At 39.1% G+C, this 144,179-nt stretch overlaps 3 protein-coding genes and 1 long non-coding RNA gene across 4 annotated transcripts in view; 1 reads left to right on the forward strand and 3 right to left on the reverse strand.

Annotated features, from left to right (window-relative positions):
* Positions 1–12,948: 12,948 nt before the first annotated feature.
* dtd1 (D-aminoacyl-tRNA deacylase 1) lies at positions 12,949–111,671 on the reverse strand (the record flags this gene model as incomplete). Its single annotated transcript, NM_001126814.1, is given in 7 exon segments — positions 12,949–13,124; positions 14,704–15,068; positions 35,440–35,606; positions 98,777–98,874; positions 106,637–106,872; positions 107,956–108,046; positions 111,593–111,671. Coding segments are annotated over 5 exon segments (624 nt in total).
* Positions 111,672–112,975: 1,304 nt separating this feature from the next.
* On the reverse strand, positions 112,976–119,024 carry LOC100491404 (heme-binding protein 2-like; the record flags this gene model as incomplete). Its single annotated transcript, XM_018093981.2, has 4 exons — positions 112,976–113,444; positions 115,532–115,700; positions 116,247–116,370; positions 118,689–119,024. Coding segments are annotated over 4 exons (795 nt in total), but the record flags the coding sequence as incomplete, so codon positions are not given.
* Positions 119,025–124,739: 5,715 nt separating this feature from the next.
* Positions 124,740–126,284, forward strand: LOC116410883. The gene is made up of 2 exons (XR_004222707.1): positions 124,740–124,797; positions 126,177–126,284. It is a non-coding gene; the product is annotated as an uncharacterized LOC116410883 (long non-coding RNA).
* A 14,642-nt stretch (positions 126,285–140,926) lies between these two features.
* Positions 140,927–144,179, reverse strand: part of dusp12 (dual specificity phosphatase 12) — a gene marked incomplete at its 3' end in the record, with an annotated part of 11,460 nt that continues 8,207 nt past the window's right edge. The window contains 2 exon segments of the mRNA NM_001016576.2: positions 140,927–142,060; positions 143,142–143,319. Coding sequence (NP_001016576.1) covers positions 141,899–142,060; positions 143,142–143,319 — 340 coding nt within the window.

Consider the following 144,179-nt stretch of genomic DNA (forward strand, 5'->3'; position numbering starts at 1 on the left):
CTGGGCACATCTAGTTCGTAGCATCTCAATGTATATAATGTCTAAATGCATCAAATCAGAACAGGACATAAAAACAATGGGGGGAAGCAGAAGAATGACTCCAATCTTCCAGTTTGTTTATGTGCTATTTGTTTTTAATGAGGTGATTGATGTTGGGGCCTAAACTTTAGAGGGTCACTCTGGGAGAAGGAGAGATCAAGGGAACACCAGAGCAATATCGTTGAGTTTTGCATTGTCGTTGCCAAGAAGATTTTGACTCTTTGCAATATCAAGAACAAAAGTAATTCTCCCAGTTTTGATTGATCCACTAGACTGATACTAAGAATAATACATGTCCCACTTAACATTATAGCTTTGGGTCACTAGTTCTCATGATCTTTAATATTACTACAATGTGTAAACTATCCATAGTTACTGCCCCTCGCTTTCAAGTGACACCATTTTGCATTAAATAAATATTTTTGTGCTGCATATAATAAAATGGCTTCTAATGTTAGATTTTCTATACTAAATATGATTATACAGATGGTACTTTGGGATTATAGAACAGGAACTATCTTCTACTCCTAGAGTTATTTCCTGTGAAATAGAGAAAATGTATTGGGCCCTGCAGCAAACTCTATTTATTACCCCCTAAACCTAGGAAAGATCATTCATTTTAAATACATATATTAAAGTTTGCAAACCACTGGATCCTCAATGTACTCGGGCCCCCAGCAAACCCTGAGCCTGTTCTCCCTATTTATTATGCCATTCAGAAAGCTATTTTAAAACATTGCATTTATTTGTTTATTTTATATTTTATTTCCTTTTTCTCTTTAATAAAAAACAATGCCTTGTACTTGATCCCAACTAAGCTAATATTAATCCTTAATGTTTAAATGTTTTTTAACTCCTGCACATTCTTGGTAATATTACAACACTGGGGCATTCTGCAAGCTACAATTTGATCTCTGCTGGTTATAATGTATTTAAATCGTGATATTCTGTTTTCTTTAGAAACATTTATATCTCCTTTTATTTTCTCAGGATCCTGTTACCGATAAACTATTCCACCACCATTTGTATGATGAGTTAAGCTGGGGTTAGTGAATGGCTACAATGGGGTATTGCAATCTGGGAGAGTGACAGTTTCATTGTTCCTGCCCATTGGCTCATGATTCCGTATTGCAGAGCGTTTGAATGCAGTTCACGTAGCGGCAGCATTCTGATCTATTATGTGTCTCTCTATTTTTAGGCATGGTACAGTAACCTTCATTCCAGATGTGACTAGTTTATTGTGCCAAGCAGAATAGCGATGCTCAGCAAGGGCGACCAGGATCCATGCTGGGCCACACGATTCAACAAAGCACAAAATACAAAAGTCAGCCAAGCAAACGCAGGGGGAAGAAAAACTGGAAGAAAGAAGGCAGCTGAATAAAACTGTACTGTATATTTTAAAGCATTATTATGCATGCTGCTACTGAGGCAAAACATGGGATAATGCAATGTAGGAAAAAGCCTTTACTAATCTGGAAAAATATGATCGAGTGCAGTGAAATGCACAATAGTGCATAGAATTATGGCATGAAGTCAGCATGTCTGATTTGGGCCAATTATACCCCAAGGTAGTAAATGACATCTACAATTAGCATCCCATCCTATGTAAATTGATGGCTGTTTGTTGCTTGGAATTAGCAGATGAGAAGGGCAGCAATAAAGATACTTAACAGTCATTGAAGGCTAACCTGGGGCTGTAATTTCAATAATAATAATAATAATCCACAGACAATACATAAATAAAAGATATTAAATTAAATATCTCACATGAGAACAGTTAGGAATAAAATCACCAACTAAGTCTCCAGCTTTAGTTATTATAATGTAGAATACATATCTGGCATCAAATCTGGTGGCATTTGAAGAAATGGGCTTCTGTCTAGATTCTAGAATATTAAGTCAACAAGTTATCTGAACATATATTCATACAACGCGGCATGACACAGCTGCGACCATTGGTTCTTACTGTTGGCTCCTCCAGCTCTAAACTTTGGAAATATTACTTGCATTATGGTTTTAGCTCTGGTAATATATATAAAGGTATTGTGAAGCTTTCCTAAATAAATATATTGAGATTAAAATGTAAGGCTGTGATGTTGAGTGGATGTACAGAAAAGCAGAGTGACCAAAAAGTAGGCATGGTATATAAATTTTGCACGGTGCCCTGCATGCACTACAGGCCTCTTCCGGTCCCCAGATTTCACTTTGGATATCTGATAACCTTACTGTATATTACACCTTAATCAATAATCAGAAGCGAGGACATGCTGTTGTTTAGTTGTTCTGTTATAGAAACATGTTAAAGCTTCCAGCTCCAGTTACAGAAAGAAAGAACATGGAGCCAGATTTACAGAAATCAGTTTTCATTGGATGATTGGTTTGCATTGTAATGGAGCCACTAACCCCAGAGGGAAAGGGAAACGTTTTATCAAGCTATATTGCTTTAAGAATACAACCTCAATGTTGCTGCAGCATACTTTACCTTTATGAAGACAGTATGCTGGATTTAGTCCAGTTGGTGGGTGGGTGGTTGAGGAACAGAGTTTTGTCCCCCTACAACAGAAGCTGATAGCAGTACATTACGCAGTGTAGTGCTCACTGGAATGTCATTTTCTGGCTAACCTACAGTCATTTCGTACCTGACACATGCTTAACCAGCCTCACATGAATTTATTCTGTACACATTTGATCGAATGACATCCATATAAATTAGGCAACCTCGTTGAACAGTATATGTCATGTCATTTTATTGTGTTGCGTTCAACCTGCATTGGCGCTTACGTGAGCCTGTGTGAGCACAGCACAATAGGGAAGAATGGGATAAGTCTGTCCCTGTGTTCCCCTGAGGTGAAATGCAGGAATAATCCACCACAGAAGAATGCAGGAACAGGCACTAGTGAATACAAATCCTATGTCACATTTTTATAAGTTTAACAAGTTCATTGCAAATTTTGCTGCTGAATGAGACACAACACGAGTGCAGTTTTCTAAGCACTGGCACTTTAGTGAGAACTGAAGCACTGGTGCTGAACAATGCTGAAAGTTTTGGGAAAATGCTGCATTGTGGGAAAAAAACATGGGAATTGCATTTAAAATTGCACTTTGCTCACTGTACTTGTGGATGTTAATGAGCCCTAAAGTGTGACCTGCAACATAAAAAAGCAAAACCTTCTATAACATTACAAAACTTGAGAGATACCAGCCAAACCCACTACCCCAAGCTATGTAAAATGATAGCACAGTAGCCAAACAGCATATACAATACAAATATCCTCCCTGACGAATTGCAGAAACCTCTAACATCTGCTGCCCTGTCACCACTGGAATGTACCACTTATTAATGGTAGATAGTATAGTGGGGGATACATATACAGCATGTATACTTCCATCAAAGTTTCTCTGCATTTTACACTGTAATAATTAGAGTTTAATTTAGTATTCATCATTAGGGCTGCTATTTTGTATATAAAAAGCCAGTGGAGCTTGGATTATAATGTCCTGTGTGTCATCCCCCAATCAACTGACTTCAAATTTATAAGATGAAGTTTTATATTATATTAATTCAAGCAAAAAGCAAACACAATCCAATGAGCTTGTTGGGGTGCTTTATTATGTGGGTACAAGTACACTGATTTCTTACACATTGGCTTCTAAGCTGCATTAAATAATGTATTGGGGCCCCAGAAGGCCAACCTCACAGTTTGGGCACTTCTGTCTTGCATTAAAATGATACATAATTATACAGATTTACTATCTGAAAAAATGGCCACGAAACGTAGTGAATTTGCCAGGGGGTTATGTAAGTCGAGCCCTATTTCTAACAGCAATTTGTTCACAGCATTAACAGATTGCAAGAGGTTTGCATGCTCAAAATAAAAATGTTTGATTAGTTTTCCCTTTAATTTACACTGAACTATGATGCAGGATACATGTTGTTATCCCAAAGGTGATTAAATCTTCCTTAGGAAACTGATTACACTTATAAGGTTTATTCTTGGTACGTTAACAAGCTGCCTGCATTCCCTAAGAGCAAAATAACCCGGCAAACATTTCATACAGCCGACGTAATAGTGTAGCTATCAAGCCTGTCTAGAGGAAATTACACTAAAATGCAGAATACAATTACAACATTAAAGGTCACAGCATGAGAAGGGCTGCGCTTAAAAAGCCCAGGACACAGTGTCCTGATGTGACTTTAGGCTCCAATTCACAAAGTGATGTCTAAGCACACTGAAAAAGAAAAATGACAATTTTTAAAATAACTTTAAAAGATCGGAATGAAAAGATTCCCTGGGAAACATTTAAGGTGCATTAAAGTGATGGAGCCTATTGAGCTTGGCGCACACTTGCTTGTGCACAGCAATTTTGAGAATGGCTTTGTGGGTCCATTGGCATAACAAAAGCATGCCGCTCCCCACAAAGAAATTTCAGGGGGGCCTGGCGTGCACAGCAACCCATACCTGGTTCAACCCATACCTGGTCCAACCCATACCTGGTCCAACCCATACCTGGCCCAACCCATACCTGGCCCAATCCATACCTGGCCCAACCTATACCTGGCCCAACCCATACCTGGTCCAACCCATACCTGGTCCAATCCATACCTGGCCCAACCCATACCTGGCCCAACCCATACCTGGCCCAATCCATACCTGGCCCAACCCATACCTGGCCCAACCCATACCTGGCCCAACCTATACCTGGCCCAACCCATACCTGGCCCAATCCATACCTGGCCCAACCCATACCTGGACCTCTCTCTCCACTCCCCTGATCAAGAAATTCCCTTTGCATCCCCCACTCCCCGTCTGCTTGCACTGGGTAAGTTAGAAAACAAGGGGAATTCTAAAAACTATAGAGGAAGCAGACTCCACAGCCCGTGCCCCCCGTCACTATATGGCTAATAGTATCTAGACACTTTGGCGAAAATCACCTGTCCTTAGTCTGAAAACCCACAGCCAAGGTCCAAACTTTCTCTGGAAGCAACAGCAAAGCAAAAACTATTGATTGGGAGAATGGAGTATTTATAGGTAAGCACCACACACACAGCCAACATCACCATGCACAGTGCCAGAGGTTGGAGTGGTGTAAAGGTTACTGCGATAAGAGCACAGGAAAATCATCATCTGGAGTGATATATGGCATTTCACCATCTGAAAGTCTGGGTTTGGCAGCTGCTAGGAGAACACTACCTGCCTGAATGTGTAATAGATATGTAAAGTTTGAGGAGAAGCACTAATGGTCTGGAGCTGGCTTCCATGGTTTGAGTTAAGTCTCCTGTTTCAGGGAAAGCAAATGAATAGAATGGCATTGTGACAATTCCATGCTTCCTATTCTATGGCAACAGGTTTAGGATAGTTGTCTGTTTCAACATAATAATGGTCTATACCCAGGCTTAGTAGTCTGTGGCAACAGTACAGAACACCATTTGTGATGAACTGAAATACAGCCCAGGAGCCAGGCCTGATGCCCAGCATCAATGCCCAACCTCACTAAAGCTCTTGTGGCTACATAGAAGCAAATCCCACCGACAATGTTCCAACATCTAGTGCAAGGCCTTCCCAGAAGAGTTCTATATGTTACAGCAGCAAAGGGAGGGCCAACTTCATGCTGATACCCTTGGTTTTGGAATGACAGGATACTTGTAAGCAATGTAATTCAATTCCCTTAATTCATAGGTGCATATTTACTAAATTGGGAAAAGTCAAATCTAATGTATGTTTGTCACAAATGAAAATTTGCCACATCATCAAAAATTTATTGAAACATGAGTATGAAAAGTTCTGGAGTATTACCTTCGCGCTGGCGCAAACCTGCATCTTTTCACCACTAGGAAACTCTGAAAACATGGCGCTATAACAGTAGTGATAGCGAATCTGTCCCGTTTCAGTTCGCTGAAAAATGCAAAGATTCGTGAAGTGCTGAAAATGACGTGCGGAAAACGTGTGCACCAATTAAAGGGTTAAGTCATGTACATAAGTTATATCTTACCATTACAATGGTACATCCATTTAACCCTTTACATGCTACATGTTCTAAGTTTTCAAGTTATTCAATGCTTGTAAAAAATCAGAAGGTATACAAGGGTTTAAATGTAAATCAAGTAGATAGAACATATCTCTTAAGTTATTGCTGTTATTGCTTTAAGACTACAATCCTTAATTTTAAAGGGGTGGTTGACCTTTGAATTACTGTTAGTATGTTGTAGAGAGTGCTAGTCTGAAATAATTTGCAGTAGGTATTTATTTTATATTATTTATATGTTTTTTTTAATTTTTAGATTTTTTTATCCAGCAGCTCTCTAGTTTAGAATATAAGCAGCTATATGGTTGCTAGGGTCCAAATTACTCTAGCAACCAGGCACTGGTTTGAAAGATAAACAGCAATATGGATGGGAGAGGGACTGAACAGAAAGATAAGTAATAGAAAGTAGCACAGAACAATAGTTTTTTGGCTGCTGGGGTTTGTGACCCCCATTTAAAAGCTGCAAAGAAGCAGAAGAGAAAACCAAATGATTTAAAAACAATAAATATGAAAAGTTGGCCATTACTGAAAAGTGAACCCCCCCTAAATACTTCTTAGAACTAAATCTACTTCTCACAGGGTAAAGTGGGTTTTAGAATCTGCTTTACATTCTCCCCAGTTTATTTATGCTAATGATCCCACAGATATTCCAGAATGTACAATATAAGAACAGTGAATAATGTCTTAAATGTTGTTTTGTTATAATGGTGGGAATTTATATTTCTCTTTATGTGTTTAATTCTTTAAAAATTCAAATAAAAACCAATGAAACATAATCTGCTTTACACTAGAAATCTGGGGGCACCCCCGTATCAGTCTCTCATTTAAGTTAGGTCTGTCTGAGAGAAAAGAGATTTTAATCTCAGCCTTTCATTGGATTAATTATATAGTTTGTTTATTTTAACAAAAAGTGTTTGGCTCTTGCCGTATTCCTATCTACTCAAGATTTCGGTTGCTTCATTGTTTATGTATCTGTTACACTTAATACACAGCACAGATAACTACTGAAAGGTAGATTTTTTTTCTCCCTCTGGAGCACTGCCAGTCCATGGAAAGCAGAGATAAAGCAGGTCTACCTAGCGGCTGAGATGACTTTATATGGACTAGTTTTCCCTGTTGCAGCAAGTGAGCAGTGTGTAGTAAAGTAAATCACGAGAGACAGGATTAAATGAATAAGCGCAATAGATCACAGCTACTTGGTGTGGCGCAGGTTTGCTGTATGCCAAGCACCATACATGGCAACATTCTCTCCTTCCCTGTGTCTCATTGCAGAGATGGTGTTTAACTAGACAATAAACAGAAGCTCCCAAACCAAGACAAACACAAGGCTGGAAACTCTGAGGGCAAACGAATCATCTTATTTTGCTCAGTTATCATCGGGATATAATAACAAGCAGGTTCCCCATGACAACTTGCTATCTTTAGCTGGCTGTGGGTTTTTTCCACACTCACTTGCATAGAAGGGACTTGTAAATATATACACTGACTACAGGATTTCCTTTCCCATGGGAATTAAACTATCTCTTATATTGTATACACAATATATTTTATTGGGCATGTTAAAGCTACATGGAGAGATGCTGACCATGCATGAGTTAAATATCAAACCAAATCTAATTTGTGTATTTAAAAGTTAGTAGCAAACTTCACTATAGAGCAACTCTCAACCCAGGCCGGGCAATCTGGGGCTGCTGTAGACCTGTGCCTTATTTTGGGTCTGTGGGGGATTTCTTTGCCCTCACTGTACTTGAAAAACTAGAGCCCATTTTAAATCTCAGTGCTCCTCTAGCAAAAGATTTTGTATGCAGAGTCAAGTTTGTGAATCATAAGGCCTTTGCATAGTTCAACCTTCGGGCAGGAGGATGTTTTAGGGCAAAGATACACGAGGCTATTAGTCGGAGCGGCTTTTTAAAAAAAGTCAGCATGCCGCAAATTGCAGCGATTGGTCTTGGCCACTCATATAATAACCTATGGCAGCTAAATTGGTGCAACTTTTTAAAAACTCGATTACGGTGACTAATTGCCCCGTGTGTCTTCACCCTTCCTGTACAGTGCAGAACACAAAGCAGGTGCAGAGTGCAACCCCCAATAAATGCAGAATTACAGTGGCTTGCAAAAGTATTCAGCCCCCTTGAACTTTTCCACATTTTGTCACATTACAGCCACAAACATGAATCAATTTTATTGGAATTCCACGTGAAAGACCAATACAAAGTGGTGTACACGTGAGAAGTGGAACGAAAATCATACATGATTCCAAGCATTTTCTACAAATAAATAACTGCAAAGTGGAGTGTGCGTAATTATTCAGCCCCCTTTGGTCTGAGTGCAGTCAGTTGCCCATAGACATTGCCTGATGAGTGCTAATGACTAAATAGAGTGCCCCTGTGTGTAATCTAATGTCAGTACAAATACAGCTGCTCTGTGACGGCCTCAGAGGTTGTCTAAGGGAATATTGGGAGCAACAACACCATGAAGTCCAAAGAACACACCAGACAGGTCAGGGATAAAGTTATTGAGAAATTTAAAGCAGGCTTAGGCTACAAAAAGATTTCCAAAGCCTTGAACATCCCACAGAGCACTGTTCAAGCGATCATTCAGAAATGGAAGGAGTATGGCAACTGTATACCTACCAAGACAAGGCCGTCCACCTAAACTCACAGGCCGAACAAGGAGAGCGCTGATCAGAAATGCAGCCACGAGGCCCATGGTGACTCTGGATGAGCTGCAGAGATCTACAGCTCAGGTGGGGGAATCTGTCCATAGGCAACTATTAGTCGTGCACTGCACAAAGTTGGCCTTTATGGAAGAGTGGCAAGAAGAAAGCCATTGTTAACAGAAAACCATAAGAAGTCCCGTTAGCAGTTTGCCACAAGCCATGTGGGGGACACAGCAAACATGTGGAAGAAGGTGCTCTGGTCAGATGAGACCAAAATGACTTTTTGGCCAAAATGCAAAACACTATGTGTGGCGGAAAACTAACACTGCACATCACTCTGAACCCACCATCCCCACTGTCACATATGGTGGTGGCAGCATCATGCTCTGGGGGGGCTTCTCTTCAGCAGGGACTGGGAAGCTGGTCAGAGTTGATGGGAAGATGGATGGAGCCAAATACAGGGCAATCTTGGAAGAAAACCTCTTGGAGTCTGCAAAAGACGACCTAAACATAAAGCCAGGGCAACAATGGAATGGTTTAAAACAAAACATATCCATGTGTTAGAATGGCCCACAGTCCAGATCTAAATCCAATCGAGAATCTGTGGCAAGATCTGAAAACTGCTGTTCCCAAAGGCTGTCCATCTAATCTGACTGAGCTGGAGCTGTTTTGCAAAGAAGAATGGGCAAGGATTTCAGTCTCTAGATGTGCAAAGCTGGTAGAGACATACCCTAAAAGACTGGCAGCTGTAATTGCAGCAAAAGGTGGTTCTACAAATTTGACTCAGGGGGCTGAATAATTACGCACACCCCACTTTGCAGTTATTTATTTGTGAAAAATGTTTGGAATCATGTATGATTTTCGTTCCACTTCTCATGTGTACACCACTTTGTATTGGTCTTTCACGTGGAATTCCAATAAAATTGATTCATGTTTGTGGCTGCAATGTGACAAAATGTGGAAAAGTTCAAGGGGGCCAAATATTTTGCAAGCCACTGTATAGGCAAGAATTTGTCCTAGAAGTTAGATGATCAGACTTTCATGTGGGATTTTAGTCTAGAAACCCTGGATTGATTCCCTCTGGCAACTCCTTGTGACTCTGGACAAGTTATTTTGACTCCTGGTGTCCCAGCAACTGTAATGGCTGCCCTGCCTGCTGTAAAGCATCTTGAGACCCATGGCAGAAAAGTTTTATGAAACCAGCTCCTAAAGCAGAACTGCCCAACTGGATGCCAGTGGGCTGGATGTGGCCCTCCAAAGGAATTTTTGCAGCCCTCAGTCAGCTCAAAGGCCCCATAGAGTTCACAGTATGACATCATCATTTTCATTTAACCCAGGCCTCAAGCATGTTATATAGGAAATGACTATATGTAGTAAGCTGGACAGCACTGCTGTCATGAAATGAGAAGATCTTTCACTGATATTTCCACTTAGGAGTTAGGTGATATCAGATCGATCCGATCATTTAGGGTAGTGGCAGATGGGGAGATTAGTCGCCCCACAACAAATCTTCGTTACCGCTGGCGACTAATCTCCCCGCAATGCCATCCCACCGGCAAGAATGTAAATACGCGTCACTACGATTTCCCGAAGTCACCCCAAGTTTCCTTGTGAGGCAATCGTAGCTATGTGTATGCCATCCCAGAGGCGATTTACATTCTTGCCGGTGGGATGGCATTGCGGGGAGATTAGTCGCCCATGGTTACGAAGACGCGGGGCGACTAATCTCCCCATCTGCCACTGCCCTTAGCCCTCTGACTGAGCAAATGAATATCACTGACAGGGTGCAGACAACTGGGACTAGGACTACATAAATGTGTAGATGTGCTCCTCACCCTGGGATTTTTAAACGTGCCCAATTGACACCTGGCCAATTTTTATCCAGATATTGGTCAGGCAGGCCCTTCTGAGGGCCCTGTACACAGGCCATAAGCTGCCAACTCAGACTGTTGGCAGCTTTTACCACTTTTACCCCGTGTATGTCAGGCAGGCATCTTAACAGAGCACAGCAACTTTATGAATAGGGTGATTGTTAGGGATCATTTCCATGTTTATTTGGATTCATTTGGTCATAGTGATTCCAGGCACTGCACTTCATAAAGGGAAGCAGCTGACTCACATAGAGAAATAACTGTACAGGTAATGACAGATTCCATTATTGCTACCTTTTCATCCTTCACATATTGTTTTTGCCTACTGAGGATATGGCAGCTCCCTCTTCATTCTGCTAAAACTCCTTTCTAGGCTCATCCTTATTCCAAAATAGGGCACTGTTCCCAATCTCCATTTGCAACTGAGAACACTTTCTACTGTGACTGGAAATTGCTGTGAAACATAAATATGAAAATATCAGAAAAACAATTCTGGCAAAAGTGCATTTTATTTTACACTGACTAAGACACGGTTCCTCTGGGAGAAGAGAATAAAGATAATAATAAGAAGAGCAGCCGGAGCGCTGCAAGATCATTGACTAAGGAGAAAGTGACTCTGATACACAATTCATTATTCTCATTACCCCGAGGTCTCAGAATGAAGAGGAGGATGAGGAGGATGAGTAAACAGCAGTTAAGTCATTAATCCTCCTGAAATTGCACTTGAAAACACTGTTTTATGATATATTCTATATACAGCTTGTTTCCTGATTATGATGAGCACATTATTGAAGGAGCAGCTTGTTTTGCATTTTACCCATCAGTGACAGAAAAACATGGTGTTTCATGCATTTATAGCTGCATTCTCTGTATCTATACAGGTATGCGAGTCTTTCCGTAATTTGTATCTCGATACCCTAAGTCTACAGAAAATAATTTAAACATTACATAAACCCAATACAATTGTTTTGCCTCAAATAAGCATTAATTATATCTTAGTTGGGATCAAGTACAAAGTACTGTTTTATTATTACAGAAAAAAAGGATTTAATTTTTTAAAAACTCAACTATTTGATTAAAATAGAATCTCGTAATTTTGGAACCAAGAAAAGTGTATTTTCTTTAAAGGAAAACTAAACCCCCTCACAAACAAAAGCCCCCATCCACTGCCATACCTTGGCCCACCTTCCTGCCCCTTCCTGCAGAGTCTATTACATGGAAAAGTGCCTTGGTTTGTAACACTAACATATGGGTGCAGAGTGGTGCAATGGGGTATAGAGGTGCCATTCTGTGTATCTTTGGATTTTCTTCTATCAATTCACCAACAATGAGCTTTCTGGCACATGTACAATTGCAGCTGGTTCGGGATAAGTTCCAGCTTAGCATTCGCCAGAATGCTTTGCCATCAGTGAAGTGACAGAAGAAGATATGAAGATACAGGATATGGTGCCAGTGAACTTCCCTGCTCACTGATTGACTCCTTCCCCCAATCCAGAGCACTCACCTATAAACTACTCCACTGCACTCTCTAGCTCCTTAATGTGCAGCACTCTCACATAAACCATGGTCTCACCACCACTGCAGTCTGTGCCAGATCTGTCTCTTCCACAAGTCACGTCAGACTTTTATTTCACTTCAGCTTTCAGCATTGTGGGAGATGATCATCAGGAGTCATGACACTTTAGGCAAATACCACCTGTGTTAAGGGATCTACAGTATGGCCCTGATTAATCTTGAGCTTAAAATACTTTGCTTGATTGAATAATTAATTGCTTAAAAGAGCAAAAAAAAAAAAAAAAACACCCATAAACTTTATGCAGTAGCAAGATGAAGAGCACCCAGGTGTACAGTAGCTGAAAATATATCCTAAACTCACTGGCAAAATAAGATTTTTGATGCTGCATGCTTAGAAACAGGATTCGGATTTGGTTCCGTGTTCGGTCAAACCTTCTATGAAGGATTCAGGGTTCGGCAGAATCCCAAAATAGTGGATTCAGTGCATCCCTAGTGGGTACCACTTATCCCTCCTTCTTTCCATGCTGTCAGACCTACCGCCCTTTAGTTAGAGTGACTCAGTACAATATTGACATCTACACGTGTGGTAAAGTAGCATCTGGTCTGATCCCTAGGACCATCGCCAGACAGGTCAAATTGGATGGATGTAGGCTTTATAGTGGCACTGCACACAAGATTACAGTAAAATGTCTCTAAATAAACACAAGTCACTTATAAATACTTCTCTAATGAGCATCTGGCACTACTTAAAGCTATACTTGTGGTCCCATAACTGTCACCAGAGAAATAGTGGCTGCCTGTTCTTTGTCATTTCCTCTGAGTAATCTTATAAAACAGAGATCAAACTATTTGTTTAATGGGTGGTGACAGGGAAAGATACACAGACAAAGATTTCATTCAAGCACAAACAACTAGATCTACTGAACATTACAACAACTTTCTAAACATCAATGGACTAATTGTACAATGATCCCGGAAGATATATATATATTTATATATATATATATATATATATACAGGTCCTTTTCAAAAAATTAGCATATTGTGATAAAGTTCATTATTTTCTGTAATGTACTGATAAACATTAGACTTTCATATATTTTAGATTCATTACACACAACTGAAGTAGTTCAAGCCTTTTCTTGTTTTAATATTGATGATTGTGGCATACAGCTCATGAAAACCCAAAATTCCTATCTCAAAAAATTAGCATATTTCATCCGCCCAATAAAAGAAAAGTGTTTTTAATACAAAAAAAGTCAACCTTCAAATAATTATGTTCAGTTATGCACTCAATACTTGGTCGGGAATCCTTTTGCAGAAATGACTGCTTCAATGTGGCGTGGCATGGAGGCAATCAGCCTGTGGCACTGCTCAGGTGTTATGGAGGCCCAGGATGCTTCAATAGTGGCCTTAAGCTCATCCAGAGTGTTGGCTCTTGTGTCTCTCAACTTTCTCTTCACAATATCCCACAGATTCTCTATGGGGTTCAGGTCAGGAGAGTTGGCAGGCCAATTGAGCACAGTAATACCATGGTCAGTAAACCATTTACCAGTGGTTTTGGCACTGTGAGCAGGTGCCAGGTCGTGCTGAAAAATGAAATCTTCATCTCCATAAAGCTTTTCAGCAGATGGAAGCATGAAGTGCTCCAAAATCTCCTGATAGCTAGCTGCATTGACCCTGCCCTTGATAAAACACAGTGGACCAACACCAGCAGCTGACATGGCACCCCAGACCATCACTGACTGTGGGTACTTGACACTGGACTTCAGACATTTTGGCATTTCCCTCTCCCCAGTCTTCCTCCAGACTCTGGCACCTTGATTTCCGAATGACATACTTTGGACCACTGAGCAACAGTCCAGTGCTGCTTCTCTGTAGCCCAGGTCAGGCGCTTCTGCCGCTGTTTCTGGTTCAAAAGTGGCTTGACCTGGGGAATGCGGCACCTGTAGCCCATTTCCTGCACGCGCCTGTACACGGTGGCTCTGGATGTTTCTACTCCAGACTCAGTCCACTGCTTCCGCAGGTCCCCCAAGGTCAGGAATCGGTCCTTCTCCACAATCTTCCTCAGGGCCCAGTCACCTCTTCTCGTTGTGCAGCGTTTTCTGCCACACTTTTTCCTTCCCACAGACTTCCCACTGAGGGGCCTTGATACAGCACTCTGGGAACAGCCTATTTGTTCAGAAATTTCTTTTTGTGTCTTACCCTCTTGCTTGAGGGTGTCAATGATGGCCTTCTGGACAGCAGTCAGGTCGGCAGTCTTACCCATGATTGCGGTTTTGAGTAATGAACCAGGCTGGGAGTTTTTAAAAGCCTCAGGAATCTTTTGCAGGTTTTTAGAGTTAATTTGTTGATTCAGATGATTAGGTTAATAGCTCATTTAGAGAACCTTTTCATGATATGCTAATTTTTTGAGATAGGAATTTTGGGTTTTCATGAGCTGTATGCCACAATCATCAATATTAAAACAAGAAAAGGCTTGAACTACTTCAGTTGTGTGTAATGAATCTAAAATATATGAAAGTCTAATGTTTATCAGTACATTACAGAAAATAATGAACTTTATCACAATATGCTAATTTTTTGAAAAGGACCTGTATATATATATCACACAAAACTGTAGCGTGGAGATTTCACCAAAGCAACATTTGTTGGAGTTGAAGTGACAAGTGGGAAAAGATGTAAACAGAAGTAAACAAATGGGCAGTGATAAAAATGCAGGCACTATTTGTCTCGACGTTGTAGACAGACAGATGGGAGAGGTCGGACAATGTTTGCTGTGAGTGCATATCGTTGCAGGTAATGGAAGCCATTCCTTTGGTTTCCCTCAACACGGAATAAGCTGCAATTAGAAATGAAGTCAGGTTGCAGTCTTGTTTGCAAAACGCTTCCGAGAGACTAGTACAGGAGAATAGAGCAACTCTTCACACACTGGTGCTTGGATCTCGGGGTCTCACGCCCTGAAATAAATAGGAAAATGTCATTAAAGCCCTAGAAATGTAACAGTCTTTACTGAAACTGAACCCTTTTCATATCGATAAAAAAAATCAGTTTGTTACATTTAAATTTATTAGGGCCAGATTTAATTGGACAAGGCAGCCAAGATTATAGTCACCACCATGGACTAAATGGCCAATTCTCCATCATAAATTAAATCTCCCCATACAGTTTTATAGCTTGTCTCTCACCTCATCCTATTTTTGAGCACTTACATTTATTCATTATAACAAGGTTATAGATATATGAAATCAGTGGATCCTATGAATATTGTAATTCAGTTTGCATCCCTATAGACTTCAGTGGTATTCTAGCAAAAATAAACCAATGGATTTTTCTCATCAGTCCAAAAAATTACACAGTTACAGAAATGCAGTACTTTGTATAAGGGATATTTATAGGTAATTCCCATTGGGGCAAGTATTAAGTTTACTTTCTCAGGAAACTTTCAATATGTAATATATGCAAACAATATTAATAGTAGGTATTTTCTTTTCATACTGTGCAGAAAATTGAATTAAGGTGATCCCTTCCCATACTGAATGGTTTGATATACAAAGATCAGGGCTGGGTACAGGTTGGGGGTGGGGGTGGTACAGGCTGGACACCTCCCAGGGGCCCAGACTACTGCAAAATGGATGTAGCTTGTCAATAAAGGGGAGTGGTTTGAAAATTTCAGGGGCTGGGTTGCTGTGCAAATGGAACCCAATAAAAACTATACTGTCTAAAGGTAAAAATACACGGAGTCAGCATTTCACTGGCCCAATGGTTATTCAGTTGTTGAGCTCAAAGTGGTTCGATTCAGCCTGGAAAGTTGGTTGTCTAATCTGGTACAAATTCACAAATTTTGTGAATTGCATAACTCTATGCGACACACAGCTAGCCTTTAGTTAATGGTAAGACATTTGCCATGTAACGTAAACTAAATATCTAGTTTTTTAAATCAAATAAAGGCAATTGTATAAGTGTAATGTATTAAAGGGATGTATACTAATATAGTGTATTATACCTTGTATTAGAGATATCATTAGCATGATGATATCAGAATTAATCTGATTCTGGTTGCTAACAGATCTCAAAAAGAACATCACCGCCAGCACTATACTAAGCTACAAGTTGAAGATTACCTGTCCCTTTATGTATGTGTATGCAAGTTTACATAGGTGTGCAGGTCACTATTCCTGAAATACCATGCACATCAGCCTGATCCAGCTAACTGCTGCAGAACTTTACTAAGGGGCCCTTGTTCTAGGGAATTTGTATAAAATACCCAACCAATTTTAAAATATAAAGAAGGCAGTTCCCAAGCTGCTTTAATAAATGAATGACCCTAACCTGTGATAATGTAACTGTGCATTTCCCCTAGGCATTCCCATGCAGTCACTAGCCAGGAGATGAGAAGCAGCGGGTGATATAAATAAAAGACTTGTATAGAGCAAGTCACGTGTAGCTAGTGATTCCTCACCAGCAGCCGCTCCACTAATTAGTAAAGAAACACAAGTAAATGAATAAAATGCAAAATGAACATGACACAAACATAAATGGAAACTGTCAGTCCCTGTGTGAAGCATGTGGAACATGGTTATATTCTAAATGGATACAGTATTCCTCTGTACTGAAACCATAAATATGCAATAAGCACCTTCGGCAAGCAGCATCCAATCAGAAAGAATCTGCAATTAACATGCATTTTATGAAAGAACTTCCATATCCTACAACCGTATCCTCATTTAGAATATTATACTCAGAGATGAAAAGTAATTCAACTGTAGGTGCCCTGTCAGCATTTTAATGAAAGCTTATTGAAATGGAAAATGCCATTTTGTATTGTTTATTGCTAATTTAATGAGGATACATGGTACAACATTTTTCATATATGTACAGTATGCATATTAGCACTACATATTGCTAGGCTTAGCTGATATCTTTTTCTGAGACACAAGTAGCGAGTATTTATACAAACCCTGCTTATAGGGGAATATTTTAATTGTGTTCCAATAAATGTTACCAGCTACTGATGGAAGAGTTCCAGGTAATTTAAAGGTAGCCATAAATGTCAATATATTAACTTTTTCTGCAAAGTCATCAAATAAAGGCATCTTTGCCTGAGTTGGCCACCGACCTGTTGGGCCAAATACAGCTGATGACCCAGTTGCTCCACTCCCTGGCCAACAATTGCAAATCACGGGGCTGGTGTTGCCAAATGTGACAAGAATTACTTATCTTATACCCCAAGCTTGGTGCTCCTGTACTGCACTGGCCTGGGGTACTTATTAGCGAGCACCACAGAGATCTACTTGCGATTCTTTTTTCAATGTCACCGGGTTGACGCATGCATGGTGGAGATAAAAGGCCAGCTTGTTGTTTATAATTTGGCTTTTCACTTTACTGCACAGGCACACCTGGCCCAAAGAAGGAAGGAGATCACTCCGCTTGCTCAGAAGTACCATGGGTCGGGTGCAGTTTGCTGTTTGCAGTTCACTGTGATTTAACCTTTCCTATTCATTTTATACACAAATATATATTTGAGAATACATTAATACATTAATACCCAGCAGTAGGCAGGAACCTCTTAGCTGGAAATAATACTGAACCAATAAATGGTATCCATGCTGTTTAGGGAATGTGTCCATGATCCCCTTTAATACAATAAAATATCTTCTAACAATAGATCATCATTAATAAATTAACGGCATCTGTCATCTCCAAATTGTTTTCCCCACCAGAGGTGCTGGCAATAGAGCCATACTCTAGTTAGGGGAAACAATAGTTAAAAAGAAAACAAAAAAAGCCCCCATCAGTGCTAGGTTGCCGGCAGCGGGAGGCACCTCCAGGTGTGGGTGACCATGTTGGGAAACGCATGTACATAATGAGTGGGTGCCACAATTGTGAATAGGCTCTCTCCACCACTCCTGCATCAGGCACTTGTGCATAATAAGCAAGCAGGAAGACTCCTTCATTATGAACATGTGCGCTATACAACATGGCTGCTCACATCAGGAGCTCCCTCCTGGTGTGGGTGACCAATCGCTGGTGGGGGCTATTTTTTTGTTCTTAAAAAACTAGTGTTCCCCTTAAGTGAAGTGCAGGGTCTATTAGCTGCACCTCTGGTGGAGGAAACAATTTGGGGGTGACAAGACTCTTTAACCTTGTGCCATTTCTGAGGTTTAAGCAAATACATTCCAACATGTTTGGCTGCTACAACAGTTCAGTGGTCATTGGAATTAGAAGGGGTGCATCCTACATCAGGTTTATTTCCGTTTACCAATGAATGTCTCAGAAACTCCAAGTTTAACAGGTAGGCAGCAATAAAGTACACATGTTTCCAAGACAATTCAGGAGTTAAAGTTTTACATTGACAGAACGGAGCAAAAACAACAACCGTGAAATGAATGAACAACTGACATATTATGATTACTTTATAAACTTCTATTCTACCTGTTTTCCAATCGGTTAAATGAATATAAAAAATAATAATGACATTTTCCTCCATTACCCAGTGCACCAGATTGGGCTTGTAATGCACAAAATGTAATTTCCAAATGTGCAAGAAGGTGGAGGCAAGCGATGGCAAGCAAAGCCTTTCCGCACCAGGCATCCTCCGCAGACACATTTGTGTTCAGTGTGACTGGAAGTTATTATCTCGGAGCGGTGCACAGGCCTGAAGGAAATGACTTGGTATTCACAGTTCAGTAGCCAGAAGAGAGATGAAGGCATCAGGGAACTGAAGCTACGACTGAAAGCATCACTACTCTTAAATAATAATGAACGCATGTCCCAAAAGGACAGGGTCAGAGATCTAAGAAGCAGCTCTTTATGCTTTGGACAACTGTAAAAACACTTTCATGTAACTGGTACAAAGATGTAGCTGACAATGGGTTCAGAGGTATAAAACACAACATCAGCTTTTAGTACATATTAGGTAAAAAACATGAATAGTTCATGCAGAACAGTTATTTTTCCCCTCAAATACACTGTGATGCTTTAAAGCACAGAATATATAAATTTAGGGCAAAAGTTCTCCATCATGGAGGGTCATTTGTCTTCTTCCGCAAAGGCAAGGAATGGGTTAAACCCTAGTCAGGCCTTCCTTAAGCGTCCCTTTATTTTGTCAGCATTTAGGCCACTAAAAGAAAAAGCAAAGACACTGGAATCTATCATGCTGGTAGACATACTATAAAGGAGAGGCTTCAGTGAATACAGCAGTTGGTAATAAAATGGCTGGGATAACAAAGTTTTGTGTTTAACCTCCTTTCTCAGGAGAGGAGTAAGGTTGAGCCCCTAAGAAAGTGGGGTACCCACAAAATAATGCATAGCTGCTTAGCCGTAGTTGCCATTGCTACTAAGAATCTTATTGATTTGAATAGGTCTTTGGTGCGACTATGGACAGTCGTTTACTAGACAAGCATGTTGGTTCAGAGGAGTGGTGAGGCTGGGGGCATAGCTGGTCTTTATAAGAGATATACATCCATTCACAAGGGCAGGGTGTTATTTATCTCATACATAAAGATAAAGTGTGCCCGGGCACAGTATTACTGAATGTGACAAACCTTCTCTGGGATCCTGCATATCTCAGACACCCCCCCCCACCAGCAGTGTTATTTCATATAAACACAAATAATTCATATGGACATGTTTCTGGCCAATTATATTTCAGCATTCCAAAGGGTACACACACATGCAACATAACCAGCACCTAGAGGTTATCAAAGTGCTGATCTTTAATCTTCCACTTGTGTTTCTCAAACTCACAGATCTGTCCTTCTGACCGATTTGATGACCAATGTGATTGCTCTATTCCATATTATAGTTGAACTACACAGTGGTTGATTGTAGCCAAGGAAAAACATGTACATAGGGGTTTTCGAGTGCTGGAGCTTGGTTATACAGTAAATAAGGTTGCCAACTCTTTGGGAGGTGGTGGGATGGGGATGTAAAGGGATGGAGTGATGGCAGACATAAAAGGGTTGGATTAGCCAAGCATTATGCAGGCATTTAGCGGGAAGGGCAGGGATATATAGGAGCATGAGGGAAGAGGCCAAGTTGCAAGTAAGGATAGAAACATGGGTAATTGCAAATTTATCAATAAATAAATTGCCAGTAAATTTGTAATACTGGCCCCAGCCCTGACTGCCTATTTTACTGGCTACCTCAGTGAAAAACCAACAAGGTGGCAAATCTACCTGCAGACCTAATTGGTTTCCTTGTGCTGAGAACAGGCCAGTCTACCTTCCTGACCAATTACATTTCAGCACACCATGCACGATGATGGCAAGCTCAACCCATCATAGAGTTTACACTTGTCAAAATACCTTTTTAATATAATCATCTTGCATTGAATGTTTTGGTAATAAGGACTGATTTACCATTTTAGGAAATTCTACATCATTTTATTTTAACAGTATTTTTTTTTCATTTTATTTAAACTTATTTAATTTACATTTTCTTTTCCCTATTTGAGGCAGAGACTCCTTGCTGAAAGATAGAGGTTGAGAACAAACAAACCCAAGCCTAGCCTGCAATGTTGCTTATGTAAAGTGGGAAAAGGACCAATTCCCTTTGGTAAATTTGCTGTCATCCTTCTCTAGGGCAGAAACATTTACAGCACAGCATGTCACGCCACTGATTAATGTATATGGCAAATCAAATGTTCTCAAAGAATAAAAATAGATTTTATTAGCACCCAATCAATGACAGTGATGTCTGAAGCAAAACACGTGAAGCCCTAGTACATATCTAATTGGGCAGCACAAGAGAGTAATGTATGCAGGCAAAGGAAGCGAAGAAGAACTCCATGATTGCAGGAATATAGCTAACAGCCCTAGAGAAACACAGGAAATAATCAACAGCTTGTGGAAGAGTTCAAAGTGGTATCTTTACTGTGAGGAAAATTCAATTCAGATTCCGGCGGCAGCTCAATCAGGGCTATTTTTGCTACTTTGTCTTTAGCTGTATATACTGTAAATCATATGGGAGACATTTTTGTGTAACATTCCCAGAAGCATGTTATATGAAACAGTTTTTATTGCTAGATGACATATGACATGAATGTACAACCTGCAGCATTTTAGTAGAGACATTTCATCAGCTCATTTGACGCATTTTCAATTGTATTCAGGTCTGGGTTTATGATGGCAACTTCAATATTTTCACTTTGTCTTTCATCCATTTTGTTACAGCTTTGAAGTTATGCTTCAAATCACTGTCATGCTGGACGACATGGTTGCGACCAGGTTTCAAGCTGATGTGGCTGATGTCTTGAGGTGTATCTTCAAGATTACTACATAACCTTCCTCATGGTGCCATCTATTCTCTGAAGTGTGCCAGTCCCTTTTCCAACCAAAAAAAAAGAGCATGATGTTGTCATAACCCATGCTTCACAGTTGGGATGGTGTTTTTCATCTTAAAGGAGAAGGAAAGGTAAAAACTAAAGTAAGCTTTATCAGAAAGGTCTGTGTGAACACAGCCAAAAGCACTCATAGAAATGCTGTCCTCTATCAAAAGAAACCCAGGATTTCTTGTCCCCTTTTTTCCTATGCCAGAGTTTGCACAGCTCTCTCCTCTACCCTCTCCTGCTCCCCCCTCCCATAAGAATGCTAAAAACTCCCTCCCCCCCCTTAGGAATGTGTGATCTGAGCCAATCAGCAGGAAGCTTCCTCATAGTCTTACAAACTGGGTATATACAGGGGTCTTGGTGCAAGAGCGAGGTATTATGGGAATTTTGTTTACAGAGCTCAGCAGTTTTTTTCCTATGAGGCTTCTGATCATCTGAATGGGAGGAATATGGGGAGATGCCTGTAGCTTGAGATTAACACTTTATTATAACACTTCTCCTTTAAAAGACTCAACCCTCCTTCAAAAGGCTAGGTCGTTGTCTTGGTGATTGTCTGCAAACTTTAGTCTGACTTTTTTTATTTAGGGCTGAGAGCAGTGGCTTCTTCCTTGCATGTTAGCCTTTTAGCCAAAGCGATGAATAACTTTCTTAATGATTGATGTTTATACTTTGATACCTAATTCTTCCATCTCATTCGCCAGTTGCTTTATTGCTGTCCTGAGGTTCATTTGAGCCTGTGTGATGCAGTGTCGTTGTGGAACCAAGATTATTATACTGTATTTTGTTTGTACAGGTGGTCATGGGACATTCAGGTTTTCGGAAATTGTTCCAAGGAGGCATTAGCTTGTGTAGGTCCGTAATTTTGTTTCTGAGGTCTTGACTGAGTTCCTTTGATATTCCCATGGTATGGAAGTGGCTCTAAGGTAAATGCTCAGATACAGCCACAGGTGTACTTCCATTTAACTAATAATAAAGACAATTGTGCTATCAGAAGCTTCTACAAGTTTTTAAATCACATTCTGGAATCTTCAAGACCTTTTAAAGAGACAGTCAACTTGGTGTATGTAAATGTTTGACCCAAAGGAAAAGAGATATATTAAATAAAAGTGGAAACAATCAGTCTCAAAGCTATTACCGCATAGAAACCGCATAGAGAAATAAAATGGATCCCTTATTTCATTTAACACAGACAATGAGTGATAACATGATAAAAGTAAATATGTAAAAAAATCACTTTTCACATCTTTGGCATAGGTGTATATAAACATTAGGACTGAACTGTATATATACTGCGCCAACCCTTTCCACTATTCAGAATTCTGGGGATTTTATTTTACAATATGAAAAATTCTTTCTTAGTCTGAGGACAGTATTGCTTAATTTACCAGTAATGCCCAGAGAGTTTTGTCTATAAATACATCTTTCTAATGCTCAGAGGGTTTTGTCTATAAATATCTTTTTAATGGTCTTTAGGCAGTGTCAGACTGGGACTTCAGGGGCCCACCAAAAAAACTTTGACTATAGGCCCAATCTGCAAACTAATTCTCTTTACTTTCCTCGGCCAACCTATTTATTCTCCTAGTCTCTTATTTACATGCTAGCATATATTTTTCCATCTATTTCTCCTCATTGTTCACATTCATAAATAAAGAATGATAATGAAACAGGCCAAATGGTCAGGAGCAGGAGGGCCCACCAGGAGTTTTCCTGGTATCCTGGTGGGCCAGTCCCACACTGACAATCAGCTTATGGCTGTATTAAGACTGTATTGCCTGCATTGTGTGTATTCCAATACTTGCCCATGACCAATAACATTGGCCATGGGACAAGGGTTGAAATACACACATTCCAGTTAACCGTCATAATTGCGTGCAATTGTTGACAAACAACAGCTGACATCTGCAATGTATTAGTCACATATTATATGTATATAAAATAATTAGCACCTTATATGTCCTAAATACTAAATAATTGACAATAGTATTGTCCCGCTAAAAAAAAAGCACTGCATCCAAACTGAATGTTACATTCAAGCTAATAGAATTAGTTCACCTGAAACTATCTGCTAGTGGTTTGTATATAGCCACCCTCTGTTATCCTACCATATGTGGGGACACTGGTCCACAGCCTCTCTGTGCCCAGGTTCCAACTGCACATTTCCCAGTATTCATAGTCATGGTGGAGAACAAATCCTGGTAACAGAATTTTAATCACCTTCCGCACAGGTTCTCCTGATAAATAAATACCCCTGGCCTCACTTGACAGTTCATACAATAACCAACCCCCCAAAAATATGACAATAATCACTAGTTTCCTATAGAAGACCCACCAGTACAGAAGCAATCCATATTACACTCCCAACAGAGCATTGATAAAATGACTTCTGTCACAAGCACAATTTGCCTCCAAACACAAGTGGAGGTGGTTAAGAAACAAAGCTTTATTTCACATCAATCCTCAATCAATTTAATTCATAGAGTGGCTAAGAGCAGATTTGGAATAATTGTAGTTGGTTAAATGACTTCTGTACCAACTTATTGAGCTTTTTGTTTATTAAAGAGATTGTTCTAATGAAGGCTTAAACTGGAACCAAATATGCATAAAGTTTTAGTTAAAAGTAAAACCATATAAAGTGACTTAGATGTTTATTGTGTATTAGGTCTACTGTGCCAAATCCCATGCCCAGCAGCTTTATGCCACTTATGCAAGCTTTCACTTAAATACTAAGCACCTTTGGCACACTCCTTTTTAAATTCTTTTCAGTCACAGTACTTACAGTGAGCAGCTACCTGGAGGGCAGGGTACCTCTGATTGTGGCAGCAAGTGACCTGCATTTGGCTCACACACTATGTAGAACTATGCAGTGACTGGAGAAGGGCAATGCTGGAGGCACCTGATCGGTAAGGAAAGGGTTACACAGACAAATCTAATTAAAAATGACTACTGGCTTTGGGAAACAGCATGGCATCCCTATGCCACAAGGCTATTAAAAAACAGGTAACTATTGGTTCATATTTTTTGATTTATCAGGAAGATATGACATGTAATGACATGATATGATATGATATGACAGAATGTAAGACATACAACAAAAACTAGTCTATAGTAATGGAAATCAGAACATTCTAAACAATTACAACACCCTAGAGCAGATGCAAAGGATGCTCTAATATACATCTCAGCACCACTGCCCATAAACATATTTATAGAAATGAATGGCCAATGGCAACATGGCATACATTCACATTACTTCTTTGATGCCTAGTCAGCAAAGTTACTGGTTCAGTCTATTTTAGCAATGCTTTCTACAGCTGTAATGGCACTACTGCTCCCAGAAAGCCATTCCATCATAAAATATGCCCGGTAGTTTTGTCTTGAACTGAGAGGCAAAATATTGATCAGGTGTTAATAATTAAGGAAACAATACACATGTGGTTAATAAAAATAATGTTTTCTGCCATCATATAGTTGCCATATATAATGAACAGTTGTTGGTTTATTCCTAGTGTATTGTGTGTGTCTTTTGTAAAGTAAATGCTTTTAAGATACTATGGGACTTAAAATGAAAACATTCAATGTAGTGCATTACACAGTAGCACCCAAAACTACACAGTATTAATGTGGTTTCAAGATGGCGTCAGCCTGCTATTTTTTAAAGATACTTCAAAATATATGTATTTATACTATGTGTATGGGACCTGTTATCCAGAATGCTCTGCTTCAAAATAAGGGATATTTCAGTAAATTTGAATCTCCATACCTTAAGTCTATTAAAAATCATTTAAACATTAAATAAACCCAATAGAATTGTTTTTCCTCCAGTAAGGATTAATTATATTTTATTTAGAAGCAACTACAAAGTACAGGTATAGGATCCATTATCCGGAAACCCATTATCCAGGAAGTTTTGAAATACGTAAAGGTTATCTCCAGTAGATTATCAGCAAATAATTCTAATTTTGTAAAAATGATTTTCCTTTTTGTCTGTAGTAATAAAACTGTACCCTGTACTTGATTATGGAAAGATCACTTATGCCAAAAACCCCAGGTCTCGAGCAATCTGGAAAAAAGGTCCCATACCTGTACTGTTTTATTACTACAGAGAAAACAAAATAATTAAAACAAATGTTAATTATTTGATAAAACTCTATATATTTGACTCTATAGGAGCTAGCCATCCTATAATTTGTATAACGGGTTTCCAGATAACAGATCCCATACCTGTACAACAGGTGGCATGGGAGATAAGATGGCTGGCTGACATTGTTGTACTGTATGGTGGCTATGCTAATAAATCACTCATATGATCATTATAAAGAACATCCTAAAAAATAACAGAACAATTTTTGCTCTGCATAAAATAAAGTGCCAAAGTAATAATGGATTGGCGGTTCTTCTATGTGGAATGGAATGGAATGGCATGTATGAAATCTAGAACAAAAAGAAGAAAGATTGCATTGACAAACTCAGATGGCATATTGGGTATCATAAAAGAGAAAGCTGTAAAACAGATCTGCCAGCTAAGAATCCAGCGGGGGAATTGTGATAAGGTCAGGCTAATAGGCTAAGGAGAATTCTGAAAAGCATTTTCCCTCGTTCCAAAAAAGAAAACCCTCAGCAGAAGCAGATTTTTAGTTCCTTGTGAATTTACTTTCTTGCAGAAAAATACATTTATAGTGATCCAGCAAACAGATCCCGGCCATGTTAATACTGGACTATAGAACACCAATGCATTGTTAGTTTAGTACTGAGCTGGCTAGATCATTTGTTTTATCCATTGTTTCAAGGAATGTTTCAACTGCCACTACTGACCAGTGGAAGTATCTATAGTTGCCTTTGCCCCACGATTATCATTACAGAATGTACAGCAGTGATGAATCTCTTCTATGTGCCATTGTTTTAAAGGACATGTAAACTCCACACACAAAAATGTAATCAGTGAACAGCCTCTTTGTAATCTTTCAATACCTGCCACACTGGTTGTCCAGAGTTTAATAGTAAGGCTGCAACATTTCCTTAATCGCTTAGATTTCCTTCTACTCCTGTAACCCACTCGCCCCCCCTCCCTCAGGAATTTGCTTTGACTTCTGGCTTGCCAGACATGCTCAGTTGTTCTAAGCTCAGAGTACTAAACACACCCCCAGTCCAGCAGCCAATGGAGAGATGGCATTTCTTGATGAAATGTATGCTGAATAAGGGTCTGTGTGTGTGTAGGCTGTTTGCAGATTTAAATGTAACTGATTACTGTATATACTTGAGTATAAGCCGATCCGAATATAAGCCGAGGTACCTAATTTTACCTAAGAAAACTGGAAAAACTTATTGACTCGAGTATAAGCCTAGGGTGGGAAATGCAGCCGCTACTGCTCAGTTTTAATAATCAAAATAAATACCAATAAAATTACATTAATTGAAGCATCAGTGGGGTATATGTTTTTAAATATATATATCAAAGAAAAACAGTAAACTAGCTCTGTAAGTGGAGAAGAGGGTCAACAAAAACAATAGGCACTGGAAGGTCTGGTTGCAGGTGGCCTAATTTGTACACAAAGGACAGAGGGTGCTAGTCTGGGGGGACCCATGGCACCCAACTCGAGTATAAGCTGAGGGTGACTTTTTCAGTGCATTTTGGGTGCTGAAAAACTAGGCTTATACTCGAGTATATACGGTATGTATCAGAGGAAAAATGGCCACAGGGTGAAAGCTGCTATTTGCTTTAGGAAAATGTGATGGTGCTAGCAAACGGAGGGGATATATGCAGTACAAATGATGCCATTTTGGTGGGGGAGACTTGTCCAACTGATATACATTGTAGGCAAATGTAGGCTTTACATGTCCTTTAAGGGTTTAAGTAATCCTATGTATTAAGTTGCCCAGTTTGCACTAAACATTTTCTAATTAGTTATATACTAGGGAGTCATATACAAATGTAAGTGCAGTATGCAAAGTGCAATTTTCGACACAATGTTATACATTTTGCATCAGTGGCTAGCTCCATGTTGTTACCATTGTATCAGCTACAGTTAAGTGACCCCAGTGGTTGCCAATAAAAAAGGAAAGTTTTTCCTTGAAACACAAGTTGTAGGTAAAACTTAGTCCTTGTGATAAATGTACAATGAACCAGTAGATTTCTTAGTAAATGGGGATGACTTTGGCCAGTTTGAATATATTGCAATACATGCCCTCGATGCCCTATATATATTGGTAGTGGGTGAGTGCAGCGGATCTCTTGTCTTTGTATCAATTTTAGAGCCCACGCACTTACAGGTGCATTCATAGCACTGAGCAGTTACCCATATTAACCAATACACAATTTGTTTTGATCATTCTACTGGAAGTTAGAATATTCAAGAAACAACCTGATTGTTATGGGTAGCTGCCCTGGTGCTTGTTGGACGGTGATTTGAATGCAATGTATGAACCTGAACATCTCATAAATATATTCATTCTTATACACTGAGATACTTCCACTCACAAACCATAGGTGGGACTTAAATGCAGGGCCGCCATCAGGGGGGCACAGGGGGGACAATTGTCCCGGGCCCGGGCGATCGCGTTGCTTTAAAGGGGGCCCAGCCGTGCTACAGTCTTTAAGCACGGGCCCCCTTTAAAGAATTACGGGCCCTTGGATCATTGGTGGTCAGCGGGTAATTTGATTGGTTGCGCAACCTTATAAAAGAATGGATGCAGCGGCGAACCTGGGGGACGAGAGGATGCAGCCGAAGGAAGTAGGTGAAGGAACGTAAAACAGGTGCTCAAAACACGCCTCCCGCTACCGCAGCAAAGCCCTGCCATGTCCCTCCCTCGAGTCCCCTCTTGGCCTATTCTTGTAATGCAAGTTCCATTGCCTTTTCTAAGCGCTCACACGCTGGATACAGTTTCACCTTTTTACAATATATGAGATGCTGGGGGAGCTGGAGGATGCTGGGGGGGAGCTGGAGGATGCTGGGGGATGCTAGGGGGAGCTGGAGGATGTTGGGGGATGCTAGTGGGAGGAGCTGGAGGAAGTTGGGGAGGATACTGGGGGTTGCAAGGGGGGAGCTGGGGGGGCTGGAGGATGTTGGAGCGGGCCACAGTATGAGGACACTGGGGAAGGACCAACAATGTTTTAGGGGGCCCTGGGCTGGCTAGCAATGTTTTAGGGGGTCCCTGCCCTGGCACCAATGCAAAACGTAACCCCTGGCTACCAATCATTTAGGGGGCCCTTGCTACCACTGTCTGTGTGTCCTTTGTACTGATGGGAGGGGTCACTGGGGGAGGGGCCATTAGGGGAGGTGCGTGGGAGGAGGGGGGCCCAAAAATTTTGTTGTGAGGGGCCCCATGATTTCTGATGGCGGCCCTGCTTAAATGAAACACATTAAAAAATAATAAAAACAAATAAAAAGAAGAGGCAACGATATTCATAATGGGATTAAAGACAAAATGAGTGAGTAAGTTAGGTTTAATGACAAATGTTTACAAAAAAAACAGATTTGTTATAACAAATAAACAAACAAATTTCCTCCATTTATAGAAACCCTTTGCCTGTATGCAAATTCACAACCATTAGAATTCAAAGAAAGACTATTTTTTCCAGTCAGGAGGAAACTAATCAAAGTCGCCCGGGAGGCATCTGGTCAGAATTGTTAACAAAAATGAATGAAATAGAAGTTGCCAGAAATAAGATGATTGTTACAGTGGCGCACAAAATAAGCTTTTATAGATGAATACTGTATTCTCTTAGTATTTTGCTTTAGAGTTAGGGAAAAAAAGTTTCCTTAGAGAGGATTTATCCGTCTGCGCTAAACTTTTTTGCATGCTGTGAGCGATTATAAGCAAAGAAACAGAAACTCGGCATCTCACCAGCACAATTTCACTGTTAGTGCAGAATATTAGAAATGCTTCTAATATGCATTTAACTTCTGTAACTGGGTATCTAAAGAAGTCATATTCAAGCACATAAAGCACAGTGCATGCTATGTATATCCCTTCAGTATAATATTGTAGGCCCCTTCCCTTTTCCTGGGAAGGCATTAAAGGGGTTGATCACCTTTTAATTAATGTTTAGTTGCAGAGCAGGGGTCCCCAACCTTTCTTACTCGTGAGCCACAGTCAAAGACTTGGGGAGCAACACAAGCACCATAAAAGTTCATGGAGGTGCCAAATAAGGGCTAAGATTGGCTATTAGGCAGCCTCTATGCACACTATCAGCTTACAAGAGGCTTTATTTGGTAGGAAATCTTGTTTTTATTCAATCAAAACTTGCCAACAAGTCAGGAATTCAAAAATAACTAAAAGAAAAAAACAAACGGTTTTTCAAAGTTACTCAGCGCTTCCTGGTGGTTGAATGTGTAAGAGTGATCTTCAATGTTGTGTAGATAAACGGTGATCTGCTGCTCCCTCTTAGAATAAGCTCCCCTTAAAATGGGCCTCAAAAGCGTGCACAATCGTAATCATGGAAGCACATGTAAAATAAAACAAATAGAACGCAATCTAGTAAAGTACGTTAAAATACCAACGGCACCAAACTTGCAAAACATTTTGCCACTTTGCACTTTTGGTGCCGTTGGTATTTTAACATACTTCACTAGATTGCGTTCTATTTGTTTTATTTTACATACGCTTCCACGATTACCATTGTGCACATTCAAAAATAACTACCTGGTTTGGGGGCACTGGGAGCAACATCCAAGGGGCTGGGAAGCAACATGTTGCTCACGAACCACTGATGTAGAGAATGATTTTCTGAGACAACTTGCAATTGATCTTCATTTTTTATAGTTTTTTTTTAAATTAAGCTTTTTGTTTAGTAATTCTCCAGTTTGGAATTTCAGCAGCTATCTGGTTGCTAGGGTCTAAATTACCCTAGCAACTAGGCATAGGTTTGAATCAGAGACAGGAATATCATGAGAAGAGATGGCCTTAATAGATAGATACGTAAGTCTGACAAATTCTACCAATTTTTTGTTTGTAAAATAGTAGCTTAGCTGCAAATAACCTGCAAATATGTCTGCTCTGCTATTCCTGAATTAAGCTAAATGTGTTCCAGGGTAGTTACAATCTGCTGCAATATCTTCAGTAGTAATTGAGATATTGATGCGCCACTGTAAACAGTAATGAATTCTAAGCAGAATGCTACATTCTCTGGCACCTATACTGCCATAAATCACTTCATTACTACTGAGCAATATTAGTCATTTCGCCCTCTGAAATTCCTCTTGCTTACTGCAGTGACAGAATATGGAGAGATTTCCCATTTCCCCTGGATGCTCTTATGTTAACAAGACAATTTCAACTTTCTGGCTTTGACTATAATGGGCTTATTTATCAGTTTTCGAGTTTGTGAATTTTAGTTTGTTCTTATAAATCAAATAACCCTACATATTGAATTGTCGCTTATGTATTAATAAGGAAAACACGTTTGAATAAAAGCTGGAATGTCTCAAATTCTTCTAGTTCTAAAAACTTGAAAAATTCAAGTTTGAGAATATGGCTTGACTTTGCCTATGACAACTTCAATTGACTTCTATTGAATTCAAGTTTTATTATTACAAAGAAAAAGGAAATCATTTTTAAAAAAAATAAAATTGAGTCTGTGGGAGATGGCCTTTCTGTAATTCAGAACTTTCTGGATAACAGGTTTCAGGATAACAGATCCCATACCTGGCTTGTTCTCCCTGTACTGTACACGTTGTTCTGTATACATACAAGTTATACATTTATGCATGTCTCTGCCTGAATAAGGACTTTATTTATTATAGTAGGGGGGTAATTGCTTGTTATAATAATAATGTATAATAATTTCAAGTATTGCTTTCATGAAAGCAAGCAGATGCAAATGGACACATTTCTTTTAAGTAAAAACATGAAAGACAACAGTTAAATATTGTATTTCCCATGTTATTAGCCTGCACTGCGGAATATGTTAGAGCTTTATAAATAAATGTTAATAATAATAATAATAATAATAGTTGTCACAGGTCTTTTATTACTGAGCAGTATTTTTACAATTACAAAGTTTTGGGGTGCATTTTACAAAATATATTCTTTATTTAACATTTTTCATAGCTGTAAATGTGATTAATCTCAAGTATGGAACCTGGGGCTGCGGTTTCAGGAAAGCAAGGCTGAGATAACTCAGTTCCCTTTGCGGAGTACTGGGAAGAAAGCTTAAGAAAGGTTAATACCTGACTACTGCATTGAAATAAAGAAAATATTAATGTTTACATTCACCCACTTTGTGTGAAAATATATAGGGTCACCACTTGCACCATTCGGCAATTTTTAGAAATTTCCCACTGTGTGTCAAGTGTCTGACATGTGGCACTCTCAAGTAATGTCTGCAGCTGTCATAAGCCGAGGAGGCTGAGAGACAGACTGGAGGACAGCTGACAAACAATTCCTATGCTGAAATCTTTTGAAGAATCTCAGCCGAGCATGACCACTCCGAAGATATCCTCCCCCCTCACACCATCACATTGGCAGGTTACAGATATTGACCTGTGCGCTTTGTTTTAGATGCCTTTCCACTTTTTTCTTGTGCAAATTAAATTTGTTATAGTTAATTCACTGTAAAATCTTGTCATTACTGGGTGGCTGGACTGACAAAAACACCATAATGTTTACTCTTTCTTTTATATACAAAACCTAGGCAGCAGTTTGGATACCAATAATTTAAATGGGTTGTTAACCTTTTTAGAATGATATAGTTAGTGATATTCTGGGACAATGTGCAATTGGTCTTCATTTTTTACTAATTGTGTATTTTTAATTGTTTCACTTTTTTTGTTCAGCAGGTCTCCAGGTTGGAATTTCAGTTGGTATCTGGTTGCTAGGGTCCAAATTACCTAAGCAACCAGGGTGTGGTTTGAATGAAAGACAAATTTTAATAGGAGAGGACATGAATAGAAAAACGAGTAATAAAAAGTGACATTAATAATAAAATTGTAGCCTCACAGTGAGTGACCCCCCCATTTCAAGCTGGAAAGAGTCAGCAGAAGGCAAATAATTAAAAAACTATAAAAAAAAAATGATGAAGATGAATTGAATGGTGGCTTAGAACTGGCCTTCTATAACTTGCTAAATGTCAACTTAAAGGTGAACCTGAGAAGTTTTCTCACTAAATGTCTGAGTTCCTTATGCAGCTCCACTCTTTGCTCACAGCATCCCTATGTGGCACGGACATCCTTCCCATGCCAATACCCTCCCGCAGTCACCAGAACTGCTCTATGTAAATATTATAACTGAAAAAAATCCAGTTGTTGATGGCATTTTTTTAAGAAATGCTTTTTCCTTGGCACTGACCCCATGCCATGTGTGTGTATATGTTATTGGTAAGTGCTTTTTGGCTAATGATGGCCCAGCCCACTAATTGTTGAGTGGCATTTACAGGAGCTGTCACATTGTCAGTCCAGCTCACTGCCAGTCTTTCCTTTTTGCCTTGACCTTCAACTTAGCCAAGCATGAAACCATTCTTATATGATCCTTTACTTTGCATGATGTGTCCATAGTATGAAAGTTATAAGGGGTGTTTTACTAATGGTGGGGAAGGGTGCAACAATCCATTTTGCTATATTTTGATTTAAAGTTTTTTATGTAAATATAAGCAAAACATCAATCTATGGTAGACAAGGTTTTTGCCATACTGCATTTAATGGTCAGTATACATTCAGATTATCTTGCTGCATTGCGCTTACAGCAAAAGAACATATACTGTATAGGACTAGTTTTATGGTAACTCTCTATACATCGCATAAGGCATGCTCTTGATATGGAGAGGAATATTTTTCCCTATGCCCCTTGTTTGCTAGGTCATTTCCCTTCTGGGTACGGGTAAAGTGGCCCATGAACAAGTGAGAATATAAAACTTTTATTGTACACTACTTTACCTGGCTGAGCATTCCCTCAAAAAAGAATTCATATAACAGCCCTGGCCCATAAAGTATCTACATTTCAAGTCCTTAAATTTAATCAATTCTACTAAATTCTATAAAAGTCTATTAGGTGGTTATTGGTTTCCAAGAAAGCAGCATGTAAGTATGCGAGCAGTAGGCTAGAAAAGTGTTTTTCAACCTTTTTTGGGCAAAGGCACACTTGTTTCATGAAAAAAATCACGAGGCACACCACCATTAGAAAATGTTAAAAAATTTAACTCTGTGCCCAGCAGCAGTGCCCCCCTAGTACACTGGTGCCCAGCAGCAGTGCCCCCCTAGTACATTGGTGCCAAGAGCAGTGCCCCCTAGTACATTGGTGCCCAGCAGCAGTGCCCCCCTAGTACATTGGTGCCAAGAGCAGTGCCCCCCTAGTACATTGGTGCCCAGCAGCAGTGCCCCCCTAGTACATTGGTGCCAAGAGCAGTGCCCCCCTAGTACATTGGTGCCCAGCAGCAGTGCCCCCCTAGTACATTGGTGCCAAGAGCAGTGCCCCCCTAGTACATTGGTGCCCAGCAGCAGTGCCCCCCAGTACATTGGTGCCAAGAGCCAGCCCCCCTAGTACATTGGTGCCCAGCAGCAGTGCCCCCATAAGTCAGTGTGCCCCGTGGCCCCCCCTAATACATTGGTGCCCAGCAGCATTTTACTCTTCGGCGGCTTCAGCAGCATCTTCCCCTCACGTGCGCCGCCTCTGCACTCCTGCCTACACGCGACCGCACACAGGCCCTTTTATAACGTTGCGCCCCGTGCGTACTGACGTCACCCGTACACATGGGGCGCAACCAATGACAGGGCCCGGATTTTTTTTTTTAAAGTAAAAATTGCGACCCTGCCTACGGCACACCAGGCAACATCTCGCGGCACACTAGTGTGCCGCGGAACAGCGGTTGAAAAACGCTGGGCTAGAAGACATTTTCATTAAAGTCACCAGCCCCTAATAAGTCCTAGAAGGAAAGAATAGTGGGCTGTATCGCTTTCCCCCTCCTTTGGAGCTGTGTAAATAATTTTTGTAGTGACAACTCACTGGACTTAAAAATCAATGATTTATAGGTTTAAAGGGTCTTATTGCCCTCGTAGGCTTTTGCCACTGGATCTGTGGGCTGACATAACCCAATGTCTTGGGCAGAGAAACAGTAATGACACTGGTATAACCACGCATGTATTTAGCTGTAACCACTGCCAGCAGGGAAGCCCCACTATGCAGTGTCATATCTTGCTCTGTACATTTAGCACCTGCTCATGGAGATATCTACAGTTTCTCTAAAGGGGTAGACAAACTGAGGTAGTTGTGGGATTTGTGCCTGCAGAGCCCCCAGATCCTCATGAGCACAGCAGGATATATTGGTGTACAGCAAAGGTTCCAGGGCAGAAAAGGGCCACTGTCAGGGCTAAATGGGAAATCCCTATCATATAAACTATGGACTCATGTACTCTCAACTGTTATTTAAAAGGATATTAGAAGGAACTGTGGCCAAATAAAAACCCAAACCACAAGACAAGTACCATCAAATAATTCCATAACTCACATTCTGGGGCTTTCTAATTTTCAGTAGTGGCTCCTTTTTTTATTCTAGGCAATGAACATCTACTATTTTTTTTAGTAATGTACACATGTAGGTAGCCTGTGACTTCATGGGCTCTGTTGAGGAGACTGTGACTGGGGGCTTACATCCTAATGATGTCAAGCTGGGTCCCACTATTAATCCTGCTACACAAGTCCCTGTAATATTATAGATCAAAAGAGAAGGAATATAACAATAGAGGAAATTATTTTATCCATTTTATGTTAAGCCACCCGACTGGAACAGAACATACATTCTAAGAAGTCAGCTGTTAGGGACATTACTGCCAACACCATAGAATTAATGTTTCAGTGGTAGTCTTTGATCTATGCCAAACCACATTTTTTACTGGCAACATGTGGCATGGCAAGATCAAACATCTCTGATGCCCAAAGAGTTTATAAAGAAAACAATATTTACCCCAGTATATAGCAATAAGAATTTTCCATAGGGAAATTAAATATTTTGATGGAATGCAAATTGATTTATTGGCTAACAAGTGTAGCGTATGGCTAGGCTCAGGGTGTACCTGATGACATCCTATGGTTCTCTTTCAGAAGACACATCTCCCTCTGCACCACTGCTTGCACTGGGGTCATCCTTACTGCGTGGGACGCTCTTCTCCCGACTAGATTCTGATGGTGCCTTGGTTCTTGTCTTCTCTTTCCTTTGCTGCTGCTTTTCCAGCTTTGCAAGCTTTTTAGGTTTCCAAGAAGACAAAGATATAAAAAGACAAAGTGAAGTTAGAACACAGCATCACAAGAATATGAAAAAGTACAGCAATGAATCAAAGTATACATTTACCGAATGCCAGATATCGATTTGTCAATGTGCAACATAAATATTCAGCAAAAATGCAGGTGTTTCTCCTACTGGGCTTTTTTTTGTTATGCTTCTAAGTAAAAACAATGTCTTAAGGTAAAATGATAAAGTGGTGCTGTTGTTAACATGTAATGGTAAATGGGACACAAGTTGTGCCTAATATAGTTCTCAGCACTAGTGCTGAAAAGAAGCAATTTTTCAAGGCTACATTTTATTTGTGCATGGGGTGTTACAGTTCTCAAATAACCAATGCTAAATGGTTCCTTGATAAATGACTGTTCATAGCTACAGACTGTTCAACTCATCGGCCCACAGGAGGAATCCTGCCCTCCAAGGGATTTTCATAGTCTCCAGTCTGTCCTGTGGCTCCATGGACTTATGTTTCTTGTGTGACCATTGTTCTCATGTAATCTTGCCCTCAAATATATAGTACTTCATATAAATCATCTACTATACTGAAAAGTTATACAGTACTACCACATGTAAAGGGGTTAGTTCACAGGATTGTCTTCTGCTGGGGCAACTGGGTGTCACCCAATTGTACCATGAAATAATAATCACTTTCCTCATTACACAAAGCAAGTTGCAGCTGAAACAGGCTGCAGACAGTTTTAGCCTTTATACATTTTTAACACATTGCAGATTTACAAAATAAAAACAAGAGGACAGTACACAGTTCTAGCTTAATCAGTCTACTCAAAGTGAAAGGCAAAGTCATTGTAGCATTTGTTGCCCAACAGACGAGTCTCGTGAGCAACATCAGTTTTTTATGTTTTTTCAGACACACTGTCACACGGAGCTTAGAGTGACATTATATAGACCAGTGGTTCTCAACCTTCCTAATGCCGCGACCCTTTATTAGAGTCCTCATGTTGTGGTGACCTCCAACCATAAAATTATTCCTAAGACCATTGGAAATATGAGTTTTCCAATGGTCTTAGGCGACCCCTGTGAAAGGGTCATTCGACCCCCAAAGGGGTCCCGACCCACAGGTTGAGAACCACTGATATAGACCAACTGCAAACACAGTGTGTTGTCATCAAAGTGATCAATCACCGTGATTTTTTTCTGAGAATGCAGCATAGATGCAGTCACCATGGGGAGATGCACCAGATGCAATTGTGATTAATGCATTAAAATTCGAACAATTGGGCTTGCAACTTCACGCAATTTGTATGCAATTGCTCTAAAAATTCAGTTGGCCTTACTTCTAGCATCTGTGAAAGTAGAGTGTTCGCCGTATACTTTTGGTGCAACTGCACTGCGCAGCCACTGTGAAAACCCTTAAGTTAACGCATGGTTTAGAGGGTCCTGGTTCAGGTTCCCCTGTGTCAAAATGCAAAACTGCGCTCAATTTGGAACACACAGCAGCAAGGACTGAGTGGTGCCGAGCACAACTATCCGGAACTGGATAGTGCCTTTTGACGCACGTACCTTTAATGAATGTGCACCCAACTGTGTGACGGCAACTGCACTTGTGGCCATAATTAACCCTTTAAGAATAAGATCAGCTAGTTAGCAATATACTCTAGCACATGCTATTAACATTTACAATTTTGAAGGTACAGGTAGTGGGGAAAACGTTTGAAACAGAATACCCTAAAATAAAAGCAAACTCTTCTTCCAAAAGGCTTTTGAAAAGAATCATCTATGAATACAGAATTCAAATAAATTTGACTTTTCTGCTGTATACAGCAATTTAAACAACAGCCATTTCCAGCCAGCAGTCTGTAGCTCCACTTGAACTACAGTTGTACTTTCAGCATATGGACATCCCTTGAATAAGAGATGATCCTTCTTCTGTTTGTATGGTGTTACAGTGATAGAGATTGGGCACCAATATCCAGCAAGCTGTTGGATATCCAGAATCTGATACAATTCCATTTGTGTTATTTTATGTGTGCATTAAGCTATACAATTCTAAGCAGGCAAAGGTTACATACGATGGGGGGAATATAATGAAGCAAAAATCAAATTGAATTGGAAAATGCATGCTTCTGCATCTTGGAAATATATTCTACTTTATATGGCTAACAAACCAGAGCAAAAAAACATTTGGAAGCGTTCTGCTCCTTTTTGTCAAGGCTCTGTTTACTACTCTGTATGGTTAATGAGAAGATGAGTTCAAAGCAAGCTGCTTTCTCCAGCGAAACCACCGTGTTCTATAAACATATGGGCACAGCTACAGAATAACTGCTGAAAAAGGATACCTTCATGCTGTACATACAAATAATGTTTATTTTAGCAATGGCAATGCCTTTGAACAAAAAGACAGTTTTATAGCACAATTTTCCATTACTCATTTCTTTTTCATCTCCTTTTTTATGTACACAAATTAAATGAAAGGCAAAGCTCACTGATTTATGAAATGATCCTAGTTATGTGCCTTTATTATGTGTTAAGTAATTACAATATTCATCAACAATTTTGCTTCTTTACAGTCAAATGGAAAACAGAATGTTATTTTAAACAAATATTTAAATCTCTAACAAAAACATCTCCTTTATATAATTTGTATAGGATTTTGTAGGATTGTGTCAGATCAACAGTGTAGTAGCATGGGTAAAAATATATTAATATAAAATATAAGGGGACTGATGGAAAATTCTGGTGTGTAAACTACATGGAAGTGTTGCCAGCCAACACGACTAGCCTGTGAGGATGTATATGCAGGAGCAAAACACACATCTGACTTTGTCTGCAGCTAGGGGGATCCTATTTTGTAGCATGCCCCAACATCTCATGCTGCTGCAAGATTTTGTGTCCAATTTACCAGACTTGAGAGATGCAGCCCTACTCTGAAATTCTGTTCTGAAAATTTCCATGTGCATGCTATTTTGTGCCTGTAGTAGAACACTGCAACAGTTGCTACCCACAATTACAAGTGAAATCTGTATTATGGGTGAAAATGGGCCCCCACTTTGGCGATATAGATTATAAAAAAGTGGCAACCCTGGCTACAAAGTGCAAAATTCAGGTGTGCAAAGTTGTGATGCACTAAATCACCTAGATATAATGGTAACAGGGAGCTGTGGTAGGTTTTTAAAGGAGAAAGAAAGGTAAAAACCAAGTAAATTTTATCAGAAAGGTCTATGTAAATACAGCCATAAGCACTCACAGAAACGCAGCACTGAGTCCTCTGTAAAAAGATTTGTTGTCTCTGTTTTCCTGTGCCAGAGACACGCAGCTCTCTCCCCTCTCCTGCTCCCCCTCCCTCAAGAATACTAACCCCCCCCTTAGGAATGTGGATCTAAGCCAATCAGCAGGAAGCTTCCTCATAGTCTTACAAACTGAGCATGTACAGGGGTCTTGGTCTCAGTGCAGAAGCAACGCAATATGGAAACTTTCTTTACACAGCTCAGCATTTTTTTCCTATGAGGTTTCAGATCATCTGAACGGGAGAAATATGGGGAGACTTAAAGGCACTATTGAGACAACTGAAGGTATGCCTGCAGTTTGAGATTAACTCTTTATTAGCCTTTCACAGTGCTTACATAAAAAAAAGTGCATAACACTTTCTAAACATACCATGACAGTTTATCCTTGCCCCCCGCCCCCAAAGGCTCACAGAGTCATTAAAACCCTTCCTCACCCAACCATAGAATAGTGGTAATGAGTTCCTCTCTTTGCACCACCGCAGAGATTTCCTGTTAAAATCCGTAACATGTTACTAATATAATAAAGGACACGACATATCTGACAATAGATGTGGTGTGCAGCCTGATAAAAAGGCAGAGAGGACAGTGAATGCACATTTTTCAGTATAGTAAAGGATAAGCCAACAATTTATACAACTAATATGTCTAAGGTAGCCCTATTTTTGATTGAATAATCAAATCATAATTGAAATTCAGTTGCTATAATTATAACAAGTGTATAATTATTACAAGAAATTACCAATTTCATGTACAGGTATTGGACCCCTTATCCGGAAACCCGTTATCCAGAAAGCTCCGAATTACGGAAAGCCTGTCTCCCATAGACTCCATTTGAATCAAATAATTCAAAATTTTAAAACTGATTTCCTTTTTCTATGTAGAAATAAAACAGTACCTTGTAATTGATCCCAACTAAGATATAAATAATTCAATCCAAATAACCTGGAGAGTACACATGTTCCTCAGTGCATCAGTGTAATTTATTGAGATATCACCGCACGTGTTATCTCAATAAATTAATGTTTTATTGATTTTTTAGTAGACATAAGGTATGGAGATCCAAATTATGGAAAGACCCCTTATCCGGAATACCCTTGGTCCTGAGCATTCTGGATAATGGATCTTATACCTGTATAAAATATTTAACACTCAAAACTATAGGATAATACATTTAAAAACATGCCAATTTATGAAGACATGTACCTTTAATGCAACTAAGACTAATGATGCTTTATATGTCTGTTTTACAATAATCTCATAACAATAAAAGGCAAGTAAACAGGATCTAGTTGGTTATTGGTTCCTACATTCCCTACAGGTGCACTTAAAAGTAAAAGCTTTAAAATCTGAGGTATTAAAAACCTATATTTAGCCAGCCCATTACCCACAATTCAATTTCATATGCACAAATAAAGAATGTGTTGTTTAAATTGCGGAACTACATATTATATTTTGACAGATAAATTGAATAATATATGATAAGTAATGTCTTAGATCCAGCTAAAGCTATATAGTGCATCTGGATGGGATACAGCTGTACTTAAATCCCTTCTTCTTCTTCATCATATACTCTTGTACTTTAATCAATTTTTAGCATGCATTTCCTGACCCCTACTCCAACATAATCAAGAGATAGAATTAAATGCACAGATGCAGAGGATCCAGCATACAGAGGAGTATTTTGTACCAGTAATTGTGCTTTCTAACATGAAAATATAGCAATTTCCCAGTATTATAAACCCCTCTCTAAAGGCAGTGTTGCATTGCTTTATGTTCTAAAGGAGTTTGTCTGATTTCTGGCCATCTACAGAGGGAAATCTGATTTCTATATATCTATACACACAGCTATGCAACCATATAAAGCTCCTTTACTGTATAACATTTTGTTAACAAAAGATTTAATGGATTTAATGCAGGTTTTGGCACTTTTACACTTATTAATAAGCAAATAATTCTTCAGCAAGGCAGTGCAGTTTACATGAGGTACTTGTATGGATGCCAATATTTAAACATGAGAAATCAACATGCTTCAGGCCATGCCAGATGACATGTATAGAAACATGGAGAATGAGCAGGTACTCATAAACTCAGGCGTTACGGAAATGAATATGAGTAAAGTATACGGTCTTATACCTTTCAGCTTCCATTACCCTTCATCATTTTCTAAATTGGAGATGCCCTGTATGTGCAAATTAAACACCATATGGCCAAAAGAAATAAACAGAAGATATTTTCCTGCTATAAATCTAATAGCATTCACTAGGTACTGTAGATTGGTGAGTTTGTATGGTGCTTTCTAAGTCTCTCCTTTTAAGCACATTGATAGAATAGCCATCAGTGCTGTATGTTCTCAGAATTGGTCCCAACATCAGAGAGATATGGGTTACAAAGACTTTTTCTTGTGTATACTGTGTAATCTGATGTACAAATTCTTATCCATGGACACAACTGCAGTTGTGGTGTGCTACAATGGACACATAAACACCATTCATAAAAGGTAATTAATCCATTTTATGCTCTATGCAATTGCACATACTTGCAGACAGTTAATGTCCCCACACAGCCTTCTTTAATGAGTTATATAAGAGGGTCAGTACATGTACTTGCACATGCCCGGTGTCACTGGATACAGTGCAGTTGCCTCTAGAGAACTGGGTGCACGCACTTGCACTCCGAATACTGGAAATGACACCAAGACAACTTCAGCGCAATTGCATCCAGTATGCAAAGAAATGCATGCACAGTTGTTAATTTTGACTGATCGGGTGCAACCCCCCACAATAACCCCTTATTATTTGTGAGAAGCACATAAAGATATCTATACTTTCCAAATATGTCAATGCCAAAATGTGGCAGTACCACACCACCTGCTAAAAAGGGGGCACAGTTAAGATAGATGGGGTTTATTGTTCGGCCATGGACAAAGTGCTGATTTTTGAACTGGGTTGGGTGGCATGGGTATCTACTTTTATATCGCGGCTGAACGCAGCAGTGCTCCCAGAAATGGTCGCAGGTCCAAAGCTCAGCTTCCAGAATAGTACACATTGCCAGCTGCTAGTTCCACTTCTGCTTTAATTCAAAGGCTTTTTTTATTTTATAACAACAATATCCATACACTAATCTGCACACAGCATGCAGCACATTTGTCAGGCCCCACGACAATTATAACGCTGTTGGGAGAACAAACAACAGATGAAGAGTGAAAAATAAATAGTCTGAGATGAGCATCTTTAATTACTTAGATCTGTACATCTAATGCAATGCTCTGGTAAATCAATATTTACTACCCTTTAATGATAATAACTGACATTCAGGGATGTCCAGCAGTGACTGTTGATAATGCTTTGCGGCATTTGCTTTCTCTGTGTTTGAGCAATAAGGCCCCGAGCAAACACAAGTTCCTGTAATGTTAGACGAATATAAAAGGGATAGTCGATTTTGCTTTTATATTCAAAAGAACTAGCACCCAAGGGAAAGCTGAATTCCCTGTAGAGCACATTAGCTGACAAGGTTGCTATTAATCTAGATTCTGTTCTTCTGAAGGGGCTTCAGACTTAGAGCCATACTGAGACATCTGAAAAGTGTAAGTTGCATCAGGACAGACTTGTTAATGGTTTTTATGAAACAATAAATTCATAAAGATAAACTGGAATGTATTAGTGCAACTACTGATTCAGAGTGATTCGGATCAAATAGAAATAAAAAAAACAAAAACTCAGAAGAGTTGATTACATTTTACCAATCCACCTGGAAAGAGTGTTTGTGCTGCCAGGAAAGCGGACTTGACCATTACTGATGTTGAATGAAAACATTACTGATGCTAAAAGCAAAAATAGCCGATAGGCTTCTATGGGACTCGACATTGCAGAAAAGTCTTTTTTTTGGTTGATATTTATCAAATTGAAACTGAGTTGTGACTTCAATCAGCTAGTTGGACTGATGTCATGAAAGTTGCAATGTCTGGGATTATGAACTTTGCTAAATCTGCCCTTTACTTCAGGGGGAAAAAAGGCGTAGGGATCTTATTTTAAAATAACAAAGTACAGCCATGTTTTATTCTGTAAGTAACAATCCACAGCTGACCATAAGTCAGGGGCCCCTACTGTCAATAAGCCACAAAACATGTATTAGTTTTTATCAACAATACAAAGATGTTTTTAAACCCTTAAAGGGGAACTCCACCCAAACACAACGTAAGCTTTTTTAAAAATAACCATAATTTTAAGTAACTTTGTATATACTTCAATTAAAAAATATGCAGCATGATTTTTAATGTTTATTATGGTTTGGAACAGTTACCTAAGCCTGCCCCCCTGTTCTCCAGCTGAATGGCTTCAGCCTGCATACTCCAAATCCCACAATTCCCTGCACAAGTCAATAAGGAAAGGAACATCACAGTGCAATGCATTGTGGGTTATATAGTTCCTGCATGCTGTCTGTAAGCTGTGGAGAAGTTGTTAAAATTTGTAACATCAATGTTTTAGTCTCTCCTCCCCTGCCAGGATTTCAAATAACGTAGAAAGAGAAGCTGGATTTTAGAATATAAAAATGATATTTATTCATACTTTTTGAAGGAACAGATGACAGTGATAGGTATATTAGGGGTTTCTGTGTTGTGTGGGGCTCTGACAAATTTTGGTGTGGAAGCCAGATTTACCCTTTAAATTATTATCAAATGTAGAAACAAAACAGTTTCGATGTTAATGACCATGCATAACGGATATCTCCATTTGTGAGTTTAAAGGCATTCCATTTGTCATCTGAATGCAGTGCCTTAGTTATTCATTACTGTGTACTTCAACTAGTACCAAACAAACATATCTGCATTGTGTTGTATCCAAAGTGCTCAAAATCAAATTGCCGTATTACGTAGAGTCCACTTTAAACAAATCATTTTAATTTATAAAAATGATTTCATTTTTCTCTGCAATAATAAAACTTTGTATATGATGGCAACTAAATTACATGAATCCATATTGGTGCCAAAACCACCCTACTGGGTTTATTTAATGCGTAAATGATTTTTAGCAGACTTAAAGAACAGCAATCCAAATTACAGAAAGATCACTTATCTGGAAAACCCCAGGTCCCAAGCATTACAGATAATATATCCTACACTTGTATATGCAATAATATGGCAATAATATGGCTTAAGTGACTAGGGTTGTCCTGAGACTAAATGCTACAATGCCAAACACTGTGACAGCCCAGAAATTGTGTTTAATTTATTGTGTATAATATATGTCACTCTTATAGTGAGAGGATCATTTCCACATATTTTGTGAAATCAATTGTATTTTCATAGATTCTTAGTTTGTATTGACTCTCACACTTATTCAGACAGAATCCTTTATTATTCTGCTGCATCATATACTGTACAATATCATTCAAGTTTCTTTGTTCAAAGGGGAACAATGTAATTCTAATTAACTTTGCAATATACAAGATTTGTTCCTGTATATTCCCCCGCAGTGCTGGTTTTGATCTTGATACAATGCTAAAAAAAAGCATGCAAGGTTGTGTGAAAACTGATACAAGTATGGTATCAGTTATAGGAGAAACCTGTTATCCAGAAAGCTCCGAATTTCAGGAAAGCCATCTCCCAGAGTAGCTTGTACGTAAAAGGATTCTGTCATAATTTTTATGGTGTTCTTTTTATTTCTAAATAACACTGTTTACAAATAATTCACTCTACCATTGAACCAACAAATATTTTTTAGTTGTAATATTGGTGTGTAGGCGCCATCTCAGTGCATTGTGCCTGAGTCTGAGCTTTCAGAAGGAGCCAGTGCTACACATTAGAACTGCTTTCAGGTAACCTATTGTTTCTCCTACTCCCATGTAACTGGAGGAGTCCCAAGCCGGACTTGGATTTCTTACTATTAAGTGCTATTCTGATATCTACTGGGAGCTGCTATCTTGCTCCCTTCCCATTGTTCTGCTGATCGCCTGCTGGGGGGGGGGGGGGGTGATATCACTCCAACTTGCAGCACAGCAGTAAAGTGACTGTGTTTATCAGAGCACAGGCCACATGAGGAAATGAAGAAAATGGCTAGCCCCATGTGAAATTTCAAAATTAAATATAAAAAAAAAACCATGTTTTCCCATGACAGTATTCCTTTAAAGGCAACTAAGCTGTATGGATTCATATTGATAGCACAACAATTCTATTGGGTTTATTTAATGTTTAAATTATTTTTTAGTAAACTTAAAATATGATATACCATCAGTGCAGAGAGGAACATACAAATACTTTTTTAGGTGCAATTACAAATAAGTTGTGTACCTTCCTCCACCCTGTCACCCCACCCCACATCACTCTTATGTGTGGCGGCGATTGGGGAATGAGGGAGGAGCACCTCGGACAGAGAGCAACGGGATGCAGGGCTGGGTCGGTGGGATCCAAAGGAGCCGGGGCCAGGGCCCACCAGCCCAGTCCGACCCTGTACAAGAAAGATGTTTATAATTATATTTTCATTGTGCCCATAAAAAATTCATTGTGCCCATAAAAATTGGCATGAGTTCCCCTTTATTTATTTAGGAAAAATACAGGTGCCAAAAATGATGCTTTTTTTATACAGTAACTTTCACATTTTGAAGATATTTTTTAGAAAAAACGAAACAGCCCACTTCTCCACCAATGATATCAATTAGCTGGTACAACTTTCAGTAGTAATCAGGAATTACAATATTTACCAAATCTGTAATGAACAGCACCAATGTAGCAGAATTTCTTTTATAATAAAAAGCCTTTATTTCAGCATGGCCAAATCTTGGACGTACAAGCAACGTTTCAGGCGCCAACCGAGCTTGGAAAAAGGCATGTTGGGGTCTGAAACATTGCTTGATGCAGTTCATTACAGATTTGGCAGATATTTCTCTATCACAGGCAGAAAACCACACTGTACTGTACTTCTATCTGACCAAATAGATTTTCTTGGTAAAGCAGCTACATGATATGAAATGTGAAAGGCTGTGTAATAGAAGAGTAGGGGTCATCGCTATCAGCAGTATGTCAGTCATCTGACATATAGGGATTACATGCAGCTTTAGATTGTCAATATTACACTGCCATTAAAGATCACAAGAACAGATATAGTGCTGTTTAGATGTTTCATATTAAGTTAGGTGCTAGAAAATAATTGGCTTAAGATAAAGGAAAGGCTGAATTACTAGGACAATTAGTCAGGCATCCCCAGTGATTATAAATGCTTGCCTCAGACCCCCAGACTAGTGCTTCTCTTTGCAGAAAAACCCACTGGCGTGGAGTACAGGCCCAGACTGTGAAGCAAAATAGGCACTGGCATTTCATGTACACAGAGGCCCAAACAGGCCCCTACCAGCCCAATAAATAGTGACTGTCTATGGCATCTTACAGCAGCCCCTCTGGCATTTTCCAGAACTCACAGATTGCCAGTCCAGGCCTTATTTCCCAACCCAAGGAATAGCCCAGGGATGGAGCAAAGATTGCAAAAGCAGTAAGATGAAGGCAGTGTGACGCTGACTAGTGTACTACCCCAGCCTGGTGTGTTTAAACCACAAGAAGTGCAAGCCTGGGGTTTCAGGTAAGCTATTATAATCACTGGGGCAGAGCAAACTATTTGGCTCCCCCACTGTTTCAGTTTTTCCTTGTCCTTCAAGTAGTATGGCCTGACAGCACTCGCAGGTTCTTTTCACAAATTATTCACGCAGTCATCATAAATAGAAGTGTGGCTTTATTTCGTCCGACATTTCAGCTCACAGCTGGAGCTTTCATCAGGGACATTACCACCACAGTGCACAGTACACTTTTAAAAACCCCCAAAAAGGGCGCCAATGTTGTTGCTAGGCAACCCCAAACATACAGTGAAAAAAATCAAAAAACATAAAACGGCACAAATACCATCAAGGTGACCAGCTTTGCACATCTAGAGACTGAAATCCTTGCCCATTCTTCTTTGCAAAACAGCTCCAGCTCAGTCAGATTAGATGGACAGCGTTTGGGAACAGCAGTTTTCAGATCTTGCCACAGATTCTCCATTGGATTTAGATCTGGACTGTGACTGGGCCATTCTAACACATGGATATGTTTTGTTTTAAACCGTTCCATTGTTGCCCTGGCTTTATGTTTAGGGTCGTTGTCCTGCTGGAAGGTGAACCTCCGCCCCAGTCTCAAGTCTTTTGCAGACTCCAAGAGGTTTTCTTCCAAGATTGCCCTGTATTTGGCTCCATCCATCTTCCCATCAACTCTGACCAGCTTCCCTGTCCCTGCTGAAGAGAAGCCCCCCCAGAGCATGATGCTGCCACCACCATATTTGACAGTGGGGATGGTGTGTACAGAGTGATGTGCAGTGTTAGTTTTCCGCCACGCATAGTGTTTTGCATTTTGGCCAAAAAGTTCCATTTTGGTCTCATCTGACCAGAGCACCTTCTTCCACATGTTTGCTGTGTCCCCCACATGGCTTGTGGCAAACTGCAAACGGGACTTCTTATGGTTTTCTATTAACAATGGCTTTCTTCTTGCCACTCTTCCATAAAGGCCAACTTTGTGCAGTGCATGACTAATAGTTGTCCTATGGACAGATTCCCCCACCTGAGCTGTAGATCTCTGCAGCTCCCCCAGAGTCACCATGGGCCTCTTGGCTGCATTTCTGATCAGCGCTCTCCTTGTTCGGCCTGTGAGTTTAGGGGGATGGCCTTGTCTTGGTAGGGTTACAGTTGTGCCATACTCCTTCCATTTCTGAATGATCGCTTGAACAGTGCTCCGTGGGATGTTCAGGCTATGGAAATCTTTTTGTAGCCTAAGTCTGCTTTAAATTTCTCAATAACTTTATCCCTGACCTGTCTGGTGTGTTCTTTGGACTTCATGGTGTTGTTGCTCCCAATATTCTCTTAGACAACCTCTGAGGCCATCACAGAGCAGCTGTATTTGTACTGACATTAGATTACACACAGGTGCACTCTATTTAGTCATTAGCACTCATCAGGCAATGTCTATGGGCAACTGACCTCGCTCAGACCAAAGGGGGCTGAATAATTACGCACACCCCACTTTGCAGTTATTTATTTGTAAAAAATGTTTGGAATCATGTATGATTTTCATTCCACTTCTCACGTGTACACCACATTGTATTGGTCTTTCACGTGGAATTCCAATAAAATTGATTCATGTTTGTGGCTGTAATGTGACAAAATGTGAAAAAGTTCAAGGGGGCCGAATACTTTTGCAAGCCACTGTATATATATATATATAAATAAACAGACCCAGCAGGTTTAAATCCTCTTGAAGTTGATCCTGAAGGATTCTGTTGCTTTAAAAATCACTTTAGTTACTGGACTATAGTTCCCAGTCATGTTTTACATAATACAGGTATAGGACCTGTTATCCAGAATGCTCGGGACCTGGAGTTTTCTGCATAAGGGTTCTTTCCATAATTTGGATCTCCATACCTTAATTCTACTTAAAAATCATTTAAACATTAAATAAACCCAGTGGGTTGGTTTGCCTCCAATAAGGATTCATTATATCTTAGTTGGGATCAAGTACAGGTACTGTTTTATTATTACAGAGAAAAAGGAAATATGTTTTAAAATTTTGAATTATTTGCTCATAATGGAGTCTATGGGAATTGGCCTTCCCATAATTCAGAACTTTTCTGAAATTAGTTTCTGAATAATGGATCCCATACCAAGGAATTAAATCAACTTTTCTGTAATAATTCTACTGTGAACAATATATACCTCCGTTAAGTGATTTCTTTTGAGGGGTTGATGCAGCTCAAAATGCAAAATATGTCATGTGATTCTGTCCTTAATGGCTTACTGTCCTTTGTACCTAGAGAGCACAAGTGGTGGCGCTGCCCGGTATGCGCAGCAAAATGCTGAAGATCAGACATGTGTAGATAAACCATGTTCGTTTATTTCCACAGATGGCAAAGATCTTCCTTATCCGAAACTAAGCACCCCTTAAAACTGTCTTGTTAAAATGTTAATGTATTTGCGCTGGCTGGCAATCTGCACGGGAAAGGAAAATATGCAAAACTGCAAGAGCAAATTGAAACATCAAAGTACATTAGGTAGCGGATTTGTAAGTCAAATCTCACTGCTTTGATATTATCAGTGTAAAATTTATATGTACAACGATTTACATAAAGCAATATATCAGGAACAAAGGGAACATGTGCCTGGCTGCGCTGCACCCTTCCCAAACAGACGTGCCAAGTAAAATAAAGAATATACCAGCTGTCAAATCAATACCAGATTTTTTTACCAAATAAACACAATTTGCAAACAATTTGCAAGTTCCAAGTCAAAAAATTATGACATATCAAGGTTTAGCTGGTAATAATGCTTAAAAAAAATATCCAGAACAGGAGTTTTTGCCTGTGTGTTGTAACTTGACATTGTAATTATTTTTGCCCACTTGTCTCTGATCTGGAAAAGCAGGAGAAGATCTGTTGTAGAGTCACAGGAGCAAACACCGTTCTCTGACCATCTAGGAATTCTGCTTTGCATGCACATCCCCTTTATACTTACAATAAAGATGGGAAACAAAATCCCACAGGACAAGACCCAGCTGACTTTTCTCTTAATGCAGCCCTTCCACACCGACTGCTTGGCACACAGGTATCTGAACTATCCTGGTGTCTGGGTCGTGAATTGTTTTTGGGGCAATTCCAAAATGAGTTATATCATGAAAGATCAGAATGAGTCACCCAAACATAAAAATCTGTACAATAAAAGTCCCCTTTAAAATTAAGTTTGAAACCAAAACTCCTTTTTTATTAATTCATCCATACCCATTATAAATCTAGTTAAAAATCCCAACTGTCAATTATATATTGCTTGCCCCGCCTTTATGCCTTAAACATAGAGGTGGAACAGACAATTACTTGCACTTTCCATGATATCACTGCAGTCCACTTCCCCCCTCCCTCCTCACCATCTAATTGTGCAGCCAGTGCATGGGCATTGGGCCCCCATTCTGGCACATAAACAAGATTTTGGGGTGATACAAAACTTGCCTTAATAACAGTGTCCACAAAATGGCACCTGCCTGCTTGCTGTGATTGTGTGATTCCAAGACTGAAGGAAACAAGATTTATATAATTGATATATAAGTGAAATTTATTTTACTTGACAAACACAACCGGAAAGAATTCAGATTTATTAGGGTGACAGGTCCCCTTTAACTTCAAGTTTTAATGACATTTCTATAACTGGAAGTATTTACAACTGTAAAGCATAAGAGATGTGTGTCAGAGCAATATTGTCTATTCAGTTGTAAGGAGCAAACCCTGTGTACAGCTGTTACAAATGATATTCCACTAAGAGATACCCCTTTCTGTTCCCCCAGTGATTTGCAGCATCATAATCGAAATTGCATAGTACATTACAACATCAATGTATATTGATATTTATTGGGGTAATACAGCTGGCATTTGCTTGAATGGTTTTTATGGGTTATTTTGACCTTTTGTTGTGATGTCATATATCATTGTTTCCCAACTAGCAATATCCTGAGTTTGGGCGACTGTAGAATAGGAGGTGCAGTGTCCACATGTAATAAGATCTTCAGGCGCACTGTTTGTGCATCAAACAGCAGGGAATACAGTAACAGATGGTGGAGATAAAATAAGAAGGTAGGGATAGCTATGGTAGCCCTGGTATGGTAGCTAGCTATCCCCCTTTTCCTACTTAGTGTTGCCACCAGGTATGGCAATAATACTGGCCTTCCTATATTTTTTTTGTTTTCCCCTATTGATAACATTGACATCAAGTAACATTTTACTGGCCAGGCCAGTAAAACACTGGGCAGGTGGCAACCCTACCTACTCTAGACCAGTTAAAGGAATACTGACACATTCCTATAAAAATTCAGAGGAACATATCAATATTACTAAACGGTTGTGGCATAAAAAAAGGTTTTAGTTAAAAGTCCCCTACAGTCACCCCCTAGCCTAGTGGTACCTGCTCATCTGAGAGCAGAAGGATCCATGCTGTTATCCTGCATCACCCTGGGTTGGGGGCGTCACAATCCTTCCCATAGGCTAATTGCAAATGGAAACAATACTCCAGCCTATGCAAGGATTGCGCCACCCCCAACCAGCATGATGGACACGACCGCAGAACATCCTTTTTTCTGTGTTGGGTCCACTGGGGCTTTTGCCTCAGGGGCCCCTGCAACCCCCAATGATGGCCCCGCCGCCTTCACACACACACCCCGCCTGCAGGGGCCCACAACACCCGGCTGACCCCGAGCACGGCTAAATAAAACTTACGTGCAGTGCATTGGGGTAGGGAGACCGGTGGATCAGTCGAGCGCCCTACGGACATTGGGTCTAGGCCTCCGGGGCCCATCAACGCTGGCTGCAACTGTTTACTAATACTGACACATTTCTATGAATTTTTATAGGAACATGTTTATGCCTTTAAAGCATTAAATCACTTCTGTTCTTCTGAATCGCTGCAAAATCTCCGATTCCCTTTTTTCTGATATATCCCTGGCTGGCCTAGGTTATTGCACCAAAGAGTTGTTATGTCCTATAGAGTCTAACTTATTTATTAGTAAAGATAACATTTATCCATTAGGACAGGGCTTAACGCGTTTTATGTTGGGACACATTTCTGCCATAATCAGATTTGCAGTTCATATCAGTCTGCCTTCAGCTTTCACCAAATCCATTCACAGACACTGCAAAACGTAAAACCAAACAAAAAACACCAAAGCTTAAAAATGTGTTCTTCTTTTAAAAAGTCACCAGTGTAATGGCCACTTACAAAGAGATAACACAGCGGAAACAAGATGGTTGCGTGTGAATTTATTATACTTGAGTAAACATTGTCTTAAAAGAGCATTGAGATATAAAGGCAACATCCTGATGCATTTTTCTTAGTGAGATGAATGAAACCCAGCTGTTGCAAATAAGGATCATTAGCGGTCAGGGGTATCCTGCAGCGCTAGTAAATATGTGTGCGTAATGTAATGCATCCCAGAAACGCTTTCTAGCATCTTGCTGTTCACTAAATATAAGCTTGCTTCATCAATAATACATGTATAATAAACCTGATGAGAGCGATGAACAATGTTTAAGCAGCAAAAGAAGCACTTCACTGTGACAGAAACTTCGGCAAATAAATTATAAAGAACAGCACAAACGAAAAAGTAAAAAAAGAGTCACTGCTCGTATTTGTACAGAGCTAAATGTAATCATTCAAACCCCAGCAACCAGGAAATAATATTCTAGCACAGCAGTCTCTAAAATAGAGTTGCATATGCCTGACTACCATAGTAAAACCTAAGTGCAGACAGGACATCTTAGCAGAGATGGGGGCCAGGGCAAAACAGACTTTGGTGGACCCTAGTATTAACAAGTAGTGGGACTGGTGATTGGCCCATGACCCTTTAGTTATTGATGTTCAGCAATATCTTGGACAACACAAGTGAATGTAGATCACAGACATGAAGTAATAATAAACAAGTACCAGTTATAAGTATGAATTATGCAGGAACTCCTGTACACAAATATACATTTAAGCATATTTTATTTTTCTATGGGGGTAAAGTATTGTTAAGTATTTAATAAAAATCAAAAGATTTGTCTAGATCTAGTAACCCATAGCAAACAATTCCCAGATAGTATTTACCGGTCATCTATATCGAACTAAAAATCTGGTCATTGTGGGTTACTAGACCTGGTGCAAACATTTTTATTACACTAACAAAGTCTCTAGAGTTTCAAAGTTATGAGTATAGCCATCAGATTTTTATCAGAAATAAAAACACTCCCTATAAAAGGAAAAATGTTAAGAGAGGATTAACATGACAAATTTTATAGCTCAATCAGAATGTTTTATGTCTGAACAGAGAATACTTGAGCTAATGCTTTCTGGCAAGTGCGGACGCTGCTTTATGTTTCCTTTCAACAAATGTTTAGAACATGATAATCTAGTGCTTAGCAATCATATTACTAGCATAAACTCTCTTCATGATGTATGTGTACTAATGGGATTGCTTGCTAGTATCCTCTGTGTCCATGATCTAATAAAACGCGTGTCGCACATGGCTGCAAAATTATTCTCGTAGATACGGTAAATCTTTTTTCTTGCTAATCCCTTCATTACGTAGGAAAGTGTGGGGGTAGATTCCACTGCATTTAGTGAAGCATATTTTTAACCACTGTCCACTAGACTGCATTCATGATGTAATCATATGGATTACTTATTAAAGGAACAATAATTTGATTAGATTTCAGGTAATATGTTGTAACCTACACCCGACATACAGGACATTCGTTAATGCTTTCAAATACATTAAAGAAACAAATACTGTGTACATGGAACTGTATTTTCTCCCCCTTTCTTGTCATACTTGTACATTTTAAAAAGAACTGTATGCATAAGAGCCAAAATTCAGCTTCTAAAATCTATTCTTACATTGTAATTACATTTAAAATTTCTGTTTTGCAAAATATGCTTTTCAATAAAAACATTAGTAATGCAAAAATGTACTGACTGGATATATATTTCGTGGATAGTTATCCAGCATCCTGGCACATGTATTTGAAACACTCCAAAACCTGCCTGCTCCCAAATACAGGTATGGGATCCCTTATCCGGAAACCCGTTATCCAGAAAGCTCCGAATTACTGAATGTCCGTCTCCCATAGACTCCATTTTAATAAAATAATTCCGAATTTTAAAAATGATTTCCTTTTTCTCTGTAGTAATAAAACAGTACCTTGCAATTGATCCCAACTAAGATATAAATAATCCTTATTGGATGCAAAACAATCCTATTGGGTTTAATTAATGTTTTATTGATTCTTTAGTAGACTTAAGGTATGGAGATCCAAATTACGGAAAGACCCCTTATCCGGAATATCCTTGGTCCCGAGCATTCTGGATAATGGGTTCTATACCTGTACATCAAAATCTGCTCCAAAACAGGCATTTGGGACTAGGTTGCCGACCTTCCTTCCCCTTCTAAGAGTAAAAACCAAAAGAGAAGGAAGTTTCAAAACTCCACCCTGATAGGCCCTGAAATGTTGATAAGTAAGTCATGTTTTATATGCAGCATGTTTCCTATTAACTCTACTGTGTGCTCCCATCTTTGGTGTGTAAATACACTCCCACAATGATTTCAATTGAGCCATAGATTTTAAATATTAATCATGTGTGAAGCCATGCTAAAAAGCAAAAATGGGGGAATGTAATAAAATGGAAAAGATATTTGGAATGTGAAACAGGGGTTCTTTTACGTAAATACCCCTGTATAATGGGATCCTCCTCTCTAAGCTGAGACGCTGGCAGAAATGCCAGTAAAAACGAGGCTTTCACAGAGCTCATATTATATATTTAATCATAAGATGGGTTTTCAGTGCTATTTGGTGTGGCTGACAAGCCAGTGAATCTTTATCTGATTTAGCTATACAAGTGGTGGGTCAAAGCTTACTGATCCAATGTTTAGATCATAGGGGGCATTGAGACTGAGGGCCATGGTCAATGGAATTTTCCAGCCTGCTTTATATTTTTATGTCTGAGCATTATTTTTTGGATCATACTACAGTTAGACAATGTCTACTCTTTTGGAGAAAGGGTAAAAATTAAACCATGTATTTCCCCCTTCTTTCAGAAAAAAGGCTTTTTTTAAATGAAAGTGAGAGTATGCAGAACATATTTTCAATATGATTATTCAATATTAGCACATTTGTGAGTTTACAAACACCTAAAACATATATATAAACCTAAGTTGTATCTTTCAACCATAAAATAGCCAGTTGGCATGACTTTGTTTTTTGCTTGCTTAAACAACTTTAAAAAACTTGTAATTTTTACAGTTTGGTTGTTAAAGAATAGTAAAGAGCGGTGCAGCTGGTCTTTGCACGCAAACTGAAGCTTCTTCTGCTATTTACTGAGGAAAAGCCATCGTGTGTATTTCCTCCACCATGTATACCAAGGACTATATAGGGTGGCCAGCACCAAACAGAAGATAATCATGTCCTATTGTGCAAATCTATATCAGAAATGTTCATGCAGGAAGTCCTTGCACACATACTCCAAATTATTGTTTATAAATATAGTTACTCATAAACTCGTTTATATATGTTATATCTCCCTATATTTGGGGTTTTTTTTAAACTAAAGCTAGGCTAACAATCAAGCCTGCTAGTTCAAACCCAGGATCATATGGGACTTCTCTACTGATTATGTATTTAAAAATATCCAATAGTTAAGTCATATTCAGTCTGCAGTCTGTTAATACAGTTACACCTAATGTAGATTTAGTTATTTTTATTTCTGAAGGGCTACGGGGTTGCACAAGTTTGCTTTCAATGCTTGACACCCCCCTGCATTTGATTCTATTTTCCATTGCCATTTGTAGGTTTATTACTCCTTTAACCTTGTTGTGTCAATCAATAATTCACATTTATTGCTTCTTCTCTGTGAAATCACAAGATGGAAACCTCATGAAACATTTGAAGTCAACCTGAAATTTTTGTTTAGATAAAAGAGTATATTTTTGTGGTATTAGGAACATAGTAAGTTATATATGTGTAACCCTTTCTTGGCTGTAACAAGCCAACAGTACGGCTAGATAGGCCTAGAGCATGGGGTACACGCGACTCAGTCCTTCAGGATGGGCCTTCGCTATGTGGAAGTAACCAAACGGAGCTATGGTGTAGAGCAACTACAACCCACTGTAGCAGTGTACAGTGCAGAATAACAAATGGGCACCAGTAGAACTGGTTTATTTTCAGCAACAAGCAACTTGCAGGGTTATGCAATATACTCACACATCAGTTAGCATAGCAGTTTCTCTGAGGACAGCACAGAGAGGGTGCACACCCGCTCCTCCCAACTCCCCTTGAGCCTGGGCAAGATCAGTGCCACCGGTTCAGTTGCTCACTCTGTGGAACAGTCAGCTGGATACCACACTCCTCAGGCCCCACGGCAACTTTGGATCAGGGTTCAAACTACCTGCCTCCTAGGTCTAAACCGTGGCCCTACACTAAGGCAACAATGCCTGTCTGGAAGGGTACTCCCACAGCTACTTTCCTCTGAGCCAAACTGCTCGTGCTCTCTTCCCTCACTATCTCACTTTCCTAGAAAGTGCTCCACAAAACTTGCTATCTAACTGGTCCTCATTCACGGGGTCCCTGTCCCCGACTTCACCAGAGTGGCTGACACACTCTGGGGCACATGGCTACTGGGGGCCTAGTTCTTTTGCCTCCAGGCTCAGAGACTCCTTCCCTTGAGAACACAGGCAGCCAAAGAGGCAGACCCACCCCCCTGCTAACACTATATCTGAGTGCCCAGGGAGTGGTCTCCCTGTTAACCAATAAACACACATATAAACTCAAAACTGATACAGGGGTCTTCGCCCAGTAACAGCACAAAACCAGGAAGCTGCAGGGTTTAAAGCAATAGGAACTAGTTAACCCTATGGATCCCTACATATGTATATAAAATGTATATTTGCCTGCATGCCTTGTACAGTATCAGCTAAAAGAAATGGGATCTTTAGGGCTTTTACGAATGGCGGTGTTTCATTGTGGTTGCTAAGTGGACATAAACATTCTTTTATTGGCTAACTGTGGATTATAAAATGCAAGCTTTTAGGACTTCTTCTCCTTCTTGCCTACATGGAGCATAAAAAAATGGTACGTTGTTTCATAATTTTACAATTTATAATTTCTACGTTATTAAAGAAGAAGGAAAGGTAGAATCACTTTCTTGTTAAAGTGCAGCTTTTCACTCTACTGCACATGCGCAGCCAGCGCAAAGAAAGAAAACAGAAAACATTTACCTGTATTTTATTATTTTTCTTATATTTTTAGGCTTTATTTTTCAAAATCCCAGACCCACTTATTCATTAAGTTATTCACACAGTAGCCGTACAAAGCCAACTAGGATAAATAATTTTTTATCCTGGCTCCTAGTTTAGGAAAAGGGTTCCACATTTGACAATTAAGGGCCATCCAAAAATGAAAAACTGTTGGTGCATGTCATAATCTTAGTCCCAAAATGCCTTGTTACTGGTTCCTTAACTTACAAAGATATAAACTAGTTACACACAGTCCATTATTGCAATATTGCCCAACATGAGTGAATTGTTAAGACCTGAAGTAAGCATTTGACTTGTCTTAACCCATTGAAGGAAGCCATGTAGTCACAACATTTTTCAACTACAGTTTAGTTAGTTACATCACAGCAAGCAAGATCTGCTTTTGTCCAGCCCTGGTAACAGATTATTTTCTACTCATGATTTAACTGGGCAATTGAAACTACAATACCAAGTGCCCTGCTTACTTTATATTATAGAATGCATTTATCTCGTAAAGACATGATTTGGCATTTTTGAGGTCTGGGTCCAGGGGTAAGAAAATGATTAATCAAACCTTGCAAAAGGTGTAAAGAGTGTTACATGACATTTCCAAGTACAGAGAATATTAGAGCTTAGGGATAAAAAAAAGTGACCGGTAATTGCTTAATGTCAAAGTCTGAACATTTCAAGTTGCTTAATCATGGCCTGAACATTCTAAGTTACATTTGCCCTTTGTCTACGTAAAGGATTGAGATGAAAAAATGAAAATATTATACTTATTGTGAAAGGCATATATTAGATTGTCAGCATAGCAGTGGTAAAAACTATTTTTACAATAACCTAATGCTATGAAAGAAGGCAATAAAAGCCTTTTCTTTATGCCCCTATGATGTTCTATTTCATGTAACTATTTCTGTAACTGTTAGAATACTGTCTCCAAAATGACTTCAACCCTGTCAAATGCAATATAATCTACCAAGTGGGCATTGCACCATCTGGCCGTGGTTATTTGCATACTTCACTGTCTACAAAGACATTTCATTTTCTTTCCAACATCTGGTAGACTGGATCTGATTTTTATGTGAGACAAATGGGACTCTGAAGGTGATTTTGTATACATGCAGCACAGGTTAAACTGTACTGCCAACCACTTACACAGGGCTACTTGTGATTATCAGGGGTCTATTTCAGAAACAAAGGCTTCATATGCATTTACTACCAATATTATATTTGTGTGTTCATTTTGAAGCAGAGTGGAGGGGCTTGGTCAAGGCAAGTAGTATATGTGGTATGCATGCACAGCTCCACAGCTTATAGGAAACAATATTTTTGACACCAAAGAAAAAAAATAGCTATAGAATTGCCTATTTAATTTAATATAAATATTTCTTACATAAAAGGTGTGTATGTGTTTAATTTAGTTCCTCAGTATGTTCTGATCTACCATTGGTAAAGCTTTCTGTGGCCTTTCATCTCCCCTTGGAAAAATCATCTTTTGCTGAAGAATGATGGTTAGGATAAACATCTGAAGGGACACTCAATGCTCACCTCAGCTGTAGTGTTGTGAAATACCCATTATGGCTATGGCACACGTGGAGATTAGACACCCGCAATAAATCGGCTCTACCATGGGCAACTGTAAATTGCCAGTCGGAAAACACATGCTTTGCTTAGAGCAGATTAATCTCCATGTGTGCCATCACACTTGTGAATTAAGAGAAATCAAACACTCGACTACAAAATAGAGGTGGTAGCCAAAATAGTTACTTATTACTCCAACAAAGAAAAGTTTTATCGGCAGGACGAGTTGATCAAGTTCACCAATCTCCAGAGCTGTAAGGATAATAAAAAAATCACCTGAACTATATGGGCTGCAGCATAATGGAAAACCATTCTCAGTTTTTTTAAGTGGAAGAAAATGATCAATTCAAATTTTGAGCGAACAAGTCAGTGCTAAAATGTTCTTATTCTAAGGTCATTCATTATTAGCAATATTGCTTTGATAATTTCAGTTGGATTTTAGATTAAAATTCATTAACACAAAGTATTGAATGCACTAAGATATATTTTCAGTAAGTATGGTTTGACTTAACAAAGGGGATGACATTCAGAAATAAAAGCAGCTTTAATAGCTTTATAAGGATGAAGAGAAATCTCTGCACACCTAAAAGCTGACAAGGGAATAAACCAACACTGTAAAAGAAGGGCTCATTATTAGTAAGCAGGCTTTGATGCTTGTTATATTAATATAAAGAACAGAGTGTTCCAAAAGTAAAAGGTGAGTCAGTAGTCGAAATAAACCACTGAGGCTTCCAGTTGCTTTTTATCTGAACATTAGGCCACAGCTATGATGGAGTAATGAGGTTAGTGATTACATCGAAGTTATTTAAAGCACCCACTTTGTCTCGTTCAGCTATGAAAGCACCGTAAGCAGTGTCTGTAACAGCAGAAAAGTAATAAAGCACTAACACAGGTGGATCTTTGCCAGACGTAAAGCACAAATAAATGCACAGGATGTCATGTACATAATACATTTCTATTTAGTTTGCATCACTTCCCTGGAAAATGAAACTTTCAGTCCCCACCCAAACAGAGCTCAGGGATTGTTCAGGGAAAACAATTAACACTGAATTGCATGGAACCACAGCATCTAGTCTCTAAAGCCAAGAATTAGTTGGATTACAATAACATCAATAACCATATGTGTAACAAGGACCATACTCCAGACTTATATTTAAGTTACTCGACCGCTGAATATGAGAGTAATTTACATACCGGTACATCTTAAAAAATGCCTTCTATTTACTAAAATTCAGCGAAATCATCAACAACTCATTAACGTTTCAACAAAATTCATGCACCTCCCATGTTGTCAGAGGTGCGATGCAACAGATTTATCTAACTATAGCTGGCATTATTCATGCAAGTCTAACAACTCATTTTAGCATTTATTTCTTGAGTTGCAAGTTTTTCTGGCAATTTAGGCCATTGGAATAATCTGCTATAAATCTTGTGGATTTTTGCAAGTGCCATTGCAAATGACTACACTAACGAGCAGCTTGTATAATATAGTAAATATTAGGAAATTATGAAAGTATAGGTATAGGACCTGTTATCCAGAATGCTCGATACCTGGGATTTTCTGGATATTGGATCCCGTAATTTGGGCCTCTATACCTTAAGTCTACTAATAATAATAATCATTTAACATTAATAAAACCCAATAGGATTGTTTTGGCTCCAGTAAGGGTTAGTTATATCTTAGTTGGGATCATGTACAAGGTAATATTTATTATTATACAGAAAAATGAGATCATTTTTAAAATTATTTGCTTATAATGAAGTCTATGGGAGATGGCCTTCCCATAATTTGGAACTTTCTGGATAACAAGTTTCCACATAACGGATCCCATACCTGTATTATGAAATGTAATTACAGTCAGTGGATTAATATCAGAATGAACTATTTGTACATTTTTTATCTCATAAATGAGATAACAGCCAATAACATTTATGTGCACTAAAAAATCTGCAACGGCAGAAGTCATTGCAGTTTAATAAGTGGCTCTGGTGTTACCACCATGTAAACAGACAGCAAAATAAGCAGTTTTGGGTCCTTGGCTCTGTACTCAATACAGTATTTTCCAGGCAAAGTCACTATGTACCAGTACAATAAGAATAACACATAATAATAGATATTTTAGGGTTGCAACTTTGTATGACTGCACAATAAAACTGAATATAATAAACTGTGCCAAATGTCTGCAATGTTGAGTGTTTCTTCTGTCATGCCTGGGTGCTGCAGCGCCATGCCCCAATCACATCAGTGTCACTTGTCTGTATTTGCCACGTTTTCATGACTTCCAATTTCTCCCTTGACTGAATAAATAAGTTAGCAATTTATGTGAGCTATGCTCCAGCCTTTTGCAGAGTGACTAGTTGACCTCTTTGAACTCAAGATAGTTGCCTCAAGTTGCTTTGAAAATTCTTCCATCTTCCTCTAAGGGTGAAGACACACAGAGCTGCTAGTAGCAGCTACTAGTCTCGGCTATTAAGCCCAAGAAAATACCCTGCGATGGAGAATACAGAGAATTGCTAAAACACATGTAGAGACAATTATCAGTAAATGATCAGCATTGTCTATTTTTGTAGCCATGACAAGTAGCTGCTACTAGTAGCTCTGTGTGTCTTCACCCTAATAGCTGACGCATACTGCTAATTGGCTATCCACCTAATATGAGTCACTACAGTAAGATTTTGTAGTTGTGATTTACTTACTTGAATTCCTTTTGGCTTTGAAACATTCAGTATGAATAATAACAAGCTCTATCGCTCTTAAAGGAGAATGCGTCTAAATTTAAAAAGCATACTGCCCAATAGTCCTCCTATTGTTTAGTAAAAACGCCACACTTTTGGCTCACCTAATCAAATATTTACTCAGTCACACTTACTTCACATTTTCTAGAACAGGCAGCCATCTCTAAAAAGGTATTCTCCCTTCCTTTCCCTCCTTGCTTCATACTGCACATGTGTTTCATTCCCTCCCCCCCCTCTACCAGATCCGCTTCTGATTGGCTGGTGGGCATGTGTAGCTCAGAACAGGAGACAGGATCAAGTTACACACATGCTCAGAGAATAGGAAGGCTACAGGCCTACAGGAAGGGGAGAGAGATTTCAGTGATGTCACTGTAGGCTTCACACTGCTGTAGGCTGCCAGCACCATATCTCAGAGAAGCAAGCAGGGATCTGGGAATTTAGATATGCAGTAAGTACTTAAAAAGAATGTCTTTAGACTTACTTTTAATTTATATTAACCTTTTGTTGTCCTTTAAACCCAAATATTTATAATTGTCTTTCTGTGCGGTTGCTTTTCTTGTGCGTTCCACTACCTAGGAAAGCAGGAATTAATTGACCCATTCTTTTCTACAGGACCATACCAATGAATGGGTACAGACCCTGTAGACAAGAATAGGGTCAACTAACTCAGACTTTCCTGTTCATTCGAAAGCCACCACATAGTGACGCTAACAAAAGCAAGTTTATATGAGCCCTAAGCTACACAAAGTGGCAGATATTGCCTACAAAAATGTTTTTTTATTCTTAATTCTTGCATTAAACACTTAAATCAGGATTGAATTTTTTAAATGGCTTGTATGTCAGTATAAAGGTAAAATACATTGATTTACAATGGTCTGTAGAAATCAATATTAGGAAGCAACCTTCTTTCACTTCAGAAGCAATTGACAGCAAATTTCCTTTGCTAGATGTGGCTTTTGAAATCATTTTTTCCTAGGCACTGCTATGAAGCAGTCATTTAAAACAAAACTCCAGTAATTAAACTGGTCATATGGCTTTGCCCCTAAGGTCAGGCCCCCACACACAATATTATCAATGTTGCAGGCTTCAAAGAGCAGCAAGCTTCTGTTCTATAGAGTGTTGCAATGTTCAAGTGGCTGGAGAAGGCTAGCGAAAAGTGTCAGCAGCCATTTATGATGAAACAGCTCAAGCTACATGACATCTAGTCTTAATTTGACATAATAGTCAACAATGGAGACTGGCACCTCGCCACTTACAGTAACAATCAAGCTCATAGGGTAAATGCTATCTGCAGTATTCGCAAAGGGATGTCTCTGCTGCCACTTGCTGTCCCTTTTGACTGTGGTGAAAGGGGGCCCAATAAGAAATTTTAAAAACCACTTATCTCCTCTCACTCTAGCTAATTAACAAATTAGATTTTAATTCAATGCATGGTATTTTACATATATGACCAGAAGAAGAGCATGCTAAATAGTAAAGTTACTACTACCATGATGCTTGCTCCCTTAAACAGTTGTGTCTCTCTGCTAAGAAGATTAAAATAGAATATCATTTATTTCCAGCTCGACAGTAATGGAATAGATGGTGCCACAGAGATCAGCTCAATCTTCTATTACAGAAGGACCATTAAACATTAAAGCTGCTCTATTCCTTTCTGTGAAATATTAAGCATTCACATTACACATCAAATGTAAAATCCCCATAATTATCTATAAGGCTTTCAGAGGTTTTTAATTTTTTATTTCCCCATTACTATCCCCTACCCTGGTATTAGCTGCTGCAGTGGCTTCCGTTATTGTCCTCTGGGATACTGCTAAATTCTGATCTTCACTTGCGTCCCCTTCAGCAATAAGGAACTTTACATTTGTATTTTGGGAGATGCTGAAATCTTTTACACTAATCTTTTACGCTAATGGGACTGAAGGAAAACATATGCATACCATGCATGTCTTTTATTTCACCCCTTTTATCTTAGAATATGAAATGGGATAATGTTACAAAGGTATGGAGACAGTAGAACAAGTAAATTACAATGACTAATTACAATATTATTTAGAAGCTGATAAATGTGCGACCTCCATTATACTTCTCCTTGACCCCCCTAGGGAGTCTTGACCCACTGAGACGCAGACTTAACACGTCATCCATCCATTGAGAGTATCTGTAATTAACCTTCATTTGTCAGTAGCAGCCACCCCCTTTAGTATGATAACTGAATGAACAAATGCTGCATTTGCTGCATTACAGATGGGGAAGTGGATTCATAGGTTATATAGCAATTTTGTTACCAGAGAACAAAAGGAGTTTCAAAACCCAAAAAAGAAACACTTCAGTCTGAGATTAGAATGCTAATTATAGACCATTTGAAAACATGCATTTGTCTGCAATACAAAAGCTTTGGAATGGTCCATATTCACTGGCAGGATACAAGTATCTCAAAACAAAATATAAATAGAAGTTAAACTGCAAGTAGCATTTATACAGGTATGGGATCCCTTATCCGGAAACCCCTTATCCAGAAAGTTCTGAATTAGGGAAAGGCCATCTCCCATAGACTCCATTATAAGCAAATAATTCTACTTTTTAAAAATGATTTCCCTTTTCTCTGTAATTATAAAACAGAACCTTGTACTTGATCCCAATTAAGATATAATTAATCCTTATTGGAGGCAAAACAGGACTATTGGGTTTATTTAATATTTAAATGATTTTTATCAGACTTAAGTTATGGAGATCCAAATTACGGAATGATCCCTTATCTGGAAAACCCCTGGTTCCGAACATTCTGGTTAACAGGTCGCATACCTGTACACACTATTGACAGCACGCTATCATCTGACCTGCAGGACAACTGATTATATTGTATGAGGCTAAAGCATCCACACCCATGCTAAGGTGAAGAGCTAAAGACTGGCTCAGGCATACACCAGGACACCGGGGATTATGTCACAAGGGGTATGCACTTCCAAGTCGCACAGAACTTTAAGAACCAGTGGCCCCTGAATGTAGGCCCAGGTCCCTGTAACATTTGGGCCCCATTTGGACATCAACATTGTTACATTTTTGGCCCCCTTTATTCCAGAGAAAGTTATGAAAACACACAGCTACATGGGAGATTTTTCTTTCTTCGTGGTGTTAAAGATGAAACTGCTGGATAGGCCAGTTTGATTGTAGCTACGTTTATTCATATGAATAGAGCATACAGATAGTTATAAACGGAACTATTTCCAATATGATATTGTACGAAGACATGCTTGTATTATAGCTTTTATCAGTAGTTAGCTTTGTTATCTCTAAAAGCAGGACAGGCAAAGGGACCCAGTTGGCCAACACACCCAGAGGCCCCTTGTCCCAAAGCTCAATGGGTGGAGGGGCCTTGAGGCCCTCTGTCAGACGAACTCAGCAAAACTCATCTTTTTTTAAATAATATGAACAAGATGGAGTTAAGAAAACAAGATGGTTTCTTTTTTCTTTCACAAGGGCTATGGTGTATTGTGTATTGTGTGTATGACACATAAATCAGTACTGCAAGGACCCAGCCATCATGTAGGTGCAGTTTATGGGGTGTGCATTTAAAGAGATGTTTTTGTGCACACAGACTACAAAATATTACAGGTAACACTGTTCTTAACACATGCAATAATGCATGGAAGTGACGGATGACTAACTGTGCTCCACTGATAGCTCAAAATGAATGTAAAATAATGGCATCAAATCCGGCAATTGGGCAGCATAAAACAAACCGTAAACCTTGATATATTCGCCATTTATTCTATGCAGTTTTTTAACATCATTTTTCTGGTGTTAATCATTTTACACAGTATGATAAATAGGCCCTTACTGTATGCACAGAGCAAGCAAACCTCATAGAACTTTAATGGGCAAACATTTAGAGCAGGAATGTCAGCCCTTGGGGCTATCTGGGGAGGTAGTTGACAGAAAGCTAGAAAGGCATGGCTCTGATCTCCATACTGTCTAATAGACATAATGTACTGAGGCCGAAATACAACTGCCTGTAACATGGGATCCTTTAAAAAGCTCATTTACATTAAAAATACATTAAAACACATCAGATCTAATGACACTGTTGATCTTATGACAATATCTAGTTCTTAAATAAACCCTTGCTTGTATATCAAAATCTAGAGCACCAGGAGCATTACATAACTGTTCAAATTAACCATACAACTGATGATGAAGGATATTTAAAACATTTTGTCCATTCAACTGAGTGTGTTTGGATAAGCCTGCAGCCCAGCCAAACCTCTATTTAAGTAAGTATGCAACTTCTCATTTAAGCAAAATGGATCTCTATTTTTCCCTCTTTATTCTAAAAGGCAGATTTACTAAAACTCAAACTTTTCTAATTGTTTTATTTTTAAAATTCAAATATACTCATTTCCACAACATTTATCAAAAAATGCTAAAGCACATGTGGGAAAAGTTGCAGAAAAGTCGTCAAAAACTTAATTTTTTTGACTTGTCACATGAAAACTGTGACTTATTCAAACTGTCACACAAAAATCAGTGTAAAAAAAATCTGAAAACCTATTGAGTTTCATAGCAAAGAAAGATCTTCCAGGGAAGAGTTTTAGAAGGTGAATTGTTAGATCTCGGAAAAGTCACAACTTTTTTTTCCAGCAACTTTTAGCACTAAAAAAATCTGAATTGGAAAAAAAAGCAAAATACGAACATTAGTAAATGTTCACAAATGTCACAAACAGTAAGATGTTTAGGTTTCTGACTAATGTAGCTTTTTGTGAGAGGTTTTAGACACTTATAGACCTCGCGTAATCCATTATAGCAAATGGGATAGTGGCAAATAAGTTCAGGTGCGAAAAAGACACCGAAAAAGATGCAATAGATGAATGCTGTCTTTTCACAGAGCATTTACAAGCGGCTGCTTCCGTTTACACCAGATTGTTACAAAGATACAATCTGATTGCTGAAAATCAATATACAGCTTGATACATGCGCCATTTTTCATGCTGTGATGCCTGGAGGTGTGTGGTGTATTTGGTTCCCATAATGACAACTCACCTTTTCCACTATGATATATTAATAGCACTGCCACAGAGTGTGCGACTGATGCCCAAGTATAGTTCCCAGTAATAAGTCATAATCACAATGACTACATACATTTTGTTGACACCTGCTTTGTGACACCAACAAATATAGCACAGCATAAGGGAATGGACACTAAAATAAGGGTGACAGACTGTATCTAATTACTAAGCTAAACTTGTAGACGGAACATGGCACTCAGAGCCCATCAAAGCACAATTAACTTTTCTATAGGTTTTTAACCCAAGCCTCGTGCAATCTGATCATTTTAAAATAATACCATTCACCCTGAATCGCCAGGGTTTGACCATGCAAAATCAAAAATGCCTGCAATTATAGATGGGAAAAGCTATGATCCTACCCAAAGAAAGAGGTAATGTAATCAAAAAATGTAATTAAAATATTCTCTTTTGGTATTTACTGGTACATTAAGTCCATTTTTTCCCGTGGAAAATGCCATCCCCTTCGCTAACATGAGAATCTGCAAGTAAATTACATTACTCATGGCGATTCGGCTTAATCACTGGGAAATGCCAAGTAGCGCAGATTTAACCATGGGTGAGAAATCATACCGTGTGCCATCGCATCACAGAAAAAATGCGCAAATCACACTTTTCCATTCTGTTTTAAGGAGGCTGCCTGAATACAACTGATCTAAAACTGTAAAAAACCAACTTGCTTAAATTCTGATGATATACAGGTATGGGATCCCTTATCTGGAAACCTGATATCCAGAAAGCTCCGAATTACGGAAAGCTTGTCTCCCATTGATCCCATTTTAATCAAATAATACAGATTTTGAAAATTGATTTCCTTTTTCTCTGTTAAAATAAAACAGTGCTTTGTATTTGATCCCAGCTAAGATATAATTAATCCTTACTGGATGTAAAATAATCCTATTGGGTTTAATTAATGTTGTATTGGTTTCTTGGTAGACTTAAGGTATGAAGCTCCAAATTACAGAAAGACCCCTTATCTGGAATACCCTTGGTCCCGAGCATTCTGGATAACAGGTCCTATACCTGTACTTCATATTAACTTCCTGAGCTGGTCTATGGTGGCCTAATGTTGATTTTCCATATTCTAGTTTTTTTTTTATTAATAAGTCTTGACCAACCGCTGTAATTGTGAAAATAGTCAAAATTTCAATTTTTTGCCACAATTTTCTACAAATCATGTAAATGCACATGTTAATAACCATTACAATTACACCATACCTTTTAACTATCCTTAGGTTTTTTTATGAAAAGGTGGCTGGAAGTGGGTGGGATTACAAGGTGGGTGGGGTCACCATTTTCTTTGGGGCAGTCGAAGGCAAGATTCAACAGATGTAACAACTTTCAATACATTTACCAAAAGTTTATAGTGTTTTTATTTGTTTATTGTCAACACAGGTATCAGGTATAAATGGTGCTACAACTAGTTCCTCTCATTTAATGCAAAAACCTTCCCTTGTTATTGGAGCCAATTACTTAGTTCATTCAGAGATCTGAGTAGAGATCTTGTGTATTATTTGCAAAATTTGTATCACATACCCCTACTATCTGGAGACCGGGTAGCCCATTTATAAGCGCAATTGTGCAATGTTCTAAAATCAGGTTTTACCCACAAAGTATCATTTTCCCTCAAAATTCCAGCATAATTGAAGGTACAGGTATGGGATCCCTTATCCGGAAACCCCTTATCCAACACATCTCCTATAGACTTCATTATAAGCAAATAATTCTAAAATTTAAAACTGATTTCATTTTTCTCTGTAATAATAAAACAGTACCTGTACTTGATCCCAGCTAAGATATAATTACCCCTTATTGGGGCAGAACAGCCCTATTGGGTATATTCAATATGTAAATGATTTTTAGCAGACTTAAATTACTGCAATCCAAATTATGGACAGATCCCTTATCTGGAAAACCCCAGGTCCTGAGTATTCTGGATAAGAGGTCCCATACCTGTACTTTTATAACAGTGTGCTTAGCAAATAGCCTCAAGATTTACCAATCTAGTTGCAAATTACCACCCGATGCAAGTTAAGTATTTTGCTTAGTGATTAAGCACACATAATTTGGCAACCATTTATTGCTATAGTATAAACTGAGCTGTTTCTTTTGCAGAGATTGATTTATATTCTGTGCAGGCAATGTACATATGATCTATTATTTGCGTGAGTATGGCTCCCATATCTACTATAGCAGGAATATTTGTTACACATTCTTAAAACATAGAAATAGCCTGCCTGCTATTTGTGATACAACTGAATGTTAAATTCACAAGTTGCTCTTTATTAACTTAGTGCTGGGTATATTTATGTGGGTCAAAACAGCCTGTAAAGTCTGAAAATAGACTGTCGTCATTGTATTTATCTTTTTCACCCCTGACACCATGTCAACAACCTGAGTCCACTCTCATAATTCATCAGTGACATGTAAGGAGAAGCTCATTAGATAGCAGGCGATACCTCACCAGTGTCTTGTTCTGTGTCCAAATTACTTAAGTCCTATGGGCATAGAGTTTGTACTAGGGCAACAATAGAAAATGAATAGGACAAAGATGTCTAAAGATAAAAAAAGGAAAAATATTGGATAAGCTTTACTAACGCTGAAATGAGTCTGCTTTTTCTTTTAAACACTGATGCAGGATAGAAATACTACTCTGTGGAAATGGGCGAGAAAGTTCTTTGTATGTACTCTTATTGCTTTAAGAGTGAAAAACTATTTGCCCCCTTCCTGATTTCTTATTCTTTTGCATGTTTGTCACACAAAATGTTTCTGATCATCAACACATTTAACTATTAGTCAAAGATAACACAAGTAAACACAAAATGCAGTTTTTAAATGAGGGTTTTTATTATTCATGGTTCCATCTATCACAGCAAGCCTTCCAGGTCCTGAAGCAGCAAAACAACCCCAGACCATCACACTACCACCACCATATTTTACTGTTGGTATGATGTTCTTTTTCTGAAATGCTGTGTTACTTTTACGCCAGATGTAACGGGACACGCACCTTCCAAAAAGTTCAACTTTTGTCTCGTCGGTCCACAAGGTATTTTCCCAAAAGTCTTGGCAATCATTGAGATGTTTTTTAGCAAAATTGAGACGAGCCTTAATGTTCTTTTTGCTTAAAAGTGGTTTGCGCCTTGGAAATCTGCCATGCAGGCCGTTTTTGCCCAGTCTCTTTCTTATGGTGGAGTCGTGAACACTGACCTTAATTGAGGCAAGTGAGGCCTGCAGTTCTTTAGATGTTGTCCTGGGGTCTTTTGTGGCCTCTCGGATGAGTTGTCTCTGCGCTCTTGGGGTAATTTTGGTCGGCCGGCCACTCCTGGGAAGGTTCACCACTGTTCCATGTTTTTGCCATTTGTGGATAATGGCTCTCACTGTGGTTCGCTGGAGTCCCAAAGCTTTAGAAATGGCTTCATAACCTTTACCAGACTGATAGATCTCAATTACTTTTATTCTCATTTGTTCCTGAATTTCTTTGGATCTTGGCATGATGTCTAGCTTTTGAGGTGCTTTTGGTCTACTTCTCTGTGTCAGGTAGCTCCTATTTAAGTGATTTCTTGGTTGAAACAGGTGTGGCAGTAATCAGGCCTGGGGGTGACTACAGAAATTGAACTCAGGTGTGATAAACCACAGTTAAGTTATTTTTTAACAAGGGGGGCAATCACTTTTTCACACAGGGCCATGTAGATTTGGAGTTTTTTTTCTCCCTTAATAACGTAAACCTTCATTTAAAAACTGCATTTTGTGTTCAATTATGTTATCTTTGACTAATAGTTAACGGTTTTTGATGAGCAGAAACATTTAAGTGTGACAAACATGCAAAAGAATAAGAAATCAGGAAGGGGGCAAATAGCTTTTCACACCACTGTATATCCCTAGATTACAACAAAAAAGTAAAAGGTCAGACCCAAGTGTATGAATGTACAATCATATAGTATGTTAGAGAGGGGTATAAGTCATATTGTATAATGTATGTATGTATGTATGTATGTATAACTTTATTTATAAAGCGCCACAAGGGTACGCAGCGCTGTACAATCTTACAAAATACAAAATTACACACAGGGAGGACAAGTGTTATAATAAATAAATACAGGTATAGGACCCGTTATCCAGAATGCTCGGGACCAAGGGTATTCCGGATAAGGGGTCTTTCCGTAATTTGGATCTCCATACCTTAAGTCTGCTAAAAAAATCAATAAAACATTAATTAAACCCAATAGGATTGTTTTGCATCCAGTAAGGATTGATTATATCTTAGTTGGGATCAATTACAAGGTACTGTTTTATTATTACAGAGAAAAAGGAAATCGGTTTTAAAATTCTGAATTATTTGATTAAAATGGAGTCTATGGGAGACAGGCTTTCTGTAATTCTGAGCTTTCTGGATAATGGGTTTCCGGATAAGGGGTCCGATACCTGTACAATAAATATATATAAATGCACAGGGAATAAGTGCCATGTGGTATGAGACACAGTAGGAAGGAGCTCCCTGCCCCGTAGAGCTTACACTCTAAGTGGTTGGGTAACATACAGGGACAAATTGGAAGGTAAGAGTGCACCAGGTATGGGCATTTGCCCTTAAGGGCAAGACGTGTAGAGTGGCGGATATGCACATCTTAAACCCCCAAAATTAGCTATTCAATAGCAAACCATTCATGTGGATTTGAATATACCTCTGTGGATTTCACATCTAAATCTGAAATAGGTAAAACTGGGCTGTATTCAGGTCTGCTGGTGCCTTAGGACCCACCCCCACTATACCATAATATATTATAAAGTGTGTGTTGTATTGCACAGTTCTGTGCAACCTTTATTTTGACCAGTCCCAAAGGAGGAGCTCTGGTCCTAAAATGCTCCTTGAATTATGCATTAGATTAAAAAAACAGATTTTATACATTTATCACCCTTCAGCTGGCCCCAACATTTCTGAGATAGGGCCAAGGGCTACTTGCATTGTTTCCTTTGACTACATGCCGCTGGGTAGAAATGTAAAAGGCCTGGAAACCAGTTCTAGGACTGCAATGTAAAACACATCTGTATAAGTTTAGCTTCTCTTCATTGTATCAGAGTAACATTCAGTAATATTTGATTCCTTTAAAGCTTGTAATTTCCTCTGCTCAGTAATTATTTTAACAAGATAATTAATACTGAGGCAGTATATGTAAAAGAGGTAATTTTTTTGCATGTACGTTGCATATTAGAGGAAAGTAGGTCGTGACAAGCCTGCAATTTAGGTTTAGAGGAAAAAAGGGGGAGCGTTCAGCCTGGCAGCGTAATCATCTCTAAGGATAAAACTGAACAGCTGGGACATTTGGGGAAAAAAAGAAGGATAATCCTGCCAGTTTCTATACAAACACCTTGGCACAGATACTGACGTTCCCCAATGATGTCAGAGGAACAGCTCTCTAAAGGTCCCTTATGTTACTGCCTGTGGTTCTGCTTCAGTGTTCTGCTTGTACACAGGTTTATTAAACAGAGATTATATAGATCTTTTATTTTTATGTCTCACAATCAATTTAGAACTTGCTCTATTTGAAAAGATAAATAAATTTCCCAGAGTATCCTACAAAGAAACAAACAATCTCATAATTAATTAGGGATATACTGAATCCTTAATTTTGGGACTTGGCTGAATCCGGAATCTTTAACTCAGGATTCGGCTTGAATTGTCTCCTATGCTCCACAAGTAATGGGTGTAGGAACAAATAAAGTTTGGAGAAGCAAAGGCAAAATTAAAAGAGTTCCTTGAAATGTTTAGACCTGAAGGTTCATTAGAGTTCTCATAAGGAGAACTTTCTTTTAAGGCATGTCATGACATAATCATCCTTTAATATATATTTTTTTTTAATTTCTGATGTATTGTGTCTTCTATTAGAATAATTCTAAACTATTCAATATTCTGCAAGTGACAGTTTTCACACACTTGGTACATGCAAGCAATGAAAGCAGCCTAATTAGTTCAGAAGCTCGGTTATGGGTCACATGAGAAATTCATTCTGTGGGCACTGTGATAGTTTTTTATCAAATCTAATCTTACTTCCAACACCAAGCAAAAAGGGCCCATAACATAGACAACTATTCTCCAAAACACTGCAGCAAAACAAGTAATCATAGCTAATGGATTATAAGGATTAAGGTATAGTATCAGTCAGTAACATTCAGGCTTCTGCAAAGAACAAACTCCCAAACTTACACGCAATATAGGTCTGTCAGCCATTTCCAAATGTGGGAATGGGAAGGGCACCTAGAGCATGTTCTTTAGTATTGCAGGGATCTAAGCATTTTAGATAATTACGCAGGACAACCTAACCAAATATACAAATAGATCATAGCCAACCTCAGATACTATTCCAATATATATTATAGCAGAATTTAACAGCAATAAATTACATATTAGGACAATGGACCTGTACAAAGCCACAGAGGCAAAAATATAAATGCAGACTGTTGTATACTATGCAATCACAGTAAATACTAGCTGTTCAGGATACTATAACACACTGAATTCCACCTTCATACTCTTGAAATACAGTGTAAATAGATTTTTAGCCATTTTGTCACAATGAAAATCTTTAAAAAGTCAGGGAAAAAATCTGAGGATTAGTAAATGACGCCCCAAGTGTAGGAGTAGAACCCTCTCTATTACATACACAGGGGCCGATAAGGGTTTATCTACTGCCATCGCCTTCTCCCTTCCCCATCTCATACCTCAACTCTTTCATTATTCCGTTGTTTGTTCTCCCTTGTACTTCCTTCATTTCACAAATGTAATAACAAATCTGATCTGTTGGATTTGAAGTAATCATGTTACATAAGCAGCATTCTTGAGGATAAAACTATGTGCCAATCTTGATTATATACGCAGTTTGCTGAACATATGACACTGTACCACTACATAACAAACCCAAATGCTAGAACAATTTAGATCCAGTTGTTAACTGCTGCAAATTGAACAAAATGTTGTATTTAAAAAGCACTGTAGTTATCATTTAGGCTTGCCTATGCTACAATCATTTAACACAAAGAGGTCCAACTCTTTCATGTATGACAAAAACAATCATTGCTGCCCTATTAGTCCAGATATAGTAAGAATTTTTGCAGGCATTGTATGATCACTTGGGTACTTATGAATCCCCAAATGTATCTGATGAAAAATAACATCAGCATCAGATTAGCTCCTAAATTCCTAGATTAGCATAAAAAACTAGACAGAGATTACCTAAATCAAAACATCATATTTATGGTTATTGTTTGCTCCAAAGCTGAATAAGGCCTGCATAGTCACCCAAATGATCTGTTTGCAAGTTAATCCATCAGATCAATTTAGTCATCAATTAGGCCAAGCCACATGACTATCCAGCTATCTTACTAGACAACTGTTTAGCTTACTCTATGGGGCTGATTTACTAACCCACGAATCCGACCCGAATTGGAAAAGTTCCGACTTGAAAACGAACATTTTGCGACTTTTTCGTATGTTTTGCGATTTTTTCGGAGTCTTTACGAATTTTTCGTTACCAATACGATTTTTGCGTAAAAACGCGAGTTTTTCGTAGCCTTTACGAAAGTTGCGTAAAATCTTGCGATTTTTCCGTAGCGTTAAAACTTACGCGAACTTAAAAGGTGCGAAGTTTCGCGTAAGTTTTAACGCTATGAAAAAAGCGCAACTTTTTGCGCAAGTTTTAACGCAAGAAAAATCGCAAGATTTTACGCAACTTTCGTAATGGCTACGAAAAACTCGCGTTTTTACGCAAAAATCGTATTGGTAATGAAAAATTCGTAAAGACGCCGAAAAAATCGCAAAGCATACGAAAAAATCACAAAATACCGATCTTTACGAAAAAAACGCAATCGGACTCATTTCGACCCGTTCGTGGGTTAGTAAATCAGCCCCTAGATGTCTAAACATGGATAGCATATGAGTGACAGTATGGTCTGTTTAAACACCCATAAAGCATAACATTTATTTTTTGAGAGTAACATCATCATTTTTGACCTTAACAAATTTTCTTTAATAAATGGCTCATCAGGCCTATAGTTTTTTTTCTACAGTTTTTATCGTTTAATACAATTTGCTGGTGAACTGTGTGCAAAGTACTGTCCTATTATATAGAAAAAGCATATTAGGTAAAATAAAAGAATTGTTTAAGTAGCATGTTATAGGAAATGCCATTGCTGGTTTGTAAACCTAATGGATCCCATACTTGTATCAGGTATAGAAATGAATATATATTAAGAATATAACAAAAACTGTTTGAAAAATATAAAGACGTACTAAATGGGCTGCTGGGAGCTAGCAGCAGATGGATAAATCAGCAGTTCAGTCACTGACAGATAAATTATGGCACCCACTGAGCTCAGTTCATCATCATTAAAAAGTGCCTAAATGGGACCAACAATAAGGACCTTTAACCTGATCATAAAGTGATGGATGATCACCTACTTTTAGGCTTCCTAATAATGACTATGAAGAAGAATTCTTTGACGCGTGAGGGATACGTAAGTGGCACTTCATCATTTTAAAGAGAATTTCACAAAAATACCAATTCCAAGTAACTTTTAGCCAAAAAACACATGTTTTTTAAAGGCTTTGCATTTTCCACTGAATGTTTTGTGCAACGTTTAAATCTCGATTATATTCCATTCATGGGAAAAAATTACAAAAATGCTATTTTATATCTAACAGTTTAGAAATTACCATCTGAATATTAAATATTGCAACATCTGTTTTCTTCTTTTTCTAAAAAAGGGTTTGCATATAGAATGAATCTGAAGAACCAAAGGGAAAAACAAAAAGAACAAAAAAAATATATCTTCTGTACATTTTTAATCTCCAGATATTGTTCATGAAAATGCTTCTTTGTTATCATTCTTGAAAATGTTAGCAAGTAGGCAATTCCCAAATCAATAAATATTGTTGCAAGTTAAAGAAATGATGCTTTTCTTTTTCTTTTTTAAATCTAACAAATATACTTTATGCTTGCATCAGAACCACTGAAGAACCCATTTAGTCCCTCACTCAGCACTCACATGCCTGTAAATAGGTGTGGTAAATATAGAAAAAGGCCATATAATTATGTATCCAAGAGGGGGTTGGAAGAATAGTTTGCAGTTATCATGCCTGATCTGTTAGATGGTAATACTTCAAGTCATTTTATTCACCCCTTAGTACTTGCTTACAATTTTCCTTTATTTAATAACTTTTTAAAGCCAGTATGAAGAAAGTCTTTCCGTAAAGTGTAACTTTTAACTTTTAACCTTAAGTCTACTTTTAAACATTTAAACAGTAAACACTTAGTTACATAGGGTTGAAAATAGACCAGAGTCCATCAAGTTCAACCCTTCCAAATAAATCCAATAGAATTGTTTTGCCTCCAATAAGGATTGATTATATCTCAGTTGGGATCAAGTACAAGATACTGTTTTATTATTACAAAAAAAAATAAAATCATCTCTAAAAATTTAAATTATTTTATTAAAATGAAGTCTATGGGAGATGGCCTTTCTGTAATTCAGAACTTTCTGGATAACGGATCCCATACCTGTAGTATAACTCTACTCTTCATTGTCTGTTGACATATGGCACAGAGCAATCATCTCTATCACTCTCGCTATTCATGTCTGTGCTCTTTTCTTTTTGTGTTTTCACGTCCCTTTTGTAATGAACCTGACTCTGTCTTCTACGGTGGCTGCTCTTCAGCAGGTTTAGTGAATTTTTCCTCCATTTGTACATATTACTGGTGAAGTATGTACTTAGGGGGTTGAAGACTTATGAATTGTTACTGTATTAATATTATATATCTTGGACCATATGAAAAATTGCCAAATAATTTCACTCATACAACAATTCATGTTGTGTCACTTTATTGTTGGTGGTTTAGTCCCCGTTTGAGATCAGTCTGGGTAGCTTTGAAGTCTTAGATCACATATCTGCAAGCTTATTACCTTTATGAAAGACATGCATGCCTTTTTCATTATAACCATTGAATTATTAGAACCTACAGAGCCAGTTTTGGCTGAAAAATAACTAGAATGTTCCAAGACATACAATAAATGATACTGTGAGACAACTGTAATGTTCTGAATTATAACTGTTTCTGATTACAGCACTGCTGTGTGTATGAAAGTGTTAGAAATATACTGGTAGGAACATGTGGATTGACCTATATTACACTGGATGATTTAGCAGATTCATTTCTGGACACCAATGACACAGTACCCAATATATAAGCCTACTTGATAGATTACCAGCTCAGAAAACAGCAGATGGCAGCTAAGTAGTCATTGGGTCTGTGAAGGCTCCTTGTGAGTCTTATAACTGTGGGCTATCCAGCTGAATATTTTGTAAAATGAGGGAATTTTCCCAGCAGTATTTCAATCAAAAATACAAAATAAGCAACATCACTACATCACAGTTCCGCTCTTTCCACCTGTGTAACCACCTGTGTAACCCAGTTTATGTACTGTTAAAGCACCCTCTACTTCATCTGACACAAAGGATTCATAAATCCAACATATACTGAAAGTCAACATTTTAGAGAAGCCATAAACTAGGAGATCACTGTTACTTTTCATGTTGCTTTTCTTAGTTTTTTTCATGGGAGTGAAAAAGAGCCTACTAATAATAAATAACTTTGTTCCTGTCTTGGGTGTGACATTTATTTCCTGTTATTTATATAGTGCCGACACATTTTTGCAGCACTTTACAGAAATTATTTATCAGAGGAGCTTACAATCTAAGGCCCCTATAACATACACTATGGTCAGTTAAGTCCAAGGGCAGATATCACCCTGGCTGGGTGGGCAGACCCAAGCACTGCAAGGTAGAAGTGCTACCCAATGAGGCACGCCATCATGACAACTTTTCAACTAGAGGCTTAGTAAGACAAATGTAAGCTGAATAATGTAAAAAAAAGGTTAAGTACTTACATTTTTTTAAGGAGACTTGCTGAAAAGAAACAACTACAGTGGACATGTAAGCCCATAAAACCCCAAATAGTCTCCAGAACTTTGAGTATGTGTCTACATTTGTAAACCAACATTTGTTCAGGTGTCCTTTAGCACATAAGAAAGTTAGATATGCAGATACTAAGAGAGTGCTGTAGGAGTCTTCTTGAGTCATTTACTTTGATCCTGGATGTAAGTACAAGAGCACTAATGGGTGCAAAACATACCGTTAGCTCTCATTTACAAAGAACTTGCATCTGGGGTCTGGCTGGGCTCGGCATATGCGCAGTGCGACTCTGACAGGCACAAGGCAGCCTTTTCCTTAATGCCTCCTATAGGGCAGGCTGTATGAACAAGCATCTGTAGTGGCCTATACCCACCTGTGTGCCCTTATGTATGGATCTGAATGATGCACAAGTTAGGGGACACCTATGTGACCCCCTCACCAACTGCTCATGAATATACCACTGCCGAATGCACCCTGTGCTGCACTTGAGGGCTTATTTATCAATTTTCGAGTTTGTGAATTCGAGTTTGTTTTTCTAAATCGAATAAACTTGCATTTCGAATGGTCACTTATTTATTAATAAGGAAAACTAGTTTGAATAAAAAATCAAATATCTTGAATTTTTCGAGTTTAGGAGCTCGAAAAACTCGTTTTGAGAATATGGCTTTACTTTGCCTATGACAACTCTCAATGAGCTTTTAGATGGCAAATTTTTACATTTGAGTTTTCAGGTTTTTGTACTTAATACATACCAAACATTCGAGTTTTAGAACCATAACTCGAATTTGAGTTTTTTAAGTGCAAAAAACTGGAATTGACAAAAAAAAAAAACAATCAAACTCGACCTTGACAAACCACCCCATTAGTAAATGGCCCCCCACTATTCTATAGATCTAATTAAAGCCAAAATAATAAATATTTAACCCTACATTTTTAAAAAATTCTTAGACTTTGAGTTGGGCCCCCCGTTGCTTTGTGTCCCCTCAGGAAGGACATAGTTTGGAAACAACTACGTTACTGGTGCTGATCAAGGTTATATTTAGCTTTTTACCCATCACAGGTTATAGCTGATAACTGTTGAAGAACCTGAACTTTGCATCTTTCAAATAGGGATTCAGAACCCACAGTTCCTACTACCTGTAATAATTATAAATAAAGGCATATTCAGAAATTGCAGGGGAAAGAGGGACAACAAATCTTGGTATCAGTACAGATGTACACTGTGTATTCAGCTAACCAGATTCATCTCTCAGCGACTAGTAGCAGAAAGATCAACATTGCAGTTTATCTTTGCAATTAATTACATTTAAGCCAAGCAGATGCTTGTCATTCCTACATCTAAAGCTCCTTGCGAAAATATCTCTCATCTACAAGCAGCTGAGTTCAGTGCAAATGCATTTATTAATAAATCTTGCTGAAGATTAGCATAATGGCAATACAAATACTGACATTTTCGAGAATACACCATAATTATTCTCATTACACAAAATAGCAGGCAGGAGCTTTTAGCTAAAAATACACATGTAAACACAGTTTGCCTATGAAAATTGCTCAGGGGTTCGTCACATACCAAGACAGGCTTCAGAATTTGGTGACACTGGAAGAAACAAACATCTTAATTGATCAAGAAAAGCATGTAGGGATGTTTTATATAACATATAAGGTAAGGTAAGGCCATCCCAGTAGCAGGCATACTAGGCCACATTCAGTTCAGACAAAATGGTTTCTCTCATGAAAATTCAAGTGGAAAACAAATAAATTTACAACTTTTTCTGATCAAACTGAATCTGTCTGTTTATTAAGCATAAGGGATGAATAGGAAAAGCCAGAATTCTGTAATTACAGGTGTGGAATTTATTATCCAGAATGCGTGGGACTTGGTGTTTTCTAAATAAGGGATTCTCTTCTAAACATTTAATAAACCCAACAAGACAGTTTTGCCACCAATATGGATTTATGTAGCTTAGTTACCATCAAGTACAAGGTACTTTTTTATTTTTACAGAAAATCGGAAATCATTTTTAAAAATTATTTGGTTAAAATTGACTCCTGAAGATTCCTGTAATTCGGAGCTTTCTAGATACAGTGTTTCAGCATAAAGTATTATATACCTGTATTAGCAGTTTAACCATATACAGGTATGGGACCTAGTGCTGGGCGGTATGACCAAAAATTTATATCACGGTATTTTTCAAAATTATATCGGTGTCACGGTATTTGACGGTATTTTTTTTCCAATTAACATTAGTTGGCCAGGGCCCCTAAATAGTTTGCAGGCCACCCCCCCCCCCTTGAATTATTCTTTATTTGTATTCTGCCTGTATACGGTCAGCTTTGACAATTAAAAGTATATACTTAGAGAGTGTGTGCAATATAGCAATTAATTAGCCTGGTGTGATCCATCAGGTCCCTTAATGGGAGTTAATCAAAATTGCTTACCCTCTCAGACATGCATTCAAACATGTCCCCATGACGACAATCCTTAATAAAATGTGTTATCTCCTCAATAAATGTATGGGCAAGCTTGAAGTCAGACTTAGGATAGCTGGCCAGGCACCCCCCTAAAAAAAAGCAGGATTGCAGGCCAGGCCCCCCCTGAAGATAGCGCCCCCATGCGTTCAGTGGAACTTACCTAAATTCGGGATCCTCCAGCGATGCGTCCCGAGCGATGCCGCTTCTGTTGCGTACTGACGTCACGTACGCACGGGGCGCAACCCCGATTCACTTAGAAGAAGATAGGAGGCACGGTATTGGGGTATGCAAAAAATGAATAGAATTTTTTTTTTTTAAAAACGGTATTCGGTATGAGGCGGTATACCGCCCAGCACTAATGGGACCTGTTATCCAGAATGCTCGGGACCTGGGGTTTTCCAGATAAGGGATCTTTCCCTAATTTGGATCTCTATAACTTAAGTCTGCTAAAAATAATTTAAATATTAAATACAACCAATAGGATTGTTTTGCCTCCAATAAGAATTAATTATATTTTAGTTGGGATCAAGTACAAGGTTCTGTTTTATTTTTACAGAGAAAAGGGGAATCATTTGTAATAATTAGAATTATTTGCTTATAATGGAGTCTATGGGAGATGGCCTTTTCATAATCCGGGACTTTCTGGATAAAGGGTTTCCGGATAAGGGATCCCATACCTGTACAGCATATATGGCAGGACCATATATTGTGGGATGCTATAAAGTCTGATGGTTTCCTGTATTTGCAAGTATGCATTCTACAGTCATAGTATATTAATTAGCATGTGATAAATTGGAAATCTCTGTATTATGGACTACAAGCTAACTCAGCAGATGTGCATACACAGTTCTTTACCACTGTTTATTTGAAAGAGCTGACCAATAAATTATATAAATTATACTTGGTTACTATGCTAACTAGTGTTGTATTTAGGACCCTACGCACCAGACCTAAGTTTGCCCCCCTCAGATGTCAAACTGCCAGTGTGTGCAGAATTAACAGCAAGTCTTTGGCAATGGCTAAGAATTTTTTTTTCAGTGCAAAAAATTTAATATATGGGCACCAGGGGGCCACCCCCCTAAAGCTGCTGCTCTAGGCAGAGGTCCTCCGGTGCATATTGAGGAAGAGCCCAGCCGGGCTCGAAACGTCGCATTTTGTGTACAGTATGAATTTGATCTTTTAATATACCTTTTGCACTTTAAAGTGTGTGCTGTCCATTCTTGAACTTATATATATAAGTTATATATAAGTTATATATATGGCCCTGATTAGAAGTGTGGTATATGTATGTGGTATATGTATGAGATTATTATTAATAAATTAAATCAAACTGTAAAAGGGCAAACATAAATCAGGAAAAAAACTAAAGAAAAAAAGGTTTTATTTATGCTTTAAACTTTGTCATTCTAAGCTTTGTATCTGATGAGTGGAGCAACAGTCTGATAATAAATCATAACTACTAGGCATAGTGTAAATTGGTATAGATGGTAACACAAATAGAATAATAATAAAATCAGGGTTAATGGTGCAGCAAATTTCAAATTAAATTGCATTAAAGTGAAGCAGAAGTGTGATCCTTAATGAATCTGCTTTAAGATGAGCAAAAGAAGATTAAAGCCATATTCAAGGATCTCTAATATAGTCATTTTGCACATCATGCTGCACAGGAATTCCACAAATGGAAAGAAAAATAAGCCAGATGTGCCTAAAGCAAAAGCAACTGCAGGCAGCAGCATTTCAAAAGAAGTTGCACCCATTTTGTATTGTGTATGCTGGATGAACCAGGCACCTGATGGAAGACAATAGGGTTCATTTGCACACTTGCTATATACAGGTTCATTTGATAAGGCTCTACTGGCTGGCTCCCCTGCTATAAAAATAGATGCAGTTTTTATTTGCCTTGATTTATTAAAGGCAAAACTGCTCCCCACCAAGGCAGTCCAGATGAATTGCACGCAAAAATGCCTATTGACACACGGAAACTCTGGAGCTACTGTAGGTTTGCCACCTTTGCTGGCTTTCTTAGCCGGCAGGGGGCGGGGTGACATCACAAGGGGGCAGGGAGAAGGTGGGGCCATGATGTTGTGAGGCAGGGAGGAGGTGGGACCACAACGTCACGGAGACTATGATGCGGCAATCTGCGAATTGGCTGATCACTGCATCAATGTTACTGAATCCTGCCCGTTTTTTTTAATTTGGAAAATGAGGCAAGAGGTTTTGACCTTGGCAGCCCTTCTGAAAACTGGACAGGTGGCAACCCTAAGGTACTGCCACCCTGAAATTGGTGTTTATTCCAGTGGTCCCACTTGGGGCTGTGTCAATAGCCTCGACCTCCAAAGCATCACCCAAACATCACTTTGACAGCAAGCAGTGGAAATTTTTAGTGCAACTATGCCTGATTTAACATCACAGTTATGAATTGTGCCCAAAATTGAACTTTTTGCACTTTTTTTTCATAAAATGAGACCTATAAGCTATATATCTATATTTCTGCTTATTTATGTTACTTTCCCTTTTACTGGCAAGGAACCAGCATAACATATAACGTAAGATGCAATATTAACCATAATACCTCAAAATAATCTATGGTTAACCTTTTCCATCTAATGACATTAATAACATGTACTTTAAAGATAAATATAGACAAGTGGCAAAACTACAATATGTTTTATAGATAGATGTGCCCAGGGACCCTACACAGGTTGTAAAGATGCCCCCTTCATTTAAAAAGGTCATACATTCTCCCTACAGCCATAATATGACCCAGATGCCTGAAATGTAACATTTTCAGGGACAGCTAATTTTCACATATGTACACTAATATTTTAGAGGCATTTTTGGGGGGTAACTAGTAGATTGCCTAAAAAATTCAGGACAACATAACTGTCTAAAGATGCCTGAACTGGTGTAGTATCAATTCTGTAACAGATGTATGACATGAAATAGTAAATTCCAAAATATTGTCAAAAAGAGCAGACGTCCCATTGAATTTACAAGTAATCATTTTTCATCAGTTTTGTGTCAAATATAGCATTTGATTTACAAAACCTACACGTTAAATGGACAGCAATATATTTTCCATACGCTTTTGAGTACAAAAAAAGATTTATAAAAGGACAAATAAAGAATCTTGTGAGATTTCTAGCCATCCAATCACCAATAGATTTTTCAATAGCCCCTAGAGTCAATCAATCTTATCAATAGGCCAACATAATTGATCGATTCAAAATTCACCATTCACCAAATAAATAACTTTACAGGTTACCTTAGAGTTGTGAGATACACAACAGGAAAAGCATAAATCACACTCAGGGGCTAATTTATTTATGTTCAAATTCAAATTTTTACAGTGATTTTAATTTTTTTTAGTCAAAATTCCACTTGAAAAATCAATTGAATTTAAATTAGGGCTTTCAAAATTTAGATGTCTGATCAAAAGAAACACAGGGTTTCTTGTCTTCTTTTGTGTATACATGTACTTTGGTATCTGACTTCCTCTATCAGAAAAATCCTTCATTCCTGGGGTTGTAGTCTGCTCAGCTCTTTACTCTCTCCCTTCTCCTGCTCCCCCCTCCCATACGAATTAACTCCCCCTACCATCAGAATGTTACCAACAGCTAGAGCTGCAGGAGGAAGCTACAGAGACCAAGCTAAAATGGCAGCTGCTATCGTAAACAAATGGAGGGAGCTTCTAGGGCTGTTTACTCAGGTATGGTAAAGCTTTCTGCAGAATAGATATAGAGTTCTGGCTTGCACTAATGAGGCTAATCTATTGGCAGTAAAATGCCAAAATAACTTTCCTTCTCCTTTAATTGCAAAAAACTTGAAAGTAGAACTTTGGCATCTAAAAGCTTGGGAGTTCACATAGAAGTCAATGAACTATTTTTTCTGTATTTTTTTTTAATATTTTTGAGAGTTTGTAGACCCATTAAAAATGATGAATGCAATTCGCTGCAGTTTTTCAATTTTTTTATATTTGTTTTTTTAATACATTTTAGTGCATTTTAGAGTTTATCTAAATTAGAAGTATAATGCACTATTCCGATTCTGTGGTCTCTACATTTCATATACTTTAGTTAATTGTATGTATATGTGGTGTCATAGTATTCAGCAAAGCATATTTAAAACTTTTTTGTCCTTGTACCCAAGGATATATAGGTGATAAGACACTGTAAAGCGCCACTTTTGGTTCAACTTTGAGACGTTAATAAGAGCCACACATTTTAGCCATGATTTAGTAGTTTTGAGTACAAAGAGATTTGCAATCAGTCATGAATGTAACAATCACCTTTTTACAATCACATTTCAGTATGCATTACATTGTTTGGATTTCTATATAATAATATAGAATATTAATAGCCTAGCAATGATACTCCAAATGGATACAAGAAGCCTTGTGGTCATTACATTTTAATTCTCAAACTCACACTTACCAACATAGGGATATTATGTATGGAGTGCATGTTTATTTTTTAAAAAAGCTTGTGCTGAAAGCAGTATTAAAAGGATTCAACTGGGTTCCAGCAATTAATGCCCATTTTTGGCACAATCATTTTGCTACTAGCATACCTCCCAACTGTCCCGATTTTCGTGGGACAGTCCCTCTTTTGGCAGCTCAACCCGCATTCCCGGATTCTTGCTGAAAAGTCCCTCAATTAAAGTGATACTGACACTAAAAACTACTCTTAATAATATGAATGTACGTAAAAAGTTACCTATAGGTCACGTTGAACATTTCTAGCTGATAGTCCTGCATTTGTAAGTAATTGTTACTTGAAGTTCCTAAACCTGAATGTTTTGCCGACCTGACTGTCCCTTCTCAGCCTGTCAGTTACAGCTTCTAATGCTAACGGATTCCTGCTGCACAAATATGGCCGCCCCCTCATAAAGCAACTTAGGGAATCATATAGGTAATATAAAAGCATTGGGCAAATACATTTATGGCAAAATGATAAATACCATGCAAAGACAATGTTATGACAGTTGAAAAAAGGGTTTAATTTCTGGTGTCAGTACCTCTTTAAGTCCCTCACTTCCCTTTGATCTCCTGCACTGAACGCTAAAAAAGATACAAATGTTACTCAAACATAATTAAAAAGTAGCTTTTGGCAGAGAGCCTAGAAAGTTAACAAGCCACACCTGCAATGAGATACAATTGTAACTAATAAGCTAAACAGGTCTCCTGGGGGAACTGAGACTTGTAACTTAAAGGGCAATTTCACCTTTTTTAGAAAAACTGTAGTAACGCATAGAACAACCCCAAAAATAACCCATAAACTGTGTTCAAACTTGGAGGTATTTAGAGGGTGTGGTCAAAAAAATGTTGCTGTGCTAAGCGCGCCATTTCTTTTTGTCCCTCTTTCCATTTTCAAAATGTTTGGAGGTATGTACTAGTACTACTGTGGCCCTGCTATACATATCTAATACTTAACAACAGGAAGGAAGGCGTTAAAGTGTCTGCAGATTATATATTACATTTGATTTGCCTCATCTGATTGCTGTCATGTGCCATTCATGTAATGGTGATATCTAAATTGCTATATTTAAAGATGATTTCTACAATAGCAGAGTAGTTGTTATACTTCTTTTTCCTTTATGACTGCTGCCAGACACTTACTACAAACTAAAAATATCTCCGCTATGATAAGTAATGCTGGTACTGCAATGGAAGTTCTTTTTTTTTTTTTTTTAACTGTATATAATCAACCAAGTAACGTTCACTTAATGGGAACATTCTAACACACATCATCATTTATTTATATAGCGGCAGCAAATTACGCAGCGATTTACATTAATTTATAATGAACAGGGATCTAACAATAATTTGAGGAACAAGAGTTTACAGAGTAAGAATAGGACCAGAGGGCCCATCTACAGTATACTGTAGTTTTACTCTTAAGTATATATCTTTAATACATATTTTGTTTGTTCTCTAGATTTGTGTCATACACACTAGGTTACATCCCTTGTTAACATGTATTGGAATAGAGATTTGTGTGAATTTACATTTACCTGTCACACATAAAAAGTTGAGTAATAAACGTCCCTTGCAAATTACACATGAAACATAAATTATTTTTTTTCTAATTAAAACATCCATACCTGTTATAAAGATATTTAAATATCTGAGCTGTAAATTATATATTGCCTGCCCAGCTCTATACCACAGGCCTAAGACATAGAGGCGGGGCAGGCAATTACTTTCATTTTCTATTTAGCACTTCCTACATGTCACTGCACTCCTCACATTTCCCCCTCCCTCTTACAGTCTATAATTATTATTATTATGTAGCCTGCGCATGAACAGGAGCATTTGGTCCCCCACTCTGGTGCATGCACAAGATGTTGGTGTCATATAAAGCAAAAATAATGTCTACAAAATAGCGTCCCCTAATTTATATAATTTATATAGTGCAAGTTAAGTTTATTTTGCTCAAGTAAAACGATAGAAAAGCATTTGGAATTATCTCTCAGGGTGACAAGTCCCCTGTAAATGCCACACAAAACATCCCCTTGGTACAATAGTGTATGGCTTTTTGTGTGTCTTGAGTAAGAGAGACATTTTCAAGACAATTACCTCAGTACTAGAACAATTCTTCATAACACATTACTGTCATTTGCTGTTGTTGCTGTGCAAGAGCAACAGCTGAACTTCTAAATTCTCCTGTTGGTTGTTTGATCATTTATGTCATTGACAGATGACTGCTTTTACAGCAGGGAAACTGACAGAGAATCTTGTGTCTATGAAATATGTCAACCAAATCAGAAAAGCCTAGAGCATTGTGGGTAAAACTATGTTCTGCCCTAACACCTACATATTGAATCTCTGATATTTATGTCCACAGCTGACATATTGGGCACAGATTTCAGAATCACATTAGGATGTTATGATACTGTCAAACGTAAGCTAGAAAATAGTAAAGCAGTGCACAAACCACCTATAATGAGTGCTATGAGCTTTACCTCTCACCTTCACTAAATCCTTCTTCACTATCTTCCTGTTTCATGTGAGCAATAATTTCTCAAAGAAACTTGCACCTTGCATTTGTTTATGGGCTAAATAATAAATGTGTTTAAAGGGGAATGGTAATACCTATACTTTATAAAAAAAATATAGTACATAAGGTTACTATTAAAAGTAGAAAAGTCTTAGACCCTGTTGCCCAAATGCATGATACAAAAAATGAGGATTGATAGAACAGATATTCTGCTTAGAAAAAAAATGCAACTCAAACATTGTGCTAATTTGGTGCCTCCAAGGTTGTTCAGTCCTTTTCATTTAGGCCCTACAAGATCTATTACACAGAAACTCAAACAGCCCCCCAGCAGCCCCTCTGGCATTTGCCAGAATCCACAGATTGCCAGTCAGCGCCTGATATAGGGGCTAAATTACATGCCCTATAATAATGAAAAAACAACACTTTAAAGCAATATCTGGCCACCTGGGATTGAGAAGGTATTGTCCTACAGTCACTATGCCCTCTTTTCTGTTTTGTTTTCAGCGTGTATCTAGAACAGGGTTGGGAAAACTACGGGCCATGGGCCACATCCAGTCCGCCAACTCCGGCCCCCTTAAAAGAATTACGGACCCTGATTGTCGTGCACGCATGGGGCGCAACCATATAAAAGGATGCAGCAGGGAGCCAGGGTCAGAAGCAGCCAAAGGATGGATAGAGCCACAGGGAGCGGACCGCAGGCCGCTGGAGGGGGAGATGGAGGATGCTGGGAAGGACGCTGGGGAATGGAGCTGGAGGATGCTGGGGGTGGAGCTGGAGGATGCTCGGGTGGGGAGCTGCAGGATGCTGGGGTGGGGAGCTGCAGGATGCTGGGGTGGGGAGCTGCAGGATGCTGGGGTGGGGAGCTGCAGGATGCTGGGGTGGGGAGCAGCAGGATGCTGGGTGGGGAGCCGAGAGGCCCTGTGATTTCTGATGGCAGACCTGGGCGTAATGCTGGCACGGCCAGTCTGTAAGTCAATGTGGCCCCTGAGCCAAAAAGTTTGCCCACCCCTGATCTAAAAGATTTGATGAACAACATATAGCCAAATAAGTAAACAACAACATAAATCCAAAATGTATCACCTAGTTCTATTATAAGGGTATCTTACATAAATTATGTTCATGAGGATCGGGGGGAAGTTGTGACCAGCAAGAGGGATGAAAATACTTGCCATTGGGGAGGCTAGTGTGAGATGTGTCTTTGACAGCCTAATGAATTAGGGCTCCCTATGTGCCAGACTCCAGGGTACCGCTGTGAAACAAAGGTCCAGTATCGAACTATATAATCCCTAGCTGGGCAAATGGAAGGCCAAGGTGCCCAGAATCCATGGAGAACAGTCTGTCGTTAATTGCTATTGGGTTTTACTTTTATATCCAGTCACAGGTTACATAAGACTCCCTTCAGGGACACTGTCCCCCACTCCCTTACATAGTAGTAGGAAAGACATAAATCACTTAATATACCCTCTACACTGCAAAAAGACAGAAAGGGCAACTCATTGTGACCTAGCATGACAGTTTCTCCCGGTGTTTCAATCATCAGAATGAGCCTGTAAGTTCTATGGAGCAATGACGAAATATGTACGAAAAACTATATGTAAAGCCAAGAAGAGAATTTAAGGTTATATAACAAGATTTATTTTACAGTCTAATTATAAATTTAAGCGGGATTCTGCTTAGCTTTGGGATTTGTACTTTCATTCTTTAGTTGTGCTTAAAATGAAAATACTGCAAGTGGACTGACGGGGCTTTAGTAATTCATATTCATATCTACTGCACCACAGCTACACAACCTGTATACTGTGTAGAATCAATGTGTGGAAGTAAAATTTCTCTAGAAAATATAATAATGCTATAATCACACTGCTCTCAGAAAATTCTATTTCTCAGAAAAAAAATGTTTAGGTTAACTGGGCATAATGCTATTAAATGTGACACTTCAATAGGCAGAGTAACCTCAAGGGGAATATAATCCTTATATTAACGTACAATAGTGTGACGTTTTCATTCTCAAAGCCTATACATCATTGCCTGTTTATTGCTATAAATAATGTTTTACTGTATTGTCTCTACTAAAACCTAGTGGCCTGAACACACAAAGAGCTATGCTTTGATTTTGCGTAATAAAAAAAGAATGGATTCTTTTGCTGAAGTCCAGTGTATGCTAAATGAGGTTGTTACTCTGAGATACAACTAACAGTAACCTTTCCAGAGCAGACTCGAGGCAAAATACTATATGTAAATGGGAAAAAAAGATTCACTGGAATTTGGCATCCTGGACAAAACAGAACCCCCTCGGGTAAAAGGGTTTAATCAGGCTGCAATCAACACAATTTTTGATTTGTCGTTCAGTTTTCCCCAATTCCTATTAGGCCTACACTCTTCTGACTATATTGTCATTGAGGAAATGGGTATAGCAATAAATGAAATGTTTGTAGATTTTGCACGATCAGTTGTGCTAAAGCAAATGGAATAATGCTGCCAAGCTCCAGAGAGCTCTTTCCAAAGGGACTGGAAATGGTATCATGATAAACTGTAGGTGGATGATCATTTGTGCTGGAGAGCTATACTACAGTTAAGCAGTGCCAGACACATTATCTAATATAGAACTGCCATACTCAATGCCAGAGAACATATCTACCAAAAGACTGCCACGTTCAATGCTCAAAGGCCATTTCAGTTTAGATCTGTGTTTTTATCTAAGCTTAATGTGTATTAGTGGAATGATGCATGAACTGCAGTGTACTGCCAATTTTGCTCCTAAACTAAAGCGGTCCAAAATTAGTGACAAGGAACAAAGGCAAAGAGGGCAAGCCTTGGAAAAGCAAATAGAACACATTAGCCCTTAAAAATGGCATAACCAAGATACCAAACAGGCATAATGAATGTCTGGACTAGTCAAAGGCAGTGGTCAAGAGCATTTCTACACCAGCTATATGTATGCATTATCTTGAGAATCTTTTACAGCAAGTGGTGTAGCTTTTATACTGTTACTTCATTATTCTGATAAAGCCCATGTAGATCAGAAAGTCCGCCTCAAGTCTACCAGGGTTATGTTCCCATTCTGGCCAGGGAGGCCTAGAATATGGGCAACACACAGTCAGGAAGTTGATACTCATTGGTATCAACCTAAAGCAGACACTGTGGTCAGACACTGTAGTAAAAAAATTCTGGAGTCAAAAATTTCAATTAAAACAGACACTGTGGTCCTATCCTGTAGTAAAAAAATTCTGGAGTCAAACATTTCAATTGATCACACAGGTGTTACAAATAGACATTACGGCTGACCTTGAGTTAGCATTACTATCATTGCTCTCTCAAAAATTAACCAAAACCCAGAACAAATTGACATTACAATTTATAGCAGCTGCACGCTGGGTGATTGCTTTGAACTGGCTGGCTCCACATTCAGCTAACTCTCAAGTAAAAACCTGAATGGAATATATTAATAGCTTGCATTATCTTGCTGCTATATTATAGAACTCAGTTGAACAACATCAAGAAATCTGGGATCCCTGGACATCATTCAGAAGACAAAAACTCCAACAGCAACCTATAACGGATACAAATGGTTCTCCCTGATTTTGATCTGGTCGTTTCCCTTTTCTTTCATTTTCAACGTATTATATACTACTATATAACCTACGCAGTTGTAACATAATTCTTCCACTCGCCTATACAACAAGATGTAATTGTTACTTATGTCACCACTGTTGTTATTAATCAATAAGTAAAATGGTTAAATAAAGAGATTATAAAAAACAAACACTGTTGGTAAAAAAATGCGACAATACCCTACAGCAGGGGTTTCCATTTGGTGCCGATTTAGCTCATTGGCTATGAAGACTTGTTTGTATGAAAGCATCAATTTAATATAATCCAGCCCTCAAACATTCAGAATAATTGGCCCACTACATGTAAAAAGTTGGTAAGCACTGTCCCTATAAAAGCTCTTGTTTATTAAAGCCAGTTGCAGCATCAGATAATATCAAAGAAAGTTGATCCAATTTATATTTTTAGCAGCATTACAAACGATTGCCAATACATAGAGAAAACGCTCTCTTCCTCTTCTAACATTCTGTACAAAAATGAAGTAGAACATGGTCAATGAAAAACAAATGAGTTTTACCAGAGATACGCATGTTACATTTCTAAAACTCTGGACCCCATGGCTTTCCCACACCAGACCACCAAGCAAGTCTTACTCTCTCTCAATAATATTGATGTACCAGAAATGAGTGTAACTTCTGACATATTTACAAACTATGGGCCAGATTCAATTAAATGAGAAAAAGTTATGAAAATGCATGGACAAGATTCAATTTGAGATGCAATTCAACTCAGAAATATAAAGTTTATTATGTGAAAACTCTATGGGAAAGTCTATGGGGAAAAAACTGAAAATAAATTAAGAGAAAAGTTTTTTCTCCTCAAATTAAATCTCATCCATGAGTTTTTACATGATAAACCATGAGATAACTGTTTCTTACTGAACTGAATCTGGCTCTATATTGGAAACATTGACTAAATAACAGTACAACACTTCTATACTTGATCTAATATATGTCTAAGGCCCTGAGAGAAAGACATACTTGTTTCTTAAAGAAGAAAGAAAAGGTAAAGGTAATTAAAACTTTATTAAAAAAAAAAGGCTTATGCAAATACAGATAAAAACACTTACATAACCACTGCTTTGAATCCTATGTGAAAAGAAACACTGCATTACGTTCCTTTTATTCTGTACACATGGTCTTCTGCATCAGACTTTCTTCTCTTAGCTCAAACCTCCAGGGCTGGGGCTTGATCATAAGCTCTCCTCCTCCCCTTCCTGCTGTAATCTGAGCCCAGAGCTACCAGGCAGCAGCCTGCTGGCAGGGAAGTGATGCCAGACAAACAGAGAGAGCTTCTAGGGCTGTTTACTCAGGTATGGTAAAGCATTCTACAGAATAAATGTAGCATTCTAGCCTGCAGTATTGTGGTTAATCTATTGGCAATAAACTGCCTTCTCCTTTAATATATCCCTGTTCCCAATTGCCACTATTTTATCACTATTATAAATATTTGACATGTATAATTCATATGCACCCCTCTGCATATACTTAATTAGCTTTATTCCACAAAAAGTATGTTTAGTTAACATGTTACTATGTATATACTTAATTAAACTTAATTAAGTTGCAAAGCATTGTGGACATAGAACAAACCGCAATAGCTTTTATAAAAGACATGTTGAGGCCTGAGCACAACCTTTACCTGTAACTCACCTTGATATTGCAGTGGCTGAATGAAATGCAAATAAAGGGTGAGTAAGAGTTTTCCCACATCCTGTCCCTTACCATGCAGGGATACGTTATGCCCATTTGTGTAAAATTTATTAACCAGTACTAATCTTTGGGTAGAATTATGCTGGAATTCTGGGAAAGAATGTTGCATTGTAATTTAAAAAAAAAAAAAAACACAGGGAATGGCTTTAAATTTTCGTTTTTGTACGGTTTATGGAATTAGTAAATGAGACCTATACTGTTGCAGTACCTTTAACTGGGGGAATCCGAGATCCTCAGGAACTTCACTGTAAATTTTCTCATACCATATTGAGACAAACAGGCCAAACATTTTATTATAATACATTGAGACAGAGCCCAAAGCTGCACAAAGTGCACACAGCACTGTGCCCAAAACACCCTTTGCAGCCACTTCCGAATAACTTACATGTCAGACAAAATGGCAGTATTGTACTGTTGATTACCATGTTACTGCAAGATAACTGCCTGCTGACATAGATGCCTGAGATGGACAATAGTTTCCCATACTAATAAAGGAAGGTGCCTGCATGTAGATGGGTTAGCTACATTATACTTAAAAATAAGCCAGAGCTGCACAGTACATTCAGCCCTAATCGAGGCTAGGAACTGTTTTTTCTACAACTACACAGAATATTGAATATACACTATGCTAGGTCTCAGCGAGTACAGCAAAAACCCAAATTCAGTAAAGTTCTGCTATACACAGCTGAATCTCACAGCCAGTGACTGGGGGCTGCAGAGTAACACCTGCTGACTTCTTTATTACCTGCCATAAGCAGATTAATTTTTAAAACCAAACAGATTTTTCTTCATAAAATCATTTATCAGCCTAATGGTATCCACAGTCAGCATGAATTCCTGTTCTCTTGCTGAACAGCTTCATATGTTCAGTCAGGAATATTTTAATGTTTCTAATATATATATTTTTTTTTTTTTTTAAATTCTGTTCAATCAAATACTTGCTTACTGGTATATTTACTGGGGTTATTGAATTGCTATAGCATTATAGCAACAACTTAATATAATAATAATTTGCAATTATCATGCAGGGACAGCTCAAGGGCAAGGCAAATGAGACAGGCCCCTAGTTTCATAGGGCCCCACTACATCAGACAGGGCCATTTTACTAAGCTGGCACAACTGGGCCATGTACCCACTGGCACCCCATACTGTGCCATTGGTGGAGTACAACTTGTTCAAAGAGAGTTAGACATACAATGTCATCACAGCACTGGCTATCCACTACAACAGAAAGTCATTGTGTCTGTTTAAGCAGCAGCTTTTACAAATAAATACAGCTCTGGTCCTTTCTTAAATGACTCAGAATCCAACAGACATGATGTTTACTGCAAACAGGGCCGTCTAATTAAAGTGTTTAGTAAATGCTCCTAATCTCAAGTGAAAATGGGTCAGTAGGAGAATAAAACTGTTGTAGAAGAATGTGAAGATTTACTTCAAGGTCAAAAACTATAACTGATATTGCTCCCTGAAATGGAATTATGAGCAGCACTTTGCATCAAAAACACATTGACCCTGTGGCTGCTTGAAGTGAAAGCTTGGTGTCTAATAAGTAGAAAAGAACATATAATAAATGTATTTCGAAGTGTGATGATTTTATTGTTAATAATGTTTAGACCTTCCAGCTACTTAGTAATAGCAGCTGAATTAGGAATGTGTGTGGCATAAGTACTATTGTGAGTCGAAAAATCCTATCTATATAACTATGTAACTATAAGTAAAGCACAGGAAAGTCCAGAACTGCCAGGGTTACTGCCTGTTATCTGGAAACCTGATACCCAGAAAGCTCCAAATTATGGTAAGGCCATCTCCAATAGAATCTGTTGTAAGCAAATATAGTTTTTTTAATTATCTAATTTTTATCTGTAATAATTAAACAACAACTTAGCAGATAGTAACTGAGCTGCATGAATCCATATTGGTGGCAAAACAATCATATTGGATTTACTTAATGTTTTCAGTTTTTAGTAGATTTAAGGTATGGTTAGGGAAACCCCTTAACCATAAAACCTCTGGTCCCAAGCATTCTAAATATTAAGATTTCATGTCTGTACTTTCAGTATCCAGCAAGAAGTGTGCAATGTATAAATGTGAGAATAACCTCAGACTTGACAACTGCAGTGTTTCTCACTCATATAGACAAGAGATCCTCTACACTCACCCATTATCATTAAGACATTCTGTGCATTAAGCCACCAAGTTATGCCCTCCCCTTTAAGCACAACAGGGATTGTTTGTCCATATATTGCAATATACTTCAAGCTGCCCAACTACATCAACGTCATTCCCGGTTTGGCCAGTCCTACCCTCACTTTTATCTGATTCAATAAAAATTCTACTGCTTCAATATACATTTAACAAAGTGACTGAGTTATATAACTTGCTTGCTTTCACACAGAAAAAATCCCTTTATTAATTATCTTAATATTTCCGAGCACTTTGCTGATTAGCCATTCTAAACTTGGAGACAGTGGGGATAACATCTTTATTTTGACTACAGCTGCACATAAAACTAAAGGCTAGCTATGTCTACATCAATATGGTAGTGAACACTCTAGGCAGCTGTGAGAGTTATTTTAAGCACAATGCATTACTTAAATTGGCACAAGGCAACATAGCGTGAAACAGCGGATTGGTGATCACCAAATGCACCGTAACATTATTATGCTGCAGCACATGCTGGCCCTCTGCACTGGAACTGTAAATAGCAACCAATCCGCTTTCATCAGTTTAATACAATTAAATGCAAGCAGAAGACAATCTGGGTTACTGCACTGAGAAACAACTGGACCAATAATAATGAGCCCTGTTGCAGCTAAACATGTAGAAAAATAACATCCCAACAATAGAAAATCCCAAATTCTACATGCTACATGTCGAATACTAAAGCAATGGCAGCTCTCTTAATATTGCTCCCATCTATCAGTTTTAAGATCATGCTTTGTTTAGAGTAATTCCCCATAAACATAATGCTATCCCGGAGCCTGAATATTATCAGCATACATTATCTGAACACACACATATGCCTGAGTGTCAGTGCATGGGAATACATTATGCAAAGAGATTTGATATACTTTTAAAGTTGCCGATTTTTGTGGTACCTCAATACAATATGCTTTGTGCATTGTCAGTGCTGAAAAGCAATTTAAATGCTGTCATTTGACTGTGTTCCCTTATATATACTGTGCCCAATGGCATCATGACAGCACAAATCTTGTCAAGGCTGGAAACCCAGCAATGTACTGTGAGTCAAAAGGACATTTTCCTGCGCCAGTTCATGTGTATTTACTAGAGGGGAATTAAGTTCATACATGTATCAAGGCTGCAGAACCCATGCACTGCCAGAGGGCAGGGTTAAGAAAAGAGGCAGTGTGCACACAACAAGTCATTATTTATAAGCCTAGATATGTTCTTTTCTATTTCCCACACTCACTTGGGCTGCAACATTGGCTCCTGATGAAACAGATGCTACTGTGGTTGTGTGAATGTGGTAGGGACCTTACATTGTAAGCTCCATTGGGAACAATGAACTGTATCTGTAAAGTTCTTTGGAACATGTCGGCACTATAAGAATTAAGGATAACAATATTTCCCAGCAAAGAAGCTGCTGATGTTTGATCATGAGGCAGATGGGCCAAATACCAAAGCACATTAATAAGGAGATTATGCAAAGCTGTACTGGCTCACTGAGCTACAGAACATGTTCATGACCAGGCACATTCCTGTTCTCTAGTTACACAAATCAGTGGCGTAACTATATGTTGCAGGGCCCTCCTAACAAAAAATCTTCAGAGGGGCTGGGGACACACATACACCACAAGGCTCTGCTGCTCACTTCCCCCACTCCCCGCCAGCACTCAGGTAGGAAAGAAGCTGGAGAGGGGACTTTCTGTAGAGAAAGTAGATGCCACAGTCCAGGCCCCACCCTGAAACCCCGCTGGGACTACTTCCTCTATAGTTACGCCACTGACATGAATTCTCCTATCTGAGTATACAAAACTGGATCAATTTATTGTATGATAATATTGGAAATGCTTAGTTTTTTTACAGAATGTAGGTATTAATTTTCAGGGTCAGACTGGGGGGTGCAGGGCCCACCGGGGCTTCTGCTTCAGGGGTCCCTGTACCCCCAATGGCCCCCGCCTCCCCCGTTGCTGAGGCCACCAACACCCTCCAACCCCTTCCCCCAAGCGCCCCTAAAAGAAACTTACTGGGGGCGCATCAGGCCCCCTGGGGGAATCAGATCCGGCACACCGGGGCCCAGTGCAACGCTGCTCAGCTGTAACACTAGAAGGGGAGGAAGTGAGTTTGCAGAGCAGGTAGAGGAAGTTGTTATGCTAATACAAGTTTATACACTAAAGGGCTAAAAGTATCAGGACACATTTTTTGCCAAAAGTATCAAGATAACTTTTAAAATGACATCCCCAGTTGGAACCCTCACTGCTACTTTCCAAACTGTCTCTGAAAGCACAAGAACAACAGGAGCATGGGTGTCCATGTACAATGCCAAGAATCAGCTGGAGTGGTGTAAAGGTTGTTGCAATTGGAGTCTGGAGCAGTAAAATGTGTTTTCTGGAATCATCACAATTCATCATCTGGCAGCCTTGCAGACAAATCTGGGGTTGGTAGATGCCAGCAAATTGTTTTCTGCCTGAATGTTTAATGCCAACTAGTCTGGGATTGTCTTTAGGGACCCTACTTCCAGTGAAAGAATACCTTAATGCTACAGAATACAGAAACAATTCTCTGCTCCCCACTTTCTTAGGGGAAAGCCCTTTCCTGTTTCAGCAAGCCCTATGAACAGTGCAGCCCATACAGACCTAGTTTGCTAAGATGGGAGAGGGAGTGCTTGACTGGCCTGCAAAGAGCCTTTACTTCAACCCCACTGTGGCATGAATTTAGAGCTCTCAGCCCCCCCCCCCCCCCCCCCCCAGTCTCCCTCCACACTATAGCATTCTCTGTGATAATTTTCAGCAGCTCGCTGCACCACAGTATCCCCATCATCATATGTTACAAGTGGACAGCTCTGTGAATTGGAATCCCAGTGCCCAACCTCACTAAAGCTTTTGCGGTTGAATGAAAGCAAATCCCACCCACAATGTTCCAAAATTAAGTGGAAAGCTTTCCCAAGAAGGTCACAAGGATCTGTCACAGGGATTCAAACTAGGGTTTCTAGGGTGAGAAGATAACATAACCTTATAGCCAGGTTCAATGTGTCAATGCACACACCACCAGGCCACCAGTGGTGTAACTTGGTCTTGCCAGGCCCCCCTGCAGAAAAATATTTTGATAGGGACCAGCGCAACCAGTCCCTCCTCCCCCGCCCCCCTCCCAACCCCAGCCTGCCAGTATATTTAAGGTAGGAGAGGGGCCGGGAAGGGGGGATTAAGGTAGAGCAGACCCTGTGGTCTGGGCCCCCCTGCTGCCCGGGCCTCCTCACAACTGCTGAGTCTGCTGCATATATAGTTACGCCACTGCTGGCCACTGAGACCAAACCAACATAACAGCTCGATCTGTGGAACTTCTTTGCTAGAGGAGACAGTACAAATGACTAGGGGGTTGCAGTATGCAAAGTTAGCTTATGGACAAAATTTAACACTAGACATTTCTTTGTAAGAGGAACAGTGCATTTTGCAGCTACGACTGCTCTTATTTCATCTTAAAAGCACCAATGTCATTCAATAGTAAACAAGATCAGGTGCGGGCTGTTTTGTGCCTTTTGAAATTCCAAGGTGATAACTATACTGCTCTGACCCTTTCCTACTTAGAAACCACTACTCAAGTGTATTCTACATACTCCATTCCTATTATTATTACAACAGCTAAGCAGAAAGAAATGAATGGCTGTGTTCCTCTGCTGCCCTCATGTGAAAGCCTAATATTACTGCTCTGCACATGAGTATTAGTAGTAATGTCTGTAGTTTATTTACACAACAGAAAAATAAACAAATTAAATTAATCAGAATATGATCGTATATGTTGTATGTGAATGAATTATAATGGGTCTACAAACCATATGTTGGTATATGTATAGCTATCTGGACTGGAGTATTTGAGACACTCTAATACTATTTCTATTAATAAGATTAATAACAGAAGTGGAGGTTGCCATGCAGAGTTGTGTAGAGCTTAAGGGTAAAGACACACACAGCTACTAGTAGCAGCTACTTGTTGTGGCTACTAAAACAGACAATGTGGATCATTTACTGATAATTGTCTCTATGTGTGTTTTAGCAGAGGCAATTTTCAGTATTGTCTATGGCAGGTTTTTTTCTGGCATTTAGCAGCCCTGACAAGTAGCTACTACTAAGTAGCTCTGTGTGTATTTGCCCTAATTCAAACTTTATTTGAGAACATGCAAGATAAAAACCTTTGTCATTCAAAATAGGACAGTTAATAAATACTGTATATGTACATTCTGATATATCCAGATATAATCATTAATGTAGTTAATATATTTACACTTAGTTTACTATCCCTTTAATTAGAGGTCAAATAAAAATGGACGTAAAGCAACAAGTGAGCTGACATTGTTTAGTAGTATTGTTGTTTCTATGGTTTATGTATGTAAGGAACCATAAGTAGTAGCTCCCTGTGTGAAGTAAGGCTGGGCCTTAAAAAAGTATCCAGCAGGAATAAACCAATCCCAGGACAGGTAGAGCAGGTCTGACAAAATTGTGACCCTCTGTCACTCACATGTCACAGCCTCTCCCGAGCATATAGGTGTCTTGGAATGACCTTACATGCACAAAGGGCATTTTTTCTGCTGGTAGCTTGTTATGCAATTAGAATTAATATTTCTTTAAATAATCCATTTACATAATTATACCCCATTAACAAAACAGTGACAGCTAATCCTGCAATTGTATAAATCTATATTACAGCTGTATTTTCCAATGGCAAAATCATAAATACAGCTTTTATATGAAACCAGTTGATCCACACTACTTACAAGCTTTGGATCAGCTGAAGAGGCAGGTGGCTCCAATTCTATAGTCACTGGGCCATCATTCTGTATGTTCACTTGCATGTAGGCACCAAATTTTCCATCTGAAAAACAATAGGGGAAAAATAATCTTTAAAATGAAAATAATTGCAGATTAGTTGTAGATACACATTACACTATTTTAGAGCGCCACCTAGTGGTGAATGGCAATAACCCATCTCCCTGAACAAGTTGTGTAGGAACTTTGCTATTTGGTGTTGCAATTACAGATCAGTAAAGTTTAAGTGTGAGTTTCCTTAGAGGTTAAAGTAAGGATTCATTCCAGAGAACCGAGTAAATTATCATCTGTTTATCATGCTTAATTAATCACCTAACGAAGGATCACTTGGATACAAAATATGTAATGCAATATACAATAAACAGACAATTGGATAGTTAACTTAGTAAGAAGTGAATCCTTACTTTAATCTGAGAAATCTGAAGGTTTGGACAGTACTTCAACTCTGTTGCAGAACTTTCTGAGAAGACATCACCTAAAGTTGTGTTAACATCTGAGTTTCCTTATAGTGAACTAATAACTTATAACTAAAGGAATAGCAGTTTTGCTCCTAAAACTGGGAAGGAGCAATAAGGACAGTAGTAACTATGACTGCTTTCAGAAAGATAGGGGAACCAGTGGGTCACTGGCATATAAGCTGTTTTAAAGAATAAGTAAAGTTTTTTTTTAAATCTCTAAAATTACTCTGTTTTATTGCTTATTGTTCTATTCATGCCCTCACCTATTTATATTCCAGTCTGTTATTTAAACAACCTCCTGGTTGCTAAGGGAAATAAGACCCTAGCTCCAGATAGCTGCTGAAATACCAAACTGCAGAGCTGTTGAATAAAAAGCTTAATAACTGAAAAACCACAAAAAAATAAAAAATGAAGACCAGCTGCAAATTATCTGGGAATATCAATGTCTTCTCCATTCTAAAAATTAATTTAAAGGTGAACTACACCTTTAATATACATTTAAGAAGGTGCCTACCATCCCCAAAGTTCAGGGGTAACACTTTACCACAGGTGGTGCTGTACAGCCAGACTATAATGGCAGGATGGTGTGGATTAAAGTAGAAGTAGAGTATGAAGGGTAGGGGAGAAATGTATGTGTATAGAAAAACTTGTTTCCCCTTGAAAAATGAAAAACAAAATATAAGCTATAACAGATTCAGGCATGACTACAAATGTTAATATAGGAGAAAGCATCCCATCTATCCTCACTAACCCCAGAATTGTTTCCAGCAATAAAAAATGTACCAAAGAATCATACAGGAAAGAGGAGAACCTCATACAACCAGGCTTTATATGGAGCTTATCCAACCACTGGGGAGGTCTGCACTGATAAATTACAAAAATCTACTAATAACATTAATAGATTTTTTAAATCTAAAGGGGTTGTAACCTTTTATTATGATGTAGAGGGTGAAATTCTGAGTCTTCATTTTTTATTATTTGTGTTTTTCCGAGTATTTAGCTTTTTGTTCAGCAGCTCTTCAGTTTGGAATTCCAGCAGCTATCTGGTTGCTAGGGCTCAAATAACCTTAGCAACCAGAATGTGGTTGGGATGAAAGACTGGAATGAGTAGGAGAGGGACTGAATGGAAGTATAAGTAATAAAAAATGACAAAAATTGTAGCCTCACAGAGCAATAGGTTTTTGGCTGCTAGGGTCAGTGACATATTAAATAATTCACATATCATAAAAAAATTAAAACAAATTGAATATCTGCTAAGAACTGGCCCTTCTATAACATACTTAAAGGTAACTTACAGATGACCTACCCCTTTTAATGAGGATAGATTTTAAGCAGATAAAACAAAACAATGGCATTGCAAAAAAACTGTGTATAAAATGTACAAATCTGTTTCAGTTGTTGAAAAGAAGAAATGTTATCTTATGGTAAAAAGTAACGACGGCTGTATTTGGTCTCTTGCATCTCTTTCCTGCATGAAAGCTGCAAGAAGCAGCCCAAGCGGATGTATGCAGTCGCTGCTCTGCGCAATTACTATGAATGATGGCAATGTGGTGCAATATGGACAGCAATTTGGTGAATGGGCCCTTACAGGCACAATCCATCCCATCATGCCGCAGGTGACCAAGAGTGTTTTACAAGCAGGCAATGGGTTCCACAAGAGCAAGCGCATACTGTGTATCAGCCATGCCAGAGTGGGGCTGCTGTGAGCAGACTGATATGTTCTTCTGAAAGAGAGAAACATTGTAAAATATAAATTAAAAAAATCCAAAACTTTATTTTAGATCTCAGTAACATGACGTGTGTTCTGTACTTGCCAGCATCAAAATCATTTTTGCGGAGTACAAGTATTTATTTCTGCTTTAAACGTAATAACTAAAAGAAATAACACTGATCAGTTGAGCTGCTCATTACCAACCATTACCATCAGCAATCACCTAGAAACGTCTGTATTGATTTAAGCATGGGGGAAAAAAATACACTTGTTTAGAACAGATACAGCTCTCACCTAGAACTCTGCAATCAGTGAGGAGAAAGACACAGCCGAGCAACATCATGATCTCTTGGCTCTTGGATTGTCATAAAAGCACACAAGGGGAGAGAAATGAGGGCTAATCAGTCTATCTCTGTCTGAGGAAATCAGTTAAAGAGCATCAAAAGGCTACAGGTTCCTGTTATAAAATAAACAACACTGTGAGTGCGTCACACTATAAGCCTGCAATGCCCATCTGGGTGCTAATGAGCTGCCTATGGCCTGGCCAATACATTATATTGTACCACTATTACAGTCTTCTGTTTTGGGCTCGTACGTGCTGTGTATAGTGTACCCTCCTGTAAGACCCTTTCGCTGGTATTACAGTACCAATACCTGCACCCTAGTTGCCACTGCAGTGGATCTTTTGTACTACACAGATTCTAGTGCCTGTGTTAAAGAGATATGATGTAGACAATGATATTCTGAGACAATTAGTTTTAATTTTTTCCTATTTGTGGTTTTTCAGTTATTAAGCTTTTTGTTCAGCAGCTCTCCAGTTTGGAATTGTAGCACCTATCTGGTTGCTAGGGTCTTGTTTACCATGACAGGTCCCTACCATGGCTAGGTGGCTAGCCATACCCTCTGTACCATGACACACATTGTGGCACACTGTCTATGGTACAATATGAATGTTTGTGCACACACATTTTTCGGGAACCCTATTTCGACCCCCATCTCCTGGTCACATCTGGTCTAAAAACCACCTCAGATCCAGTTGATGTTGGGCGGAGAAGTTTATTTCAATATTGTGTATTTGTGTCACTTTAGGTGTCATTTATGACTGCAACTGGAGTGGGCTTAGTGCAATTTTAAGTGCAATCACAATGTTTTTTATTTACAAATTAGGAGATTTTCTCCATGATTCCAATGTAATTGCAGTCGTCAGCAGGAGATGTATCAGACTCAAATGCTGCGCTACTACACAAATTAAATGCAATTGCACTGAAAATGTTATTAGTCCAGTTGGTGCTATATACTATGAGAGTATATGATGTTATGGTATATACTACCTAGATCAGGTCTATGTTTTTATTTATTATTACTCCTTCACTCCAAGTTCTTTATTTTAATTTTTTTTCTAATTAACTAATTTTTATTAGTTAATTAACTAATTTTTATTAGTAAGCAATATTATTACTGAATCTTTTTTTTGACCCTTAGATTACACTGTTAACATATATTTAAAAGGACTGTGTTGATGTCATCATATCTAGGGTTCAACCCCTGAAACACGTCAGGCTTTTTGCGTCCCTCTTATGTTTTCACATGTGGGCCCTATTCTTTCAGCGTAGCTGCACAACAGCTACTGACATCAGCTGCTGTAGGAACTCTGGAGCTACCGGCTGGTTCAGAGTTAGGCCTTTGCCACATGGAGCGGTTTGGCCACTACCCTCAGCGTGTGTTTTTCTGTCAGGCTGAGAGAAGCGCATCCGCTTCCATACACTGCTCCGTGTGCCTCCACCGAAAAATACAGCTTCTGACAGGATCCAGGCAGAAAAACGCAGGCTGGGAAAAGTGGACAAACTGCTCAGTGTGCCCAGGGCCTTAGCTGTAGTACCAAGGCTCCTTCGCAACTTTGTGAAATTTGGAACAGGAGGCAGGCAGCACCGATTGCAACCATAAGGAACTGCAAGGAGCACGTGTTGAAGCAAATATATTAGAACCCCCATTTTAAATTTTTCAGGCGACCAGAAAAAATAATGTAAAATGTAAAAATCAGGGAAATGCATTATATATAGGTGGGACTACAAAAAATATGGCATAAAATGAATCTGGGTATGTAAAACTGAGGTTTCATGAAGGGATTTTTTTTGCAAAGGGCCCCTTTGCAAAAAAAACTTTTTTGTCTTCATTTTGACATGTACTTGTCCATTTAGTAATGCATAATGCAATTATTATCACACATATCTGTGCCAATCTGTTCTTCCAACAGAATATGCTTTAACTTAAATTTGGTGACTTATTTGGGATTTATTTGCTTCCAGTTTAAGGCAATTCTAACACACTGTAATAAACAGACTCCTTAAACTGTTATGTGGTTTTCTGTTACAGAGATTCTGCAAACACTCCCAAAAAAACTACCAGCAAAAAGTAACTGCCATGAATTATTCAGCAGTACAAACAATGCCCTAGAAATATAAAATATTGCTCCATTTTGCTGAAATGAAGTGTTCATTATCAGGGGGAATATCTGCACACAAAATAGCAACTGACTTTTATTCCGGCTTTTCTGAGCAACTTTATTTTTATAGGCAATATAACAAACAGGAGACCTTTACATCCGCGCAGAAGCGCCACACGGCACACATAAATCAACTGACTATTTTTATAGCAGGGCTGTTATAGATGAGGGGAAAAAAACATAAAAGTACTTGGAGCTGACAGCTGACAAACGAGCTTTTAAAGAATAAGAAAAAAAAAATTTTCTCAGTATTCAGGCTCCAAATGCTTAAGCAGAAATGTCAGTGTGGCCCAGCTTTCTCCTGCCCTGGGGTCTGCCAACAGGACTCTGTCTGGCAGAAAGTATGCAGGTTTTCCCAGAGGAACTACATTTTTTTTTACAGTTCTCTCATCTATTAGATAGATAATCTTGACAACTGGCAACTTTGTCAACATTCATCCCCCAAGTGTTCAGTTGGGTTAAGGATAGGGCTCTGTGGAAGCCAGTCAGGTTATTCCAACCCCATCTCAGCAAACCAATTCAGAATGGATCTTATTTATACACTGGGTTACTAGCCTGTTGAAACATAAAAAAATGCCTTCGCCAAACTGTTGCCATAACATGTGAAGCATGGAATTGTCAAAAATATTGCTGTGTAATGAAGTGGTACCTGTGTTTGCCAATGATAAGCATGGCTTAAAGGGGAAGGAAAGGCTAAGTCACTTGGGGGTGCTAAAATGTTAGGCACCCCCAAGTGACTTGAATCGCTTACCTCGTACCCCGGGCTGGTGCCCCTGTTAGGAGAAAACCGCACCGCGGTAATGCGCTTCCTCCTTCTGCCATCGCTAAGCCTTGACTGAGAGTCCGGCGCATGGACAGTAGAGTGAAAAAGCCGACTTCTCTGTTAAAGTTCAGCTTTTCACTCTACTGTGCATGCAAGCGCAGCGAAGAAAGAAGGAGGAAGCGATCACTGCTACCCTGGGCTGGTGCAGTTCTCTCTGTACAGGGGCACCAGCCCGGGGTAAAAGTCACTTGGGTGTGCCTAACATTTTGGCACCCCCAAGTGACTTAGCTTTTCCTTCTCCTTTAATTAGTTAAACCCAATAATAAAAGGGGTGTCCACATGCTTTAGCCATATAATGTTGCCATCTCTCTATGTGAAGTTACTCAATTATATATGCTAGCAGTAAGTAGTACAGGTATGGGACCAGTTATCCAGAATTCTCGGGACCTAGGTTTTCTTTGGAAAAGGGGTCCATAATTTGGATCACCATGCCGAAAGTCTACTAAAAAAATAAATTAAATAAACCTTATAGGATTTTTTTGCCCCCAGTAAGGATTAATTTAGAAGGCCAATTCACATCAGCACAAGCTTAGGTCCCCTAAATGGGACCTAAGGGGGTGCAGGCCAAGGTGCAATCGCACCCCCAATAGTTCTCTCCTGATTATATCTTAGTCAAGATTGCATACAAGGTACTGTTTTATTATTACAGAGAAAAAGAAGATTACTTTTAAAAACTTTAATTATTTGATTGAAATGGAATCTATGGGAGATGGTCTTCCTGTAAATTGGAGCTTTCTGGATAACAGGTTTCCCAATAATGGATCCCATGCCTGTCCCAGAAATTATAATAGGGAAAAAGTCTGTATAGAAAAGTAGAACTGTAAATATATACCTCCCCACAGCAAGTACAGAGACAAAAGACTAGGAATTTAAACCTTTTATTTATTATAATGACTCCATAAAATCTTGTGGCCAGTAAAAATTAAAAGGCAGCATGGTTGCCAGTAAAAATTGAAATGAATGCGGGGTTGCTATAATAGCAAGTTGCCCACCTTACAGAAACCAAACCTTCAGGGCTTTTTGGTGTGAAACTCCTTTAGCACATCAGTGTAACAGACCATCAAACAGCATGATGCTGACAGATAGTAGTGCCAAAAGTATCTATTGAAACAATCCATTTCAGAAATGGAACTCATTCTTCGCAGATATAACAGTGTCAGTGCCAAACTTTAACTGATTGCGATGATAGCACATTAACTTTATTGCCTGTGCTTCCTATAATCTGTGTCATTTTTAACTGCCATGAATAATTTGCTTTTACAGTTTCAAGGCTTCATAATTCCCCCGATCAATAAAATGAAGATTCCAAATGAAAAAAGGTTACAGCTTACCCACTTTCTTAGAAAAATATAAGGCACGAGTGAAGAGCACACTACATGAATTTTGAAAATACTAGTTTTATTAAAAGAACAGTAATACCAAAAAAATTAAAGTGTTTTAAAGTAATAAACTATAATGTACTGTACATTATTTTTTTAAATGACTTGCACTGGTAAAAAGTTGTGTGTTTGCTTCTACTATAGTTTATATAAATAAGCTGCTGTGTAGCCATGGGGGCAGCCATTCAAGCTAGAAAGAAGAAGAAAAGGCACAGGTTACATAGCAGAGAACAGATAAGCTCTGTAGAAAACAATGGTCTTTTACAAATCTGTTATATGCTATGTAACCTGTGCAATTTAGCCCTATTTCAGTTTGAATGGCTACACAGCAGCTTTGTTTATATAAACTATAGTAGTCTTTCTGAAGAAAACACACAACTTATACCAGTGCAGGGCAACACTACATTATATTTTAATTATATTAAATACACTTTTATTTTTGGTGTTGCTTTAAAATATTAATCTTCTATCAGAAATGCACTTAAGTTAAAGAAACTATTGGTCTGTTAGGCTAAAATATTATTGTTACTATTAGATAGCAGTTGCAATGTCTGCTCCTTCTATAGCTTCACCACTGTCTACAGGAAGTATCTTGTGAAATATGTGAGCATTAATTTATTATACAGCAATCTAGGCAGATTAAGTGACTTATTTGTGGTTAACAATGAATTTGGGGTGAAAAGAGCATGATCTGGGGTTCCTCTCACTTTTGCATCTCCAATGCCCCATTTGCACACCAAGAAGAAGAATTAGCAGATCAAGTTTTGGACAGACCAATCAGAAATTTGTACTAAAACTATACGTTGAGACACCATGCATGCCTAGACTCTTAGGTAATGTGGTTTATATAGATCAAACTGCCCAAACACATCTGGTTATATATTGTAGCCCTTACAAACAAAAAGAAAACCCCTAATGTTTTTGCTGGCAATACCTTGAATGAGTTCTGGTTTGTAGGCTTTCCGCATTTGTTGTAAAAAGACATTGTAGAAAGGCTCTGCTTGCTCAGAAGGCATAGCCATATGGTAGTCTGGCTTGTTTCCTTTAAGGACGCATTGCAGGGTAAACTGGCTCACACAAAGCACCTCATACTGCTTATCCATTACACTCTTGCACCACTGCTTTCCACTCTCATCCGCAAACACACGCAGATTCAGAATCTTCCGCACCCTGTAACAAAATAGGAAAAGATTTAATGTATAAGTAGTCGGGAAAATATTTGTAAGGAGGTAGCAATTAATAAAAAAAAAAAAAATTTAAAAAAAGCTCTCAGATATGTGGAGGGAGGAGTTGATAAGGAAAGTAATGAGAGAGCTAACTGCTTGTGGTGGTAAGGGGGGTTACCAGCACAGCTAAACACCACTCTAGGGGCATTGGCTACTACAATAATTATGGCAATTTTATACTTAACGTAGAGTAAAGGTGGCCATACATGGGCCGACTATAGCTGCCGATATCGGTCCCTTGGACCGATTCGGCAGCTAATCGGCCCGTGTATGGGGAGAGCAGAGCGGCCTGGCCGACCGATATCTGGCCTGAAATTGGCCAGATCTCGATCGGCCAGGTTAGAAAATCTGGTCGGATCGGGGACCGCATCGGCTCGTTGATGCGGTCCCCGATCCGACTGCCCCATTGCCGCTCACATAATCCGATCGTCTGGCCCCAGGGCCAAACGATCGGATTATTATTTTTTTTACCTAAATGGTCCCCGATATCGCCCACCCGTAGGTGTGACATCACCAAGCGAGCGGATCTGCTCGTGTATGGCCACCTTAATAAAAGGCAACTCTCTGGAACCAATCAGTGCAAACTTTAAACCTGTTATTACATTATATCCTAATGTGCTGCTGAAGCCATAACAAAAGCTCTGGCTCGGTTCTTATGTTTAACACAAGGTTACATGTATAGAGTTAAACAGGCGAGAATCCTATCACAAGCTATCTCAATGAAGGTCCCCTGCCAGACATGATGGTGAGATTCACAGACCCCAAAAGGGACAGTGCTTGCTAGCGAGTGGGCAGGGTTTATGGAAAGGTTATGGGCATGTTCAGGAGTAATGAGGAATGGTAACATAGGATCAGTGGTGTGGAGTATATAGTCAAATTTTTTTTGTATTTTTTTATAATTGGGGCCCCATACTACTTAGTTGGCTACATGGTGATTGGACTATTAACCCTTTCAGCCTGGAGGGGCGAACCCTGCTGAATATTGGTGGTGACCTTTCCATTAGCATAATATTTGAAACATACTTACATATACTCAATATCTTTCTGGGTATCTTCCACTGATATACCCAACAAGACACAGATGCCTCTCCCAATGGAACTGATCTGCTCATCTCCGACTAGGAAAAAAGAACAGGTACATATGAATGTTTAGAAGCACAGCTATGTTATCCAGACAAACCAGCATTCTTAAGAAAACCTACTGTGGCAGTAACAAAACAAAAAGTGGCAAAAGTCCTAAGGGCTATTTTTTATATATATATTTGCACAAAGCACAAAAAATCAGCACAGCTAATGCAGCTCCTTATTCACTGCTCTGCCTCAACTTAGAATATGGAACGTGGATTTCATTTATTGGTCTTAGTTACTAAATAAGTGAAAAAAAAGAAACAACTTGAGCAATTAGTCATAATTATTGTTTTTTTTTTTCCACCAAACATACACTTTGCTATAAAATGTGTGTGCACCACAACTTGCATCTGGTGTATCAATCCTAGAGGTGTACTTGTTTTGTTAATTCAAGTAGCGGCAACATGGACATGTGTGTTATGAGTGTGTAAAATTAAAGGGGACCTGTCACACAGACATAAAAAGCTGAATAATAAAAGTCCTTTTCAAGTTAAACATGAAACAAGATTCCTTTTTTATAACACATCCATATCCATTACAAAGGCATTTCATTTTAAAATCCCAGCTGTCAATCATGTATCCTGCCCCATGTCTATGCCTTAGGCATACAGTTGGGGCAAAAAATAACTTTAGCTTTCCATTCAGCACTGCCTAGATGTCACTGCACTTCTCACTTTTCCCCTCCCTCGCTATCATCTAATTATGTAGCCAGTGCATGAGTATGGGCATCTGGTCCCCCATTCTATGACATAAACAAGATTTTGGCATGATACAAAGCTTGCCTTAATAACAGTGTCCACAAAATAGCAGCTGCCTCCTGGCTGTGATTGAGTAATTCCAAGACTGAATGAAACAATATTTATACTATTTATATAGTGTAAGTAAAGTTTATTTTGCTCAACTAACATGATAGAAAATAATTCAGGGTTATTATTTGGGTGACAGGTCCCCTTTAATAATATAACAAACACAACACAAGCGGATCATGGCAGGGCTCCCTTGCACCAGAGCACACTGCACCTTGTGAAAGTGCAAAAGGCATTTCAGTGCACAGTGCAAGTATAAAGAAGCGCATATGCAAAAAGATAATTTTCCTAATTATAGTCTGAAGAGACAATCCTAGAGTACTTAGCACCAGGCTTTATTACTCTTCATTTATTTATATAGCTCCAAAATACTCCTATGGTCTCCATTCACACACACTATGGGGCTGATTTACTAACCCACGAATCCGACCCGAATTGGAAAAGTTCCGACTTGAAAACGAACATTTTGCGACTTTTTCGTATGTTTTACGATTTTTTCGGATTCTTTACGAATTTTTCGTTACCAATACGATTTTTGCGTAAAAACGAGAGTTTTTCGTATCCATTACGAAAGTTGCGTAAAAAGTTGCGCTTTTTTCGTAGCGTTAAAACTTACGCGAAAAGTTGCGCATTTTTCGTAGCGTTAAAACTTAAAAGGTGCAAAGTTTCGCGTAAGTTTTAACGCTACGAAAACAGCGCAACTTTTTGCGCAAGTTTTAACGCTACGAAGAATCGCCAGATTTTACGCAACTTTCGTAATGGCTAAGAAAAACTCGCGTTTTTACGCAAAAATCGTATTGGTAACGAAAAATTTGTAAAGAATCCGAAAAAATCGCAAAATACCGATCATTACGAAAAAAACGCAATCGGACTCATTTCGACCCGTTCGTGGGTAAGTAAATCAGCCCCTATGGGTATCTGGAGCCAATAAACCTGCCTATATGTGTTTGGAGTATGGGAGGAAACCAGAAAATGAGGAGAAAACCCACTCAGTGAGAACATACAAGCTTCTTGGAAATAGTGCCCTGGATAATATCTACCCTTCAACTAAAAAGCTGCAAGGCAGCAGTGCTAACCATCCCTGACAATTCTGCCTTATAATCATAAATGTGCTCTGTAATGTGGACTATATTTAACCCACACATATAAGAGCATAGAATACTGAGTGGCACAGTAACACCAGCAAGTGTTGAGTCTTATACACCTGAAACCACTGCCTTCTTATTGGAGACTGTTGCACAGGAATTAACCCATCAGCCACCACACCCACAGCTTATTCCAAGAAAATATCAGATGGTGCTTCTCTGCTCACTGCAACTTAATTTCCTAAATAGAGCAAAATGATGATTATATGATGATAAAATGGCCCTTTTTCACTAAATTCATTTTCAGCTGACTTTAGACAGTAGATGAAATGAACACCAGATGGCACCGTTTCTTAAATTTATATTTGTTTTTAAACTGCTAATATGAAAAATAATTTAAGTAAATTGCAAAATTGCTTAGGAGACCACACTGAGTGAGCAATGTGACATGAATTTGGGACATTGCAAAACAAGCAGATCTTTGGCCATCAGAGACAGAAATGATGTTGTGCAGTTGGTTAGGAACCAGGAAGTCACAACCACAGTCTGTCACTGGAAATTGGGAACACTTGACAACAATAACTGTGGTACAGCAGGAGGGCTAATTCCATATTTTATATGCAGAACTAGGGCTCTAGTGAGGGGCCAATAAGGCTCCTTATCTGGGGAGATAAAAAAAAAACTGAGCTCACAAATTTCTGACCTGCAGCCAATCAGCTATAACCTATAATCCTCACTATAGCTCCAAAGCAAAGGTGGTTATAGAATATATATACTAAATACAGAGCACACAATGGTCGGGCCAGCGGAAATCAGCTCTGGACTGAGGGGGGGGAGCAGCGAATTGCCAGACTTTCACTCTGTATTACCAGAGAGTGTCACATGAAGCAATAGGTTGGGGGGCTGGGGAGGGGGTCTGGGAACCGGATGTTATCCCCTGTGCACTTGTGCAAATGTAAAGTGACCAGATTTTGAAAGCAAATACTGGGGACACCTCTTAATAAGGCATTAAAGTAGCCTTGCGATCTTCTGTGCTGTTCGTCAATCGGCTGATCACGTCTGCGGCTTGCAACCAGGCACAGGCAGCTTGTTACCTGAAGAACTGGAGACAGCTCCGCTCCGCACAGTCAGCACGAAGGGCGGGGAAGGGTTTTAAACTTAATGACAGCTCACAGGGACGCTTCATGGGGCCACAGGGCACAATGTCTTGCAACAGGGTTTGTCACTATGCGGCAGGGACAGATAGTAACCTTATACAAACGGATGGGAACCTTATACAAACAGATAGTAACCTTATACAAACGGATGGGAACCTTATACACAGGCAGGTGACTGCACTGGGGCAATGCTGTTCCGGCGGCACAGGGCACACTATACCCGGGATACACAGAGCAGCACACTGCGGGGCCCACACTCACACACGGCGCTGCCTGCAGCCAATGCACAGGAAGGAAGTAGCCCGGAAAGCCGGTTCCTGATGCTTTGGGAGAGACTGGCCTGATCATGTCGGCCCCTCAGCTTTAGGCAAAGCCCGGTCTGTACAGGAGGTTTTTTTTATTCACGAATCGCACGCTGGTCGCACATGAGTAGAGGGAGCTGCCACCCTGCGCTGCTGCTAATCTGCACCACCCTGCTCGCCACTTACCAGTCACACTGGCCCTAGTGACCCTTTGAATGACAGCTCTCATGGTGCTGGGCTAGGGGCGAGGGCGATAGCAGGGAACAGCGGCCAGGAGCTACAGGCACTGTCTCTTTCCCCTGCCTTCCTTCAGCTTCATCTAACAGGCAGCCTTTGCCGAGCTGCAACTAGCAGGCGCGATCAGCCGATTGCAGAGTGACAATCAAATCGTGTCTGTGTTTGCCCCCAGGGAGAGGCTGCTTGTTTGATGAAGAACAGGAAAAAGTTTTTACCTGCTCAGAATAAGCCATTTTGATCCAAAGAACCAGAATACCCTGTGTGGGTTTAGCTGAACTATAAGGAAATGAAGGTGAAAAGAAACCTCTCAGTGTCTATTCATATTTATTCTTATATTTCTAAGAAGACTAAGAACACTGAAGGTCTATTGAATTTAATTTTCTTAGAAGAAAAAAAGACCCATCTCAAGAAGTAATTACTATATATATATATATATATATATATATATATATATATAATAGATAGATAATATAAATTCACCTGTAACACTTGTCACCTTAAAGGAGACATATCCTATAAAAATTAACAATGTACCAGTAAATTATACTCCTCTAGATATAGAAGGAATTTGCTAAAAAAGTTGTGTTTCTGACTGATTTATTGAGAAATTCCACAAAAACCCCACTAGCCCCGCCCATCTGTTCCACTTCCTGCTGGCTGAATTCTCTGGATGTGCAGGGGAGCCAGCGGCCCTCCGTACCCTGCACTGTAGGATAGGAACCAATCAGCAGCTAGGCTGACCTGATAGGGAACTGAAGCCTGTCTGTGCTTGTGTGACTGCAGGGCTGTGATTGGCTCTCCCCCTCCTACTGTGCTTCTGGCAGGGACCGTTAGGACACGCCCACTCTTCATTTCAAACTAAGACAGAGAAGTGATAGGATCTATAGGGAGCTCCAATAAAGGGGCCATTTTTACAGAGAGGATTAATGTTTAGCACAAAGGGAAACCAGCACCGTATATTCATAATTGCCTACAAAATTAGGGTTTTTCCCATTTATCCAATATGTCCCCTTTAATGAGAGTGGGGGTGTGAAAATAGTAAATATTAGTGTGATATTACAACCATTTTCATTAGCACTTTTTTGTAGAGTATGGAGGGGAGAGGGGTGTAGAGAAGGTGCTGAGCGGCTGGCATTACAGCAATCGGCCAACATAAAAGGCAGATTTACTGCAATGATTTCTTTCATTTAAAAAAGCCAAATATATCAAAGAGCAGGACATTTATTTCTGTATTGTAAGTAGATCTACTTCAAGCTTGAATGTTATTCTTTTAGTTATATGGGTCCATTTTAGAGCAGTGAAGTATTACACATAATTACCACCACACAGTTATGCAATGCAGAATGGTTTATTAAAGTGAAAGAATTTATTACAATGTTATTAAAGGTATTTACTCACAGTAGTCCCATATTTTCCCAAGTCCCACAATTTGTACATAGAAGTTATAGCAGTGTTAGCTGTTAGAAAGAAAAGTGATAGAAAGGTTTGTTTGGTTCTTATGTATAAGCTACAATAAAGAGTAATGTGACAAGTTGTGGTGCACCTGTGTTTTGTCTCAGCAGCTTTTTCATAAAAAGAAAGTTTATTAGGAAATTGATTATTATGGAAAACAAAAGCTCTGAATGTGTTTGCTTATTATTTTGCTAAAACCCACACTTCAGAGTGCCGTCCAATTACGAGAGCTGGATCATGATAGCTAGCTGATGCGTAGAATGATCTTTCGAAATCCTTGCCCTGGGAATGCACTGCATTTACCAGTTTAGCTGCATTAGAATCTGTGATGCTGAAGTCATAGTAAGACCTGCAGAAAAGCAATATTTTACATATCTGTAGCTAATAGTATTTATACATCACTAGGGTTGCCACATGTTTGGTTTTGACTTGAACAGTTTGGTTTTCCATGTTCCAGTCACAAATGTCTGGTTTGGTTTTTAGCCTTGTAAAAACATGAACATTAATTTGGCCAATAACCACCTCTGATGTCATTGCCCTACCCCATCAAGGTACAAACACACCCCCAAAATCATGACCCCACCCCTTTATGTCACTGCTTTGCCCACAATGTCATCACCCTACCCTCTTTTTCAGTGTTTGCCGTGGTCAAAGGTAGCAACCCTGTACATTATGTAGCCCATAGTGCTGGCAAGGGTCATTTTTTTGTTTCCCACTACCGAAAAGCAAACTCTATTAGCCTGCACCTCTGTTGGAGGAGTCCATTTTTTTTTAATTACAAATAGAGTGTCATGTGTGTCACTAAACATAGACATTCAGGTGGCAAAGTGCTCGCAAGCGACTTTTTTGGGTAAAACATACTGTTTTCCCCTACAGGAGTACAGGCTTTATTAGCCCATACCTCTGTTGAGGGAAACAATTTTGTGATGATAAAAACCCCACTTTCTATTCATTCCTATTGTGTTTCTACAATGTATTTGTAAATGTGAGAAAGTTACTATTTGATAAATATGCTTTTTAAAATCCCGTGACGAACAGAAAGTGGGGGAATTTTTCTGTGGTGAGCAATAATCTCAAATTTTGCCCCTTACTATTTAGTTATTCTCCCTGGTAAAGCATTTCTCCTAAAAAGCCACTTGGTGATGCTTGGTAATATGGTTTCTATGGGAGATGGCCTTCCCATAATTTAGAGCTTGTTAGATAATCAATTTAAGGTGCCTGGTGACAATGTACTGATTGTGCCTATTAATGTGAATGTGACATTTGCAAATGAGCTTTCTATTTCACTATGGGGCAGATTTATCAAAATGTGCTCACCACAGAAAAATTCACCCACTTTCTATTCATTCCTGTGGGATTTCTAGAAGTGTATTTATCGGTTGGTGAAAGTTAGAGTTCTCCATTTGATAAATACACTTCTAAAAATGTTTAAAATTTCATAGGAATGAATAGAAAGTGGATGAGTTTTCCTGTGGTGAGCTCTAATCTCGCATTGATCTATCTCTATAAAGTACAGAGCACCAAATAAACCATGTGCAGTGGAGGGAAATGTAAATATCCACCCACATCAAACCAATTTTATAATAGATGCAATTCATCCACAAAATACCTGCTTTCCTTTAGAGGAGGTTTGAAATATATTATATGGGGCATTGCTGGCCATGTGGCCCATGTTATTTTCCCAGTGGCTCAGGCTCATTAACCACTTTGGAAAGAGAGTGTATAAAATATTCTGGAAGCTGGTGGCACATTATGGTGATGGAGCTGCTAAGGTACCCATGGTATCCATATCCCAGGTTGACAAGTTGGCAACATCTCTGCATATTAAAATTTCAGTTGCCTTTTGTTTTTTCTGTGTCCTTCTTACATATACTTTTGCCGAGCCTACAAGCTCAATGATAAATGAGTACATGAAAGGCAATTTTGTATGGAATTAGCTACGTTTTTTACCTTCAGTACAACATTTTCCCCACAGTTCTGGCATAATTGCAATGGTGTGCATAGTTGCAACCAACAGATTAAGATGTCTACAGTTGTACATTTTGTATTTTTACAAACTGGTGTAGTGGGGTTTGTGTAATTTTTTTCGTGTCTGCACACAATCCTTTAGGCATAATTCAGCTGTGACTATTGATGTAGCCTACAGTGGGAGCCCAGGAGTTACCACCAGGGTGGTGGTAGCTCCAGGGTTCCCCTGCGTCAATAGGCAATAGGCACCCTTGTGCTTGATTCATTAGACAGACTGGGCAGGCACAATGAGCACTTGGCGAAATACACTAAAAAGTTAGGAACGTGTTTAGGTGCAAATACCTTTAATGCCCTGGGTCAATATATGCAACAAATGCATCTATTTAAGCTCAACTGCACTTGCAGCTGCAATCGTAATTGAGCTCTAGAGAGAATTAGGAGGAAGAATCAAACCAATGGTGCACTTACCTAACATAAACAGAGGTTGCATTAAAGTTTGTCAACAAAACGTCAGCATCTGTGGGTTTCGGGGGATTCTCAATTTCTGTTGGCAGAAGTATCATCATGGTTCCATTGACAGGCGATCTAACTACTGGAATAATTACTAACACAGGAACACCCATCACCATTTGGATTCCTTAAAGAACACAGAGGGGGCATTTATTAACATTCATAATTTTTGTTTTGCAATTTGTGTTTTTTTGTGCTAAAACTTGTTCTTTTGTAATAAAAACTAATTTTCATACCATTATTTGTGGTTTCAAAAAAACTCTAAAACCACTAAAATCAGAAATCTGTCCCTGAGGTTATTATTCACATATGGGTAGGCCTTGTTGTAAGTGCTTGTATTCACCTGTGTATGTTCTGCGCCCCCCCTGCAGTGGCTTTCTTGTGCGTTTGGCACTTATATGCTCCTGCATTAGTACAGTCCCATACAGAAGAAGGGGGTGCATTTCTTCCTGTGCTTCCCTGCCGTAGAACACAAGAGAACACCAACACAGGGGAGCACAGGAACCAATGCAGATGAGTATGAGTCCTAAGTCAGTCCACAATTGTCGCTGCTGCTGCTGGGAACTGTAGTTAATAAATGCTGCTGGGGGTAGCGAGACAATTATATAAGCTGGTGGGCTGCGAGTCATATCTACTGAAAAAATATAAACAGAAATGAAGAAGCACAAGATACCTTCTTTATTTTTTCCATTCAGGTACTCAGTCAGGTGCAAAAAGCCTTGTTGCAAGCCTTCGCCACTCAGACCTACAGGAGTTGTCACCCAGCGTGTGGCTTCATAGGCACGCAACTCAAAATCCTAAAAAAAACAGCAAGAAAAAAAAAAAATATATATATATATATATATAGTATATATATAGCTATAAATATACTGCTGCCATCTGTGATAGGGTGACCAAATCACTTGAAAATTCAGAGACACATCCCTTATTGCAGTTTAATTAAAATGCAATCAGTGCTGCACTGCAACATGTATTTATTGCACATGCAACTGAAAATACTATCTGGTTGTTTGAGTCACTGATGCCAGCAACCATTTTATAGAACCACTGTAAAGCTTCAATAATTTGTTATTCTTATTTTTTATTGGTCATCTTTCCATGCTGGTCCTCAGCTATTCATCTTCCATACTGACTCTCAAACTGTTGCCTAGTTGCTAGGGTACTTGAGGCCTAGTAGCCACAAGAAATATCTATAAAGCTGACTTCACAAGACAAAACAGTTCATATACAAACAAAAATGCAAAGGGCAAAAATGGTAACTATACAATAAATATTAGACGGTGAAAGAGACCATCTAATAGTTATATCTCACTGTTAAGGTCCTGAATATAAATATATAAATAATCAACAAATTTAACAGTGAAACAAACAACCATTTATTGCCTCAATTGTTAACAACTCATACTATACCAAACCTCATGGTCCCCATACCCCGCCCCCCTTGGGTGCTTCATCATCCTATGATGAAGCACCCAATGGCGCAAAACGCATAAAGATGGTGGGGTATGGGGGACCACGAGGCACTGGGAAGCACCTGTTTGTTGTTTGGTATAGTATGATTTGTTTTTTGGAGTTTTTTGTTAACAATTGAACCAATAAATGGTTGTTTGTTTCACTGTTAAATTTGTTGATTATTTGTATTAAAGGGCAAAAATGGATGCTATTTTGTAAAAGCCATCCATGCTTCTTACAGCTTGTGTGTAGCAGCATTTGCCAATTCTGTCTGCTCTGTTGAATTGAATGCAGTTGTCCACAAGGTGTAAATTATAGGAAGAATACAACCCTATGATTAATAGCTGCCTAATATTGTTGTATCTACACATGTGACTTGCATCTACTGAATCACACACTTATTGACTTTTAAAGTTGCACTGGAATAGAATGCAATTACTAGAGTGCACAATAATTAGCATTTTCATTTGAATGAATGTTGATACTATACTGGAATTCTGTGAACAGTGCTGCATACTAGGTAACGAAAATTCAATTAGTGTCATTTGTGTTCTTTGCACATTGGATTTGCATTTGAAATTGATCCTTAAGGGCTCTGGCACATGGGGAGATTAGTCACCCGCGACAAATCTCCCTGTTCGCAGGCGACTAATCTCCAGGAAATGCCAACCCACTGGCGAAAATGTAAATCGCCGGTGGGATGGCATATGCGGCGGCGCGATTTCAGTGAAATCGCAGAAGTTTCCTCTCAAGGCAACTTCTGCAAATTCACTGAAATCGCGGCACCAAAAAAACATGGCTTTGATAGAGAGTTATAAATTGACCTCTTATGATCTTGATTGGTGGGTAAACAAATAAAAAAAATAGTTGTTTAAAATAAAGTAGGAGTCATAAAATAAGAGCAATGCTGCATAATGCTCTAAACAGCAAGCCATGTGAGCCAGTATTGCAAATAGGATCCTCCTGCCTCCATAGTAAAGAAGTTATTAAGAGCTGTAGTTCTACATCTAAGGATGCTGGAAGTTGCCTCTCCATTAACTAAACTATAGTTTCTGAGCTTACGATACATGGAACCCAGAAGAACATATGATAGAAAAGGGGTCACGCTATTATAATTTTCCACTAATAAACATGGTTATTTTCAAGTGCTAAGAAATACTCATAAAGGTAAGTGCTAAGGGGGACTTGTAAAGGTAAGTGCTATAGAGTACCTGTAAAGGTGCACATTAATGCCTTATTGACTTTTGCACTAAGAAAGTTGCACTGGATACCATGGAACCCAGAAGAACATATGAAAGAAAGGGATTACTCCATTATACAAAAGAACTCTTTTTCACACTGATGAACATGTTTATTTTCAAGCGCTAAGGAATACTTGTAAAGGTAAGTGCTAAGGGGGTCTTGTAAAGAAGAAGATGGGCATAGGCGCCTTCTAGGATAAAGGCTGAGAAGCTCCAAAACCATTTAGCAGTAATCAAGGATAGTACTATAACATTCTTATCATTTTATATATAAACACTCCTAAAATCTCTGTCAAACTGCACAGCACATATATATAAGAAGAAAAGTAAATGCTAACAATCTGAAGAAAATGATAAGAGCGTCCATCTTGGAAACTTCCAAGACCCATGGTTTACTGTAGCACATGGAAGGAATTACTTACTTTATATTTTTCCACCAACGTATACTTTGGGCAAGAAATTCCCCGACAAAAAGCAGGGGGCTTTTCCTCATCACAGTCACAGCCAGGTTTTTTAGCCTCCACCACACTCCCAAATATAAAAAACATGACCAGCATCGTTTCCAGGTACCTCAAGTTCATCTTTGCTCCAGAAATGCAAACAAAGGTAGAAGGTTCTGTTTTAGGTTTTATATATGTAGGGAGCACTAAGAGGCGTAAGTACAATAACAGGTTCTTACCTGGAACACTGTTACATTTTATCAGGTAGCATTTTCCTGGCTCAAATTTCTTGTTCCCAAATGTCAATGCTGGACAATAGTATCAGTTGTATTAGCTAAATTCTGTTTTTTTTAATCTAAAAGGGCTCTTTGGCACCCTTGCTGGAACACATCTTGGGTTTATTAAGCATGAGAACTTTTTTCTTTTGGCTTAGCTTAGTAGAGCTGAATTCTAGAGAATTTTTATTCTTTTTATAGGCAATCACCCATAGCAATAGAGAAAACAGACCCTGCGAATTATAAAGGGTGGGCAGCACTACACTTAAGATAAAGCCACATTACTGACACATCGTGTTCAACAGTAGCAGCATTTTAAGCCTATAATAACTCAAACAGACCCTGTCACTGTTGGGGGCCAAGGAGGTATAGGAAGCCCAGTGGGTCACTGACCAGTGGTTTCTATATATTTTAATAAAAAAAGGTTGTACTCCCAAAGTTTAGTGGGACCCTAAAATTATTTTAATGTGGGGCCCAGTAACTTGTAGGTAAGCCATTGATGCACGTCCTTGTCTTTTAGGCGACTGTTGTTCATTCATAGTAGACCCTTCCACTGAGAAACTCATTCTACCACCCAAGGCAAGTGGTAAGTACAGAGCTATCTTGCATCTTTAATACAAGCTGTCTGCAGTACAGGGCTCCAATCTGCAATCCAAGACCACAAAAACATTAGAAAAGAAACAGAGCCACACAGGTATATATCCGACTCATGACAGGTATCCTAATATACTATTCTCCATAACAATTACAAATAGCACAACCCTAAAAAGGAAGTGCACAGAAAATATAGACCTCCTACTCCAGCCAGTATCACTATAATGTGATAATCTACCAGGGGCAATGAATAAAAAAAAGGGGGTCACCAATATTAGTAAATAAGTGATACAGGAAAAGGTGATGTACCATGCTAGCCAGTCAAAATGTTTACAGGGTAACCCTTTTGAAATAAAAAATAACAAAAGTGGTATAAAGGTGATACCTTTATTGGATAACTAAGATAACCATAGCAAGCTTTCAGAACATTCTAGTTCCTTTTTCAAGATATCTATCCAACTCATGACAATGAGTTGGATGTTCTGAAAGCTTGCTATGATTATCTTAGTTAGCCAATAAAGGTACCACCTTTATACCACTTTTGTTATTTTTTATTTCAAAAGGGTTACCCTGTAAATAAGTGATAGAGTGTGCCAGAGTAGCAGAAATGGAGCCAAACACTGTTCTTGCCCAAGTGCCGAGGCTATCTGTAATACTTACACTTGTACAACATGGCAGTAATGTTGGACAAATTTGTGGAAAATGACGCACATAAAAAAAAAATTTGATGTGCACGTAAAAAAATTTGCAGTGTGTAATTTTTTTATTTTTGCAACCGTTTCGTGAAAAAATCCACTGAAACAGGGAATTTGCAGCGAATCCATGCCAGGTGAAAAATTTCGCTCATCACTACGTGGCAGTGCTCAGGAATAAACACTAAGTTCTTTGTTGATATCAGTACTGGTAGCTTTTTAAACCTCTGTATTATCGCCTGATAAGCACAGGAATAAAAACAGCCCTGATGTATATGTTTCTTTGTGCCTAGAACTGCTAAAATGTCATACTTTGTGTTAAAGGCAGGAAGGGGTGTCAACCAAACAACGGTATTGAAAATCCAATAATTACATCTCTGGAATTGTCAAAGGTTATTTCATTAAAACAAGGTGCTTCGTGGTTTGCCTCACATAATTCACTGTATTATGAAAAGCAATGTATTCCTTTTGTAAAATATAACTCAACTCTGAGTTCCATGACCATGGCCTTCAATCTTGTGCCTTTTAAAATCCTTATATCCTTATCATATCCTTATGATGCACAAGCACCATGAATGCTCTGTAAATTATATCCTTATAAAAGGTGCTTAGTGATGTCATCAGTTATAATCAGTGTTACCTCAGAGGGACTTGATCCTGGTGAAATTCTGAGACATATTGCAATTGGTCTTCATTTGTGTTTTTAAGGATGTTGTGTAGGTTACATATTAGATACATTTAGGATACAACAGTTGCAAGCTTTAAACACAGCCTATTTAGCACAGTTAATAAGTCTCCGCCCCTTTTACCAAGGATAGTTGGAAATGTAATCCCTTTGTACTCAGCTGCATTTTCCCAACTTTCGTTGTCCAACCTGAACTTGAGACATGAAGCTATGGTCAATCGCTAGGTTAATAGCATGGGTTAACTTCAAGTTAGTGTGTTCCTGGAGTTCCTGCAGTGAGGCCAGAGATACCAGACTTACTGGACAGATGAGTATACGGAAGGCAGTACAATAATATGTAGCTTATGCACATTTGCAATTATCTGGAAATATCTGTATAAATTTTATTTAGACTCAATGTTTTGTATTTTGCATGTTTGTTATTACTGTTGATGTGTGTCATTAGTTTTTGTTATTAAATAAATGTATTTTTATATATATATATATATATATATATATATATATATATGAGAATAAATATACATATTTACATAATTATATCCTTGGGGAACAGTCGGTGTTTAGTGATGTAATTTATAGCACATGACTTACTGAAACTTGTATATTATAATAAATAATGTAACTGCTGCTATAAAATATAAATCACCTTTGATTTCCATGACCTGTATCATAAGCTGGCCAAAGCAGTCTGGGCACCCTAGGCAAACCAGTCAGCACCTAGAAGTTATGCAGCGAGAGAGGGTGATGAGTGCTAGTGGGGGCACCCCCCAGCTCCCATTATATATCAGAATAGCACTCAATAGTGCTAGAAATCCAAGTCCAGCTTTGGACTCCTCCAGTTCCATGGGAGTAGGAGAAACAATAGGTTACCTGAAAGCAGTTCTATTGTGTAGCGCTGGCTCCTTCTGAAAGTTGAGATGGCGCCTATACACCAATATTACAACTACAAAAAACTTTACATTTATTGATTCAAAAATAAAATTTCAAATAGTAGATTGAATTACCGGTATTTTGAGTTATTTGTATTGTATACAGTGCAATTTAGAAATAAAAACTACACCATAAAAATCATCACAGAATCTTTTTTTAACACACTGCTAAATGTATTAATACCAATAGGCTGGTATATCGGATGCAATTTGTTTTTAAACAAAAGCCATTGGTGAATAGGCTGCACCCATGACCTGGAAACTAACTGGCCCAAAGCAAAAACAATTAGATCTTTTTAAGGGGACAATGCACAATAAACATATGTTATGAAAGGGATCCTGTCGTGGGAAAATATGTTTTTTTCAAGTTGCATCAGGTAATAGTGCTGATTCAGCAGAACTGTGCACTGAAATCTGTTTTTTAACAGAACATGTTTTTATAAATTTGACAAGGGGCTACTGATACCTGTATTACTAAAAATGCTCCAATGCCCCACCTAGAGGTAGATATGAGAATATCACTTAGGGCAAAGACACATGGGGTGATTAGTCGCGGCGACTAATCACGGTAAACCTGTAAAGATACATCCCATATTTATGGGTGCTCTCATTTTATGTAACATTTGAGTTAAAATAAAGTAGAATTTCCTCCCTAGAGTATATGTGAGTCCCTAGACTTTGTGTGGTTCTTACTGAGGCAGTGCCGAAACAAGTGCAACAATTGCTCAAGGTCAGCTACAGCGGGCAGTAAATGGAACCTGCTGTTTAGTTGCTATGGGTTACTGGAACTGGAGCACACTTTACAGTAGAATTTACATTCTTGCATATATTGGTTTTGCCATTGATTTTTGACATGTAAACTAGTGCTAATTTATTTTTAATCTTACATTTTGTAATTCAGCTTAAGGTGCCCCTTTAATACCATATTTTAAGACTCTATCCATCTGGTTCATTGGTTGAAAGGTATTTCAGAGTAATTGAAAATGAGAGTTCCCCTCCTATAACAGAAATTATTTCTTATCTTAGCTGGCAAGAGGCCATCAAAGCAAAAACAAGTGAATCTAAATCCAGGATCCCTTTCAAAAATACATGGTCATTTTTCTTTAATGCTATAGATACAAGAAATAAGGATAATATTCCTCTAGGAAACTTTTCTTTTCTTTTTATAGTTTATCCACTGGGCATAGTTAGTTAATTTGTTTTGTTTTTCTCTATTTAAATGACTTATTTTGTTTCTCTGTAAGTATTCTATTTTCTTCATTTCTTATCTTTTTGAAGGACAAACTGTCGAATGTGACTATTGTTGTACAACCTATATTTAAATAATTTGTCATTATTCATCCTACATGTTTATTGTAAAACTTCAATAAAATGTTTAAAAAAAAAAAGATTTCTTACTCAAATATCATTATTTATGTGGGAAATAGTTACCTTCATGCAAGTCTGAAAAAACAAATACAATTGGCAATGCTATAACTAAAAAGAAAAATGAAAAAAAAAAAAGAAAATGAGAGTTTAACTTAATTAACAAAATTTGACATTTGTAAACTGAAATGTGTCGTCTTATATTGTAATAAGCAGCTCCCATCATATTAAAGGGACAGTATAAACCTAAAAACACCTTTGTTAAAAATTAGCACAATAAACAGGATGTGTGTTCAATATGCATTCTGCCTATTCATTCAAATAAATATTTTTGCCATTCTAAATCACTAATTTAAAAGTTGGGCTATTGTTACTAAACATCCTCCTCCCTTGCTTTATAAACAGGGAAATCTGTCTAGAGCTGTTAACCAAACAAACCCCTCCCTATTCTAAGCAGCAGGCTTTAAACAGTTCATTATCAGGGGCTTCGTGGTGGACTGGTAATTTGTTTAATTTTATCCTCCATTGCTCTGCAGGATCAAAGTGCTAAAATGAAACTGGCTTCATATTATAATAAAAAAAACATAGATATAATTAAAAAGTTTGTTCAGCACAAGCCATTTCACTGAACTCATGTTAATAGGAGGTTTGCTGCCACTTTAATGTTTAAATTTAGTTGCTGACATTTCCTCCAATCCTGTGTGTTATGGAGACTAGGGAGGCAAAATGTTACCCTGATGGGCAGAGAACCGTTTGCCAGGGAGTTTACAGCCTGTGCAGGACACTATACAAGGGCAGAACAGTAGGCAATAAAAATGCATAACCGGTAAAGTCCTTTCTTCCTGCCCACTTCTAAATGACAGCACAGCCTTACCCGCCAGTGCCTCAGGCAGTAACAGTGCCATTGCGCAGCTGTGTAACCTCAGGAGGCTGGGGATAGCAATACAATGCTTACATTTCTGTGTTGGCATCTCATGGAAACCTTATGGCTCCTCACAGGACTGGAGATGAAATAACAACATGCAATGAATGTTCTACATAATCTTATTTCTAGTACATACTGTAAAGCAAAATAGAATTTCTTGAAGCAATATGTAAGTTGTGGTTGGAGGAGGCAGTAATAAGCTTCTCTATGTCTGTGCCTTCCTTTCCTAGCAAACAGAGATGTGGCGCTGCATTCCTATCTAGCTGCCCAGGTTGAAGATTCCCAGCTGAGTATGTTGGCATGCTTTCTGGTGTAAAAATTATTTCAGCCGGCACAGCAAGTAAAGTGCAAGTGGGGCAAGACCCCTGCTTGTTTATTCAAAATGCAACATTGCATTTTGAATAAACACCCAGGGGTCTTGCCCCGCTTGCACTTTACTTGCTGTGCCGGCTGAAATAATTTTTACTGGACTTTGCTGAGAGTGCCGACTCTCTGGGCCGTGCACCAAGTAGTTAACCTGTTGGAGGAGGTAAGGGTGTGCTGGTGTAACATTTTTTCTATTGTATGCTTTCTGGTGTACCATTCTGTGCCAGAGCCAAAGCAACTGTCAGAAGGAGGATTGCAAGGTAAAAGGAAATGATTGTACATAGTAGTTATAAGGATCAGGTAGGCCAATGGAAGGAGACAGAAAGTTAGGCCCACAATCAAATACTGGTTATTAGCATTTCTTTTTAAAGTTAATTTCAATATGTTGCTTCAGGTTCAGTCTTGTCAGTGTTAAAGGGCTGGTTCAAACTTTGCACAGTGGTTTTTACTATATAACTGTGGTCCAAGGTTAGAAAAACTGGTGGAGCCAACAACAGATCCGATTTCATTCAGCGACTTTACGTTTTTCAAACCAACATGAAGTTTGTTCTCAAGCTTCCCTTTCTAGTTGTTATTGTTACCTTTTATTCCTTATTTATCTATTAGGTTCTCTCCTATTAATTTTCCAGTCTCTCATTCAAACCACTCCCTGGTTGCTAAAGTAATTTGAACTCTAGCAACCAGAGAGCTGCTAAAATTCCAAACTGGAGAGTTGCTGAACAAAAAGTGAAATAATTACAAAACACAAATAAGAAAATAAAGACTAATTGCAAATTGTCTTAGAATATTACTCTCTACATCATAATAAAAGTTAACTTAAAGTTGAACCAACCTCTTTAAAATCATAGCAATAGTAATCTGTACAAGAAACTGAAGTGGACTGTCAGAATAAAAGGCTGATGAGCTGATATATAATGAAATTGCAAAAAACCAGGAGATGCTAAATATTATCCTCGGTGCCGTTTTCACGTGAGATTACTGTAACCCACAAAGAGAAGCAGGTTTTACCTCCATTTCTGTGAGACCCACCCCACTGTAGGCCAGACTGTGTGTCATTTCCTACTGTAGCTGGTTTACTTCTCTAGAAGCATTAATGGCACATGTACAATCCAGTCCCAGACATGAAAAAGGTGCATTGACACTAGATGTGCCAGTAACTCGTTGCTGAGGAGGTAACACTGTGCAGTTAATAAGTAAATAATAAGTAAAGCCTTTTAATGAAAAATATATGATCTAATAGTACAGTATGTGCCAATGGGTAATGCCATATTGAACTGGTATTTTAAGTAGTAAAGTCCATGTTTGAGGCACTGTGCTCACACACTAACCAAAGAACACACATACATGCAAGGTTATATCAGCCTATCTGAACTTTGTGAGGGTAATATTGCTACTTACAAACACTGTGCTTAAAGTGCAAAAGGCACCCTGTGTGCCATTACCCTTTGGGGGGAGATAAGTAAAAAGCAAAGTTTATCTCTGCAATCATTGCAAGATGGAAGGGAAAAGGGTACGTTGTGCTAATAAGGTGCCAGTAGGGTGCCAGCAGCAGGGAAGTGTCCATTTACAGCCAGGAGTAGCACTCACACTAAACTGATACAGTGACATTGCTTTCCATATTGTTATTTCCTATGTACAGGGAGTGAAAGTTTTTCCGAGTTGCTGCTGAAATTTAAAGACCTGAAGATGCCAGTGAGGGCGTTACTGCGGCTGGCACCGATACTTCTTGGCAACCCACAATCAATGGTACTATAATAAATGGTCATCAGGCCAGCAGCCTCCTGAGAACCAACAGAAATCAGCTGAAGTAAAGCCCTGTAACAGTGTCTGGGGATACTTGACATGGCACTCAGCATTCCTCTGCCATGGTGACAGGCTGATCAGGGATGTCCAACTGATGCCGGGGGACACAGCTCCCATCATGCTAGGAGCAGCCAATCCCAGCCATTGGAACCCTGAGAACGTTACCCCTCCAGGCTGGATTATTTATATTATTATTTTACTTAAGGTTAAAGTATTGTCACGGTCGGCACCCAATACCAGAACAAGTGCCAAGCACCCTGGTCTCGGCTCGTACTTCACCAGTAGCGTGACCGCCTTTGGCTTTGGGAGGAGCCCTCAGCTACTCGGATGCCACCTGGACTTATACGAGAGGTGCAGAGCAGGAGTTCTGGCTAGCAATGGGGCACGACGGTAGAAAGTCTTAAGGCCAATGGTCACGGTACAGATAGGAGTAGGCAAATACGTGGTCAGACAGGCTGGGTCGAGGCGGGCAGATAACTAGGATCGTCAGGCAGGCAATGGGTCAAACCGGATAATCAAACAGAAGGATGAGGCGGAAACAGTAGTCAGGGACAGGCATGGATCAGGATACAGAAATCAGAGTCGTCAAAGCCAGGCAGGGTCAAAACAGGAGCAACAGGACGCATAAAGCACAAAACAGGCACCAGGAGTAAAAACCTATCACGGGCAATGAGTCAGATGCAAAGGGCCCTTTAAATAGTTTAAATTTCGCGCCTTTGCGCGCTGACGTCATGACGTCAGTGCGCATGCGCCTTTAAAAATGCGGAAGTGCGCGCGCGCGCACACTAAGAGGAGACCGGCGCATTGGACGGACGGCGCGGCGGGCGTCCCTGCCGAGCCGGTAAGGCCCTTACAAGTATCTTGCAGTGTTATGGTATAAACCTGCTTGATGTATATACTGCAATGACAGTGAAACGCAATAGTAACATTGGAAGCCAATACAGGGCTTAAGGGAAAACACTAATAACAATTTTAAGTGCTCGGAGTGTAATTTTCTTGCAATGCAAAATGTAAAATGGATTTTTTACAACAAGTCCCTTCATTTGCATTTACATTTATATTTTTTTTGTAGAACATCCACAGATCAGAGGAGGCCTGGGAATAGACACCTGCAGGAAGATGACAGATAAGGTAATTTCTGTATTAACACATTGCAATGGGAATGAGCTGCAAAATAAGCCAGAAGAATGTTTAAATATTAGGTTCCATATATATTTAACACTAATGAGTGACTCTGGCTTCTTTTAAATAAGATTTCATGATTGGGCAGAATGAAAGCATTTATACAAGAAATACACCTGATCTGGCTTAAATATGTTGAATCAAGGTAAGGGATGTTAAATACCTTGAACATTCTATATTTCTGTCTCTTTAGTACGTCCTGGCCATGGTGTAGGTCTATCTCCAGCGTGCTGAACTCAAAAAGGAGGAGCACAACCCCTTGAACTTTTTTGCTGCCCTGTAAGTATCTTTCCTTTAGACCATAAATGCGATACAAAAGGGAATCGGTAATTACAAAACATGTTTATAGGCGACACAAGCCTCTACAGAAATGACTATTGGAGCGTATTTTCATAAAGTGAAGTAGGTCGCCATAGGGTGCCAGAGGGAAATCCTGCCAATCACAGGAAATTACAGGAAAACCCTAGGTCCCAAACATTCTGGATAACAGGTCCCATACCTGTACCTTAATATGAATTTTACATTACCACACAGAATGAATATGGTTTCCTTTAACCAAAATGTGCATTGTATATTTGTGTTATTTGCACTGGATATTCATGTTTCATATTCTACTTTTAGGTTTCTGGCCAATGAAATGGAAGAGGAGACACCCTTCCATTACCTGATTTACCTTTGGGGCCTCGGGTTTGAATATTGGGTAAAATAGCGGGAACTGAGGAGCAGAAAACTGGAGTTGTGGGCGAGGATGGGATTTAAGGCCTGGGTGAGCAGAACATCCTGTAAGGAGGTGAGTATTACTTTGGCAGTAACAATATACAGTCCCAGACCTCTTGCCTCATTTATGGGTATAAGGTGTACTTCCCAAATGCACTTTGTTGCTCTTGTTATCCCATGTGTAGGACAATTACCATAACTTTGGCTATTACTGCACCTTTATATATTTTGCTTATTCCCTGACTTGTAAGCCTTGGCAGGGGGGTGGGCAATTCTGGTGCCTTAGGCAGTGAAGTCTGTCTGCCTCCAAGTCTGAGCTGCCCACATGATGTATTCGAGCCTTGCTGCTCCTACTTATAAGCTGGGCACATGGGGACGAGTAATTGACTGCCTCAAAATTAGGAAAATCCAATATCAAAATCACCTGTGCTGCATCCACCTTATAGTGCGCTTGCAGAATGGCTTTGGACAGCCACAAAAGATCCCTTGGAAAATGGCAGTGCAGCGCTCACTGGAGAAAATTCCAGGCCCTGTTTTTTTAACATGAGGGATCCCACAGAGATTTACACTTTCCTTGTTCTTTATGGATGTCACTGCATTGTACATTTAAAGAAACATTTGGCTAATATAGAATATAGAAAAGATGAGTTTGCAAACAGAACATAGATGAGTTGTCAATAGCAGATTCTTACAGACTTGGCCATAATTCATACAGCTGGAAAAGAACCAATAAAGTGGTACTAGGAATGTGCTTAGTTGCTTAACATTGCTTTGTAGTCAAAGACTAATTTGTGGCCTAGTATTATGGATGGTTTCAGAATTCTGTCATATCATTTTATCAGAGCTGGACTGAAATGTGATTCTTAAATCAAATTGAAATAAAATGTCTATTTTTCCCCTCTAAGCAATGAAAGATAACCCAACACATTGGGCATGGCGGCATAAAAGGCATCACAAGCATGGTTTGGCCATTAGGGAACATGCAAGGCAGAGGGATTTCTTCTATTTCAATGTCCCCAATGCCAGCCCAGCTGTTTGCTCCCAGTGCAGCTAAACCCACAACTCCAGAGGAAGAAGTCCAGCCAGCTAAGGTAGGAAGTTACAATGATGTTCTTCGTGTGGGCAGGGCCACCATAAGTGGGGCAGGGAATACTCTAGGGGGTAAAAGTTCAATTTAAGTGCTGCACATGGGGTAGAACTTGCAGGGAAGTTGTTGGGGTTTGGTTGGTACGTTGTTTGGGGGGGGCTATAAGGGCACAGTAAGGGTTGGATCAGTGGCATGGTTAGGCTTCATTTCCATTAGGGCCCATTCTACTTAGTTATGGGGCCAGGGACCCACTTTTAAGCAGGTCCAGGTAGGTGGTAGACTAATCACCTGGCCCCAAAGTGCAAGATATACATACAGCTGAATATACCATCTCATGCATTCATCTTTGAGTTGGGTAAATACAGAGAGTGATGGGACATCCTATAGTAAGTGGGTAACTTTGTTCTATGATGAACCAACAGGACAGTTTGCTCAGAACCATCTTCTGTAGATGACCAGGGGTCAGTACAGTCTGAAATTGTGGCTTTAAAGAAAATAATTGTGGACTAATGTTATTTCTCTTTAATTCTAGGAGTTGCCATTCAAGATGAGGATGAAGAGTAGGTGGGAAAAAGACAACAACCCTTAATATCCACACTCATCCTCACTGAAATTTGTACATATTTTATAGTTTAGAATTTAACATATTGCTTTTTTAATATATATATATATATATATATATATATATAGGCTCGAATGACGGCACACACAGGATTTGCAAGAAGAGATCACTGGATCAAACAAAAAGTATTTGCATCAGAGGTTTATTGATTCCAACGTTTCAGCTCCACACGGGAGCTTTCGTCAGGGATACAACACCATGTGAGGAACAAACAATTATAGGCCAAAAGAGCGCCAATGTTGTTGCTAGGCAACCCAAACACTAACACGAAAATTTACCACAATCAAGAAAAATAAGAAATGACATAAATAGAAATCATAGATCACCCATAACAAATAAGTGACTAAAAGTGTATATCTTATAACACTAAGTAGAAGTGTTTAAAAAATAGGCATATTTGTGCACGGACCCCTGGAGCGGCACCTTCCCATATCAGGCATCCTGACCGTAGGCGCCACGGATGGTGGAGGCTGCTGTGCTGTACTTGTAAAATCATACCTGTAGTGAGTAGTGGCGTTGCCCAGTACCCGGGCACATTCAGGCTAGTGTCAGTGAGCGGCGCGACCTTCTCGCCGTTGCTAGGCAACCGGCAGTGGTGAGCGGGCGCATGCGCCCGTATGTCCAGGCAAGCAGACGGCTTTCTTGTGGGGACTTGACTTAGGTATACTTAGGCATCCTTTAGAGACAGCGGGGTTAGCGACTGTGCCCAAAACGGCACAAAGTCGTTACCCTGCCACTACTCATATGGGCCGATCGTGCCGAGCAGGAGCTTGGCCAAAGACAATTTCTCACATACCGGTACTGCAGTCGGCTGGCGCCTATGTGCCCTTACTTGATACTAAGGGACACTGCCACAATCGGGGTGAGGGGAACCCCCTTCAGTACCCCATATTCACCTTTTGTCACACAAGGAAGAAATACAAATATACCCCACGCGGGGTTCTAGTATAGCAAGCCAACACATTACAGTATACGCATACTGTCTCTAGAGGGCTGGATTTGATACGGCAGATAATAGGAATTGGTACCACCAGGGGTCATGAGTGCACCATTATCGTTGTCCATAGAACCCGGGGGGGAAATGGTTGCAACAAAGTAACCAAGGATGTTGTACATAGTAACCGATCAGAGGAGACAAAATAATACAGAAACACCATTGGACATTTCTGTGAGTAAATCTTCCACTGATACTTACCATGAAATTCTAAATTTGAGAAAAAGAGAAGTAGACCTACAACTACATGGGATATTCTTATCCAACTACCACAGACAAAGACTAATTCCAAGAGGCTTTAGGATTAATAACATTCCCACTATTGGTAGAAATGACCCAGTGTTTTGCGGAAAATGGTGTGGCATTCTCAATCACTGCTCCTTTGACTTGCTACTACTAGTAGTGGAACAGGTGGGCAAAGAACTTGCTACAGTTAGAAGCGATCTACAACATTTAGAAACACAGCACTTGGACTCATTAAAATCTGACATCAATACAGACTGGTTAAATAAGTTACAATTAAATGTGGACAAATACAGACAAGAACTCACTAGCTTTAAGCAAAACAAACTTAGGAAAGTATCGGACGACTATAAAAACAAGCGAGTATATGGTTGGTTACTAGGGATTAGGGCTGACACTCGTAGCTTCAGACCATTGAGGAAAAAGAGACTACCCAAATCATTGCTTACATTAGACAGCTCTGACCAATCGACAGATTCAGACAATACTGCAACTGACAAACCTTTTTTAGGGGTCACAACCCGGTCCAGGAAAGACAGAGGAAACGACGATACACCAGGCGAGGGGGGAGGCATTATAAGAGGCAAGCCCCCGAAACCAAAGAAAGTATAATCTTTAATCTCAGTAAGCACAATATGTCGGAAGGTGAGATATCTTTACTGTCTAAAGGTCTGTCTTTTGTCCCTTGTTCCCCACCGGACACTTTTGATACTCTGGTTGATATTTATAGGTTCCAAAGGAAACTTAAACTAAGGGAACATTTTAAGGATTCTGTAGGACAAGAAAAACCCTTGTTCAAAGGTAAAAGTACCTATGAACCCCCTAATATACCCCCTGCGGTACGGACCTTTGGCAAGGTCCTAACATTAGAAGCCAAACAAACAGGTAGTTCCTGTGCTTCACATCCCAACCTATCCCCCGCAGAACGAACGGCTATTCGTACACTTCAGGATGACAGGGATTTGGTCATCAGACCAGCCGACAAGGGTGGGTCCATAGTCTTATTGGATTACTCATATTATAGAGAGGAAATTTTGACACAACTATCTGACACCAGGACATACAGGGAGTTGCCAACGGATCCTACTAGAAAATTTAAGACCGAATTGGACAACTACTTGTCCCTAGCCCTTAACGCAGGTTGGATCACTAGTGACACCTATAATTTTCTTATCACAGAGTATCCACGTACACCTATCATATACAGGTCCTTTTCAAAAAATTAGCATATTGTGATAAAGTTCATTATTTTCTGTAATGTACTGATAAACATTAGACTTTCATATATTTTAGATTCATTACACACAACTGAAGTAGTTCAAGCCTTTTCTTGTTTTACTATTGATGATTGTGGCATACAGCTCATGAAAACCCAAAATTCCTATCTCAAAAAATTAGCATATTTCATCCGCCCAATAAAAAAAAGTGTTTTTAATACAAAAAAAGTCAACCTTCAAATAATTATGTTCAGTTATGCACTCAATACTTGGTCGGGAATCCTTTTGCAGAAATGACTGCTTCAATGTGGCGTGGCATGGAGGCAATCAGCCTGTGGCACTGCTCAGGTGTTATGGAGGCCCAGGATGCTTCAATAGCGGCCTTAAGCTCATCCAGAGTGTTGGGTCTTGTGTCTCTCAACTTTCTCTTCACAATATCCCACAGATTCTCTATGGGGTTCAGGTCAGGAGAGTTGGCAGGCCAATTGAGCACAGTAATACCATGGTCAGTAAACCATTTACCAGTGGTTTTGGCACTGTGAGCAGGTGCCAGGTCGTGCTGAAAAATGAAATCTTCATCTCCATAAAGCTTTTCAGCAGATGGAAGCATGAAGTGCTCCAAAATCTCCTGATAGCTAGCTGCATTGACCCTGCCCTTGATAAAACACAGTGGACCAACACCAGCAGCTGACATGGCACCCCAGACCATCACTGACTGTGGGTACTTGACACTGGACTTCAGGCATTTTGGCATTTCCCTCTCCCCAGTCTTCCTCCAGACTCTGGCACCTTGATTTCCGAATGACATACTTTGGACCACTGAGCAACAGTCCAGTGCTGCTTCTCTGTAGCCCAGGTCAGGCGCTTCTGCCGCTGTTTCTGGTTCAAAAGTGGCTTGACCTGGGGAATGCGGCACCTGTAGCCCATTTCCTGCACACGCCTGTACACGGTGGCTCTGGATGTTTCTACTCCAGACTCAGTCCACTGCTTCCGCAGGTCCCCCAAGGTCAGGAATCGGTCCTTCTCCACAATCTTCCTCAGGGCCCAGTCACCTCTTCTCGTTGTGCAGCATTTTCTGCCACACTTTTTCCTTCCCACAGACTTCCCACTGAGGTGCCTTGATACAGCACTCTGGGAACAGCCTATTCGTTCAGAAATTTCTTTCTGTGTCTTACCCTCTTGCTTGAGGGTGTCAATGATGGCCTTCTGGACAGCAGTCAGGTCGGCAGTCTTACCCATGATTGCGGTTTTGAGTAATGAACCAGGCTGGGAGTTTTTAAAAGCCTCAGGAATCTTTTGCAGGTTTTTAGAGTTAATTTGTTGATTCAGATGATTAGGTTAATAGCTCATTTAGAGAACCTTTTCATGATATGCTAATTTTTTGAGATAGGAATTTTGGGTTTTCATGAGCTGTATGCCACAATCATCAATATTAAAACAAGAAAAGGCTTGAACTACTTCAGTTGTGTGTAATGAATCTAAAATATATGAAAGTCTAATGTTTATCAGTACATTACAGAAAATAATGAACTTTATCACAATATGCTAATTTTTTGAAAAGGACCTGTATACTCTACCTAAGATCCACAAATCACTCTCAGCACCCCCAGGCAGACCTATTATTTCTGCAGTGGGTTCCTTGTTTCAACCGGTATCAATCTTTATTGATTCCTTTCTACAACCCTTAGTCAAAACCATGGAATCATATACCCAGGACTCCACACATGTAATTAGAAAGTTAAGAGACCTGGGCAACATACCTGACAATTGCATCCTGGTAACAATGGAGGTGACAAGTCTATATACAGTCATCCCACACGAGCAGGGTATCAGTGCTGTACATAGGGCACTCTCTACAAGTACGACTTCCACTACACCCACTGAGTTTTTAACATATCTTTTGGAACTTACATTGACTAGAAATTTTTTTAGATTTGAAAACAAATTTTACCTACAACTGGCGGGTACCGCAATGGGTAGTGCCCTGGCACCATCCTATGCAAATTTATTTATGGCCAATTTTGAGAGAGCCCACGTATTACCGCTACTACATAAATCAATTTCAGTCTATTTCCGCTATATAGACGATCTCTTCATGATCTGGACAGAGGGGGAGGAAGCTCTTCTCTCCTTCCACCAGCACCTTAATCAACTTGACTGTCCCATCAAACTCACATTAAACTATCACATGGACAATATTGAGTTTCTAGATCTTAATGTCTTTAGGGATGGGAACAGATTGGGCACCAAACTATTCCGGAAACCAACTGATAGGAACTCCATCCTACACGCTTCCAGTAAACACCCTCCAGCCACGATTAAAGGGATTCCATACTCCCAGTTCTTGAGAGTTATTAGAAACAACAGCTCAAGTAACACTGCTAAAATACAACTACAGGAAATGTTTGAGAGATTCTTAGAACGTGGTTATAAAGAGCATACCTTGCAGGCACAACTCCAGAGGGCCCTATGTCATTCTCAGGCTACACTATTGGACGATCAACAAAAGGTGAACAAACAATCAACCCCTCTGATCTTCACTACGACTTTTTCTTCCACCTCTAAGGCACTAGCAGAAAGCGTCACCAGAAATTGGGCTATGATAAGCCATGATGAATCACTGGCCCTCTATCAAGCCCAGAAACCCATGATGGGCTATAAGAAAGGAAGGAGCCTGAGAAATTTGTTGGTAAAAACAGACTTTAAAAACCCCAATAATAAACCACTGAACTGGCTATCCAACATTAAAAAACCCGGATGTTACAAATGTCCAGATTGCGTAACGTGTAGGTGCCTACTCACTGGTCCCGACTTTCCACACCCCCATTCCGGTAAGAGACTGAAGATTGTCCACAGATTGGGCTGTCTGTCTACATATGTTGTGTATATCATCACTTGCCCCTGTGGATTATACTATGTCGGGAAAACTGTTACTACACTGCGCGAACGCATCAGCAACCACCGCTCGGCCATCAGTAAAGCACTGAAGGAGGGTGAATCAAAGCAGCCAGTGGCAAGACATTTCGCTAATATGCGGCACCCCTTACCGACTTTTAGGTGCATGGCCATTGATTTCCAACCCCCGCTGTCCCGGGGGGGGAATAGGGACTTGGCCTTACTACAAAGGGAATCTCGTTGGATCTTTAGACTGGACTGCGTGGCTCCACGGGGGCTGAACGAGACCCTACCATTTGGATGCTTTATATAAACTTACATGGACACTTTACCCTTTCTGGACTTTCTCTATTGCTCATTCTTTGTCATGTATTGTATTGACTACTACCATTTTTTCCTGTCTAATTACAGTTTGAATATAAAAAATTCTTTATGGTTACTTTATCCCATGTGTATCTGGTTGCAGCGCTTTCTCTGACCTATTTTCATTTATGACTTCTCAAAAAAGTTTTTTTGTTATATTGTATTATTTTGTCTCCTCTGATCGGTTACTATGTACAACATCCTTGGTTACTTTGTTGCAACCATTTCCCCCCCGGGTTCTATGGACAACGATAATGGTGCACTCATGACCCCTGGTGGTACCAATTCCTATTATCTGCCGTATCAAATCCAGCCCTCTAGAGACAGTATGCGTATACTGTAATGTGTTGGCTTGCTATACTAGAACCCCGCGTGGGGTATATTTGTATTTCTTCCTTGTGTGACAAAAGGTGAATATGGGGTACTGAAGGGGGTTCCCCTCACCCCGATTGTGGCAGTGTCCCTTAGTATCAAGTAAGGGCACATAGGCGCCAGCCGACTGCAGTACCGGTATGTGAGAAATTGTCTTTGGCCAAGCTCCTGCTCGGCACGATCGGCCCATATGAGTAGTGGCAGGGTAACGACTTTGTGCCGTTTTGGGCACAGTCGCTAACCCCGCTGTCTCTAAAGGATGCCTAAGTATACCTAAGTGAAGTCCCCACAAGAAAGCCGTCTGCTTGCCTGGACATACGGGCGCATGCGCCCGCTCACCACTGCCGGTTGCCTAGCAACGGCGAGAAGGTCGCGCCGCTCACTGACACTAGCCTGAATGTGCCCGGGTACTGGGCAACGCCACTACTCACTACAGGTATGATTTTACAAGTACAGCACAGCAGCCTCCACCATCCGTGGCGCCTACGGTCAGGATGCCTGATATGGGAAGGTGCCGCTCCAGGGGTCCGTGCACAAATATGCCTATTTTTTAAACACTTCTACTTAGTGTTATAAGATATACACTTTTAGTCACTTATTTGTTATGGGTGATCTATGATTTCTATTTATGTCATTTCTTATTTTTCTTGATTGTGGTAAATTTTCGTGTTAGTGTTTGGGTTGCCTAGCAACAACATTGGCGCTCTTTTGGCCTATAATTGTTTGTTCCTCACATGGTGTTGTATCCCTGACGAAAGCTCCCGTGTGGAGCTGAAACGTTGGAATCAATAAACCTCTGATGCAAATACTTTTTGTTTGATCCAGTGATCTCTTCTTGCAAATCCTGTGTGTGCCGTCATTCGAGCCTATATATTGTTTTTCCGCACAGGCACCCAGGTATCAACTTTTTTCTTATGGTGTGCAGCTTACTAGCAATTTTTATATATATATATATATATATATATATTATAAGGTATTGAATTTATTTAATAATTTCTAATTTATTAAATTAACATAGAGCTTTAAATGAAAATGCTTCAATAGATATTAGTGTTTTAGTTTCAAATATTCATAGCTTATAGTATAAATCAATATTGGAGTATATTAGCATTGATGTTTTTATACATTTAACATAGAACTGTGTTTTTAAATGCTGATATTTTAATATATTTGTATAGAATTTATGTATATGTAGATGTTGTGCTTTATAGTAATGTTTTAGATTTTGATAATTAAGTATAAGTATATTTTATTGTTTAGTATTATAGTATTTGTTGTATTTTAGTATGGATATTTGTTTTTTAAATTCTTACCGGTAGATTTTAATATTTTCATACTGAAATGTTAAGCTATATATTAGTGTTGTAAATTTATATATAATTTAAAAATATAGAATTTAAATTGTAACTGATTTAGTAGCTACTACAGTGTTTTATAGCAACACATTAATAGGTCAGTATTTATTACAGTGTTTTCCATAAATATTATTTTAATATACAGAATTAACAGAATTTTAAATGTAACTGCTTTAGTAAATATTAGTGTTTTACATGTATATCTAAATAGTTCAGTATATTGTGTAGTACAATACAGCAGTATATTAGTACTAATATTTAGATATAATGCTTAAAGAAGAAGGAAAGGCTAAGTCACTTGGGGGTGCCAAAACGTTAGGCACCCCCAAGTGACTTAGATCGCTTACCTTTTACCCCGGGCTGGTGCCCCTGTATGGAGAGAACAGCACCAGCCCGGGGTAGCAGTGAGCGCTTCCTCCTTCCTCTCTCGCTGCACACGCGCATGCGCAGTAGTGTAAAAAGCCGAACTGTAACAGAGAAGTCGGCTTTTTCACTCTACTGCACATGCGCCGGACTCGGAGTCTAGGGGAAAGGAAGGCGGAAGCGAATCGCCCCAGGTGCCCCGGGCTGGTGCGGTTTTCTCCTAATAGGGGCACCAGCCCGGGGTACGAGGTAAGCGATTCAAGTCACTTGGGGGTGCCTAACATTTTAGCACCCCCAAGTGACTTAGCCTTTCCTTCCCCTTTAATCACATTTACATATTGATAGTTCAGTATGTATTATAGCATTTTAGTATTTGATATTTTGATATATGTTATTTTATAGATATGTTAATATGTAAAAGTAACTTATCATTTATATATTTAAGTACAGAATTTTACATTTTAATATTGATAAAAATACTATAGACATTCTATTTAAAAAACTAACGAATGTATTAGTACATGGCTTTCCATTTAAATATTATGTTACCGTATATACTCGAGTATAAGCCGATCCGAATATAAGCCGAGGTACCTAATTTTACCTAAGAAAAGTGGAAAAACCTATTGACTCGAGTATAAGCCTAGGGTGTCACCAGTAGGGCTGGTGCGAGCGAGCCAGCACACAAAGTGTGCTCACACTTTGGTTTAATTGAGTATCCTAAAAATTGCCCCCTGTCTAGCTTAAGAAATATATATAGGGTATAGAGTGTTTTAGACAGTGGTGGCCTAGGAAAGGTACTAGAAAGAGACTAGACATGGTGGAGTTGGCAAAGATCAGGAGAGACTGGAAAAGGCAAAGAACAGGAACAACTGGCCTGGCAAGTGCGGGACAGGTAGGAGCAAGCAGGCATAAAACAGGACAGACAAAAGCAGGACGGAACATTTAGATAATCCCCTACTCAGCATTATAGCTTTTACATTGCTAATACCAGGAATATATTGCATTCTTACCACTACTTTATATATATAACTTTATATAAATGCTCATGCCTCCACTTTATATAAATGCTTGTAACAACCATAATGACTTATATGGATCTTAAATAACATAGGCAGGGCAAACATTGGGCCTGTACTCCAGTATGACATGTTCGTATAACTAATGAGTTATATAGCTTTATGGCAAAACCTCAATTGGTCAAGTGAGTATAGATCACATGCAGACCATTACTATTTTTATATAAAGGGCTAACCACTATTACAGTAGAAACAAAGGAATTAAATGCTGTTTACTGAGCAGTACAAGCACTACACTGTGACTTTTCTCAATGGCAATTGTGTATTTTTGTACTGAAACACAGATTATGTACCTGCCATTTTCCACTCCTTCCTGTTTCTATTCCAAATGATTTCCTTTTTTTTATTGAAATTGGCTACTGATATCCCTCCATGAATTTATGATTATAACTTGAAACTATGGGAAAAAAACATACTCTCTGCCTCTTCCAGCTTCCCAGAACCGCCATCCTGCTACCTGTGCGCTCTTCTCCTGTGCGCCTTTCTGATCTGCTTGGCGCCGCAGTCGCGCCAGTGACGTCACGCGCCCCCTTCAGTTACTCGTGGCCTGATATTAGACCTTGTAAGATCAGGCCACGAGTAACTGAAGGGGGCGCGTGACGTCACTGGCGCGACTGCGGCGCCAAGCAGATCAGAAAGGCGCACAGTTGAAGAGAGCGCACAGTTAGGATGGCGGTTCTGGGAAGCTGGAATAGGGACAGCATGGGCGCAGGTACGTGGGCACATCAGGCACATCCATACCATATACTTGAGTATAAGCCGAGGGTACGTTTTTGAGCACATTTTTAGTGCTCAAAAACTCGACTTATATTCGAGTATATACGGTATATATATATTTTAGAGTTTGATCCAAGGAGTTATCCGATCGCCTATTTTGGGGTCAGGAAGGAATTTTTTTCCCTCAATGAGACTAATTGGCCCCTGTTTTGCTGAGGGGTTTTGTTTGCCTTCCTCTGGATCAACATATAAGCTTCAGCAGAGTATAATATAATAAAAGCCTTTTCTTAAATATAAATGTGTGTCCACCATTTGATTGTCAGGTTTGGGTAGATGGCTCTGATTCATTATGGGGCATATGCTCCCAGATAACAGGATGCCTGGCTGCCCTTTGTGGCCACAATTCACTGATAATTGTTGTGTGTGTATGTGACCAGCGTAAGTACTTACACCAGTACCAACACCCTCCATCCCTATGCTCACAGACACATACATGCCCTGGCGAAGAATCATCCAGTGTAAGTAACAAGGGAACTGGGCCTGTGACAGAGTATTTGAGTAAGTGAGAGCTTACAATCTAATGATTGCTATTCATCATACAATCTTGTTTATGTGATATCTTGGAAGGTAAAAGGTATAAAGGTAAATCTGACCCGTACGAATTTCTATTAAAGAGAATAAAACCTACAGTAACCTTTCATCTGCATATCCCCAACAGATATCTCTCAGCCCAATATTAGATATACTATTAGGCCAACAAGCAAACTGTACCAATCATATCCAGGGTTGTATACTATATACTCATCCAAGGCAGGAGTCCGGGATGGCAGCTTCAGTGGGGCAGCTCTCAGGTCCCAATATAGAAAAAACAGTTTTCTTTGTGGATGAATACAAATTCTCCAACTCAATTATGATTTTTTTTTTACAGTCCCCAAATACAGGTATGGGATCCTTTATCCAGAAACCTGTTATCTAGAAAGCTTTGAATTACAGGAAGGCCATCTCCCATAGAGTCTATTTTAATCATATAATTTAAATGTAAAAAATATATCTCCTTTTTCTCTGTAATAAAACAGTACCTAATTCCAGATTCCAACTAAGATATAATTAATCCTTATTAGAGGCAAAACAATTCTAATGGGTTTATTTATTTAAACAATAATTTTTAGTAGAATGTTATTACAGAGATCCAAATTACAAAAAACCCCAGGACGCAAGCAATCTGGATGACACGTCCCATACCTGAATAAACAGTGGATAATGGTCAGTTTTATATAAACTACACACTAGAGCTGCCCAAAAGGAATACTGTGATCATCCAATAAAGGATAGAAGAGGAAAACCTCTCACGGAGCACCATGGAGCATGAAACATTTAAAAATTCACATCCTTTATTTGTTCAATTAAAAATATGGAAGTCTACAGATAATTCTCCTATTAGAATCACACACTTGAGGCCCTCAGGCACTTTAGCAAGGACTGATCTGATCAAGAGGGAACATTTTTACTGCGTGTCATCTGAAGGAGCTTAGAGGCAAATTCTTCTCAGGGATTGTGTTCTGATTTATAGCTATGACAAGTAGGTTGCATTTTTTTTTCTTCAAGATGTAACATTTCTTATCGGCTGAGGGCTCTGGGTTACCAAGCAGGCACCTTTATATTACTCAGTTCTGCTGATACTGCTCTTCCTCATCTGCAACATGAATCTGCAGATATATAATCTACTAGTTGGGCAGTTTGGACAAAACTGGCGAAATTGCCAACCTAATCTTGGCATGAATGTCCAAGCTTCAAATATGTCTGCGCACAACACCATTAACCAGTTTTCACTTGTACCTCATCTCTTCCTAAAATCAACTAGATCTCCAAAGACTCATATGTCCTTCTCATTCTGGTGAGGTGTCTGTAGCACTACATGCACTCTGTTCAATTGTCACTGCTGTCCATGGCCCTAAACCTTTATACTTCCCTCTATGAGTACACTTCCAAATGAATGGATAAATTATTTCCCTTTTCATTTTTTGAAGTATAGGGAAGTTTAGGGAATGTCCCAAAATACAGTTTCTGCACTATAGTAATTCACTTGCCACAGGAACACTTTGCTTTACTTCATTCTTTGCAATAATGAAAGGGCAGAGAGTCTTGTCTATATGACAAAATATTTAACATTTCTGATGCAGATCATTGTATGGAACATGCCTCAAGAGTATAAAATCTGGCTTCCAGCATCAGCTTTCCACATTAAACGTTGTCTGAATTTAGCAGCCACACTGGAACCCAACAACAATTGAGACTTGGTCTTATCTTCTCAGTATTAATCATTTATCCATTTTCAACATTCCCACCATGTCCTTATGTGTCGCTTTGCTGTATGCCTCGGATATGTAGAGTTTTCGCCTCATCTACTCGGTTCTTATGAATCTGGAAAGCAGGAGTGACCCAGCGACCACATGAGCACTGTACCCCGTACCAGTTGAAGGAGCCCAACTTAGAGCTACATTTTGGGCAGAGAAGCTGAAAACACGAGAGAGAGCCATTTAGTACAGCAATGTACAGTTGTTAATGAAAAAAAGACATCAATCAGACTCATAATGGCAGGAAAAAATACCTTCAGAAGCCACCTTTAATGTGTCTCATGAAGAGAAAAAAAATCCTTCTGGACTTAAATATGGCAAAGAATCAGTACTAAATCTGGTCTCTATGAACAAACTGCAGTACATACTGTAAAACTGAATTCAGCCATTTTTAAATTCATGTACCAGTATCTGGCAGCATTTTTAGGACAATCAGCTTCACCACAAAACAAATCTTCCCGACAATTAACAATTGAATTAAAATCCGGTGCAAGGTGCAGAGTGGGCAAGCATGTATAGCTAACCGCTCGATTGGGCTTTCATTCTTCTTTAAGAACCTTAAAACCAAAAACCTGAACGTCATAACATATCTAAATATCAGCCAGTGGGTGCAGGTGGTAAGTACTGTGCAGCCTGCATCCAATGCTCCCTATTGAGTGCGTCTGAACAATACACAAGTTAGGGGATGGGTTGAGTTTTGATGGGGGGGGGGGGGTATGTTTGTATCCGTCCCTCTGCAAAACCTTCAAAAACACAGTGCTGTCAGACACAACTAGTGTTCTCTGTCATCTGTAATTCAAGCCAAAAGGAACCAAAAACAGAGGGTAAAATGCAAAAAATAGCCAGTTAATTTCAATTTTGATATTTTGAACACTGCCTTCTCTGACATAAATGACCCCACCAGTCTCAATGGATTTCCTTCTATACTATAGGGATACGTGGGCCTTATGTTAGTTTACTCTATGGCCCCTTACATATTCATACAACAAGAGTTCATCTGTCTTATGTGCCTCTTGTCCACTGTAGAGAAATCTAAACTGGCCAGTCAGTCTTTATAATTAAAAAAAGGGATAACTGTACTATACTATCTGAAATCTAAACTCAGATAATTTGTAATGATTGTAATTCCCATATTGCTTTGTTCTCTTTGCCTTTGATTAAGCTCTTACTAAGACTTCTTGCAGTTGTAGCTTTGCATAAAACATTATGCAAAACACAAAACTGAGCACCATTAGCCTCACCTGTCCATCCATTACCCCCAGCAGAGCTTCTTCCATCCACTGAACGGGCTCCACAAAATATGAGGTGCATTTTGTAGAGTCAACTTTCTGTAGTGAGGGCGGCCGTTTGTGAGCAAATGCAGCAGCACCAGTGCCCAAGGCATGATTCAGGATACTGGTCTCCCTGAACAAAGAGCGCCTGAAAGTATATTATAGACAGAATAGGCACCATCATATTCACAACCAAATCTGTATCAACACTGGCAACTTAAATACCCAATGCCCAGGCACTTTATAATAATGTTTTCAGTTTACATTTTTCAAATTTAAATAAGGGCTAAAACAAAAGAAAAAAATGGCCATATTAAAGGGGCAGGTCACTTTTTCAGAATCTCACCCCAAACTGTCCCTGTTGCTAAAATAACAAATACGTCAATAGGGACTTGTTTAAGAAAATGAGCAATTCTTTCTTGTTTTAAGGTCAGAACTAACTCTTCTGTGACCCATTGGAGGAGGAGGAGGCCGCTGATCCCCTTGCTCCACTACCCTCATGTACAGACTGGCATCCGTTTTCCTTGCTCATTTCCATAGAATGAATCATCTTGCCAGTCTATATGAATACTTATGTGAATGACTGAGGAAGAGACAGGACATAAACAGTAGTGGAAGCTGACACTGGCCTGACCTTCCTGGTTGCATATGGTGTTTAACGTTTCCATCGATTTTGTCAGTAGAAACAACATTAGGGGGTAATTCAGAAAATATACCCCATTTTTAACATGAGCTCATTCAGTTGGACATATGTAAAAAGGTGCATAAACACCATCTGAACTTACAAATGTATTTGTTTTTTAAACAGAAATCCCTGACTTCAATTCCTGACTGAAAGGAAACCATATTAGTCTATCTCTGCTCACAGGAACAATTTTACAATCCCCCCTTTGGGCTCACAGGGTCAATCCCACCTACCCTTCACATCTACTGTGACGAGTTGGATTCTTTGGCTTGAAGTCCCTCTGCTTTCCAAAGAATCTGTGTACCACCCACTATGGAAAGCAG

This window comes from Xenopus tropicalis, chromosome 5, assembly GCF_000004195.4.
Source record: "Xenopus tropicalis strain Nigerian chromosome 5, UCB_Xtro_10.0, whole genome shotgun sequence".
Taxonomy (NCBI): domain Eukaryota; kingdom Metazoa; phylum Chordata; class Amphibia; order Anura; family Pipidae; genus Xenopus; species Xenopus tropicalis.